General features: G+C 39.0%; 1 protein-coding gene across 1 annotated transcript; it reads right to left on the reverse strand.

Annotated features, from left to right (window-relative positions):
• Window positions 1-26,080: 26,080 nt before the first annotated feature.
• On the reverse strand, window positions 26,081-118,652 carry mcrs1 (microspherule protein 1). Its single transcript, XM_051676646.1, has 15 exons — window positions 118,507-118,652; window positions 118,221-118,288; window positions 116,200-116,362; window positions 115,962-116,100; window positions 111,358-111,522; window positions 105,836-105,945; window positions 105,585-105,693; window positions 104,686-104,824; window positions 104,516-104,591; window positions 56,108-56,136; window positions 55,910-56,002; window positions 55,740-55,822; window positions 50,623-50,710; window positions 46,865-46,992; window positions 26,081-26,577 (listed from the first exon to the last, which is right to left on the reverse strand). The coding sequence occupies exons 2-15, from the start codon at window positions 118,228-118,230 to the stop codon at window positions 26,491-26,493; spliced, it is 1,419 nt and encodes a 472-aa protein (XP_051532606.1). The 5' UTR covers window positions 118,231-118,288; window positions 118,507-118,652; the 3' UTR covers window positions 26,081-26,490.
• Window positions 118,653-144,179: the final 25,527 nt, after the last annotated feature.

Genomic DNA, 144,179 nt, shown 5'->3' on the forward strand with positions numbered 1-144,179 from the left:
AGGGGAGAAAAGGCCTAAGCTTACTACCACTGCTAGGGTTTATGACAGGACCGGCAGAGTGGGGGCGCTGTCGAGTTATAGTGCCTAGGGAGATGGTATGGCTTAAGAGAGGGAGGATGGGCCAAACACTTAAACGACCGGGAAAGATCTAATACTCTTTGGCTTATAATAAGTGAATATGCCTGGGGGTGAATTGAGGTCACTCAGGTGAGAATCAGTGGCGAGGTCAACCTCCCTGACTCTTCCTAGCACTCAACTGCGGTGTCCTCAGGCCCCTCGTCCCCCTTGTACCACGGTGCCAACCACTCAAACAGCCACGACTTTTAGCACAATTGGGCAGCACTCAGGCGAGGCGTGTCAACAGCCAGACAGCACGGCCAAAATTGGGTTTCCCCTGAAACCCCCTTGGAGTCGGCTGCCTTGGTGGCCAGCTGCTCCAAATGGGTGGTTCCGTCGGCGCAGAACCCTAATCAGGGTAATTAACCAAAGTTGCCCTTGTGTGTCAGCTGGCGTGGTTGACTCATCACCTGGAGTGCCCAATTGCTGATGTTGGTCTGCGTGCTGCCGCCAATGGTACGAGGACAGAGGCGTCCGAAATTCACACACAGCCAGTGTCAGGCATGTCAGGCCTGGCGACTCCCCTCACCGGAACCCAACCTGAAGACAACTGTCGCTTCACCACCTGAGCACTAGGGGGAGTGCTACCTGTAAATAAACACAAATGGCTGACCAAAGGAAACTTAATTTAAATTTAAATTCAAACTTTGTTTAAACCAAATTTAAATAAGTGTGTAAAGAGAGACAGAAAGATTGAATAATACCAAATAATAATAAAATAAAGAGAATGAAGATAATGATGATAATAATCAGAATAAAATAACAAAAGGGAAAAATAGAAATAAAGCAGTTCAAAACAAAATAAAAGGAGAGAGAAAACTTAATTTAAATTTAAGTTCAAATTGTTTAAATTTAAATAACTGTGTAAAGAGAGACAGAAAGATTGAATAATACCAAATAATAGCAAAAATAAAAGGAAAGAAATGAAGATAATTGTAATTGTAAACAAAAATAAAACAACCAAAGGGGAAATTTAAATAAACAATTCAAATGAAACAGGAGAGAGAGAGAAGAAAGTAGACCTAACCGAAAATGCCCACAAGGTGGCGTGGGTGAGCCCACACAAAAGTGAAGTCGGGAGGTGTAATTTGAGAAGCGTTAAACACTTAAACCGACTGCCCTCTGGTGTTAGTCAGAGGTATTGCGACCTACCCTACTTCAGTCGTGATTAAACCTGAATGCGTTTAGAGTGAGATTTAGTCTCTTCTTAAGGGCCAATTTACTGCAACGATCAAAAGTATACAATGTAATTTAGATCCCAGCGGATCTTTTTGTGTCAGTCAACTGCACAATAGTGTGCGGCAGGATGCCAGTGCACAATAAAAATATACGCAACAGGATTTCTTCGCTGTTCTTACAAATGTTCACTTGATCAAGATTTTTAGGACTCCCATTTACATATCAATCAGATACTGGCTCCGCAGTGTTTTATGATTAGATTTGCATTAGGCATGCATTAGTTGGCTAAGCTAATGGTTAAACCTAAGGGAGTGAGATCGCTTAGTTGAATATCACTTTAATACACAATTAATTCAATTTAGCAATACAATCATACAAGGCCTTTAAAAGCTGAGATGAGGAGCCTCGCTCAAATCAGCTTTATCACACTGAAAGAAGATTTCTTCGTTCTAACAGGCGATCTTGATAATATTAAAATGTGCTGTAAAGAGGTTTCTTTGACTTCACAGAAACAATTTTAATATTATGAACTGCAGTTTATTTTAACAATTAACAGTGGCTAAATGTTAGACAAATAGAAGCCGTTAACGTACAGATCTGAAATCGGCTTTGAGCTTTTCAATTATCAGAGAAATGAGTTCGCGTTGTGACTTGTCTCACTCTCTAAGTGCGCATAAAATAATATTAATTCACACATAGATTGACACCGAGTTGGCTCACAAAACAAAGTTTAAAGCATGCCTGCATTCTCCACCATAATATGTAGCAAATTAGCTCAAAAGGGAATATATATATATATATATATATATATATATATATATATATATATACACAGGTGCATCTCAATAAATTACAATGTCGTGAAAAAGTTCATTTATTTCAGTAATTCAACTCAAATTGTGAAACTCGTGTATTAAATAAATTCAATGCACACAGACTGAAGTAGTTTAAGTCTTTGGTTCTTTTAATTGTGATGATTTTGGCTCACATTTAACAAAAACCCACCAATTCACTATCTCAAAAAATTAGAATATGGTGACATGCCAATCAGCTAATCAACTCAAAACACCTGCAAAGGTTTCCTGAGCCTTCAAAATGGTCTCTCAGTTTGGTTCACTAGGCTACACAATCATGGGGAAGACTGCTGATCTGACAGTTGTCCAGAAGACAATCATTGACACCCTTCACAAGGAGGGTAAGCCACAAACATTCATTGCCAAAGAAGCTGGCTGTTCACAGAGTGCTGTATCCAAGCATGTTAACAGAAAGTTGAGTGGAAGGAAAAAGTGTGGAAGAAAAAGATGCACAACCAACCGAGAGAACCGCAGCCTTATGAGGATTGTCAAGCAAAATCGATTCAAGAATTTGGGTGAACTTCACAAGGAATGGACTGAGGCTGGGGTCAAGGCATCAAGAGCCACCACACACAGACGTGTCAAGGAATTTGGCTACAGTTGTCGTATTCCTCTTGTTAAGCCACTCCTGAACCACAGACAACGTCAGAGGCGTCTTACCTGGGCTAAGGAGAAGAAGAACTGGACTGTTGCCCAGTGGTCCAAAGTCCTCTTTTCAGATGAGAGCAAGTTTTGTATTTCATTTGGAAACCAAGGTCCTAGAGTCTGGAGGAAGGGTGGAGAAGCTCATAGCCCAAGTTGCTTGAAGTCCAGTGTTAAGTTTCCACAGTCTGTGATGATTTGGGGTGCAATGTCATCTGCTGGTGTTGGTCCATTGTGTTTTTTGAAAACCAAAGTCACTGCACCTGTTTACTAAGAAATTTTGGAGCACTTCATGCTTCCTTCTGCTGACCAGCTTTTTAAAGATGCTGATTTCATTTTCCAGCAGGATTTGGCACCTGCCCACACTGCCAAAAGCACCAAAAGTTGGTTAAATGACCATGGTGTTGGTGTGCTTGACTGGCCAGCAAACTCACCAGACCTGAACCCCATAGAGAATCTATGGGGTATTGTCAAGAGGAAAATGAGAAACAAGAGACCAAAAAATGCAGATGAGCTGAAGGCCACTATCAAAGAAACCTGGGCTTCCATACCACCTCAGCAGTGCCACAAACTGATCACCTCCATGCCACGCCGAATTGAGGCAGTAATTAAAGCAAAAAGGAGCCCCTACCAAGTATTGAGTACATATACAGTAAATGAACATACTTTCCAGAAGGCCAACAATTCACTAAAAATGTTTTATTGGTCTTATGATGTATTCTAATTTTTTGAGATAGTGAATTGGTGGGTTTTTGTTAAATGTGAGCCAAAATCATCACAATTAAAAGAACCAAAGACTTAAACTACTTCAGTCTGTGTGCATTGAATTTATTTAATACACGAGTTTCACAATTTGAGTTGAATTACTGAAATAAATGAACTTTTCCACGACATTCTAATTTATTGAGATGCACCTGTATATATATATATATATATATATATATATATATATATATACACACACAAACACTGAGACAATCAAGCGTGGATATAATGGGTTTAATAAATGAAACTACAGGTAAATACAACTAAACTTAAGCAAAGAATATATATAGAGAATACCGAAGAGAGAGAGAGAGAGAGAGAGAGAAGAGCAAAGAATGGCAAGATTTACAATCAGTTAACTACAACCTTTGAGAACCATCAGAGAATCAGAATCACCTTAAAAGAAAGGGGTCAAAGCTTAATGACGCATCTAAAGATTTATAAAATGGTTACTTGCATTGGCTTTGGTGCTGAACAAAAGTCCGGATGCGCGAAGACTATGGAGATTCTCGGGGAGTTCATGAGCTGAAGCGTTCGTTGGATTCTTCCGGAGATCGGTTGTCCATGGGAAGTTTAAACAAAGTTAATTTGAAAGCAAGTTGCCGGAAATTCAGGAAAGTGTTTGTCTCACAAGGGAATGAGCAAAGATATTCTTGAGCAGAGATCTCTTAAGGCCAAATCAGTTCACATCATCTTTTTTAAAATGACCAATCATAGGTGCCAACTTTTAGCGGGAGAAATCTTCCTTTGTTCCCCTTCATAGCCTATTTGCATGTTTTATGGTGGTCTAGGAATTTATACAGTTTTACACCAAAGTATGGTAAAAATAGTATAATGCATTTTATAGTAACATACTATACACCATTAATTAAGGCATAAAGAGAGGATCATTTCAATACCAAACAAATGGGGTCTGCAGACATTAAAACAGTGATACACACTGGATGTCAGCATTCAAAGTTACCCTAACATAACTAAAGAATCATAACTAGGTTAATATAACATCGGGACATACATACAACACAGGAATACCTCATATACATTTTGGGATAGTTTGATTATGAGTTAAATGCAGGGAATGTGTATTTGCTTTTCAGTGTTTCTCCATCACACGGCATTTCGTTCCTGGCAATGGGGTAGTCGGGAGGGAGGGGGTTGACTTGTGGAATGCCTTTGAAGTTACAGGAGAGACTCAGAGATGTTTCTGTTTAGCATCTCAAAGGCAACTAATGTGACCAAGGGTCTTTTAGTGACCATTATCTTGTAGACTGTTGGAGCCGGGCTAGTGATTTAGTGTAAAGGGGGAGATTTTCTGACCAGATGAGCAGATCGAGCATCTTGATAATGTCCAAACGTTACAATGTATAAATGTTTTCCATCTGAAAGGACTAAATATTAAATGAAACAAATGACAATAAAATGCAAAGTAATCTCTACAGTAATCAAAATACTTTTTGAATGTAATTGTATTCTAATTACCAATTATTTAAATTATATCTGTAGTGGAGTACAGTTACTTATATTTTGTATTTTAAATACGTAATCCCATTACATGTATTCCATTACTCACCTACCCTGGTGGTACGTATAATTGTAAACAGCAACCCAAGTAAACTTTTTTCCAAAATCCTAAATGGCAGACTATTCAAATATCTTATGGATAGAAATGTCCTGATCAAATGTCAAATTGGTTGATCATACAGTATATATTGTATACTCTATATACAGGAATTGACAAGCAACTGAACCAAAAGTAAATTCTTCTCATATTAAATATTTTGTTGACTTCATAAAAGCTTTTGACTGAGATCACATGACCTGCCGACAGAGATGGCTGCTTATCCCTTACTTGCCATCAACATTTCATCTGTTAAAGTTACAGTTTAGATGCAAGATACCCTTGTGACTGTTAAATAGTGCACGTCTAAATGCCAATTCCTGCAGAAACGATCGAAAGATCCAGAACACAAAACGCTACGCGCTATTGTAGCTGATGAGCTAAAGCTACAGCTTGGTGTCATTAGAGAAATCTTCAAGGAGGAACTTAGCCCCATTGCCGAAAGAATTGGTACACTAGAGAATGAGATGAGATTAATTAGCAGCAACTTTGACAACATGCAGGCGGCAGTTCGAAAAGTCAAGAAAGACTCTGTAGAACTTAAGTTACCCGTGGATGCACTTCAAGACAAGATGGCAAGACTAAAAGTCATAAGCCGTCGGTATAATATTCGTTTGTGGGGTTTAAAGAAAGCGAGGAGGGCAGTGATCCGGTGGGCTTCATACAAAACATCTATCCCAATGGATTCCCTCTTTTAACAACAGATCAGTTGAAGTAGAAGGGGCACACCCCATTTACAGTGGTGATGGTAGAGTATATTTTCATTTAATCATTCAGTTAGTCTATTTTGATGATTGCATTAAAATGTATGCAATATACAATTATCTAAAAATGACAATGTGTAATCAATGTACTATGAATAATTGCATTATGAATGTTATTCAATAGGTTAGATATTTAATCATTCATTTATTGATTTAATTTGACTAATTATCAAAGTGCAAATCAATGGAAAAATGCAGCTTCTTTTGGGAATGTTACAGTCTCTCTCTGGAAGGCCCTTTCTGAGAATATTTTTTAATAGAACAGAATCCAAAAATGCATGATTTGATGCAGACAATTTGTGGAATAGGTAGTGCTGAGGTGAACCGAGGAGCATGCGTCAAGAGAAATAGGGAGTACTGAGGTGAATAGAGAAGCATGTGTCAAAAGGAAGTCTCAAGAATATAAAAAAGACACCTGTGGCAGCACACACACTTCTCCATCTCACAGGGATGTGTTGTGTGTGACCAATAAACTGAAATAAGGGAAATCATTTAATATACTAATCAAATTAATGCAAAAAGTAATGATTGTTAGTTAATATAAAGTATGTAACCATATGAAGTGATTACAGTGTGTTTTACGCATATAAAATACAATAGTTATGCTTTTGTTACCACTCAAGTAAGTTAAGCCAGCATGTCCTGTTAGGAGTGATGACATAAATAATCAAGGCATAAGATTTTATTGGTTGATATTATTGGATGAAATTATTGGATGATATCATGAGGTAATTTTTGGATGAAGACGCCATCCTCAATGAGAACAGAAACTGTATAAAAGGGCATGTTCTAAAATGTAACTTCAGATGCTTCATGAACCATCTCGGCTATTTTTGGTCTATTGTTTTGTCTATTTTTGGAATCAGAACTTTGCGCCTCCGAGAAATCTTTGACTCGGCTGAGCTTTGATGACTGTTTTGGAGAATCTGCCATGACAATGGAAACAGAAAAGGCCCACTCACACTGATCTTTAAACTACTACATTTCCAGGATAGAAACACGATCCTCAAAGGAGCACGAGCCGCTGGTCAGATGCTACACAACGTCAGTTCACTTCTCTTCTTCGCCTACTATAGCAACCAAACTGCCGCGAAAAGGCGAGAAATGAATCAGTCCAGGAAAAAGAGGTATTTTAAAAAACTGGCAGTAATATGGCTGAAAAACAAATATGACCTTACATCCTCAACTAACAAATAGGTTCTGATTAATTGTACTTTGAAAATAAAAACATAAGTAGAGTTATTGTTTATGAAAACTGAGAAAGAATATTTTGATCTGCTGAAGTCTGTATCTTTGTCAATATCAATACACATAAGAGAACAATGGCAATCTAATGTAGAACTGTCTTTTTACACAAAATAAATGTAGTCTAAAACTGAAAAAGAGCATTATGTCTGTTTTTCCTTTTTAAAATGTGTATTATCTTCCCATTCAGTGAGGGCAAAATTTGCCTTCCTTGTCCTGCACACACTGATTTGCACACAGGAGCCAGATACTTGTGCAGATAAAAATCATTAGAAACAGTGAACAAACTGATTTGATGATGTTCAGGATTGAGAACGATGTAGCACTGTCAGGATATACAGTACTGTGCAAAAGTCTTAGGCACATAAGATGTTTCACAAAAACATTCGTCTTAAGATGGTTATTTATATCTGCTACTTTAGTGTGTCAATAGGAAATATACATTTTATACTCCCAAACATTCCTTTTGCAAATAGAATAGAAGAACAGGGAGCCCTGCAACTGATGGCATGGCCTTCACAGAGCTCCCCACTGAACATCGGGTCAGTCTGGGATTATACAAAGAGACAGAAGTAATTGAGACAGCCTAAATAAATAAAAGAACTGTGGCGAATTCTCCAAGAAGCTTGGAACATCCTATCTGCCAACAACCAAGAAAAACTGTGTCCAGTTGTAAGTAGGAGAATTGGTGCTGTTTTGAAGGCAAACATGTCTATGTCATAATTTTTTAAAGAAATAATCACTTTGAAAATTTTCACAAGTGCCAAAAACTTTTGCACAGTACTGTAAGCACAGGCAAGTTCAATAACAATTCACAATCTTTTTATGAGCACTACAAAAAAAATGGAGAATAAAAGCAAATTATCCTATGTATTTTCTTTGAAGGTTCGGTTTTCATCATCGTTTTGCCTTGTGAAAAAGACTGTGCATATGAGCTTACATCACTTCTGTAAGATCTTTTTTTTTTTTTTAAGCTTTTCTTTTTTCTGTAGATTTGACTGCACCCAGCAGCTAAGCAGTTTGCACAAATACATTTGACTGAATAAGACGTGATAAAATGTGCTCACCCAAAAGTTGCTGGTTCATGTTTTGGAGATGAGTGAAACTGAACTACGTATATCCAGACATATGGCAAGCTGATATATCTTTAAATATTCCCAGAGTTACTCGATATAATTGCATTTTTACTAGTAATAATTTAAGTAGAGGGCTCTGTAATTGAATTATTACTAGTAAGAATTCCAATTAGAGAGCTCTGCAATTACATTCTTACTAGTAAGAATTGCAATTGCAGAGCTCACTAATTTAATTACAGAGCTCTGCAGTTACATACTAACTAGTAAGAATTTCAATTAAAGAGCTTTGCAGTTTCATTCTCACTAGTCATAAATCAATAACAGATCTCTCTAACTGATTTTTTTTACTAGTAAAAATGTCAGTTACAGAGCTCTATAATTGCATTCTTACTAGTAAAAACTTGTATTCATGAGATTCAAATCAGAAGCGGTTACACCCATTTCCCTTTTCAAATCCCGCCTAAGGTTAGGCTACGTTTCAAAATAAAGGGCATGCGTGGTGTGGTTAAATATTGGCATGAAATATTTTTATTATTTAAAAATTTTTAAGCTTATTTAGCAAACATTTAAATGCATCCAACAAGAATAAACACAGATGAACAAGGGTATGTGTTTATTTATTATTTAGTATCATGAAACTTTCCTTCTAAGCTGGGCAGATCTGAATGCAGAGGAGTGAGGATCATGAGCACATAGCACCCTCATGTGGCTTTATAGCAATCTAATTGAAAACATTGCATGTTACCAAATGTTTGAAACATCCAGCAAATGATCATTTTCACTGTGTACAGTCTTCTGAGTTAATAATAATGTATGTAGTAAACTAATTAGGACACACTACAAAATCGACGACACAAACAGAAGTGTGCTATAAGTGGATAGGCGGCAATTTCGAAAACAGCCCCAGTTTACATAATTGAATTGGTAATGATTTTAATATAATAATTTTAATACATGTACTGTATAATAATATACTCATACATTTTCTCTCTCTCTCCCTCCAAACCCCCTACCCCACTCGTAGACCCCTCAAAAGTGTCATTCACAACCTGGTTTTCACAACAGAAATTATATTGTACGTAATAATATACATTTTTCTGCCTGACAATTTATTCAAGGCAGATTAATATGAATATGCTGAGGCGTGATTACCATAATGAGATAGCACTGAATAGAGTAAAACTAAAAAATATTTGTTCATTAAATACTTATTAGAAAGGCACCACAGTCTTTGAGTCTCTTACTAAGGAATTTCCAACACAAGCTGGTGTCACGAACAGGATGGTCATCTGACTCGACAACGGGCTCCACAATGAAGGATAAAGCTGTGCACTGTCGGGGTTAGAGTCCCTGAGAAACCTGAATCTCCCCTACAAAAGAGGGTGAGAAGCGGGAACCTGAAGCCTGAGTATGGGGTCGGATCAACACTCCATCCATAGAACAAAACAAAAAGGGGAAAACCCACAGGTGTCTGGTAAGAAGGTGACCTTCTGGTAAGTAAATTCCGCTGTGATTCTCAATAGATGATCATTTTTATAATTGTTATTTTGTTAAGGAAAGACCAACGCTGGAATAGCCGGTCTGGGATCGCAATAGAAATTCCGCTGTGATTCTTAATTGGAGAAATTTAAATCCTTAATTGGGGAAAGACCAACGCTGGAATAAAAGGGATTCTGCTGTGATTCTTAATTAGGGAAATTCAAATCTTTAATTAAAATTAAGACCAATGCTAAAATAAAAGGGATTCTAAATAATTGATTACATTTGATTTAAATTAAATAAAATAATTGAGGAACTGCTAGAGAATCGCCTAACTGCAGTAAAAAGGGAACATGGGATCGAATTTGAGCAAAAATAAAGACATCAATAGAGGTCCAGACCTCTGTCCAGATATGGATGCTCCAAATTGTAAATACATGTTAACTAATTATGGACCAAGCAGCTGTACTCAATTAGAGATCTTGGTAGCTGAATGGAAGCATAAGAGACACAGAGCCGGGGGGGCGGGGGGGGGGGGGGGGGGGGCACGGGCGGGGCAGAGGCAGAAGCCGAGGAAGGGAAAAAAAGGCTGCTTCAACTGCGGGGCAACAGATCACTGGATTAGAGACTGTCCAGAAATTAAGGAGCGCCTAGAGCCACATATACAGTAATGTGCAAAAGTCTTAGTTGCTTCACAAAAACATTTGTCTTAAGATGGTTATTTATAATTTCAGCTTTAGTGTCAATTGGAAATATACATTTTAGACTCCCAAACATTTCTTTTGCAAATAGAATAGACTAGAAGAACAGGGAGCCCTGCAACAGATGGCATGGTCCCCACAGAGCCCCCCACTGAATATTGAGTCAGTCTGGGATTACAAGAAGAGACACAAGCAACTGAGACAGCCGAAATAGATAGAAGAATTGTGGCAAATTCTCCAAGAAGCTTGGAACATCCTATCTGCCAACAACCAAGAAGTATCCAGGTGTACCTAGGAGAACTGGGGCTGTTTTGAGTGCAAAGGTCGTCACACCAAATATTGATTTAGCATTTTTTTTTATGTTTACTGGACTTTGTATGACATTAATTAATAAATGAAAACTATTTATGGCATTATTTTTGAAGACATCCTCACTATGCAAAATTTTTGCCAAGTACCTAAAACTTTTGCACAGTACTGTAAATCGAGGGGATGTTGAACCAAGGACACGTGAGTCAGAGTATAACACACACACACAAACACACAATGCTTTTCAATTCAGCCTATAAAATGATGCCTACCATCACACTGACAGTTGGAAACAAACCAATTATATTTTTAGTGGATTCCGGTGCCAGAGGATCTGTAATTATGAAAAAAGAATTCACACCCCATCCCAAACTTATTGGGGCGACTGGTGATTCAGTAAAAGAGTTTTATATACGGTGCCACTTTCAATCGAAGATGATCTGAAGGGCATCATAAAACATTCGTTCCTACTGTCAAAATGCTGCCCAATAAATTTGTCGGGAAGTGATTTAATGTGTAATCTGGGCATTATGTTAAAGGCTAACGAAGTACTGACCAGACATACTGACTCTTACACACTTACACCATGCTAACGTACCCTGTCCCCACCCCCATTCTCTACGCCTATGAATGGGACCTCACAGAAGCTGGGTAGATAGTTACTGCAACATGCACACAAACACACACACACCACAGGAAACACTAGGTTCCCAACAAAAAGGTGACTTGAATTGCACTGCTTATGTGTCAGAAGGAAATGAAGATTGAGACATTTTTTTTTTCAAATGTGTGAACAATGATATTATACAGACAGATTGGTTATATTGGAAAGATAACGTGTGCAACAGGAGTTCAGGTACCAGAGCCTATAAGAGCAAAATTTTACAATGTTCCAAGGGCTAGCCCACATATTTCATTAGCTAAATCAGCTGACGTCAAATGGGAAGATTTAGGACCGTGGGTGCGTAATTGTGTTTTTGAAACAGATTGGCAAGATACCTCTGAAAAAGGGGTTCAATATAATGTTAAGCATGCTACTTAAGCATAACTGTAGACAGAACTGTTCAGATTGTTGAGGAGACATGTTTAATGGTCAACCACATGTCTGGTGAAGACCGTCCTGAGCTCTCTGAAATTCCAAGTTCTCTTTGGGCCCAAAGTAAATATGATGTGGGATTAATGACAGGTGCTGAACCGGTTGTGATCACTCCAGAATCCACTTTTCGGCCGTGCAGAGCACAATAGCCCATCAAAACCAAAGCAATGATTTATTAAAATCAGACATAATTGTGCCATGCCAAATGTCACTGGTGCGTATTCCAATTGTTCCAGTTAAGAAAATAAGAGATGCTGGCCAGCCGGTAGAATGGAGACGTTCAAGAGTTACAAGCTGTGAATGCAGCCGTACATGCGCATGCCCCAAATGTGCCCAACCCACACACTATTCTGTCCCAGGTTCCATCAAATAGCAAGTGGTTCTCCGTTATCGACTTGTCTAATGATTTCTTTACCATATCATTCAATAAAGATTCACAATATTGGTTTGCATTTTCCTTCGTGGGGAAAATATACACCTGGACAAGATTATCACAGGGTTATTGCAAAAACCCTGCAATTTACAATGCGGCCCTGAAAGATAACTTAGAAGGCCTTGAGCTCTCAAAAAAATAGTGCACTGCTCCAGTATGTCAATGATTTACTTATCTGCTCTCCCACAGAGGAAGCATGCAAAGCTGTCACTCTGATCCTTTTGAAATACTTGGCTGAGAATGGCCACAAAGTAAGCAAAACAAAGTCCTCAAGTTACATTCCTGGGCCATGTGATCACAGCTGAGGGTAAGTCCCTCTCACCCAAAAGAATTTTGGCCAAACAAAACATTCCCATGGCCTATCACCAAAAAACGTGATGAGTTTTAGGTATGATGTCATTTTGTAAGCAACGGATTTCTAATTATGCAGAAATAGAGGCTCCACTGTCTGCAATGATTCATGGTAGATGAATGACAGAACATGAAAAAGTACCTTGGACTGAATTCTGCATGAAGATTTCTCTTCTCTGAAGGTGGCTTTATAATCTGCCCCCACATTGGGACTGCCTGACATGACTAAGCCTTTTGTGCAGACTGTGAATGAAAAAGGAGGTTACATGACTTCTGTTTTGTCACAAGACCATGGGGGGAAATTAAGGCCTGTAGCTTATTTCTCATAAAAATTTCTAAATTAAATGAAGTGGCAGCTGGGCTGCCCAAATGACTTAAGAGCTGTTGCTGCTGCAGAAAAAGCAGTGCTCACTTCCAGAGATTTGGTGGGTTAACAACATTTGACCCTATTGGTCCCACATGCAGTATCAATCATACTGTTAGAACAAAAAACAGCTCACCTGTCTGCAGCATGATGGTTATATAGATATAATGCTGTATTATTAGAAATGCCAAACATTACTGTTAAAATATATACAGTTCTTATCTCTGCTACTCTTTTACCCACTGCAGATGATGGAGAATCACATGACTGTCTTGCGTCAATAACAGCAATTTGCTCCCCCAGGCCTGACCTCAAGGAAACACCACTCTCCAATGCTGAGTTGGAACTGTGTGTTGATGTTCTGCCTTAAAGGACCCTATCATGGGAAAAACTAGGGTTGGGTTTGCTGTAGTAACTGCATTTGATACTATCATTGCACACTCCTTACCCGGACACACCTAATAATAATAAGCAGTGGAATTGATAGCTTTAACTGAAGCCTGCAAACACGTGGCTGGTAAGTCCGTTATCATTTACACTGACAGTATAGATATGCATTCGGTGTGGTGCATGATTCTGGGGCCATTTGGAAGCAAAGAGACTTCCTTACATCTACAGGCAAACCCATCTCTAACAGACCCCTGTTAGAGGCCATACTGTTACCGTCCTCTGTCGCTATGTGTAAATGTGAGGCACACACTAACTCGATTGACCCCATTTCTGTAGGAAATGCACACACAGATGCTGCAGCAAAGAAAGCTGCTCAACAGGAAGTTAAAAATAACAGTTTTGTTTCTGTTCCACAAACTGACACGCACACTAAATGCAGATTTAATTGATTTACAGAGCAGAGCAACAGCGGAGGAGAAAGCTGCCTGGAACAACAATGATTGTTCTAAGCGAGATGGTATTTGGGTCGGTCCAAATGGTAAACCATGCCTGCCACGTCATTTATTTCCATATTATGACAAATTAACACACGGTGTAGACCATGCATCAAAAGGAGAGATGTTGAGTGAAATAAATAGGTTCGGTTGAAACTGGACTAAATTGGGTTCAGGCATTACCATTGGTTTTAATGCAGATGTGGCCAAGGCCCAGGAAATGAAATGGTTTGAGCCCATGTGAAATATTGTTTGGCAGGCCCCTTAACACAGGAACTGGACCACAAAAAAGCAGTTGCCTGATACTGACCAGTGTGAGGATGAAATGTTGCATTAATGTGCAAACCTCTCTGCAGTGCTTTGTGAAATTCATAGACAGGTGAAAGCAGTGCTCCCTAGAGGGGCAAAAGGCAAATTGCATGATCTGGAAGCCCGGAGACTGGGTGATGGTAAAGGACCACAGGTGAAAGAATTGGAAGTCGCCAAGGTTGTTGGGACTGTTCCAAGTTCTGCTGACGAATGCGACTGCAGTGAAAGTCGCTGAGAGAGCCACGTGGATACATGCAAGCCATTGCAAAGGGATACTAGAATTAGAGGACAGCTCGTCGACAGGTGTGCGTCAAACCTCGGCTAGCAACCAAAGGGGATCCCTTCACCACTCTGTGGCGTAGTCTGGAAGGAGGGAGCATGTAATTTCAGTGGCATGGATCCTGGCCCCAGTGAAGAAAACAACAACGTCCTGAGTATTGGAAGGGCCCTCAGTGGAAGCAGTGAAGCAAGATGACACCCCTTAAGCATTAGAAGGGTGGCCTGAGGGTAACTGTATTGACCCTTATGGCAACACAGATTTATGAACTATAATATTGCAGCTCTAGATGCCATAAAACAGCAATTACACGAAACCTCATTAATGACAATGCAAAACAGGTCAATCTTAGAAACCATGCAAGCACCTGATGAAGGGGTCTGTACAGTAATTGGTGACCAGTGCTGCACATACATACCCATGAACACTGGGCCTGATGGAAATTTGACAAAAGCATTGGAGATGCTAAAAGAACTACGGGATGAACACATGCGAAACACTGACCCTGGGCCAGATCCAGCCAGTTGGCTGTCGTGGCTATTCTCATCAGATTGGAAGGCTACATTGATTAGATTATGGACACTGCTTGCTGTTGTAATAATGATGTTGTTTGCTTTATCATGTTGTATCATACCGTTGCCACAAAATATGGTAAAAAGATTGACTGCCTCTTTAGTAGGCCAATACACAAAGATGAATGATTATAATCCATATGATCCTCAAAAGCAGCCTGATTTGAACCCCGTTCCAGACTGGGTACCTGCATTCCACGAAGACACAGATTCTGAGGATGATACAGGAATATGACTACATAATGATTAATTGATTAACCTAATGCTTGCAAGAAAGAAAATGTCTTGACAAAAACAGCGTTTAGTAATAGAAGTAATGTTTTTCATTGTATTTCTACGGTTGAAATTTATGATCAAGTAGATCCTGTTAGGAGGACATTTCTAATCATTAAGTGAGCGTAGAATGCTCAAAGGAAGGAATTATAATAGAATTTTTACAATTTATACATGTTTATTCATAATCATTTTTACTTTAAGTAGACTTATAGTCTCATACTGTGTTTCTGTGTGTGTGACTGAACACTCCCTGCATTTCTGAGAACAGAGAAGCCTCACACCCCCGACTCCTTGTGGTTATCTGACCAGTAACTCAACCAGACATCCTGAGGCCACTTCTTTAAATCATCCTCCCAAACCTCAATTAAAGATGGAACAGCTATCCGTATATTGTCCTTATTAACCTCCGTCAGGCTGTGCTCATACATCAAGAAGTATGAACGAATGATCAACACCACAATGAAAAAATTAAGGAACGTACAATGTAACTACAACTGTGTGTTTACTTCTTAGTGGCAGTACCTCCCACATTTCGTGCAAAGCATCACGGGGCGTAGGAATAAGGTGGATAGACCTTTCGTGGGAAGTTCTTCTCACAAAATCTTCACGGAATTGTTATGAACAGGTCTTTTGCACGTGCCAAAGATTTGTCTCTCTCGGGCAGCCTACTGAGGAACCCTGGTCTAGAGCAAACAAACATGCCATTAAAAAAAAGAGGGTGCTTTATATACCCAGTCCGGGGATATAAATGGGACATTTAAGGCTTTTTATGAACAGTTATACACATCAGAGTCTCAAGCATGTCATTCGGACCACATGTCTTTTCTTAAACAGATAAATCTCCCCAAAATAGATGATTATCACTGTGATCTGCTTGATAACCCCCCTGTCACTTGAACAATTAAAATTGGCTCTAGACTCCATGCAGAAAAATAAAGATCCAGGTTGTAACAGGATCCCTCCTGAACTAATTTTTGCTATCTACCTGTATATATAGTGGCGCCACTTGTCTTAAACTATTTAATTTTGCCTTGGAAAATGGAGCTCTCCACAGGGACCAGAATTCAGCTCTTATAACTCATATTGAAGAAAGGCAAATTACCGACCTATTAGTTTAATATCTGCTGTGTTGGTTATGAATTGATTCAAGATGGCACCGTTGTGTGTGGCTTGCCATCGGATTCATGGTTTAGTCCCTAGTTTGTTTGTTTTACTTTGTTTTATTTAACACAGTGTGCTTCGTCCATATTGGTCTATGACAAATCAACTCTTTTAAGCTTGCAAACTAGTGCAAACAATCTGCTCTATCAAGTGTGAAATGGCTCATATCACTCACCACCTCCTTTTCTGTTGTCCCTGGCCATGTTCTCTACTGGTGAGGAAGCGTAGGAAAAAACGCAGGAGATGGGGTGGCCTTGCCGTCAAGCTAAAGCGCTACTTGGCTCAACAACATGAGCCATGGCCTTCTCTGGGTCTCCATGTGAGGGGCTTGGTCGGCGATTACTTCATTCGCTGGCGCTCTCAGGATCCAGTATGTGAATGGAATATTTCATTGATTCCGGCTGCAGCTGCTCCGCTCCCTGTATACGGCTCACCCCATGTCCACTGTAGAGGAGTGTGTTCGAGCCATCTTCGTACACTTTTCGGGTACTGCAGTTTGAGGAGTCGACTGAGAATCCGTCTCGGCTAAGGATGGTGTTGCTTAATGCCAGATCAGTGGTAAATAAGACTTTTATTATTAATGACTTTTTCTCTTCGCGGGAGTTGGATTTTTTATTCATTACTGAAACTTGGCTTACTACTGGGGACTGAAGCCCATTCTCTGAACTTCTACCCCCGAATTGTTTGTTTTTTAATTCACCTCAGACAACGGGCCGCGGTGGGGGGCTGGTCTCTATTTTTAAAGATAATTTTTCTTGCCACCCAATCATGTTTAATGACTACAGGAGTTTTGAGTTGCAGCTGTTTACATTGGATCTGAATTGCTCACTCTTGGTTGCTCTGATATACCGCCCCCCTAAGCACAACATAGACTTTTTAAATGAGTTTGCAGACTTCTTGGGGGAATTTACACCGAAATATGATAAACTGTTAATTCTTGGAGATTTCAGTGTTCGTGTATGCTGCACAGTGGACTCATTAGCTATATAATTTATTACTCTGATTAATGCATTTGATCTAGAACATCATGTGAATGTCCCTACTCATCAGCTTGGACACACCTGGTGCTATAATATGGCATTTCTCAGAAGGATTTTGAGGTATTTGATAATGGGTTTTCTGACCATAAATCTGTCATGTTTTCTGTTACTTGGGTATCTAATACCTCTAAAGCCACTAAATATGTCCGTCAAACTCGATTAATTACCTCAACCACTAGCAAAGATTTTTCATTAGCTTTTTGTGATGCTATTTAATCAGTGGATGTCAGTCAATGTGATCTGAGTGCAGAGGAGCTTCTATTTAGGCTCAGTTTCATATGTTCAAATGTTTTAGACTCAATGGCACCTGTAAAGACTTTAAAACTTAAACCTAGAGCTGAGCCCTGGACTGACGATAACGTACACTCTTCAAGGCAGATATGTTGAAGAGCGGAGCATAAGTGGAAAAAGGACAGGCTCCAGATTTCCTTTGAAATACTTAGTGATTTATTATCCAAATTCCAGAAGGCAGTAAGAGTATTGAAATCCAGGTATTTTGCGGAAATCATTAACAATAATTACCATAGACCCAAAACTATTTTTACTATTTTTAATGCTGTTGTTAATCCAACTGTTTGTGAGTACCCAACTGTGTCAAAAACTGTGTGTGAGTATTTTCTTAGATTTTTTGTTAATAAGATAAATGATATCAGATTGGGGATATCTCCTCCTGCTTTTGATCTTTCCATTCCCTCTGTTTGTTCAGTTCAGTCAGTTTGAACCTATTTCTTTTATACATCTTTAAGAAAAAATGGGTAAGTTAAAGCCATCAGGCTCCTCCACTGATGCTATTCCTCCGTATTTCCTGAAACAAGTTTTTGATGCAGTGGGTCCCTACTTTTTGACTATGATAAATCGATGTTTTGAAACCAGTACTGTACCTGATGTGTTAAAACATGCCACAGTTTATCCCTTGCTTAAGAGACCGAAATTAGACCCTTCTGTTTTAGCCAATTTTAGACCTATTTCTAATCTGTCTTTTATTACAAAGATTTAAGAGAAAATAGGTTTACAACAACTGCAGAGTTTTCTTGATGAAAATAAGATCTTTGAGGTTTTTCAATCAGGTTTTAGAAAACACCAATCGACAGAGGCTGCACTTTTGAAGGTTTTAAATGACATTTTACTGGCGACGCTGGGAACTTTGCTGTGCTTTTGCTCCTAGATTTGAGTGCTGCTTTCGATACTGTGGACCATGCTGTCCTTCTTGCTTGCTTGAAGCACTGTGCTGGTATAAAAGGAAGTGCTCTTAAATGGTTTAAATCATATCTTTCTAATAGAAGTTTTAAAGTTAACATTGGTGAACATTCATCTGAGGCAGCTCCTCTTTCCTGTGGTGTGCCCCAGGGATCTATCTTAGCTCCCATTCTTTTTTCATTATATATGCTCCCATTGGGTTCTATCTTTAGGAAGCATGGGCTGTCGTTCCATTGCTATGCAGATGATACTCAAATCTATCTGCCCTTAAAAAATTGTTCTGATGGTTTGGAAGCACTTATGACATGTTTGTCTGATGTGAAGGCTTGGTTTTCTATAAATTTTCTTAATTTTAATGAGTAAAACTGAAATAATAGTGTTTGGTCCGTCGGATTCTTTTAGTACACCCAAAATAAATCTTGGTGATTTATCCTCTTCTGTGAAGTCTTGGGTTAAAAATCTGGGTGTTGTTTTTGATGATGGTTTGAAATTTGACAAACAGATAAATACAGTGGTCAAATCATGTTTCTTTCAGCTTCGACTACTAGCAAAACTAAAATCTATTCTGTCTAGTAAAAATTTTGAAAAAGTAATTCATGCCTTTATTACATCTAGGCTGGATTACTGTAACTCACTGTATTTTAGGATTAGCCAGTCAGCTCTATTCCGCTTGCAGATAGTTCAAAATGCGGCTGCAAGACTTTTAACTAGTACTAAAAAACGAGATCACATTGCACTGGTTTTATGTTCTTTGCATTGGTTGCCTGTGCAATAGATTAAATTTCAAAATTCTTCTTTAATGTTTAAATGGTTTGGCTCCTCATCTTTCGGATTTACTGACATCGAACATCGTCCGGTTTTGTCTCTTCGGTCGTCCAACCAGAGATTGTTGTGCATCCCGAAGTCAAAGCTGAAATGTAGGGGTGACCGCGCCTTTTCGGTAGCTGCCCCCAGATTGTGGAATGCTCTGCCCTTCTATATTAGATATGCACCATCACTATCTGTTTTTAAATCTAAGCTAAAAACCTATCTCTTTGATTTGGCATATAATCAATGAGGAAGTTTGATTGCACTGTATTTTAGTAATGATATTGTATTGTCTAAGTGTTCTGTTTTTTATTGTGCAGCACATTGGTCAACCCTGGTTGTGTTTAATGGTGCTATATAAATAAAATTGACATTGACATCTAATGAGTCATGATCAGTCTGGTTTCCTGAATGACAGATATGCCTCAGATAACGTGAGGTGACTTCTACATATCATACATAGATAGCCTTTGATAGAATATAATGGAACTTTCTTTGGACTGCAGGTTTCGACATGGATTTCTGAAAATGATTTGAACACTTTATAGCAACTGTTCAGCACGTGTACTCACAGGCTTTTCTTTGTCTCTGTCTTTCACTTCCAGCAGGTGTACTCATCAAGGCGGCCCATTATCACACATGCTCTTTAACCTGTCAATAGAACCACTGGCCCAAGCTGTGCGTCAGTCTTTCACAATATTCCCTATTTCTTGCATGAACACATCACACAAAATCTCCTTCTACGCTGACGACATTTTGCATTATACATCTAATATTTCGGAATCTGTCCCTGAATGCCTGAAGCTTTTTCATGCATTTGGTGCACTTTCAGTTACAAAATTAATTGGAGCAAATTAGTATTAATGCCCCTAAACAATGCTGCAAAATGAGAATCTAGTTGCCTACCCCCCATAATTCCTATCGCAGAGCAATTCACTTACCTAGGAATCACAAAACTCCCATCATTACAACTCAATCCGATATGTAATTTTCATACCCTCTTGAACAAGATCAACGACGACTTAAGACAGGTGGTCTCCTCTTTGTTTAGCTGTTCATGGCAGGATTGCTACAATTAAAATGAATGTACTCACTAGGGTAAATTTTATTTTCTCCATGTTGTCACTAGCACCACCTAGATGTTTTTTTTTTTTTTTTAATGATTTTAATGTGGCTGTTTCTAAATTTGTATGGCTAAACAAGAAACCTGGAATTCATCTTAAAACAATGCAGAGTAGGAAACTTGGAGTCTTGTCATTTTCTAAATTTGAACTATACCATCATGCATTTCAGACAAGATTTTTAAAAACCTGGTTTAATTCAGACTCCACTATCCCATGGCGAGACCTAGAGGCTAATATAATCCACCCTATTCATTTGAAGGACTCTTTCTCTACTATGTCTAAGAAATCAATTAAAACCTTTGGGCCAATTACTGAACACTCCTTTAATACTTAGAAACAAGTTGAAAAAAATCATGGGTGGACCCTTTTTGTACACTGAGACAACACCCCTTTTGCACAATAACGGTCTATATGCCAGGTCTTGAGTCTTATTTATTTATTTATTTTTAGGGGAAAAGCACTGAAGACACGTAGCCCCTATTGCATCCGTTAGTTTTCTTATTCTTCTTCCCCAATGGGAGCCTATGGCAGCCCTATCAACGCTTCATAGGAAAATTATTACATTTGGCACACTGATAGGGGTAGGTATGAATAGCCCCTACAAAAAATCTGGGGTCTCTAGGACACACTCTATAGCGCCACCACCAGTTATAAATTTCACTATTCTTTTGTGCGTATCTTTTGAACCGTTTGTTCTAGAAACAAAATTATATTTTTCTCTGATTACTCTCCTCCTGATGATTCAAATTCCATACATGAAAACTCCACCCATTACAGTGGTCGTCATCTTGGATTGTATCATTTACAATTTAAACTTTTCACATCCTTTAAACTTTGTCCATTTTCCCCTAGCAAAGGCTCAAAATAATCTTCAGACAGATGCACAGAAATGATAGAACAGAATTTTGATTTTCGCTTTTGTTTTAAAGTACCAGCATTGCAACGACATCGCAAAGTTAACAAGGCTGACATAAAACTGGATGTGAGGCTGTATCTTGGCAACAATTTGTCGCATTGAAATGAAACTTGGTATGCTTCATCAGGACCATGATCTGAGGTAACATGCAGACGTTAAGATTAAGAGCTGGGTTGTATCTTCCTTTGTTTGAGCGTCCTGCGTCACTCTATACAACTGCTCGTTTATAATAGCGAAATAGGGATGTGAAAGTGCGACATTCGGCTGGAGTTGTTGACCATTGATCACTCTCACTTGGTCGAAGGCGTGCTTGAGGGTTTCGTCTCCAAAGGGAAATCCCCTGAGGATGGGCGGAGCTGCAGCCTCACCCCCCCTCACGTCATCCTGACGTGGAGCTGACGAAGACGGCCCCGGCTCTGCCTCCCCTGCCAGAGCGTCGCATATTTCACATCTCATCGCTTTTACGCAGGACCAATCTGCGCATATTCCCTTTAACACATTTCTGAATTCAGGCCAATTAGTCCCCAAAATCAGCAGATGGGTGAAGCGGGAAGTAACCGCGGCCTCCACTCTATGTTTTGTTCCCAGAAATTTTATCACAAGGGTCACCACGGGGTAATTGTGAATATCCCCATGCGCACACTTCACCCTCACCCTTTTGGTTGTTCCCAAAGCCTCACGTTAAACCAAGCGTTGGTGGATAGTGGTTTGATTACATCCCGTGTCCACCAATGCTTGGTGAGTACCCCCCTTGACTCTTACCGGTATCCGGTACGCTCCAGTGGACCCATTCCGCCATCCTCTCCGGTAGCTGATGGATCAGCTGCTCCAGCGCCACCTGGTCGATAATTTCCTTGATGCCGCGGTCCCCCGCCAGCAGCCATTTTTGGCAGGTGTCATGAAGTCGTTGGGAGAAGGCAAACGGGTGGCTGGACTTTTCCAATTCCATGGACCGGAAGAGCTGCCGGTACTGTTCTGGACTTCGGCCAACCTGTTGCAGTATGGTCTTCTTTAGGTCACTGCAGTCCAGGAGACTAGCTGCCGGCAGTTGTTGGGCTGCGAGTTGGGGCTCCCCGGACAACAAAGGAACGAGCCGGGCCGCCCACTGAGCTCGCAGCCAGCCCCAGATCTCAGCAGTCTGCTCAAAGAGGTCCAGGAAGGCTTCTCCGCCCCATCTTCATGAGCATGGGCGGGGGCATGGGGCTACTGTTGTCCAGGGATGCAGCCGGGGCTTTCCCCTGACTTAGGGGACTCCGGATCACCTGCTGGTCCTCTGCCTGAGCCCTGAGGACCTCGTGGAACCGATGATCTTGGTCCTGTCGGAGCTCAAGCAGGGCCTGTTGGTGGGAGTGATGTGGGCCGGAGAAGGACTTGAGGACTTCGGCCAATGGTGAGGACTCCATGAGGCTTACCGTCTTTGATCTTGATCCCGGGTTTCGGCACCAGTGTAACACAACTTCACAGCAGAAGGGAAGGAGAACACAGGGAAGCAGGTTTTCCAGGCTCAGGTAAGACTTTTAATCGGCCACTTCAATGCTTTACAACTTCACAAACTCATCAGCTTCACAGGCATGTAGTTAGTTAGACATATCAGCTACACAAACACAACAGATTAAACGCAACAGCTTCAGGAGCACCGTGGCCTTACTTGTGCCAGACTCTCTCTCGCTCCTCTGCTGGTGGCGTGGCTGCTTATATGTCACTCTCCCCATGCACACTGGAATTAGAGACAGGTGTTAAACATACTCTAGCTCAGGTGCAAGCGCCCTTACCGCTTTCGCTCTCTCCGGACGGATGCTTGACCACGCCCCCGCTGCCACAGCGATATTCCAGGTATTCCAGTACTTACATTTCTAAAAGCTAAGTTCAGGCACTTTAAGCACTTCAAGGACCTTGTGTGAACTCTTTAAACAGTGTAGAAAAAACTGCAGTAGGGGTAAAATCAAGCGATAGAGAGATTATTATGTTTGACGGGTCATTTAAGATCACATGGACAGAAAACAATGTTTCAAATTTCGAAATGTCGAGTTTTGCCTCGAAATGGTTTGTCATTTTTTGGTTCGTAATATATTGAAATTGGAGAGAGCATCACCTGTAGTTCAAAAGAACATGTAATGTTTAGCATGGTTATCATGCTATTTGTTTAGCATGATAACTGTTGGGTTTATTGTCTTATAATGCTATTTGATCACAATGCTATCCTTAGGCAACATTAGCTTAGCATGCTAAACGGTTAGCATGCTAACAAAAGCATTTGTGAGGCTATTTGATCACGATGCTATCCGTAGGCAACATTAGCTTAGCATGCTAATGAGCTAGCATGCTAATCAGTTAGCATGCTTACCAACACGTGTGTACTCACTCTAAACTTGTCAAGTGTCTTTGGCATTATTTAGGTATCTCAACTGAGTGGCTAAGTGGTTAAAGCATTGGACCATTGATCAAAATTTGCGAGTTCTATTCTGATTAAGGGTGGTGTTTAATTTTATACTTCTGTTGACCTCTGAATCTTGAGGTTATGCTAACTACTACTTAAGCTGTACTACATGGCATAATTCCTGCTTGAATTTGAAGCAATTTTTTGAACATTGATATTCCTGTCTTGCAGGAAATCACCCACAGAACGAGCAGTATGGCTGGTGGCATTGTCACTGGAGGATCATGTCAGGATGAGCCTGCAAGAAGGGTACCACATGATGTCAGGGGATGTCTTCCCTGTAATGCACAGCATTGAGATTGCCTGCAATGACAACAAGCTCAGTCCGATGAAGCTGTGACACACCGCCCCAGACCATGACGGACCCTCTACCTCCAAATCGATACCGCTCCAGAGTACAGGCCTCGGTGTAACACTCATTCCTTTGACGATAAACGTGAGTCTGACCATCACCCCTGGTGAGACAAAACCACGACTCGTCAGTGAAGAGCACTTTTTGCCAGTCCTGTCTGGTCCACTGAATGTGGGCACAAGCCCATAGGCAACGTTGTTGTCAGTGATGTCTGGTAAGGACCTGCCTTACAACAATCCTACAAGCCCTCGGTCCAGCCTCTCTCAGCCTATTGCGGGCAGTCTGAGCACTGATGGAGGGATTGTGTTCCTTGTGTAACTCAGGCAGTTGTTGTTGACATCCTGTACCTGTCCGGCAGATGTGATATTCAGATGTACCGATCCTGTGCAGGTGTTGTTACATATGGTCTGCCACTGCGAGGATGATCAGCTGTCCTTCCTGTCTCCCTGTAGCACTGTCTTAGGCATCTCACTGTACAGACATTGCAATTTATTGCCCTGGCCACATGTGCAATCCTCATGCCTCCATGCAGCATGCCTAAGGCACGTTCACGCAGATGAGCAGGGACCCTGGGCATCTTTCTTTTGGTATTTTTCAGAGTCAGTAGAAAGGTCTCTTTAGTGTCCTAAGTTTTTATAACTGTGACCTTAATTGCCTACCGTCTGTAAGCTGTTAGTGTCTTAACGACTGTTCCACAGGTGCATGTTCATTAATCGTTTATGGTTCAAGCATGGAAAACATTGTTTAAACCCTTTACAATAAAGATCTGTAAAGTTATTTGGATTTTACAAAATTATCTTTAAAATACAGTGTCCTGAAAAAGGGACGTTTCTTTTTTTGCTGAGTTTATATATATATATATATATATATATATATATATATATATATATATATATATATATATATATATATATATACACACACATACACACACACACACACACAGATATACAGTTGTGCTCAAAAGTTTGCATACCCTGGCAGAAATTGTGAAATTTTGGCATTGATTTTGAAAATAGGACTGATCATGCAAAAAAATTGTCTTTTATTTAAGGCTAGTGATCATATGAAGCCATTTATTATCACATAGTTGTTTGGCTCCTTTTTAAATCATAATGATAACAGAAATCACCCAAATGGCCCTGAACAAAAGTTTACATACCCTTGAATGTTTGGCCTTGTTACAGACACATAAGGTGACACACACAGGTTTAAATGGCAATTAAAGGTTAATTTCCCACATCTGTGGCTTTTTAAATTGCAATTAGTGTCTGTGTATAAATAGTCAATGAGTTTGTTAGCTCTCACGTGGATGCACTGTGCAGGGTAGATACTGAGCCATGGGGAGCAGAAAAGAACTGTCAAAAGACCTGTGTAACAAGGTAATGGAACTTTATAAAGATGGAAAAGGATATAAAAAGATATCCAAAGCCTTGAAAATGCCAGTCAGTACTGTTTAATCACTTATTAAGAAGTGGAAAATTCGGGGATCTCTTGATACCAAGCCAAGGTCAGGTAGACCAAGAAAGATTTCAGCCACAACTGCCAGAAGAATTGTTCGGGATACAAGGAAAAACCCATAGGTAACCTCAGGAGAAATACAGGCTGCTCTGGAAAAAGACGGTGTGGTTGTTTCAAGGAGCAGATTAGAATAGGTGGAATTATCCACTTGCATTAATTAGAATACTCTCAGAGCAAACTCAGACTCGACTCATGATATTAACATACACAAGTATAAATATATCAAGAACTCTGTTTTATTTAATAAATCTTACATTAGACATATTAATTGTTGCCCCCACAGAATATTAACACATTGTATTTGATTACAGAGTACTAGGTTAGCAAGTTTTAATTAAACAAAATTTAAAAGCTGGCAAAAGATGAAGTGAAAAAAGACACTAATTCTACCACAAACAAGCAGTGACAAACAGTTCTTTCTGTCCAATATACCTCATATGAAACAGGCATATTAAATATGTCCATTCACCTCCAAATTTCACTTTCCTCTCATTTGAACTCCAAAGCTTTTAGTCAGATCCAATCTCAGCTGTTCATGCAGGTTTCACATTCCTCTTCTGTATATTTATCTACACAGATATAAAGATGTCATCGTGTTTGTCAAATGATCAGGTGAGTTCAGCATTACGGCTGGATCATCTTGGCAGCTTCAGCCTTTATGAGAGAGATCAATTCCTGATTGATGAGGAACACAAAGCGCAGACCTGCAATCTGGACAAAGCAAACACTTGCTTTATTGACCTGGTTATTCAGAGAATCACTATACAAATTACTAAAGAACATTATTTATTATTTAGTATTGTTATTTCTAAAATGTCTAGAAATAGGATATAAGGCAATGTTGTTGAGAAATACAGCTGAACCCAGTTTAGAGACAAATATGAACAAAGACCCAGAGTTGCAATCAAGCAATTGATCTGAAGTTGCAATCAAAATTGCAAGCATTTGTTTGAAGTTTTGACTGAAGACAAAGTGCTTTCCATTCTCCACAATTCACAATGGCAACAATCAGCAAGACAGGTTACATATGAGTTTAGGGATTACGGACAGTTCTTTCTTCAACGTGTGCCCTGCCCCGGCAACTTTCACTTTCGCACACTGTCTCCGTGTTTATATCCAGGCTCCCAACCCCAAGGCTGGGCCCGGGACAAAATGTCCATTTGTCCTCTCTTATCGGCAGCCCTAGTTGTGGGGTCTCTTTACTTGTGATGTCATGATGAAATATGCATTTTGTGGAAGTGGATTGGCTATGAGACACCCCATTAACTGTGGCGATACTGAAAACAGCTCACTCGTGTTTGCACCTGCCCTTAAAGGGATAGTTCCCCCTAAAAATGAAAATTCTCACATCATTTTCTCACCCTCATGCCATCCCAAATGTGTATGACTTTTTCTTATGCAGAACACTAATGATGATTTTTAGAAGAATATTTTTGCTCTGTAAGTCCATGCAATGCAAGTGAATGGTGGCCAGCCCTTTGAAGTTCCAAAAAGGAGATAAAGTCAGCATAAAGGTAATCCATAAGACTCCCGTGGATTAATCAATATCTTCAGAAGAGGTCCAGTTGGTTTTGGGTAAGAACAGACCAAAATGTAACTCCTTTTTCACTGTACATCTTGCCATTGCAGCCTATAGGCACGATCATGATTTCAAGCTCAAATACACTTCCTAGTGCTTGGCACATGTGCATAGTGCTAGACGGAGCTATAGGAAGTGTAATCGAGCTTGAAATCATGATCGCCAAGAAGACTGCTGTCAAGATGTACAGTGAAAAAGCAGTAACATTTATGTCTGTTCTCACCCAAAACCAACTGGATCACTTCAGATGACACTGATTTGACCACTGGAGTTTGATGGATTATGTTTATGTTGACTTGATCTGCTTTTTGGAGCTTCAAAGCACTCACTTTACACCTCCACCAGGTAAAGTCCACCCTGCGCAAGATTAACACAACAAAAGCAGAAGGACCAGATGTAATGCAGAGAAAGGTTCTAAAAGAATGTGCAGAGCAACTAACAGGGTTTGTTACTAGTGCCCAACCGATATGGGATTTTTGAGACGATACTGATTTTAGAGGGGGGAAATTCACCGATTACCGATATAGCTCATTTTTGAGCTGGAATGAAAACAGACCTTTTCTATGTGGACTGTGCACCGATTTTGCACCGATATGACTATGCAAAGGTACTCAGAAGGCTGCTTTCTTAAATATTTTTATCAAAGAATATTTGACATTATTATTATACACTGTCAACAAATTCTAGAAACGAACACTGAGAAAATAAAGAATAAATAAAAATACAATAAAAATCAGTACTGAATGTTTAGTATAAGTCAATTGCTGACCATTTAAATAAAGAATAAATAAAAATATAATAAATAGCTAAATAAACATCAGTACTGTATGTTTAGTATCAGCCAAATGCTGACCATTAAAATAAAGAATAAATTCAATTAAAATAAATAGCTAAATAAACATCAGTACTGTTTAGTATCAGACAGTGGCTGACCATTTAAATAAAGAATAAATAAAAATAAAATAAATAGCTATATAAACATCAGGGGCCGGTTGCACCAGCTATGCGTATGTTACAACTTAGCCTAGTTGTGGCGTAAATGGGCACTAAGTCACAATTTACGCTCTACTAAATATTTGAGCGTTGCTCCATTAAATGCATGTAGGACGTAACCCTATGTTTAAACTAAATATATACGGAGGCCTCCGACCAGGAGTAACTGATGGAATAAAAAAGCAGACACATTTAATGACATCAATGATCTCATGCTTTGGTTGACAGGCATCAGTCCTTTCGTCATATATGATGGTTTTGGCATTTAACTCATTTACACTTACGAGAGAGAAAAAAAAAAAACGTACTTTTAAGCGGCTCTTCAGCATGCAACCATTCTAATGGTGCCGTTTTTAGGGACCGTTGCCCGGTGTCAAGTTAACACATTCAATATATATACAGGATATTAAAATGAATGTCTATTTTTCCAGCCTGTTGTACTAGTATTTATCACCCCTCAATTATTTTAGATACAGTTCCTATATTTTATTATTTATACAGGGCAAATATACTATTTATTAAATCTACTTTTATTACGTATCCTATTTTAATGTCTAGAAAACCAGACTGTTAAATATTACATTTTATAAATGCAATGACTGGAATTGTTCGGTTGAAGGGGTACCAAACTGTGAATCCTGAATAAAACAGTTTGGTGAATACATGTTTACACGCTGACAAGCAATGAAAGTAGCTACGTGGTTAGCTAGTTAGCTGTAAGCTCGTTGCCACGGAGAGTAAAAGATGGACTTTATTTACTTTCCAGCATTGTGTTTCACCAACTAGGTAACAGCGAAGCGTGAAATCAGCACTCACCACACACAATCCACCACCGCACCATTGTCTGCTGAGCTGCAAAAAGATGCTCTGATGTTTTCCCTTTCAATCTGCCACATTACTTACTGCACTGACACAATATAGCTGGCTAACAGCAAACAGATGTGAATGTGATAAACATGAGTGACATGGTTGTCAGGGACAGGGTTAACGTTATATTAGTTATATAAAATGATGGGGTCATTTTTTATTAAACTTTCCAGTATGTATTTCACAAACTAGTTAGCAATTTAACGAGAAGAGACCGCTCAAATCCGCACCATTTAACTCCGCCCTATCTGCAGAGCCACCGTCAGCTCAGAGTCAGCTCTGTAAACAATGGAGTCGGAGCGCACTCTGTTGGACAAACTATGCTATGACACCAATTCTAAAGCATTGTTTTCTGCAATATATGTTCTGAAAAAAAGTTTTCATATCGGCGCATATCGGTAAAATATACGGTGATACGATATATCGGCGAAAGGCTAATATCGGCCGATCGATATATCGGTCGGGCACTAGTTCTTACTAACATATTTAACCTCTCACTACAACAGGTGCCAGCCCCACATGCTTTTAATCAAATACCACTGTCCCAGTGCCAAAGAAATCAACAGTAGAATGTCTTACCTCTTGATGATCAAAGTCAATTAGGGTTATATAGTCAATTGGACTTGTTTAATAACACGGCGTCATTTGTGATAAGATATGCTGGTGTTATGGACGTTGCCATCTTCAGGCACTGTCACTATGGTTACAGCTGTTAGAATATGGTTGTGACTTCGGTTGTTCGTTCATACAGACAAAATTCGAGCTGCTACTGAAAGCTGTTGTATGAACAGGACATTTCAAGACTCACAACTGGAAGTAAATATGGTTGTCAATCCCAAACACTGACTGTGTGAATGTAGCCACAGATAGTCAGCATTAGCGTCATCGATACGACTCCAGCGGTTAAATGAATGACTTCTAAAGTGATACGATTGCTTTTGGTGCAAAAAAATATCAATATTTAAGTAGTTTTTAACCCTTACTAGCCGGAGCATTCAAATTTGGGAATAATTATTCCCATGGTTCCTGTCTCAGTATCTTTGCCGTCCAATCACCGAATGCATTTCTGAAAACTGCCAGATACTCATGACAATATAAGCTAAAAGCACACATGATTGGTTAAGGGGTTACTGGGCATGAATAATAAATGTATCGTTATCATCGTCATCCTCCATTTGCCTGGGCGAAGCCAGAGAGGATATCCCGGGAGATTACCTCCAGTGTTGGACTTACTGCTTCAAATTGAAAACTGAGGCGATCTTTCGAGGAAAGACAAGTTATTTAACATGTGTTGTCAATACTGTCTATTGAAAGTCAAAACATTTTAGTTACGAAGCATTTATTTGTAGGAGTAACACTAGTTATTTCTGGAACGTCGGCGTTCATCGGACAGGCAGCTAACCTCTATTTTTAACCAATTTCTGTGAAACTTGCTAAATAAACATTAGCTAAAAATACTATGTACATTTTTAGTTAAATAATAACTTTTTTGGCCAATTTTGTCGCTTGTGGAAGATAGTCAAACCTTTTTAGTTACGAAGCATTTACTTGCGCTAGCTAGATTTTTCTGGAAAAATTGACGTGACCGTCATCAGCGAGCCTCTTCTTTTTATATAAACATTTTTTTTTTGGCAGTTTCTGTGAAACTTGCTAAATAAATATTAGCTAGCAATACTATGTACATTTTTAACTAAATATCAATAACTTTTTTTGCCAATTTTGTCGCTCGTGAAAAATCCGCCTGAAGTAATGTGAGGCAGAGAGCAGACGCTGTTCAGACCTATTTTTTTTTTGTTTGATGCTGTTCAGACCTGCCTGGAAACTGGCCTGCTAGTTAGATAAGTTATCTAGCTTGTTGATTTTCCCATGTAATAAAAAAATGGTAGATATCTTTCTATAATTTAGCAGATAGCCTTACCCATCCATCACACAGACATGATTTTAGATTGTGTGTAGCTTCCTGTTCACAAGGAAAGTGTGAGGGGGCTGTCTGCAATTGGACATTCTGCTACGTCTGCAAGCCTTTGGTGACTATTCAGTGTAAGGATTTGTGAAGAAAACACTGCCGGCTACCAATTGTGTACTTTTTCTGTTATAGAGATGGATAGAGACTATGGCTCCCTGCTCAGCACCCTCAAGAGGTGGTGGCAGCTGGCTGCTCATGAGTTTAGGTTCATAGCAGAGGAGGACATGGCTCATGAGGGCATGAGCAAACAGGAGGAAGATCTGCTGGACCAGGAACTATTGCAGGAAGACCCGGACCACGAGGAGATGGAGGATGAGATGGAACCTGATCCCCAGCCAAGACCATCAACTGGGTATATATGAATGTGTATGTATTGTTTGTTTCTATTTCTCATATGACTGATACTCACAGTAACACTAACACTGTTACTCTTATTATTTTGGGTATGGCTAGCCATTCTCGCACAGGTCCCAAGTCAGCTAGAAAGCATAAACGCTTCCCTGACTCTGTTTCTTATCCCTCGTACTCTAACATCGATTCACAGGCACCAAAACCTCTCCCATTTAAGCCTAGCTGTCCATTCGGTATTGACTTAGGTAGCGTGCGTCAGGCTGTGCAGTCAACCTCCAATATGATGTTGCGAGAAATTGACTTTTTCATGCTGTTTTTTTACTCAGACTGTAGTTGCTGAGATAGGCAGCTTTACAAACCTTCAGGGGTGGGAGCTCGTCCTAAACTGTCCATCATATTCCAGCTACCAAGGAGCTTGGATGGAGGTGACCCCCAATGAAATGTACAAATTTCTTGAGTTGCTCATTTACATGAGGTTTTCAATTCTCCCTGATTCCCATCGTCATTGGGGAACCAAGTCACTTCGGGGCTCGTGGGCGAGGGGATTTATGTCACGTGACCACTACAAGGCTCTTTTAGCAGCTCTACATATTGTAGACCCTACCACAGAGGATAATCAGGATCGCCTTAGGAAGCTGCGTTATCTTATGGACCACCTCAAACAAAAATGCCAGCAGCTCTTTCAGCCTAACCAAAATCTCACAATAGATGAACGTATGGTCAAGTCTAAAGCTCGGTCAGGATTTAAACAATACATGAAGGGGAAGCCTATTCGGTGGGGTTTTAAATTATCAGACTCCGGGTATACTCTAGACTTTAAAGTTTACACAGGTAGTCATGATGGGCGTGTCACTGACTTGGCCACCAAAGTAGTTGTATCGTTACTGCAGCCATTCAAAGACCAGGGCTACAATGTTTGGTTTGACAACTTTTACACATCCCCAGCTCTTATGGTTAAGTTGTTAGAAATGGGAACTAATGTCTGTGGGACATGCAGGGTGAATCGTAAACGGTTTCCTGCAGAATTTAAAGACATCAAAAGATGGGAACGCAAGACAGCTCGTGGGGATATGAGGTGGTGTAGGATTGAGGGGAATATACTTGTAATTCAGTGGAAGGACATGCGTGCAGTTACATGCCTCTCCAATTTCCACAATGCGAATGGCTCAACCGAAATTACTAGGTTTGTAAAAATGATGGCGAATGGACAAAAATAGCAGCACTCCAGCCCACTGTCATCAGCGATTATAACAAAAACATGGGTGGTGTTGATAGGTCAGACCAAATGATAAAATTTTACGACGTCCTACAAAAATTTCAGAAGTGGTGGAAGACTCTTTTTTCCACTTCATAGACATTGCCGTTGTCAATAGTTTCATATTGTTTAAGGAATGGCAAAACATTCATGCGGCACCAGGGGATGAGCGTAGACCGGTGAACTTAACCCAGATAGATTTCAGAGAAAACCTGGCTCGTCAGCTGGGAGGTATCGATATTCACGCAAGTTGCCCTTTGCATACACTAAAGCCTGTAGTCCCTCCTTCGTCATAACTCCAAGCAGCCCATGTCCCTAAATTGGAAGAGTCCTCTAAGAGATGTTGGCTATGATATCGGAAAAGTAGGACTGAAAATAAAACTAAAGTAGCTTGTTGCGCACCGGAATGTAATGGAAAAAGACTTTGCTTGGTTCACGATAGGAACTGTTTTCGGTCTTGGCACTCAGCTGAGTGTGACCAGTTTCATGAAGAGGACTAGGTTGGGCTGTGTTTACTGGTGTTGTCATCCTCCTCCTCCCCTTTTTTCTCCACAGGTATTGCAGTTGTTGATTATTTATGAATTTATATATATTCTGTTCCTGCACTCTTTATTAAAAATGTATTTACTGTAGATAGTTCGAAAGTTAGATTTTGTATGTTCTGCTGTGTAATTCGTGTGTAATTCTAATGTTCAAATTAAATAAAGTGTGTGTTTTATTGAACACATAAAATGTATATTTAAGTGTTTGTGTCCTTCAATTTCAGATGCAATCTCAATTTATTATTACAGGTGCTCAAAAGGAGCATTTGAGGAGTGGTCATGTGAAATGTATCTTAACATTCTAAATGTTTGTTTTATTCCATTTTCCCACTAATCACTAGAATGGTCATAACTTTTAAACAATAGATTATATTTCTAATCTGTCTGCTATTCTACATTGCCCATAAAATTATGTATATTTCATTCACTCTAAGTTTCCCTCTAGCTTGTAATAAAAATCATTGAAAATGCAGTTGTCTGATGAAGTATGGTGGCCGGAGAAGATTTTTGTAAAAATTGCTGTATGAAATCTTATTGATAAAGGATGATTAGCCTTAAATAATCATATATATAGAAGAAGCAGACGTGTGAGTGACAAGCTCTGCGCACTTTGCTAAATTTTTAATTATTTTCATGTTATAATCTGATGAAATTTGATACACCCAGTTATACAATTGCTCTTTGAGGCAAAACATGGCAAAGAAGTAAAAATCCTCGGGCTCTGGAGACATTAAAAGACACTTGCGTGTTCAGGATGAAAGCCCCGACAGGCCTACAGACCGGGGACTTGATTTGGATGGCGCGGCGGGAGAGGTGATCCAGCGGCAGTTGTCCAACATGTCGGTGATGTTGACGAAGGTTCTTGCTGACTTGGAGGATCTCACTGAAATACGTCGATCGATTACGGCGATGCAAATAAAATTCTTTGAGATAGTTACAAGAGTGACTGATGTTGAGAGACGAATCGATTTTCTGGAATCTTCAGAGAGGGAATTAACCGCTAATCCACCCGCGACCAAAGTAGATTTGAAACATCTCCTTGAAAAGCTTGAAGATCTTGAGAATCGAAGCTGCAGGAATAACGTTCGAATTGTTGGAATTCATGAGGAGGGCAGAGATATGGTGAAATTCCTAGACGAGCTTTTCCCAAGTCTGCTCGAAATTGAGCGAGCTCACAGATTTGCCGAGGGAGACAGGCCCCGATCGATTCTGGCCAGATTTCTGAGATCATCCGATAAAGATCTTGTGTTGCGCCAGGCGAGGAGCAAAGGGAAGCTTTCTTGGAAGAACCATAATATTTTCTTGATCCCGGACTTTGCGAATTCGACAAGAGAGAAACGTGATCGGTTCAACGAATGTAAGAAACTCTTACATCATCGAAAGATCACTTTTGCTCTGATGTTTCCAGCCAAACTGAGAATAGAATCGAAGGTTGGTCGCAAAGTATTTACATGTCCCAGTCAGGCAATGTCTTTTATTGAATCAATGGGAGAGTAAACCATTGGGTGTTTCTCATGTGAGTGGGTCGACTCACTGTACTTTATCTTTTGAGGAAGCTGGGCGTCATTTTGGTTTATTTTTTCGTTTTGCATTGGCTCCGCCGAGCGGTTGGAGCTTGTTTTGTGAATAACACTTTTCCTTAAAGAAACGTTTGCATTGTCGAAAGATTAATTTTGCATTGAAGTTCCCGGCCAATTTGAGAGTGGACACTACAGATGACTGCAAAATATCTACATGCTCACACAAAGGATGTCTTTTATAAAGTTGACGGATTGTGTAAGTCATGGTATATACATTTATGCGGCCGAGTGAACTGACTCGACCATCTGGGGAACCGGGAATGCCGGTTTTGTTTCTTTTTGTATTGGTTCCGCCTAGCGGCTGGAGCTTGTTCTATTGAATAACACTCCTTTGGAACAGATGTGGATTAATCTGTTCATTCTTTGTGCTTATTCCTCCTGCTGGCTGGAGTTTGTTTTGAGTATTTTTACGGGACATTGGAATGATTACGTCATCCATTGAACTCATAACAGCCGGCTCACTGAACATATCTGAACAGTTTTATATCAGCTGGAATTTGTTTTGTGGAAGATCACACCTTTGAGACAGTTCTGTGAATGAATCTACACGTTCTTTGTGTTCATTCTTCCTACAAAGTATTTTCTGTTATGTAATTTTGCCACACAAATTTGTGAGGCAAAATTGAGCAATCCGATGGCAAAGTTGTCATGTGGGCTCGTGGGCGTTCATGGACCTTTTGAGTTTAGAGGGACTGTCGCCGGTTGGCGCTTTTGTGCGCGGGGTTAATGTGCACGTTTTTCTTTTTTCTGTTTGTTTTGTTCGGGGGGGAAGTTCGGGGTTTGATTGTTTCACTAATGGGGAATGTGGTCTGTATAATTTTGTTTTTGACACACAATTTATTTTTTCTATTATATCAAAATGTCAAATGTTAATATGAGTGTACTATCTCTCTCCACATGGAATGTAAATGGGTTGGGGCACCCCATAAAAAGAAGGAAGGTTATTACTTTTCTTAAACGTAAGAAATACGATATAGTGTTTCTTCAAGAAACACATTTCTCCCCGCAGGAAGCTGAAAAATTTGGGAAGATATGGAGTGGACATGTTTTTTTTTAGTGCTGGCTCAAGTAAGAGCAAGGGAGTCATTATATTGATTAATAAACATCTACAATTCAAATGTCTCAAACAGACTAAAGATAAATTAGGGAGAGTCATTATTGTTTTAGCTGAAATTCAAGGGCAAAGGTTGATTTTGGCTAATATTTACGCACCTTACGCTGATGATCAGGGCTTTTTTATAGATCTTGAAGGGATGCTGCAAACCACTTCAGAAAGATGGCGCCGAGTATGGCTGCTGCGTTGCGAGCTCCGACACAACATTGTAGTGTTTTGTTTGTTTTGTTTACAATTCTTATGTTTTTTGTATTGGATGTTGTCTGCCTTATTGTCTATGACAGACAAACACTTTTGGACATTGGTTCAGCAATTACACACCATAAACCAGACTTCAAATTCCTCAATGCCAACCCGCTGTTTACAAACACGCAAGCAGAGCCCTTTGTCTGGGCAGCACTGACGCGGAAACGCAGGAGGAAAAGGGGAAACAGAGCCGGCATTCTCATCAGAGTAAGACGCCAAGCAAATCGACCCCCGCTACCCAGTATTCTACTGGCAAATGTTCAGTCTCTGGATAACAAGTTCTGCGAGCCCAAAGTGCGGATCTCTTTCCAACGAGAGACGAGGGACTGCTGCATTATCTGCCTTACGGAAACTTGGATGTCTGCAGAGATTCCAGACTCAGCCACTGAACCCGCGGGGTTCTCCGTGCACCGAGCGGACAGAGCGAAAGACCTCTCAGGTAAAAGCAGAGGTGGTGGTGTATGTTTTATGATCAACAAATCCTGGTGTGATCAGAGGAACGTACATTCTATTAAGTCTTTCTGCTCTCCTGATCTAGAATTTCTCATGCTTCTGTGTCGACCATTCTGGCTACCGAGGGAATTCGCAGCGGTCATTATCACTGCTGTGTACATCCTGCCACAAGCCGACACAGACTGGGCACTCAAGGAACTGTATGGGATTATAAGCAAACAGGAAACCGCGCACCCTGAGGTCGCGTTCATTGTGACCAGGGACTTTAATAAAGCCAGTTTCAAATCAGTCGCACCAAAATACCTCCAACACATTTGTTGCAACACACGAGGGGACTGGGTTTTGGACCATTGCTACTCTCCCTTCCGGGATGGCTACAAATCCCTCCCCCGCCCACCATTTGGCAAATCGGACCACTCTTCCATTCTGCTTCTGCATTTGGTTGCTTCAGATTTTCCCACGGGGCACAGATCTTGTTGAATGTCAATACAGTACAATACAACCTACTGTACATTCTCTATATACTATATATACATTTTTTTTATTGAATAATGTGTATCTATATTGTGTGTATTGTATACTGTACAGTGTATGTTATTATTTGTATATTGTGTGTAATTATGTGTATATTAGACTTTAAATTGTGTTGTGTAAATTTGATGTTTATTGTAAATTGGTATATGTCTCATCACTGTCACGAATGCTATGTTGATCGGAACTGCACCCAAGAATTTCACACACCATTGCACTTGTGTAAATGGCTGTGTGACAAAAGTGATTTGATTTGATTCTGAACCACTGGCACCCCTCATGATATAATATTGGGAGGAGACTTTAATCTTTTGATGGACTCAATCCTTGATCACAGTGAAGCAAAAGTGTGTAAACACCCTAGAGCAACATTGATGCTTCACAGGATGTGTAAAAATCTTAGTCTTACGGATATTTGGAGACTTTTGAACCCATCTGGTAGGGACTATACATTTTTTTTCATCAGTCCATAAGATTTATTCTAGAATAATTTTTTTTTTGATCCCTCATTTCATCTGTTGTTGATTGTTCAATTGGAAACATCTTAGTCTCAGATCATGCCCTGGTGAGTTTAGAGATGTTGCTATATACAGAGGAAAAATAAATCATATAGTTGGTGCCTTAATGTGTCCCTTTTGCAAAATCCTGATTTCCAACAAATGTTAAAGACTGAAATCAATGTTTATATGGAGACCAACTGGTCCTCAGTATCCTCTGTGGGCGTGGCTTGGGAGGCCTTAGGCGGTTCTTAGGGGTCGGATCATACAGTATGCCTCATTCATCAAAAAAATCCAAAGCACGAGAACTTGTGGAGTTTGAAGGAAATATTAAAAGTGCAGAGGCAGAGCTGAAGTGCCATATGTCAGCTGATGACCTCAGAGAATTGACCCGATTGAAATATAGATATAATACTATTTTGTCGCGGAAAGTGGACTTTTGGTTATTCAGGGCAAGACAGTCATACATTGAGTCGGGGGACAAAGCAGGGAAGTTTTTGGCTAGACATACAGGTGCAGCTCAATAAATTAGAATGTCGTAGAAAAGTTCATTTATTTCAGTAATTCAACTCAAATTGTGAAACTCGTGTATTAAATAAATTCAATGCACACAGACTGAAGTAGTTTAAGTCTTTGGTTCTTTTAATTGTGATGATTTTGGCTCACATTTAACAAAAACCCACCAATTCACTATCTCAAAAAATTAGAATATGGTGACATGCCAATCAGCTAATCAACTCAAAACATCTGCAAAGGTTTCCTGAGCCTTCAAAATGGTCTCTCAGTTTGGTTCACTAGGCTACACAATCATGGGGAAGACTGCTGATCTGACAGTTGTCCAGAAGACAATCATTGACACCCTTCACAAGGAGGTTAAGTCACAAACATTCATTGCCAAAGAAGCTGGCTGTTCAAAGAGTGCTGTATCCAAGCATGTTAACAGTGTGGAAGAAAAAGATGCACAACCAACCGAGAGAACCGCAGCCTTATGAGGACTGTCAAGCAAAATCGATTCAAGAATTTGGGTGAACTTCACAAGGAATGGACTGAGGCTGGGGTCAAGGCATCAAGAGCCACCACACACAGACGTGTCAAGGAATTTGGCTACAGTTGTCGTATTCCTCTTGTTAAGCCACTCCTGAACCACAGACCATGTCAGAGGCGTCTTACCTAGGCTAAGGAGAAGAAGAACTGGACTGTTGCCCAGTGGTCCAAAGTCTTCTTTACAGATGAGAGCAAGTTTTGTATTTCATTTGGAAACCAAGGTCCTAGAGTCTGGAGGAAGGGTGGAGAAGCTCATAGCCCAAGTTGCTTGAAGTCTAGTGTTAAGTTTCCACAGTCTGTGATGATTTGGGGTGCAATGTCATCTGCTGGTGTTGGTCCATTGTGTTTTTTGAAAACCAAAGTCACTGCACCCATTTACCAAGAAATTTGGGAGCACTTCATGCTTCCTACTGCTGACCAGCTTTTTAAAGATGCTGATTTCATTTTCCAGCAGGATTTGGCACCTGCCCACACTGCCAAAAGCACCAAAAGTTGGTTAAATGACCATGGTGTTGGTGTGCTTGACTGGCCAGCAAACTCACCAGACCTGAACCCCATAGAGAATTGTCAAGAGGAAAATGAGAAACAAGAGACCAAAAAATGCAGATGAGCTGAAGGCCACAGTCAAAGAAACCTGGGCTTCCATACCACCTCAGCAGTGCCACAAACTGATCACCTCCATGCCACGCCGAATTGAGGCAGTAATTAAAGCAAAAGGAGCCCCTACCAAGTATTGAGTACATACAGGTGCTGGTCATATAATTAGAATATCATCAAAAAGTTGATTTATTTCACTAATTCCATTCAAAAAGTGAAACTTGTAAATTATATTCATTCATTACACACAGACTGATATATTTCAAATGTTTATTTCTTTTAATTTTGATGATTATAACTGACAACTAAGGAAAATCCCAAATTCAGTATCTCAGAAAATTAGAATATTGTGAAAAGGTTCAATATTGAAGACACCTGGTGCCACACTCTAATCAGCTAATTAACTCAAAACACCTGCAAAGGCCTTTAAATGGTCTCTCAGTCTAGTTCTGTACGCTACACAATCATGGGGAAGACTGCTGACTTGACAGTTGTCCAAAAGACGACCATTGACACGTTGCACAAGGAGGGCAAGACACAAAAGGTCATTGCAAAAGAGTCTGGCTGTTCACAGAGCTCTGTGTCCAAGCACATTAATAGAGAGGCGAAGGGAAGGAAAAGATGTGGTAGAAAAAAGTGTACAAGCAATAGGGATAACCGCACCCTGGAGAGGACTGTGAAACAAAACCCATTTAAAAATGTGGGGGAGAACCACTACGCACAGACGTATGCAAGACATGGGTTTCAGCTGTCGCATTCCTTGTGTCAAGCCACTCTTGAACAACAGACAGCGTCTGAAGGGTCTCGCCTGGGCTAAAGACAAAAAGGACTGGACTGCTGCTGAGTGGTCCAAAGTTATGTTCTCTGATGAAAGTAAATTTTGCATTTCCTTTGGAAATCAGGGTCCCAGAGTCTGGAGGAAGAGAGGAGAGGCACACAATCCACGTTGCTTGAGGTCCAGTGTAAAGTTTCCACAGTCAGTGATGTCATCTGCTGGTGTTGGTCCACTGTGTTTTCTGAGGTCCAAGGTCAACGCAGCCGTATACCAGGAAGTTTTAGAGCACTTCATGCTTCCTGCTGCTGACCAACTTTATGGAGATGCAGATTTCATTTTCCAACAAGACTTGGCACCTGCACACAGTGCCAAAGCAACCAGTATCTGGTTTAAGGACCATGGTATCCTTGTTCTTAATTGGCCAGCAAACTCGCCTGACCTTAACCCCACAGAAAATCTATGGGGTATTGTGAAGAGGAAGATGCGATATGCCAGACCCAACAATGCAGAAGAGCTGAAGGCCACTATCAGAGCAACCTGGGCTCTCATAACACCTGAGCAGTGCCACAGACTGATCGACTCCATGCCACGCCGCATTGCTGCAGTAATTCAGGCAAAAGGAGCCCCAACTAAGTATTGAGTGCTGTACATGCTCATACTTTTCAGTTGGCCAAGATTTCTAAAAATCCTTTCTTTGTATTGGTCTTAAGTAATATTCTAATTTTCTGAGATACTGAATTTGGGATTTTCCTTAGTTGTCAGTTATAATCATCAAAATTAAAAGAAATAAACATTTGAAATATATCAGTCTGTGTGTAATGAATGAATATAATATACAAGGTTCACTTTTTGAATGGAATTAGTGAAATAAATCAACTTTTTGATGATATTCTAATTATATGACCAGCACCTGTATACAGTAAATGAACATACTTTCCAGAAGGCCAACAATTCACTAAAAATGTTTTTTTGTATTGGTCTTATGATGTATTCTAATTTTTTGAGATAGTGAATTGGTGGGTTTTTGTTAAATGTGAGCCAAAATCATCACAATTAAAAGAACCAAAGACTTAAACTACTTCAGTCTGTGTGCATTGAATTTATTTAATACACGAGTTTCACAATTTGAGTTGAATTACTGAAATAAATGAACTTTTCCACGACATTCTAATTTATTGAGATGCACCTGTATAAAGCAGAGAGAGTCTCTTTCTATCATTCCCTCAGTGAAATCTGCTGGTGGTGAAATTTTTACCTCAGCCATTGATATTAATAATGCCTTTAAAGAGTTCTATCTTGATCTTTATAGTTCCACGTCTTCGTCTAATGATGAAGATATTAGAAACTTTAGAACCATTAGATCTTCCTAAACTGACGATTGAGCAAAAAAATTCTCTTGATTCTGAGATAAACTTGGAGGAGCTTGACGAGGTAAATAAGTCCCTACCTACTGGCAAGGCTCCGGGGCCAGATGGTTTTGCCGCAGAATTTTTTTAGATCCTATACTACAGAACTGGCTCCACTTTTGTTAGAAGTTTATACTGAATCATTAAAGAATGGAAAGCTTCCTCCAACCATGACACAAGCCCGGATCAGTCTGATTCTTAAAAAGGACAAAGATCCAAGCGAGTGTAAAAGTTACCGTCCAATCTCCCTGATCCAACTAGATGTAAAAAAAAAAAATTCAAACATTTTGGCTAATCGATTAAGTAAAGTTATGACATCTCTTATACATATAGATCAGGTGGGGTTTATTAGGGGCTGCAGCTCTTCTGATAACATCAGGCGTCTCATCAATATCATGTGGTCAGTAGCGAATGATCAGTCTCCGGTCGCTGCCATCTCACTTGATGCCGAAAAGGATTATCTTTTTAAGATTTTGGAAATATACGGGTTCGGGAGTACATTTATTGTTTGGATTAAGTTACTTTATAGACACCCTGTAGCAGTGGTACAAACAAATGGATTAATTTCAGATTATTTTACTCTGGATAGGGGCACTCGGCAGGGTTGCCCTCATTCCCCATTATTGTTCTGTCTTGCCCTGGAACCATTAGCAGCTGCGATAAGAAAGGAAGATGATTTTCCAGAGTTGATGGCGAGAGGTGTGGCGCATAAGCTTCTGCTTAATGCAGATGATATTTTATTATTTGTCTCTGAACCTACTAGATCTATGCCTTGCCTCCACAGAATTATTAATTCCTTTTCCAAGTTCTCATGATACAAAGTCAATTGGTCTAAATCCGAAGCTTTGGCTCTGACAGCGTACGTACTTTCCAGCCGGGCGCCTTCCAGTGGCCCAAACAGGGCATTAAGTATTTGGGGATTTTATTCCCAGCAAATTTGTCTGATTTAGTTAGTGTTAATTTTGACCCTTTAATAAAAAGGTTTTCGAGCAATGTGGGCAGGTGGGCTTCATTACATTTATCGATGATTGGGAAGGTTAATGTTATTAAAATGAATTGTATTCCAAAATGTAACTACCTGCTACAATCTCTCACTTACATGTCCCCCTCTCTTATTTCAAGCAATTTGATAGCATAGCGAAGTCCTTCATTTGGAATGGTAAACATCCCAGATTGCATTTTAATAAGTTGCATAGGCCGAAAGTCAAAGGTGGGCTAGGTCTACCCAAGATTTTGTTTTATTACTATGCATTCAGTCTCAGACATTTGGCTCATTGGTCACTTCCACCTGAGAGAGACACTCCCTGGTTTGTTATTGAACATGTGGTTCTTGCCCCTATTTCGCCATTACAAAGCATCTCTATCAAACTAATTGGAAAAGTTAAGTTACACCCCGTTATTTCGCATTTACACTCGGTATGGACTAAAGTGTCCAGATTGTTTAAATTGGACACTAATTTAAATGTTGCCTCGAGCATATGGCAGAACCCAAGATTGTGTATTGGCAAATCCCCTTTCTGCTGGCCAGAGTGGATAATGAGGGGGGTTGCTACACTCGGTTACCTATATGAAAGTGGAGTGTTGAGATCGCTTGAAAACTTGGTCCAACATTTTGGGATCCCCAGATCTCAGTTTTATAGGTATTTACAACTGCACCACCTGCTTTGTATTATTTTTGGGAGTAGCACACACCCCCCTAAGGAGGCAGATGCTTTGGGAGAGGTGATTGCAGCTTTTGGAAAAGGTCATGAGGCATCAGTGTACTACTCCCTGTTAATTCAGAGTCTGGGGGATAGAGCCTTAATTTTTCTCAAGAGAGTATGGGAGAAAGATTTCAACTTGGCATTGGAGGAAGAAGTGTGGACTAAAATTCTTAAAAATGTTAAGTCTGCATCTAGAGATGCAAGGGTGCGCCATATACAATTCAAAATTTTGCATAGATTTTATTGGACCCCCTCTAGACTGTATAGGCTTGGTCTTAAAGACACACCCACCTGCTGGAGATGCCAGTCGGAGGATGGAGACATGGCCCATGTTTTTTGGTGGTGTGTCGAGATCCAGAAATTCTGGTCGAAGGTTCAGAATTTTGTGTGCGACGTGGTGGGCACTCGGGTTTCGTTTTGCCCCAGAATTTGTGTTCTGGGTGATGGGGCGGTCATCGATGTGGGGGATGGCCATATTGAGAATTGGGTTCTGACCTGTGTGATGATCGCCAGGCAGGTTATTTTCAGGGGTTGGAGGTCAGCTGGTGCGCCCCCATATCCGGAGTGGTGCACGGAGATGGGGAGGGTAGTGGCTTACGAGGAGGTGTCATTGGGAAGACAGGGTGATTCAGATTTGTTTGTCCGGAAATGGGGCAGGTATTTGGAATTTTTGGGGGGCTCTCGGGTGGGGTGTGGAGAGAGTATTGTAGTATAGTTTTTAAGCGAGTATGATTATTATGTGTGTATAGGTATGTGTATGTATGTGTGTGTATATATATATGTATCTGTGTGTATCTGTATGTATATATTTACTTATGTGTGACCACAGGATTGTTTTTTGGGGAGTTTAATTGTTGTGTGTGTGTATATATATATATATATATATATATATATATGTGTGTGTGTGTGTGTGTGTGTGTGTGTGTGTGTGTGTTTTGTTATAAGATTTAATAAAAAAATTTTATTACAAAAACAATAATCATACATATATTTATATCATTTGAAAGCCCTAGTTCTTTTCGTCAATATGGTATATACAGTTCAGGTGTGTGATGTTATATGAATATAATATGAATTTGGATATGAATATCATATTCTGGCACAGAATGGAATTTTCGGAATTTTGGGCTCAGGCTTTAAAGGGTTAACTATAATCCAATGCTTCAGGTAAGCTTCACGAGAGGGTGGAGATCAAGTGGTCTCTCGTGTGACATATTAGAGTTGCCATGTTACGGATGTAATCTCATGCTCTCCTCTCGGTTGAGAAATCCAGCATAAGTACACAAACGCACCATTGTGAGTAAAGAAACAGATAAATACAGATCTAAACCACTTGTTCTCACTTGTAAGTGTCACATGTGCCTCAGTTCTCACTTTTCATGTGCCAACGCGATTACGTCACACACATAGAAGTACTTACTTATTGACCGTTTTTGCACCAAAAGCGATCGTGTCACTTTAGAAGACATTAATTTAACAGCTGGACTCCTATGAATGACGTTTATGCTGACTATCAGTGATTTTTGGAGCTTCATAATTTGGATCACCATCCACTTGCATTTTAAGGACCTACTAAGCCAAGACATTTTTCTAATTTTCTACAAATGTGTTCTGGTGAAGAAAGCAAGTCATTCACACCTGGGATATCATGAGGGTGAGTAAATGAGAGAATTTTAATTTTTGGGTGAACTGTCCCTTTAAAATAAATGAACAGAACTTTTTATAACGTCTCATAGCACACTCATTTTGATGCGTGAACTGTTTATTTACTATAGCTTTCATTATTACATGAATCAATATATTAATGAATTAACTTTCAGTAATTAGATTTAATTTATCTTGGAGGAAATGCAGGTGTCTTCACTGATGTTATTCATGCTCATTTGGGAATGAGGACTGACACAGTTTAATCCATAGCATGCTTTTCTTGACATTTATTTAGATTCTTTTTTTTTTAAAGAAAGAAAAACTGCGTGTATTCTCTCTGGTTACCTCGTGTCTCTATTACAAGTGGCCCGGCAATATCATGTTTTACATTTTTTTAATAATTGATAAAATCCTGCTTAAAATAACTCAAACACACATCACTGCTGTAGGCTCTCATTGGAAAATAGCAAATGCTTGTCAGAGTAATGGTGGCCTGGCAACAGGTACTAAGGCAGAAATGCTTTTAAGGCAGGCTTAGCAAAGGATAAATTTTCCACAACTCATGTTTTCTGGAGTTTTTTACCTACTGGTTGTTTTGAATAGGTGGTTTCCTCAATGTTTCGTCAACGGAATGATCCAAAACAGTTAAACAAAAGGTAGTTATCACCAGACTAAATGCATTTCTGCAATTCGTACATCTAAATTCACGGTCCTGTGCACATTCAGTTGGAAATTAATGTAATTGGTTTATCATTTCATCACTGAACTATTTTATGTTATTTTCAAATGCTAATAATGTTTAAATGTGTAAAAAAAACGTATTATTTATGCACTTTATAAATTGTGCTATATTGATGAGGTGAATCATTATTTTTATGATGATAAAAATAATGATTAAAAGAGATTTTTTTCAAAAGTCTCAAAATGAGCCCTGGCACATTTTTCTATTTTTGTTAAAATCTTAAAGGGTCACAACACCCCCTGATTCAGCACAGTTGAGTTCTCACCACATTTTCAAAAGATGCAGCCAAAGTGGGGATGATCAGCAGCGGAGTGAGGGGAGAAGGGGGAGGGAGCACAACAACTGTCTTATCTATTACTTCACTAATGCAGTTAACAGCATCAAAGATTCTCACAACTGCTCGTAACAAAATGCACAAATAAAGTGTAAACTGTTTTGTAAGCTCAAAATACATTACATACTGGTCATATGTAATTTAAAGTGCAAATAAATGCCAAGTCATGTACTCTGTATTGAAAATATTGGAAGGAAGGAAGGATGGATGGATGGCGTTTGTGTCTGGGACAATCAATGTAAACTGCTTCTCTAATGAGTCCCAGTCAGAGACAGTCCACCTCACCATAGGTCTCGAAACACTCATGTTAATAAATGCGTGCTGCGTGAACATTTAAAATGTTTTGCCATAGACTGAAAGCCTGTCCTGTCCCTCTGTCAGCAGCACGGGTGGGGGTGGAGTGGGGGGTGTGGACTCTTGTCCTATTTAATACTATTAACTCCCTCAACTGACTCTGAGACGCTTGAGAGTTTGAAGCACAGATGACGTGGTTTAATGAATAATTATGAGACACTGATGATGCGACAATGCACTATAGTACAGGGAAATGTCACATTGTGTGACATTGATTCGAGGTTGATTTTAAACCCGGAAGACAAAATAGTGCAAATAATCCCTAAATTAACCACTTTCCTCTTAAAATTAAAATGAATGCTTACTTTGTCTTCTATCATGTGTAACGCATATATACCTGGTAACATCTCAGAAAATTTAGTTTAGTGTTTCATGACCCTTTAAGAATTTAAAGCAGTATTTTCTGTAACGTGTGGCCATACCTCCATCACAGAGTTGTTATTCAGTTTCCATTTGTTTCCAGACAAAACTGGTCGTCCATCAATGTAAATGGGTCTCCGGCCTTCATTAGCAATGAAAAAATCTCCATTATTCCTCAGTTTAATGATCCCTGGAGTCAGAACAAATAAAAAAAAAAACATATTCCATTAATTTAAACATTTTCACAGTGTTCAGTGCTGCTTAAAAATATCTGTAAAAATCTAAAGTAAAACAGTTAAACATATAGTGACTTCAAAACTGACTGTTTGGATGTGTAGCAACAACAAATAAAAAAACCCTCACTGATCAGCCATACAGTAGGAAACATCTTACAGCGCTGAACTGTTGAAAAGGATACTGAAAAGGCTACTGGAAAGGCTGCGGGTTCAAACCACACCCAGCAAAGTCTTAAGCCTAGTACACACAGCGATAAAGAGACTACATCTCATTAATTTTCAATGAGAGCTGGGGACTTTTGGTGACACGAGCGACAGCGACCTCTAGCAACTAGATATGGGTGTGGCGAGCGACACAACAAAGTTGTGAAAAGTGTATCTTTATGCAAATAGCAGAGACTTTCGGGAGCAACAACCAATAGGAGTGAAGAGGGTGTCAGTGGAGCTCACTTCATCTTTCTCCTTTAAGATAATGGAGTTGGTGCAAGCAAAACAGAGGAGAAATTTCAGTGAGTGATTTCACTGTTCTGTATGATTTGTCTGTAAACACATACATGGATATAATAAAATGAGTGAAAAAGAAAATGTTAGCAGTCTAAGTGAGTTTGATTTGAACACTGATAGATTATTCATCTTATTAATGATATGATGTGATTAAATAATGATATGATTTGATTAAACACTGCTGCAGTTCATATAAAAACACTCTTCCCTGCAGAATGAGCATTTATAGGGACAAGAAAACAGATTCCTTGTCAAATTAGAATTATTTTGCATTCTGTATTCCTTGAGATCTTTGCATTGGCTTAGTGAATATTGGCTTGGCCCTATCATTGCTGCTTGCAGCTATATTTACTGAATATTTGCATTGAATTCAGTGTTTTTTATTTATGATACAAGTAAAATAGCACAGAAATGAACCAGCATCTTCACATTTATACAAACGTATAATACACGCACATGTATTATTAATAGAAACCCCACCCCCCAACCCATTCTGCAGGCTGCAGCCAGGTCCTTCTCAGTTGATTAGCACCACCAACAAGCTATATTGTGCAGCAGCAGCGACTCTGAAAACATGACCAAAAGCTCACATATCATTGGTCAGACAGTTTTCTTCAGACTGCTCTCTATAAAATAAATCCTCTCTATAAAATAAATCCCCTAATTCGCACCTAAAGAGAAGTGAAGAGACAGAATGTTCATAGACCGAGAACAAATAACAATGGCACTAGCAGACATGGTAGTGAGACACTGAAAATAACTCTTCACAACAAAGTATGAAAGAGAGAAGACACGTTCATGAGACCAGTCTAATAACATTGCATAACCTGCTAGCCAGCAGGGTAGTGAAATATTGATAAATCAACCCTCCTTCACAGCCAAAATCCGAGTAGAGTGGGAGGAAACATCCAAGTTATAGAACCTGGAAAAAGTGTTAGGGGAAGCCCAGCAGGCAGCCAGACACGCACTTTACCCACACCCAGGAGGAGGCCATGCTCCTGGTGGAATGAGCCTTAACACCCATGGGAAATGGCATCCCTTGTGAATTTTATGCTAGCGCAACGGCATGCACTACAGAGTAAGAAAGTAATTGCTTGGAGACTTGAACAGCATAACCCCTGAATGGTCTCCAAAGTAGACAAAGAGCTGTTTAAATAGCCTGAACTGACTTGTATGGTCAATGTGCATGCGTAGTGTCCTCACAGGACAGAGCATGTGCAGTCTCTTAGCCTTGTCTGACTCAAAGGGAGGAGGAGAAAAATCCTGCAAGGTAACAAACTAAGTTCTGTTGGGGGTAGAGTGCACTTTGGACTCTTTGGGCTTGAGAACAGCTTTTGATAAGCCTGGTCTAAGCTCTAAGCAAGTGTCATTGTCTGACAAGGCCTGAAGGTCCCAGACACATTTAACTGAAGCTAAAGCGAGTAGCAGCACAGTCTTTAAGGAGAATATGTGTAAGCTTACTGCCTCTAATAGCTCAAATGGGGAACCCGTAAGCACGTTAAGTACCAGCACCATGTCCCAGACCGTGACGGTAATGGGGCGACAGGGCCTCAGCTGTCTAGCACCACCTTGAATTTACTGACCAGAGGATCACCGACTGCCGGTCGGTATGGCAGTGACGTACACTTTAAGCGTGGATACAGTAAGTTCTGCATCTAAGTACTAATGCAAAAAACATTGTCTGCACAGGGCAACCAATCAGCGAAAAAAGTTGCATAGCACGAAGCCTGTGAGGCACATAGTCATTCGACTGTGCTCAGTTAACCCCCGCCATTGGGCACAGGGGTTCTTCTGTGACTGTCAACGCCGGCACGCCATCCACCCCCGGCTTAGTCAAATAGAGATGGAGGGCCTCGTGCAGCCGAACAAGGTCTGTAATTTGCGCTGAGGCGTGGCAGTCTTCTGGCACTTCAACGTCAATACAACAGTCACAAGACTGGGATTGTATTCTCGTTCCCAGCAAACGATGGCAGGTAAAGCAAGAGCGCTGTCCTGAGAATGTGGAAGAACACGCTCCACAGGGTTTAACTGCATGCATGCCTCGCACATATGAAACAAGGTCTTTTGTTTGCTTGTGACATGTCAGCCATTTGGCACATCACCAACTGTAAGTACATACTGAAGTGACCTGAGATAGGCCAAAACTCTTTCCCAGCTAGTCAACGTCAGGAAAGCGAGAGGGCTACCCCATGGAACCACAGTTTTATGTATTTAACAGGCCTTCTTGAGTTTGAGTACCCATGTTAGGGCACAGTAGTGTTCTGACACGTCACCAACTACAGTAAAAGAGGCACTGAAAATGACCTGCATCATGCCGCCAACTCGTTGCCAGACTGCGATAGCAGGGAAAGCAAGATGGCTGCTAGGTGACGTGTAGGTGCCTTAAAATCTCTGTGATGCGACATGGCAGTCTTCTGGCATGCCGTAAACATTTGTAAAAACAGGTGAAACCAACCTGTTACCGAGTACGTGTCACATTTTTGTTCCCGGCTCACATGGTGGGAAAAGCGAGAAGCGAATTACTGACAAGCCTTGCCGGGGGTGTAACTCCACAGACATCAGGCCACCCATAGACCCGAAAATTTCCTAGGCAGAGACCTTTCTGGTCAGAGCGGCAATTAATGGGGCCACGCGTTTAACAAGCACCACAAGCCTCAGAAGCCGGTAAATTATGGTAAACGCCTTACCTGAGCACGTACATGTCTCACTACTGAAAGCCCAGGGACAAAATATCCCTAACATAATCAGCTCCCATAGCATCAGCTACTGATGCAGCGTTGAAGTGACCGACTTGAAAGGGAACAACGTCTGAGGCAGTTACATGATCATACACATTGAAAAGTTATTAAACAATCATTGTAAATGCACTAATGTGAACCCATGAACCTTGCTTAGCTGTCTCAGATTTGTTTGATTAGAGTTGAACTGAACTCTACTGCACAGCAGATCTCCACACTCACTCCTGTTTTAATGCAACTCATCTAAACACATGAGACTCACCTAAAAACATGAGACTCACTTGCACCATAGTAAATAAAAGCATAATTTTTATGATGAATAAAGTTGTTAAACTGGTCAACCTTGTTTTCTAGAGATCTTCCATGCAGGTCCCTCTAAAGACAGATCCACATCTATCTGCTTGTCTTTAGTAGCACGACCAAGTGTGATCTGAAATTGTTCAAAACAGTTTGTTATTCACAGCTCTGTCCTTTTCATTTAAAAAGGATTTAAATAATATTTTACTACTATCAACCCTAGAATGCATATTTAACTTCACCCCCATTCAATGCATATGTGGGTCAAAAAAGACCCAGTTGAAATCTAGATGCTTATTCTTTATAAAACTACTTATTTTTTTCAAGGAAAAAATTGTATTTTTAATTACAATTTTTAAATAGTTGATATATCTTTTATTCAATTCTGAAGAGTTTCAGTCACTTTGAAAATGGAGTAGAAGTTTTGGGTGACAGTGTAAAGTCTGTATAACAGAAATATTTTCATTTGGTGGTAAAATATAAAACGTCTCAACTCTACCCTCACAAACACATAAATATTAGTACAATGGACTAGGATCAAGTGCTTTTTACAAAAAAATTGAGATAAACTAGTGAAATGACAACTTTATGTACAAATATTGCCGAATATTATTGCTACTTTATTTGTTGTATGGAGTGGTGAGGCGTACTGAAAAAAATTTAAGTTGCAGGTTCAAATACATTAAGAAGTCGTCCAGGAGCTGTTACCATTGTACCCTTGCTGTGAACTAGGTATCTAACCTCAGTTTGCTCCATGGGGATGGTCCCTTTAATGGGTGTAATGTCCAGCACTTTGGATAGAAGCATCAGCTGAATCACAACTTTCTATACTTGCATACTACACATAAATATAAACATAAACATTGTATTTAACAATATTTAATAACGTAACAAATTGAAACTGAAAACAATCAATGTATTATGAAAATAAGTTAATATTAATATGGCTGCGTAGTAATTCCTCAATCTGGGTGGTGGAGGACTAATCCCAGTTGCCTCCGTGTCTGAGACTGTCAACTCGCGCATCTTATCACGTGGCTTGTTGAGCGCGTTGCCACAGAGACATAGCGCATAGGCTTCACGCCATCCACCGCAGCATCCACGTTCAACTCATCACGCGCCCCACTGAGAACGAACCACATTATAGCAACCACGAGGAGGTTACCCCATGTGACTCTACCCTCCCTAGCAACCGGGCCAATTTGGTTGCTTAGGAGACCTGGCTGGAGTCACTTAGCATGCCCTGGGATTCGAACTAGTGAACTCCAGGGGTGGTAGCCAGCGTCTTTTACCACTAAGCTACCCAGGCCAGGATTAATTTTATTGTTGAACAAACAAAATGCTCTCAATCCATCCAAAATGTTACTGAACCTCAAACCTGAATGTTTAACAAAGAAAAAGTGAGTTTTGTCTTTCTCAGGGGAATATACGTATAAGTGTGCACAATTATTAGGCAACTATTAGTGTGCACAATTATTAGGCAACTAAATTACAAAAAGAATTTCTCCCAACTCAATTGTTTATTCTCAATTTTTAGAGTAGGTGCAACAAATAAGTAACACAAAATGACAATTAAATAACATTTCTGGCCTTTCAAAAATATTCATTGACCATTATAGCCACATTTCTTTTCAATAATTGCCATGAGTCTTCCATCCATGGAGTCTGTCAGTTTCTTGATCTGTTCACGTTCAACTTTCACTGAAGCAGCAACCACAGCCTCCCAAATGCTGTTCAAAGAGGTATATTGTCTTCCCTCACTGTAAATCTCAAGTTTGAGAAGGGCCCACAAGTTTTCAGTAGGATTTAAGTCAGGTGAGGAAGGGGACCAAGTCATTATTTGGACATCTTTGAGGCCCTTGCTGGCTAGCTGGCTAGTACTTGGATGCATGTGATGGAGCACTGTCCTGCATAAAGATCATGGCCTTCTTGAATGCTGAGGACTTCTTCCTGTACCACTGCTTGAAGAAAGTTCTTTCCAGAAACTGGCAGTAGGTTTGAGAGTTGAGTTTCAGTCCATCTTCAACTCAAAAAGGTCCAACTTTTGATAGCAGCCCATACCAGTACCCCTCCTCCACCTGGCTGGCACCTGACTCGAAGTGTTGCCCCGTGTCCATTAGTGATCCGCCACTGGCCCATCCATCTGGTTCATCAAAAGTCACTCTTCATTTCATCTGTCCATAAAACCTTTGAAAAATCTGTCTTCATGTATTTCTTTGCCCAATCTTGATGCTTCAACTTGTGAATATATTCAGTGGTGGTCGTGTTTCAGCCTTCTTGACCTTGGCCATGTCTCTGAGCACTTGGCACCTTGTACTTCTGGACACTCCAGGTAGGTTGCAGTTCTGGAATATGGTAGCATTGGAGGATAATGGGTTCCTGGTAGCTTCATGTTTAATTCTTCTCAAGTCTTTTGCAGTTAATTTGCGCCTTTTCTTCTCCATAAGTTTTTTGAGCCCCAGCTGACTATTCGCAACAAAACGTTTGATTGTCCGGTGGTCATGCCTCAATAGTTTAGCTATTTCAAGAGTGTTGCATCCGTCTGAAAGGCATTTTACAATATTTGACTTTTCAATGTCAGTTAAATCTCTTTTTTGGCCCATGAAGCTGCCTAATAATTATGCACACCTTGATGTAGGGCTTTACTGGTTGTTTAGATCAGTGTTACTATCAGAAATAATTGATAATTATTTCTTTAGTTATTAATTAATATTTAAATTAATTAATTGAATCTTAACTCATTAAAACCTCATATGGGGCTCCAGTAAATGTAGTGTGCTATGTTTAGGAGCGGGTTTGGTAATTAGCAATAATTAATAATTATCAAAGACAATTATTAATTATTAAAATCAACAGAACATTGATGAGAATCAATGTTAGCTTTTTCTAATCCTTTAAATCAACAATTATCAAAGATAATCGTTAATTGTTAACATCGATGAAACATTAATTAAAATTAACACTAGCTTATTGATCATTCAAATTCAACAATCATCAAAGATAATTATCAATTATCAAAAATCAATAGAATATTAATAAGGGTTAATATTGACGGGGCACCACCCTGGAATCAGGGACTAATAACCAGATAGTATAACAGTCTCAATATTAGATTGTTTTCTTAGGAAAATCGACATCCGAAGAATATCGATTTTCGGAAAACAAACAATGAATGAAGGCTCGAATCAGAGCACTGATATCCCGTCAGCATGACACAGGGGTATGCAAAACAAACCAAAACACTTCTCTTTGTAATATAACAAAGTTTATTTATGCAGTAATATCAATTAATAATTATTACAATGCAGTCAATAAACTTCTGACTTACAACTACAAACTAAACAGTGATATGATTAGATATGGAAATCAAAATAATCCTATAACACATGAGGGTGTGTATGAGGGTGTGTGTGTGTAAGGAGGGACGCGCACAAAATGGCGGACGTGACTCGTGGAGAGTATGTCACGCGAGACTTCCGGCCAGAGAATATGGCCGCGAATGTGGGCGGAGAGAAACCAGTCAATGGTAGCTTAGGGACAAAGCTGAGCTTTATCACGAAGCTATCTACTAGCCAAAAATGTGTGCAAGAATGTTTGTGAGGGGTCGCGCGTGCGTGCGTGCGTGCGTGTGTGTTAGTACAGGAGAGAGAGAAGTGACAGCCCTAAAGCCGATTTCGCGATTGTGGGAGAGAAAGCAGCTGTTAGTTTATCACTCAGAGTTGCGGTGGATGGCTCGTAAACAGTCCCGCGGTCTTCGATTCTTTAATGGATAAACTCAGTGTGCCGGTCTCACCTGCGATGGCGGAAACGCACAACAGTCCAACGTGGTTGGACTACAATACAACAAATCTCATTCGTGATAATTAATACCCTGAGTGTTAATACCAATGAGCGGACTCGATGGTCCGTAAACTGTACAAGCAATAACCTTGATACACAAGAATAACACACTATAATATTCTATCTCTGCCCAGATGTAAACCTCTTACTTGAATCGCATGAGGACGCAGAATGTGTGTTCATCCGTCCTTTAACTCTGACTCCGTTCCTCGAGGCTTGGGTGATGACGGGAGGCCGTTTCCTCACTCTGTCGGCGGGCGGTACGGCTGCTGATTCTCGGCAGGCTGGCGGAGAAATCAGAAACGTCGACTTCATTGAAGATGGAAGAAAAATCTTTTCTCTCTTCACTTCTACAGGCAAACGGATGAAGATGCGGACTGCTTGACGGTCTCCTTCGGATCCGTTAGAGTGTTCAGTGGAACTCGTCCAGCGAGATGGAGATTGTATGGCCACAGCTTCAAGTCGGACGTTACTTCCTTGTGCCACGAGGCTGCACCTGAGAGCAGCGATGAGCTGCGTCTACACACGGCGAGCAAAGTTGCTGGAAGCAAATCCCGGAAGCATTTCAGAGGTATTTCTACTCCTGATGATATCATGATTGAGGTGCGTTCTGTCATGTGCCTCATCCAATAGGAGTTGAGAGTTCGATCCTTTAGTGAGCAAGGCTTCATGGGATTTGTAGTCTGTTTTGGACTCCCTTTGTTTGATTTTGCCGTGGTTTTTATCAGTAAGATTTATGACTTATGTGGGGGCCTGAGTTAGGTTTTACGACTGTGTTAGGCCTGCCTTTGTCTTCTATCTGAATACATGAGGCCCAACATTGATATAAGGTGTTAGTCACTTTTGCCACACCCTCCCTCATTACACAAATACATACCACCTGAAAATTATTGAATCCAATAAGCATTTGAAGTTTATATGGTTTGGAGTTGGAAAATGTGCATGGAAATAATAAGATCAGAATACTCACTTGTCTAATAATTGGGCACGCAGTGTTGAAAACAAATATGGGTTAAATAGGATCCACATATGCATTCTAGGGGTAGTGATGCAAATTATCTTATGATTTAAAAAATATTTAACTAAATGTTGAAAGTCACTTCACATGATAGAAGACACCTTGTTTGAGGAATAACTAGAGTGTTACATCAAAAGACCTCTTCATGTTAAAATGATGTCCTAAAAACTAGTTGCAAGGTCATTTTTGACCCACATCTGCGTTCTAGGGTTATCTTTGTGAAATAAATTGTAAAGCAAAATGTGACTGTTCTAGAACTAATTCAGGAATGTCACTGTAAAAAACACAGATCACAGTCCCTAACCTCTCGAGAGCGCATCAGATATCTGACCATCCGTCCACGTAAAGCTGCCAGTGTCTGATTATCAAAGTCCGGTGAATTCATGCCTGAAATAATAATAGTGACATCACACAATCACATGAGCACTGCAGTGAACACACTCATCTTATCTTAGACAATAGTGTTCTTCACACCTGTAATACTGTCCACTAGCACCTGCCAGCGAGGAAGTTCCTGCTCCAGTTGTCTGATCTCACGCTTCTGATGTCTGTCTGAGATCATCAGCTCTACGACACACCAAAACATCATTCACTCACAGAAACATGAAAGAACATTAACATACACATATTTAAATGATGAGGAGCAATGAGAGGCTCTATGAAACAACTCACCATGCTCCAGCACCTCATCTCTGCTGTCCCTGATCAACAAATTAACATGAGTCAATAACACATGATACATCAACAGAACACAATTAAAAAGACTGTTAGGGATGTATAGTTAAGACAAAAGTTTTTGCTATTGCATTGTTCATGATGCTGAAATAATTTAAACAGGAACATTAGACAGACATTGATTATTTGAGATTATTGCTTATTATTTCAAATAACTAGGGAAACAAGGCAAGTTTTCTTCATGACTGACTATAAGAAGGGTAATAATATAATGTATCATTAAAATAGTGATTGGACACATACAAATTGGTGTGTCCAATACAACATTGTATGTGTATCCACATACAAATTGGACTCAAGATGGTGCAGAGTATGGCTGCTACGTTGCGAGCTCCGACACAACATTGTAGTGTTTTGTTTGTTTTGTTTACAATTCTTATGTTTTTTGTATTGGATGTTGTCTGCCTTGTTGTCTACGACAGACAAACACTTTTGGACATTGGTTCAGCAATTACACACTGTAAACCGGACTTCAAATTCCTCAATGCCGACCCGCTGTTTACAAACATACCAGCGGAGCCCTTTGTCTGGGCTGCCCAGCCGTGGAAACGTAGGAGGAAAAGGGGAAACAGAGCCGGTGTTCTCATCAGAGTAAGACGCTGCGCAAATCGACCCCCACTACCCAGTATTCTACTGGCAAATGTTCAGTCTCTGGATAACAAGCTCTGCGAGCTGAGAGTGCGGATCTCTTTCCAATGAGAGATGAGGGACTGCTGCATTATCTGCCTTACAGAAACTTGGATGTCTGCTGAGATTCCAGATTCAGCCACTGAACCTGCGGGGTTCTCCGTGCACCGAGCGGACAGAGCGAAAGACCTCTCAGGTAAAAGCAGAGGTGGTGGTGTATGTTTTATGATCAACAAATCCTGGTGTGATCAGAGGAACGTACATTCTATCAAGTCTTTCTGCTCTCCTGATCTGGAATTACAAAATACATCAGCACTGCACTTTATTACTCTTACTCATATCTCACACCAGACTGTCATAAATTATATTATTATTATATTCTCTCTTAACAACTTACTATCAACCGACAGCTGACAGTTCATTATATATTGCAAGATAATTATGAAATAAAATTTAGTCTTACTATGTACCTGGTGCTAACTATGTGTTAGCATTTATTTAAAAAAAATGTATTTGGTTCATTTCTGTGTGAATACATAGGCTATACTTCCAGTGTGCAGGGCGCCGGCCAAATGAGTGTGTATGTAGGTCCTTAAACTTTTGGCAAGCAGGTGACCCGAGGCTGCTCTCTATTTGGTTGCTTCAGATTTTCCCACAGGGCACAGATCTTGTTGGTTGTGTATCAGTATTTTTTTTCATTTTTTGGCCTCATGTGATTGGACGATTCACTTTCCCGCTCAGCAGTTCATTAGTTGACTGATTGTTAGATTGTTAGTTGAGATTGTGAGATTGTTAGATTGTTAGTTGTGATTGTTAGTTGAGATCGTTAATGCCGTTGAAGTTGAACCGCCAAGTTTCAGGTTGGCGCAGCATTTCTTCCAAATTAAAGAAAATTCAGTTTTATTTTTACAAAAACAAAAAACATTCACAAGGTGTTCACCTGAAGAAAAAAAAAAGGATAAAGGAACTTGGAACGGATCGGCCCAATTTACACAACAGTCGTCAAGTGATCGAGGACGAGCTTATACCTGCGCTTTTTCCAGCTTGTGTTATGGCAAACAGAGCTGGCTAGCTGGATGCAGTGTCAGTAATGCCTTTTAGTGTTTTCCCTGTATGCAATTTCAAAGTCCCGGCACCAAAGCGTTGAGGACAACAATGGGGGTACGAGACTTGAAACATCTTTCTGAAAAATGCAAACATCATAAAAGTAGCCGCAGCCATCTAGACAATGCTATGAGGCTACGGTTTTTTGGGAAGCTTAGCATTGCTGAACAGCTTGATAAAGGCTACATGATTGGCATTAGAAGGCACAATGAAGAGGTGACAAAATCGACACATCCTGTCTAGAATAATAGACTGTGTGAAATTTTGTGGCGCCTTTGAGCTGGCTTTGCGTGGCCACGATGAGAGTGAGAGCACGGATAAGCCCGGGATATTCCGTGGGTTGGTGGATTTTGTTGCTTCCCTTGGTGGAGTGTTGAAAGAGCACCTTGAGAATGCCATTGTGTTTAAGGGAACTTCGAAAACTGTGCAAAACGAGCTATTGGACTTTATGTTGTCTGTTGTGAGGGAACAAATAATCAAAGCAGCACAGAGCAGCGATTTTCTCTCAATCCAGGCAGATGAGACAATGGATATTGCCACACAGTGCCAACTTGTGCTTGAGCTTCACAACATTGATGCCAAAAACAATGTGCAAGACAGATTTTGTGAGTTTATACCTCTGCAGTCAGCTACAGCTGATTTCATTGCTACAGCACTAAAAGAATGTCTTGCTGCCATCCTTCCTTAGGATCAGAAGAGTAAGCTCATCTGCCAGGCATATGATGGAGCCAGCATGATGAGGGATGCCACTGCAGGTGTTCAGAGGAAGATACAAGATGTGTACCGAAATGTCCACTACTTTCACAGCTGTGCCATCAATACCGTGTTTGAGCACAGAGAGGACCTCATCCGCTGTTTTGAAAGCATACGAGACTCGGGTAACTTTGACCCCATTACTGTCAGAGTCATGCTGCTGGAGGATCAGAATTTTAAGTTCTTTCTGTAACTTTTCCACCACATCATGCCACATGTTGACCTCCTCTATGCCAAACTCCAGGAGGAGGACATAGATTCAGTCCATATCAAGGGAAGCATCCAGCAGTTCCAGCAGGACATACAAAAGATCAGGTGGTAGCTGTATTCCTTCTTTTCCTATTGTTGTTGTTGTTGTTATTATTATTATTATGCTAAATTTTCCTTCTCCTTTGCAGAAATTCTCTCCATTCCATGGTTGACCAAAGCAGTATAGGTGGTTCTCAGCCAGTCACTTAGTCCAGAGGTCCATGAAAGGATTGCAGCAGAGGTGATTTTTGTTGTAGAAATTAGTCACAGTCCATGTTACAGTGGAGTATAGTATTTTTATTTTAAACTTTTAGGAAGATGTGCTCCGACATTTATATTTAGCATCAGATAGAGAGTTGTTTACTATGCCATGTATGTATGATCAACAGGAGGAATTTAATTTATTACGAGGGGTCCCTGTCACAGGGGGATGTAGGGCCCTCACAAAATATAGCCAGGGCAAACTGGAAAACGTGTGAGATGTGTCCTGAGCAGGAGTCAGAGCGCATGGAATGTCAACAAGAAATTAGAGATTCATCAAAAGAACTTATTTTTTTATTTTATTTCACACATTATACATTTTGCACATATACAGTGAAATTCTTTTTTTCACATATCCCAGCTAAGCTGGGGTCAGAGCGCAGGGTCAGCCATGATATGGTGCCCCTGGAGCAGATAGGGTCAACAGTGGCATCTTGGCAGTGATGGGGTTTGAACTCCCAACCTTCTGATCAGTAACCCAGAGCCTTAACCGCTGAGCCACTGAGCATGTTGATCGATTTGACAGTGGTGTTTAGAGAAAGTTAGTGGAAAAAGACAGAGACTTTCCATGTATTTGTTACTAGAGTTGCAGGAACAGGAAAGTCACATTTAATCAGAGCTATTCATTATGAAGCGACCAGATTATTATCCCAAATTGCAACTGCACCAGACAAAGTTTCTGTTCTATTGACGGCACTTACTAGAATTGCTGCTTTCAACTTGGGTACGAAGACCATTGTAGGGCTTTACTGGTTGTTTAAATCAGTGTTACTGTCAGAAATAATTAATAATTATTTCTTTAGTTATTAATTAATATTTAAATTAATTAATTGAATCTAACTCATTAAAACCTCATATGGGGCTCCAGTAAATGTAGTGCGCTACGTTTAGGAGCAGGTTTGGTTATTAGCAATAATTAATAATTATCAAAGATAATCATTAATTATTAAAATCAATACAACATTGATGAGAATCAATGTTAGCTTTTTTAATCCTTTAAAAAGATAATCGTTAATTGTTAACATCGATGAAACATTAATTAAAATTAACACTAGCTTATTGATCATTCAAATTCAACAATCATCAAAGATAATTATCAATTATCAAAAATCAATAGAATATTAATAAGGATTAACATTGACGGGGCACCACCCTGGAATCAGGGACTAATAACCAGATAGTAAAACAGTCTCAATATTAGATTGTTTTCTTAGGAAAATCGACATCCGAAGAATATCGATTTTCGGGGGAAAAAAAACAATGAATGAAGGTTTGAATCCGAGCACTGACATCTCGTCAGCATGACACAGGCGTATGCAAAACAAACCAAAACACTTCCCTTTGTAATATAAACAAAGTTTATTTATGCAGTAATATCAATTAATAATTAACACAATGCAGTCAATAAACTTCTGACTTACAACTACAAACTAAACAGTGATATGATTAGATATGGAAATAAAAATAATCCTATAACACATAAGGTGTGTGTGTGACAGTGTGTGTGTGTGTGTAAGGAGGGACGCGCACAAAATGGCGGACTCTCGTGGAGAGTATGTCACGCGAGACTTCCGGCCAGGGAATATGACCGTGAATGTGGGTGGAGAGAAACCAGTCAATGGCGTCTACCAGTTACCGCGTGTATTCACTTGTACGATAACTTAGGGACAAAGCTGGGCTTTAGCATTAAGCTATCTAGGAGCCAAAAATGTGTGCCAGAATGTTTGTGAGGGGTCGCGTGCATGCGTGCGTGCGGTTAGTACGAGAGAGAGAGAAGTGACAGCCCTAAAGCCGATTTCGCGATCGTGGGAGAGAAAGCAGCTGTACGTTCATCGCTCAGAGATGCGGTGGACGGCTCGTAAACAGTCCCGCATTCTTTGACTCTTTAATGGATGAACTCTGTTTACCTGTCTCACCCGCGATAGTGAAATTGCACAACAGGCCAATTTGGTTGGACCACAATACAGCAAAACAAATTCGTGATAATTAATACCCTGAGTATTAATAATGAGCGGACATGGCGGTCCGTAAACTGTACAAGCAAAAAAACCTTGAAACACAAGAATAACACTATAATATTCTATCTCTGCCCAGACGTAAACCTCTTACTTGAATCGCATGAGGACACAGGTAGAATGTGTTTTCCTCCGTCCTTAAACTCCGACCCGGTTCCTTGAGGCTCGGGTGATGACGGAAGGCCGTTTCCTCGCTCTGTCGGCGGGCGGTACGGCTGTTGATTCTCGGCGGGCTGGCGGAGAACTCAGAAATGTCGACTTGATTAAAGAATGAGAAATCTTTAATCTCTTCACTTCTGCAGGCAAACGGACGAAAATGCGGATTGCTCAGCAGTCTCCTTCGGATCCGTTAGAGTGTTCGGTTGAACACAGAGTAATCTCAACTCGTCCAGCGAGATGGAGATTGTATGGCTACAGTTTCAAGTCAGACGTTACTTCCTTGTGCCACGAGGTTGCACATGAGAGCAGCGTCTACACACTGCAAACAAAGTTGCTGGAAGCAAATCCCGGAAGCATTTCAGAGGTATTTCAACTCCTGATGATGTCATGTTTGAGGGACGTTCTGTTGTGTGCCTCATTGAATAGGAGCTGAGAGTTCGATCCTTTAGTGAGCAAGGCTTCATGGGATTTGTAGTCTGTTTTGGACTCCCTTTGTTTGATTTTGGCGCGATTTTTATCAGTATAATTTACGACTTGGAATGTGGGGGCTCGAGTTAGGTTTTTACGACTGTGTTAGGCCTGCCTTTGTCTTCTATCTGAATACATGAGGCCCAACACCATCCATAGTACATTTTCAACCGGGACAGATTTAAAATTGCCTTACACACCTTTAGGAGAAGAAAAAGTAAATACAATGCATGTGGTATTTAGTGACTTGCATATACTGATTATAGATTACATTTCTATGGTAAACCACAGCCTAATAGCCTATGTCCATGGTAGGCTTAGACAAATAAAGCAGACAGGTGACTACTCTCCATTTGGTAAAGTTAGTATAATTGCTGTGGGAGATTTTTTCCAATTGCCACCTGTGAGAGGAAAACCACTGTATTTGCAAAACGCTCCATTGGATTTGTGGAACAGCACATTTGCTCTGTCAGAAATAATAATCACTGTTAGACAAAAAGACTCAGCTTTTGCGGAAATACTGAATAGATTGCATACATGAAGAAAGAGTTCCCCACTATCACTTAATGACTTAAATATGCTCAAAAGTAGGGAAACTGGTCAAACCTCTTCCGCTTTACACATTTTCCCAACAAATACGCAAGTGGAAGAGCATAACATCAAACAGATAATTGCATATTGCCCAGACCACATTTGTGTAGAGGCTCAGGATTGTGAGAAAAATCAACAAACTGGACAAATACAACTTAAAAAGGGACACTTTTCCAAAGTATTTAATTCCTGTTTACCGGAAAAGTTTCTATTAGGTAGAGGTGCGCGAGTCATGTTAATGAAGAATACTGACATCTTAGTATTGTAAATGGTGTCTGTGGTACTGTAACAGATGTGGCCCTTAATACAAACAACACAATTGTGTATGTAGTATTTGTTCAGTTTGATGATGATAACATTGGGAATACCACTAGAAAGCATACACCACCACCTAAAAACAATGAATTCCACTCCAATTACTTTAGAGAAAGAGCGAGTTATCAGCACAGGTGTATTGCGTAAGCGGTTCCCATTAAAGTTGGCACTGTACACAAAGTGCAAGGATTAACTGTCAATGAAGCAGTCATATCACTAAAAAAAGATTTTTGCAGCTGGACAGGCATATGTTGCTTTAAGTCGATTCAAGACTTTAAGTGGGTTGATCATTCAAGAGTTTGCTGATAAAGCAATTTATTGCAAAAACAACATCCAAGAATGTATCAACACAATGCCACAGTTTGACCTTTATAATATTTCACCACATAACACCAACAACTCTTTTTCAATTTTCCAAATGAATGTTCAGGGTTTACAGTGTCATTTGCTAGATTTGACGGCTTCAATCCAATCCTATAATCAGGGTTGGGAGGGTTACTTTTGAAATGTATTCCACTACAGATTACAGAATACATGCTGTAAAATGTAATTTGTAACGTATTCCATTAGATTACTCAAGGTCAGTAACATATTCTAAATACTTTGGATTACTTCTTCAGCACTAGTAGATTTTTTCACTTGTTTTGACTATAAAAACTTTGCCAGTACAGTAAGACAAAATACACATGTTAAAAATACATTCTCTGAAAAACCTAAATATGTTATGCAGTGTTGTTTCTAAAACAAGATAAATCTAACCGATCTTGTTTTAAGGATTTTTAGATATTTTTACAGGAAAACAATACAAAAATTATCATCAAGAATACGATTTTTGCCCTAATATCAAAGGTCTTACTGGAAAAAAAGAAATTTTCAATTTTGAAACGTGAATTTTCTTGATAAAAAATATGATCGTGGCTGGTAACGTGCATGTAAAATGGCTAGAAATAGCATTTTAGCTTAGCATAAAGCTGACAATTTACACAAGGTTTATTTCTATTTCTTCTGCTCCAAACAGACTTCAAACGTACTTCTCTGTCTGCTCATATGAATGTAACACATCATAAGAAAGTGTTTCACCGCTGTTCAAATGCACTTTGGATCGCATCATTTATATGTATAAATGTTTTCCATCTGAAAGGACTAAATATTAAATTAAACAAATGACAATAAAATGCAAAGTAATCTCTTCAGTAATCAAAATACTTTTGGAATGTGACTGTATTTTAATTACCAATGATTTAAATTGTAACTGTAGTGGAATACAGTTCCTTATATTTTGTATTTTAAATATGTAATCCCATTACATGTATTCCATTACTCCCCAACCCTGCATAGTTGTTATTTACAGGCCACCACAATATCACTTATCTTTGTTTCAAAAATATATTACCATAATCTGCAATACATTAAACAATATGTCAGATAATAATCTTTTTAATTGGTGATTGGAACCATGATGAATTGAAAACAAACACAATGTTTGCATTGATGGCAACCCTAGGCTATGTTCAGTGTGTCAAAGAACCTACCATTGAAAATGGAACATTGATTGATCATGTGTACAAGAAAATGACATCTAAATATACTACCATTGCACAAGTTATGCCAGTATATTTCAGTACACATGAAGCAATTCACTGTACATTTTCACAAATATAACCGTGTTTCTATAACATATAAAATTGTGTAACTGAATACAGCATCTGCCAAACACCATAATCATATCCATAAATACTAAAGTGTAAGTTTATTCCAACTTATATTGCCTAACAAATATGTATGGTAACAGGGTAATATTTATATTATCATCTGCAGTAGTATTCTGGTACAAATTTCATATATAACATGAACAAAACTTGGGTCTGACTACTTGGTGGTTGACGCAAACGGACCATGAACATAGTATTAGACTGTGCTTCTGGATCCTTGTTAAACATCCTTGTGTTCTGACCACAACAACATAAAAAATTTTTTTAGGTCTGACTACTTGGTGGTTGAGGCAATGAACCACAATCATGGTATTTGACTGTGCTTATGGATCCTTGTTAAACCAGTACCAGACCATAACAGTTCTTGTGTTCTGTCCACAAAAAAAAAAAAAAAAAAATACTCAAAACATACTCCTAAATATTTATGTTAAAATCTGCAATGCTAGTTTGACAAAAATGTTCTTGATAAAATACAAAATATGTATGACTACTTGGTGGTTGAGGCAATGGACCACGATCATGGTATTAGACAGTGCTTCTGGATCCTTGTTAAACCAGTATCAGATCACAACAGTTCCTGTGTTCTGCCCACAGCAACATAGCACAAATATATAATAAAAATAAATAGATAAATAGATCATCAATATAATTTAGTCATAAAAAACAAAAAGTCCCCAGTAACGGTACTCTCAGTTATTGAGATAGGGTTTTTATGGTGTATATTTGTAACTCAACATTTAAATCACTTATCAGTGATTTCTTAATGTATTACTGAAGCTAGAGAAAATAAATGACATCAAATGAAATGTAAATAATTTTATAACTATACCTCATTGAAATCACTGTGTGTGTGACCAGGAATGGCTTCAACATACAAGTTTGTGGACTATTTTTCAAAGCATATATGCCATGGAAATCCAGTTTAACAGATCAAGTATGCTTTTACAAAATAGTAGACTATTGGGCATTTGTGTAGGCAACTTTGAAGCAAATCAGACAAAACTTCTACTAGTGGATCAAAGTGCAGAACACCTTTTCCAATATAGGTGGCGCTATAAGCATTTTTCATGAAAGCCAAATGGGAGTAATCAGGAGTGGCTACTGAGTAACTGCTTGAAGTTTGAGACCCATCGCCCTAACCAGCACAGAGTTATTACCACTTCCTATTTGGCATGTCATCATTCACTGCCATAGCAACCCCTTAATGACATACTGTATCAACAGACCATATTCAGATTAATATTGCACCTTAATTTGTAGGGTTTGGTGACTATGTTTCAGGCAAATGACAAACACTCTGGTACCCCAGATAAACCCTAAAGACATATCCATATAAACTCTACTTCAAAGTCCAGCATAACTATTTCAATATAGGTGGCGCTATAACTATGACTCGTAATTGCCATGTTGGTGTAATCAGGAATGGCCCATTGGTAACCATGCACAATTTGAAGCTGACCAGACCAAGCATGACCAAGTTATACCCACTTCCTGGCTGACTTCCTGTTGGGTGGAGCTTAAGACAATAAAAAGTGATTTGATTTGATGACTGTCAGCGCAAAGTTGTCCGGCTTGATGAGATCTATATATGTACAGAGTTTAGAGACTCTAGCTGAAAAGAGGTGTGCTACAGAGCATCCCAAAAATGCATATTTTAAAGGGAGCAAAACAGAGCCACCCCACAGCCCTAATGGTTAACAACTCTGATGTGTGTGCCAAATGTCATGTAAATGTAAACATTCCAAGTGCCTCAAAACACACCTAATATATAAGGAAAGGAATAATAACATTCAATGTGTTGCCATGGCAACATTATAAAAGATATCAATAAATCCTTACCAATTTCACATCAGCATTGTCCTGACATTATTCTAAACATGTTTGAAGCAATTCAGGTAAAAATGAGAGTGCTATTCCAAAGTCAGTAAAAAATGCCACATTTCTTGCTGCCAGTTGGTGGCACTATGACCGTGCCCAACAATAGTCAAATTCATGTGATCAGCCCCCAATACAAAATATAAATCTCAATTTTGATCTAAATCAGACAATGCACGCCGAAGATATGAGCACTTCCTATTTCAAATTTTTCACCATAAATTTATCGCCTGCCATGGCAACACCATTCTATATTTTTTAAATCTGTTTGCAATTTAGCATCTTTGATGTCTTGGCATGATGTTGGCCACGTTTGGTGCCTGTCACATAAATCCCCTAGGAGGAGTATTTCAAATTCCAGAGCATGCATTTTTTCAAACAAACCAAAATGGTCGACTTCCTGTTGGCTAATACAAGCTGTCAAGGTGAGAACAATGTCCCCACCAAAACTTGTGAATATCAGACAAACTCTGTGGCAACCACAGCAATAAACTCATTCGGAAATGTTAGGGGGTGCTATAGAGTCCACTGGCCACACCCAAGACAAATGACAAAAGAATTATAAAATCTTGCCAAACTTTGACGGGTGTGCCAAGTTTCAGGAGTTTTTGAGTATTCCAAAGGCATACTATATCATAGGCATACAAAGGGACAATATCATCTGGGCTTTGCTCTCTTCGGATTGTTCCTGACTTCCACAAAGCACACACTTATCATACGAACATACCCTTCACTAGCCCATTGTGGCTCACTGGATTTCAGCCTTCTGCAGCTAGCACCATTGACATTGAGAACTTTGTTAATAAAACCATTGAACTGTCATCTCTGCTTTTGGGTCCTTTGTCCCCCCCATGACACTATTGATCCACGACCTTGCCACAACGTCATCATGATGGACTAGCACCGTTCCAAAGTTACATTGTGGCAACAAATATAGGAATTTCACTTTTCCGGTTGTCAAAATGTAATCAGTTACATTGCCACAACTAACATGTAATTCTGTGGAATTCTGAAGGCCTGACGTGGTGGAGCTGCAACTCACGTGCTGCTTCGGCTAAGGAGCATGACCTCTTGCATGTAATTTGTGAAACAGTTGTCACAATTTGCTTGTAAGCAGAGGAATAAATTCTGATTGGATACATATATATATTTTTTTAGATGAATTAGGAGTGGAAATCGATTGAAAATACATAGGCAAAAAGGTCAATGAGAAAGGATGAAAAAATATTTATTTATTAGGCATAATATGCCAGCAGAGAAGGCTTTGCTGGCCCTGAGAAATTGCCACTGGCCATATACGAACAAATACAATTAGAGTTCATATATTTGAGCATTTATGTACACATTTAAATTCCGCAAGTGTTTAAAAAACATGTTACATAAATGAAAATTTTCATTTTTGTCATATTGTCATATTCTGTATATTGCATATATCTACTGTATATAATTGACATTTTTATAGCAGTAAAAACGTTTATAAACACTTTCAGCATACAGGTGTCCAGCATATATTGCCATTTTCAGATTCAAAGCCTACTGTATTAATAGCACTTAAAATTCTAATCACATTTTATTACACAACTAATGGGGATTTTAAGTGAATGTTATGGATTCTTTGTATAAATGCAGGTTTTGTGTCTCATTCTCAGCATGCAGGGTGAAAATTAAACGCGAGCTGCGATGTACACTACCGTCAAAATTTTAAGGTCACTTAATCTTTATTTTAATTTTTTTTTCCCACATTTTAGAATAATAGTAAAGTCATCCAAACTATGTAATAACAGAAATGGAACTGGGAATTATGTTGTGACTATAAAAATCCAAAATAAAACAAAATTATGTTATATTTTAGCGTCTTCAAAGTAGCCACCCTTTGCCTAGAATTTGCAGAAATTTACTCTTGGCATTTTCTCAACCAGCTTCTTGAGGAATCACCCTGGGATGCTTTTTAAACAGTATTGAAGGAGTTCCCATCTATGCCTGGCACTTATTAGCTGCTTTCCTTTATTATTCAGTCAAAGTCATCCAATTAAAAATCCATTTTCCATCCATTTTTTTAAAATACAATTTTAGTTTTGTAATGAAATCAATTAATATGTTGGCACAATTATATTTTTGTCTACAAAACTCTTTTGAAACATTTAAGAATATGCCTTCAGATGAAAAGGTTTTTAAGATCATGAGAAACATTTCAGTCAAGTGACCCCAAACTTTTGAACAGCAGTGTATGTGTGCTGTCTGCAGTCCCGTGAAAGTTTATAAGGATTTTGGTAGTGAACGCACAATGTGGAGGAGACGCTACACTGTTACTATGGAGATGATACAAATATCATAACATATTCCTTCCTTTGTATTTAGCAAGTATTTAAACCCAATGTCAATCACTCTCACCTGTCTTCATCATTTGTGCTCGCTTCTGGTTTGTGCCATGCTTGGTATTGTTGAAGCATTCATTTTTGGCAAAGATTGAATCTTTCACCACATCAAACTCAAACACATCTCTCAGTCAGGAAATATCAGATTTGGTCTGATATTTAAACCAGGGATGCAAACTACTCACCTTTCAGCTAAAGTCACTTTTTCTGAAGCTAATTTGACCAAATTGTTTGGTAAAATTTCTAAATTGTCCTTATTAAAATCACTTTAAATGGTTACTTTAAGCTTAAAAACTTAAACTAAAAACTTGAAACTCAGTTATCCTCGATTTATCTACAGCAATAGCAAAACGTAGCAAGATACAATACAAATCAAATAAAAATAGTAAAAGTTAGTAAATAAAATTAATATCAAGAACTTATAAAATAAACATAGGCTACACAACCAGTCCAAAGGACACTGACTAAGTTGTTTCTCATAATCTTAAAACCTTTTGATCTAAAGGCTTATGGTCAAATGCTTGGGATTATTTCTGCACTCAAAAATAAATTGTGCCTAATTATAGATGTCTATACAAACCTTATATTTATTTATTTGAAGTAGCCAACAAGTGTCCAGCATATGAAATCATTCAATACTGTTTAAAAAATATCCCAGGACGTACCTGAAGTTGATTGAGAAAATGAACTGTGTGCAGAGCTGGAATAGATGAAAGGGTACACTGAAGAAGTTCAAATAGAAGATGTTTCTGATTTAATTTGTTTTGGTCACTGCATAATTTCCATACTTTTGTGTTACTTCTTAGTTTTGATGATGTTATACTCTAAAATCTAAAATGTGCAGTAACAAATAATAATAAATAAGCAAGTGTGATCAAACTTTTCTACAGAGTTCTATTCTGAGGGGCCGTTCACATCGAGCACGTTTTTTGTGTCTGTCCGCGCTGTTTTATAAATGATTTAAATGTAAAAATGCGCTAGATAGACGTCTTTGACGGCTTGTTTGTGTTTTTATATGCCATGTCAAGTTTAAAAGAGCCTATACTGTTAATCGTCTCGAGTCAAGACACATACGTTTTGCTCTTTTGTTGCGCTGCGTGTAATTTTAGAGCAAAAACAAACGCATTCAATCATGTGAACGGCACGTAACATGATTTCAAACACTCCTCTGTAATTTCAAATAAACATTTTGAATATTAGCTAATATATAGGACTATGCAATTACACAAACACCAACACAAGTCGCACCAGCTTCTAGCAGAAAACTAATAAATGTATTCAGAACTGAATACAGTGGCAGTTCACTTGCGAAGAAATGTAAAAATTAATATTTTATGATGTTTCTTTTAATAGCACAAATCAGCATAAACAAATGACACCGGTTCGGAGCGATTTGGACCACATGGGGTTGAGAGTTACGTCACTGCTGCCGAATACAAGCTGTTATTTCTAATGAAGGGAAATAGATACAAGATTATTTTTAACGGAACAAATCAGCACAAATCAAACACAAATGAACGACACCGGTTCGGAGCGATGTCACTACTCCCGAAAAGTTTCATGCTATTTCTAAGGAAGATAAATAGTTGCAGTGTTTCTTTTAATGACACAAATCAGCACAAACGAATGACACCGGTTCAGAGCGATTTGGACCAAATGGAGTGGAGAGTGACATATGAGTCACTGATTGTTTGGGAGTCATTCAACAATGGAGCTTGGCTGACCTCTATTGGATATTTTCTTGTAACACACTGGCAACTGACTATCAACCGACAGCCTGAATGTCAATACAGCACAATACAACCTACTGTATATTTTATATATACTATTTTTATTGTATAATGTGTATTCTATATTGTATGTGTATTCTATATTGTTTGTATTGCATACTGTACATTGTTTATTATTATTTGTATATTGTGTAGTGTGTAATTGTGTATATTAGATATGTAAATTGTGTTGTGTAAATCTGATATTTATTGTAAATTGGTATGTCTCATCACTGTCATGACTGCTATGTTGCTCGGAACTGCACCCAAGACTTTCACCCACTGTTGCACTTGTGTATATGGTTGAGTGATGATAAAGTGATTTGATTGATTTTGATTTGATAATTGCCACTCAGAACTGGGTTAGACATATAGATTTGATTTTCTAATGTTTTTACATTTCAGTTGATATTTATTATATTTTATTTATATAAAAAATAAAAAATATTTTTATTAACAATAAATGATGACATCCATCTGTTTTGACTGCAATAGTCCATTACATGACATCCAAAGTAAATCTCTGCCCAAAAACATACAAACTTGTATAAAAATCCATAGAACTTCCATTACATCATGAAATCTATAAACACAATGACGTCATCCTATTTATCCGACAATCTATGCACGTCTAATGTGCCCTTTGATAAAACAAACCATATAAATGCGTTTAGTAGAGTGTCTGGAACAGAAGTATCGCACCCCTGATGATTTCTGAATAAAACTGGCTTCATAGTTTTAGAAAATAGCGCGTGAGAACAGCCGTTTCTGATGACGTCTGTTCATGCATAGGCAAATTTGTTACGGAAAAAAAAAAAAATCTACCAATAGCACTCTACAGGGTTGTAATTTATGAGGACATGTAACCAATGAAATTATGAATATGGCAATATGTGGTTGTTGATAGTTCTTATAAATTATCGCGTCATTTCATAAGTGAGAACACTTCTCATTGGAAGATTCAAATGCGCGCTCTCTGTCTCCTTGTCAATGCTGGCCTTTTCAGAAAGGCACCCAGACAAGCACTTAGATAATGGCTTAAAGAGTGCAAATTTTTGCTAGTATCACTTTCAAATTTCAACATATCTTGGTAAGATTAGGGCTTTAGACTGTTGTGCTTTTAGGTGTCTATCCCACAGCATTGTGTATTTATTTCATAATAAGTGTGAAATATGATTTTTTTTTCTTTTTATCTTTTGTGTTTGCACTTCTTTATCTCTGTGTTAGTAACAGATTGAGTAATTTTGAAGATTTCATAGTAAAGTTTCAAGTGTTAGCTTTCTAAAGATACTTGTTGATACTATGTGTTGTCAGAGGGACTCATGAGCAGTAAACTTTTTATTTTGGGTATGTCATTTACCCAGTTCCTCACCAAAGTGGGGGCATCAGGTAACAGGTTAAGATATCAAGAATCCCTTCAGAATTTTAAATCTGCACTGTCTTGACATTATTCTAAAATCTTTGGAAGCAATTCAGGTAAAAAAATAATTCAAAGTCTGTTAAAAGTGACACAATTCCACCAGTTGGTGGCACTATGACCGTGACCCACAATAGCCACATCAATGTGATCAGCCTGCAAGAACAAACATTTGGCTCAATTTTGATGTAAATCAAACAATGCACGCAGAAGATACAAGACATTTCCTTATTCCAATTTTTTTACGTTATTTTATTGCATCGCCATGGCAACACCGTTCGATATATCAAAAATCCTTCCAAAATTCAGCATCGTCAATGTCTTGGCATGATGTCGCCCACATTTGGTACCTGTAACATGAAATCCACGAGGAGTGTTTCGAATTCCAGAGCATGCATTTTTTGAACAAACCAAAATGGCCCCCTTCCTGTTGGGTGGAGCTAATACAAGCCAAGGGGAAATATGTCTGTCATGGTGAGAACAATGTCCTCACTTGTGAATATCAGACAAACTCTGTGGCAACCACAGTGATAAACTCATTCGAAATGTTAGGGGGTGCGATGGAGTCCATTGACCACACCCAAGACAAATGACAAAAGAATTATAAAATCTTGCCAAACTTTGATGGGTGTGCCAAGATTGAAGAGTTTTGAAAGATTTAATATGCATTTACAAACTAGGGGGTGCTGTGGAACCAACTATGCTGAATTGCAATATAAAATCTAAAGATGTCCTAAGACAAATGTATGTGTAAACTTTCGTAAGTTTTCAGCCATCTTAAGCCCCTCAAAACACCATGGGAAAATGTGAAAATCCCACATTCCATCCAACATGGCTGACTTCCTGTTGGGCAGAGTCAAATACAACCAAGTGAACTTTGTCTAACATGATGAGAGCAGTAACCATACCAAATCTTGTGCACATCTGAGCAACTTCATCTCAACCATTGCCTGCGTATGGAGGCGCTGTAGAGCTCCTTGACCACACCCAAGCCTAAACACTACATGACTTTTAGATTTTACGCAGGTCCGATGTGTGTGCCAAGTTTCTTGAGTTTTCAAGCATGATGAATGCCTTATAAATGGGTGAATGCGTTAAAAATAAAAATAACTGTGAAAAACATTCCAAACCAATAGGGCTTTAGCACCTTCGGTGCAGGCCCAGAACCTCCGGTGCTCGGGCCCTAAATAATCTTTAGAAGAACAATAGGTCCTCGCACTTTCAGTGCTTGGGCCCTAATAATTGTGAAAAAACATTCCAAAAACAACAGAGCTTTAGCGGCTGCACCTCCGGTGCTCGGGCCCTAAATACATATGTCTTTAACTTCAGGATCTATTCTTTGCTACAAGATTTAAGCAATAATGTTTTAAAATCATCAAAGACAAACAATGCAGTTTAACTGGAGGCATTTTCATCAGAAATAAAAACCTCATATGTTTTTTCCCACAATTTATTGTCTTCTTGATGTAGCATTGTTAGCATCATCTGTTCTTCAGCAAGGTATTTTTTAGGGCTGCCCACGACCAAAGATTTTCCAAGTTGACTAGTAGGCGTTAATTTAAGCCATTAGTGGACTAGTCACACATTTATGATATTAATTTAATTACTTTAATATATATATACTGGGGGGCATCAGAAAATGGTCTGATTTCCAGGGCTGAGAAAGAATGTTATAAGTAACATTGCTAACACTGTTCTACATTAGAGAAATACTAAACCGTAATAATGAGCAGTTAAAATATACAAGCGCACGCACGAAGCGAGCCGCAGCGACACTGGCAAAAGTAGTAATGATTCTGAATGTGTCGGAAAAACCAGCAAGGAGACTGTCTGAACATTTTGTTAATTTATAGAGAGAAATGTACATTAGGGTTGTGCCGACAGATGATGATCTCGGGGATCTACGATGGTCAGAGTGATCACCAACAGCTGATGCTTTTGACCATGTCAAGACAATATTTGGCTCATTTTCCCACTAATGTATTAAATTAATAATTCTTATTAGGCTATTATTATTATCAAATTAATATTCCAAATAATTTGCCTGCAGACACACAGACACGCGCTTGAAGAAACACACTTTATTATATTATTTAGCACAGATGACAGAAAAGCCATCTATACGCATCTCTGACACGCTGTTTGTACGGAGGCGTGCGGTCTCGTGGAACACACGCATATAAAAGGTTCTCACTCTTTCTTTGTTTGTCTTCTGAATTTTTATTTGCAAGAACAGTATCGTCTATGAGTGCTGCGTTCGCTTTATTTCCACAGAGCAGTTCCTTGTGACCACAACACTGCAGCCTATACATCGGTGATTAAAACATAAAATACAAAAACACCCCCTTTAGCATCAATGACAGCGTGCAGTCTTTTGTAATAGTTGTCTATGAGGCCACAAATTTTTGCAGGTGGTATAGCTGCCCATTCGTCTTGGCAAAATGCCACCAGGTCATGCAAAGTCTTTGGTCGTCTTGCATGAACCGCACGTTTGAGATCTCCCCAGAGTGGCTTGATGATATTAAGGTCAGGAGATTGTGATGGCCACTCCAGAACCTTCACCTTTTTCTGCTGTAACCACTGGAGGGTCAACTTGGCCTTGTGCTTAGGGTCATTGTCGTGCTGGAAAGTCCAAGAGCGTCCCATGCGCAGCTTTCTTGCAGAAGAATGCAAATTGTCTGCCAGTATTTTCTGATAACATGCTGCATTCATCTTGCCATCAATTTTCATAAGATTCCCTGTGCCTTTAGAGCTCACAAACCCCCAAAACATCAGTGAGCCACCACCATGCTTCACAGTGGGGATGGTATTCTTTTCACTATAGGCCTTGTTGACCCCTCTCCAAACATAGCGCTTATGGTTGTGACCATAAAGCTCTATTTTGGTCTCGTCACTCCAAATTACAGTGTGCCAGAAGCTGTGAGGCATGTCAAGATGTTGTCGGGCATATTGTAACCGGGCTTTTTTGTGGCATTGGCGCAGTAAAGGCTTCTTTCTGGCAACTCGAACATGCAGCTCATTTTTGTTCAAGTATCGTCATATTGTGCTCCTTGAAACAACCACACCGTCTTTTTCCAGAGCAGCCTGTATTTCTCCTGAGGTTACCTGTGGGTTTTTCTTTGTATCCCGAACAATTCTTCTGGCAGTTGTGGCTAAAATCTTTCTTGGTCTACCTGACCTTGGCTTGGTATCAAGAGATCCCAGAATTTTGCACTTCTTAATAAGTGATTGAACAGTACTGACTGGCATATTCAAGGCTTTGGATATCTTTTTATATCCTTTTCCATCTTTATAAAGTTCCATTACCTTGTTACACAGGTCTTTTGACAGTTCTTTTCTGCTCCCCATGGCTCAGTATCTAGCCTGCTCAGTGCATCCATGTGAGTCTAACAAACTCATTGACTATTTATACACAGACACTAATTGCAATTTAAAAAGCCACAGGTGTGGGAAATTAAACTTTAATTGCCATTTAAACCTGTGTGTGTCACCTTGTGTGTCTGTAACAAGGCCAAACATTCAAGGGTATGTAAACTTTTGTTCAGGGCCATTTGGGTGATTTCTGTTATCATTATGATTTAAAAAAAAGGAGCCAAACAACTATGTGATAATAAATGGCTTCAACTATCCTTAAATAAAAGACAGGGTTTTTTTGCATGATCAGTCATATTTTCAAAATCAATGCCAAAATTTCACAATTTCTGCCAGGGTATGCAAACTTTTGAGCACAATTGTATATCATGAAGGAGGGAACAAAACAAATTTATTCACACACAATGTATTTTCCCAGACAACGAAATAACCATCCGGTAGAGGATGCACAGATGAAGTAGGTTCTTTGCCAGAGAGATGTTGACAACTGTTGTAAAGCCATCTTTCAAAAAAGTTGAACAACACACATTTTAATTGCATTTTAATTTTATTAGCTTAACCCTAACCCTGTTTAATGAAAATTACCCCATAGTACCACCTAGCATCCAACCAGCGGTAATACCGGTGTTCGTCGGTGTGGAGTTTTTTCTGTGACCAACCGACCAATCAAAACTTGGTCGACCAAGACTCCTCTCATCAACTAACATTTGGTCGACTATCAGGGGGCAGCCCTAGGATTTTTATTATTCTGGTTGCACTGCACTTTATAGGTGTGAAGATGGGGAATAAAAATATTTTCTAAAATGTGTATAAGCTTGCCCCAAAAAACATCCCAAAATGCTGTAACACATTTGTCCTAAAGATGGCAGCAAAGGCTCTGTAAATGCCCTCAGAGTTGGCTAATTATTGAAATTTCTTCCTACTCTCTTTATGACTTCATAAACTGTAACAGTGGCAGTAATTTAGAAAGAATACTTGTTGGTTGGTAATTTTAAATGTTGCAGGTGAAATTGACATTTTGTCATCACTACATAATTTGTATGTTTTTATCCTTCTCTCTGTAGGTCTGCGGTACCATACTGGGACACCCCAGGGAACGGTTCTCCATCACAAACCACATTGTTAATGCCACCCTGCTTCAAGGGGACAGGTGTGAACAGTACAATATGGCATTTCCTGAAGATGCACTGAGCAACACCTTGAAGGCCTATCCAGTGCTCAATGGAAGTGCGCTGAAGTCAGAGCTTAGTCTCATCTACAGCAAGGAAGAGTTCAGAGCCTGTTGTGGTGCTGTGGACCTACATTCAGAGAATACCACTCTACTAAAGATCCTCATCACCACACCCATGACCACAGCAGAAGCTGAGAGGTGCTTCTCAACCTTGAAAAGAATTAAGACTTTTCTGAGAAACAACATGACCCAGGAGAGGCTGAATGCATTGGCCATGCTGCCAATGGAAAAGAGACTGGTGACGGAGATGACTGACTTTAACCAGAATGTCATTGAAAAATTTACAGGCCAGAAGGAAAGGAGGGCAAAATTTATGTTCAAGTAGTGCTACTGGCCAGTGTTTAGGCAACATTACAGTGTGTTTTGTTTTTTGTTTGTTATAACAGGCCATTAAAATGTATATAATTAATATATTAATAGACATTAAATTGATTTAGCAAAAATTAAGGTTTTGGTATTAAAAAGTCTGCACTGCACTGGCATTAAGTGTTTTCCTTTGAGTTTTCAAAATATACGTTCCAACTGATAATTTGATTGCTTCACATTTAATTCAGTTTTTTTAAATGTAGTTATTTTCTAAGGTTTCATATATTGTTGGTGCTTTTAAATGGGTTAAATATTGCTTTGAGTGGGTTTGGTGGTGTTGGAAACATGATTGGCTGATTAGATAATCGCATGGATGACTGTTGGTGCCAGATGGACTGGTTTGAATATTTCTGTAACTGCTGATCTCCTGGGATTTTCACACATAACAGTCTCTAGAATTTACTCTGAATGGTGCCAAAAACAAAAAAACATCCAGTTAGGCATAGTTCTGCAGATGGAAATGCCTTATTGATGAGAAAGGTCAACAGAGAATGGCCAGACTGGTTCAAACTGACAAAGTCTACAGTAACTCAGATAACTGATCTGTATAATTGTGGTGAGAAGAATAGCATCTCAGAATGCTATTCTGAGATGTAGGTTGGTGCTGTTTTGGCAGCACAAGGGGGACCTACACAGTATTGTGGTGGTATGTGGTGGTTTTAATGTTGTGGCTGATCGGTGTAGTCGCCTTCTCCTAGACATGCACAACTGCTGAATTACGGCATGCGTTTTCCATCGTGTGCATGTTTGTGATGACCCAAGTTGATGACCGAAAAGCACCGGGTATATAGTGCAGCAAACATGCACAGTGTGAAAACCACCTGATTTTCTAAGGTTTCAGTGTATGAAGATGAAAACAGATCGTTTAAAAAAAAAAAAAAAAAAATTATTATTATTTTTTTAATCACAAGGATAATCTCTCTCATTACAGGGCATCTGATTTTACAAAGCAAATTTAATGGAAGAATTAAAGCATCAATTTCATTTTTAATTATTACTTAGTACACATAGATGTTAATTTGCTAAAATTTGTCATAGGAAAGTTGGCATGACGTGTCAAGCAGTGTTAGCATTGTTCTGGAAAGTGGCATGCTATATTTAATTTAAAACTATTTTAATGTTCAAGCTACAATATTTTTTTGTTGTTGATGTTGTTAGAAATGTAAAAAATTTCCTTAATGATCGAGTACACCAATAAACAGTCTTCCAAACCATGCTTTTGCCTTACCCCGATTCACTATAAATTTTGGTGTGAAATTGCAGACATACGTCATTGGTCCTTGCGTGTTTATGTAATTTCCTTAAGATCAGAAAGAAGGTCAGACTTGTGTCGCATGAGTGTCGGGGAAGTGGGAAGCGAGTGCAACTGCTGTTCAACCGCAGCGTGAAATCACACTCCTCATGTATTTTAACTGTTTGGTGAAGTTGTTTACCTGCTGTAATGCTTGTGTATGTTTTCTGGTAGGGTCATTATGTTTTAATGCAGTGGTTCTCAACTGGTTTTGCTTCGGGACCCAGATTTTACATAGGAAATCAAGTGGCGACCCACCATAGTAAAAACGTTACATGTACTTAATGTATCCTGAGTCGCATTTCCTTTTATCTTGCTTTGTTTTGTTCATTGTTTTCAAGTATAAGTACAAGCATCAAGTGACATTATTTTTGCTATTGATGTCAACAACAAAAGCTACATGAAGTTTTCTCTCCCCATTTTTAAAAATTTAAGAGCATAATTATTTATATGCTATGAGCCCATTATTATCCCGTTTGTTTCCTAATTTCAAATTTAAATGTCTGCTTATATCAAGCTGTTTATAATGTACCGACTCCATAGCACAGTAATGCACTGTATATTAATTTGATTAGCATGTACCCAACTCTCTGTTGTAACCAGTGTTGGGTAAGTTACTCCAAAAGAGTAATAAATTACTAATTACATCTCCTACATTGTAAATAGATTACTGTACTAATTACTCGTTCTAAAAACTAATTTAATTACTCATTACTAATTACTTTTCTAAAACCCATATCAACTTTGACCAGATGGACAATAAAAGGATAGACATCAAATTATTATTTTAATTCTTTCAAATAAATCTTATAACATAAAATAAATGATTATTTAACTGTTCTTAAACTGTTCCTAAATGGTTAATAAAATCTGTAACTCAAAATCAATCACTCTCTTTATAATTTCATCTCCAAGCAGTACATTTATGCAAAAGGCTGTATTTCATGTAAGCATCTTAGGCAACATTTATAACAGTACAGTAACTGTAAACAGTTTGAACAAGTTAAAGCGGCCCCTCAGCAAGCCAGAGCAGAAGGAAAAAATATTGGCTTACCGTTTATCACACACTGAAACTTAATTTGGATTGTAACTTTACAATCTGGAATCATGTGTAACGGTGCAACATTAAGCCTCTTTGACACCTGAACTTCTTCAGAACATCGAATCTTAGTGACACCTGCGCTAAAAACAAGCTAGACGCAGCGCAACAAATGAAACAGAACACAACATCATGATGGTGCCGCGGATGGCCGCCTCGGTGTGGAGCACTTCTATTGTTTTGTTATTTTTGTTTGTTTGTCCTGAGTTTAGTAATCTTTTTTCAGTCAATTTTACCAGAGACGAACTGCTGAACATTCGACAGCATACACCAGTCAATTTTTTCCCACATTTTGAATATTCGGACATTTTGTTTTACATTTTATTCAGAGGCTGTGTTGTTTGAACGCGCTATGAGACGCAGGCGAGGGAGATAAGCAGGCGCGCTGGTCAGGCTCCGTCGGTGGGGCTTTCGAACAGCGCTGCCGAGCATTCATCTTGCGAATCTCCGCTCTCTCCCTAATAAAACGGACGAAACTACATCTCCTCACCTGCACAAACAAGGACTTTTCAAACTCTGCTGCCTTGTGCTTCACAGAAACCTGGCTGAGTGAAGCCATTCCGGACAGCGCGTTACATCTGCCGGGCTTTCAGCTGTTCAGAGCGGATCGCATCATGGAGTTAACAGGGAAAACGAGAGGTGATGGAACATGCTTTACATCAGTGAAAGTTGGTATACAGATGTAACAACATTAAAGAAGATGTGCTGTCCTAATTTGGAAGCGCTCTTTATTAACTGTAAGCCTTTCTACTCGCCGCGGGAGTTTTCCTCGTTTATTTTAGTGAGTGTGTATATCGCGCCAAACGCGTGTGTGAACACAGTGCTGCAACAGCTGGCTGATCAAATAACTGACATGGAACAACAATACCTGGACTCATTTATTAGTGTTCTTGGGGATTTTAACAAAGCAAACCTCACACGTGAACTGCCCAAATACAAACAGCACATTACATGCCCAACCAGAGACAGAAATATACTGGATCATTGCTACACAACAATAAAGGATGCATATCGCTCTGTTCCTAGAGCAGCTTTGGGACTATCTGATCACTGTCTGGTTCATCTTCTTCCAACCTACAGACAGAAATTAAAATCTGCTAAGCCTGTATTAAGGACTGTAAAGAGATGGATCAACGAAGCAGAGCTGGAACTACGAGCCTGCTTTGACTGCACTGATTGGAGTGTTTTTGGGGCTGCAGACACCAATCTGGACGATCTCACAGATACGGTTACATCATATATCAGTTTTTGTGAGGATATGTACATTCCTACTAGGACTTATTTAACATTTAACAATGACAAACCATGGTTTACAGCGGAACTCAGGCAGCTTCGTCAGGCCAAAAAGGATGCTTACAGAGTTGTGGATAAAGTCTTGTAAAATCAGGCCAGGAACACATTGAATAAGGGAATCAGGGTGGCTAAAAGAAGATACTCTGAGAAGCTGAAAAACACCCCCAACCCTGTGGTGGACCAACAACTGGCTGACGACCTGAATGGGTTCTACTGCAGATTTGAAAGGCACAATCTCACACCCCACACTGACCTTCAATTCACACAAACACCAACACCTCCTGCAACCCCCCTCCTCCCGCCTCCTGCTACTCAACCTGCACTTAAGGTCTGTGAAGATGACGTGAGCCGCGTCTTTCGCCAACAAAGGATAAGGAAAGCACAGGGACCAGATGGCGTTTCACCTGCATGTCTTAGATCCTGTGCTAACCAGCTGGCCCCCATCTTCACACAGATCTTCAACAGATCACTGGAGCAGTGTGAAGTCCCATGCTGCTTCAAACGTTCCACTATCATCGCCATCCCAAAGAAACCAAAAATCACAGGACTTAATGACTACAGACCTGTCGCCCTGACATCTGTGGTCATGAAATCATTTGAGAGACTGGTATTGGCCCACCTGAAGAACATCACTGGACCCATTCTAGATCCCCTTCAATTTGCTTATTGAGCGAGGTTAAACAGCTGGCTGTATGGTGCAGTCAAAACAACCTTGAGCTGAACACGCTCAAAACGGTGGAGATGATTGTGGACTTTAGGAGGAACACCCCAACACTGACCCCCCTCACCATTCTAAACAGCACTGTGGCAGCAGTGGAGTCAATCAGGTTCCTGGGCACTACCATCTCACAGGACCTGAAGTGGGAGACCCACAATGACTCCACTGCGAAAAAGGCCCAGCAGAGGTTGTACTTTCAGACATCAGAAGACTACAAAGGACAGTTTGGACTGCTGAGAGGATTATTGGTTGCCCCCTGCCCCCCCCTTCAAGAACTATACACTTCCAGAGTGAGGAAAAAGGCTGGGAAAATCACTCTGTACTTTACAAAACAGATTTGTATTTACGCTGTACATAACAGATTGTATTAGATTTGCACTACCCATGTGTATGTGTGTGTCTGTACATATGTGTATAATTAGTTTTTATTTTTTATTAGTTTTATTTTTGTATTTGTATCTATGACAAATTCCTTGTATGTGTAAGCATACTTGGCAATAAAGCTCATTCTGATTCCGAGGTGATTCGAGGTGCATTTTTTTATATTGAAGCTCTTTTTAACTTGACACAGTGTCTAAAATCCGTCGGTCCTGCACGAGACTTGAAAGAAACAGCAGTCAAAGATGTCCATCTAGCATGTGATTAGATCAGAAAACATTTAAACACAGTGCAGACGTGTGCAAAAATACATTCGGTGTGAACAGCCCCTGCGATCTCTCAAAAGTGTATATCTAGTATACCATGTCAAGTGCTTCAGTAGGTACTTGTGCTTCGGATCTGCATTTGTCTTATCGGCATTTGTTATAATAACATAGTAATGGGGATATTTCCATTTAGTAAAACAGCCACTCCAATCTTCCAACATCTTTTCACTTGAGCAATTTCTCAACATAGTAGCGCGATTTCACACATGCAGGCATGTTGCCAGTGCATTTAAAGAGGCGCCATTAAATTAGAAAACAAATGTTTTCATTAGACATTAAATTTAGATTTTCAATTCAATATTGTTTTATAAAGAATTGCTGAAAGACTATACAGTATGTAATGCAAGTGTATCATAAGTAACTAATTAAATTACAAAAAAAATTTAGTAATCCCTTACTTCCCTTTTTCCAAGGAAAAAGAATGTAATTACAGTTACTTTGTAACACGTTACACCTAATGCTGGTTGTAACTTCCAAATAAGCGATTAAACTTTTTTAATTGTAACTGTGGTATTGCATATTTCTAAGAATTATTTTCATGTTCAATAAAGTATTTCATCATTACTACATCCTCGTTTTGTGCTTTTGTAATTGTTTGGAGTGCACAGACCTACTATTGTAGTATTACGGTTCACTCGCATTCTCCACTGAGGCTGTAGATTGTAATATAAAAATATAGGGTCTTCAGTTGAACTTATCAATAATTTCACAAGTTTCACCTCTTAATTTGATAACTGCAATACAATACAAACATTAATAGTAGATAAAACACTTGAATGCGTGAAAATGTTTAAGCGAATAACATAAAATCAACATGAAAATAGCTCGTCATGACTCTAGTCATGCAAGTTTTCACAGAGTCCTCGCTCAAACTATGAGATTCATCCGCCACAACAGCAGTGCTGAATCACAACTGACATAACATGTTCCTCCGCAAGACCGTAACATGCAGTTTTATGCTTCAACCGCTAGAGGGCCAAAAGTTACAATATAGTGTAGCTTTAAATAGCATTTTTCTAATTTTTTTGTAGAAGTATTATTGTACATGCAGCATTTTTTAGAGGTCATATCAACTGAGAGGATAAATAGAATATTTGTACTTCAATTAAAAAAAAATAAAAAACTAAAAATTAATTTGTCACACCTTACAACCACTTGCGTGAGCAGCAAAAAAGTTAAAATGTGATTAAAAATAAATCCATTCTACAATATACTTTCCTTTATACATTCATACTGAATATACTTGAACCTAAAATCTTGATGTTGAAAGAAAAAAAGGTCCATGATATTCATCAGCTACAGGCTAACTAGAGGATATGGAAAATCGGAGCAGGTGTAATAATGTTCGTTTCGTTGGAATACCTGAGGGAAAGGAAGGTCAAGATATGACATTTTTGGATAGGCTCATTCCGAATTTAATCGACACAGCAACCCACCAGCTCGAAACTGAGTGTGCCCAGAGAGTTTTCGGTCAGCTTCCTGCAGCAGGTGACAGACCCCAATCTATCCTGGCAAGATTCTTGTGGTTGGCTGACAGAGACTTTGTTCTACGAGCAGCTAGGAATAAAGGCAAGTTGTGCTGGGAGGACTACAACATCATGGTTTTTCCGGACTTTGCTAGTGCGACACAAGCGAAGCGCGACAGATTCAAATTGCTTCACAAACTGAAGGTGGGCTTCGCACTGCTTTTTCCTGCTAAGCTGAGAATTGATGCCAAGGCTGGTCGCAAGACTTTTACATGCCCACTACAAGCTATGGCCTTCAATAAATCAATGGTGTGAGTGGGTAATTTTGCCTGCACTCGGTCAACAATACAGACTACACATCGTGCATTTTACAGATGCAGCCTGAGAGGGTATGTTATTCTGTTGGCTGCCCACTGACTCTCGCTCTACTCTTTTTTTTCCTTTCTCCCATTATTGACTTTATTACTGATTGTTGAGTTCATTTGTTCATTTTGTGGGTTCAATATGATTATTTACTGGGGCACATTTTCTGAAATACATTTTTGTGCAATTTAATGGCACGGTTTATGTAAAAAAATAAAAAACAAAATGGGGGGGGGGAGGGGGCAGTGTTGCGGAAAATCTTGTGAGAGTGCATGGCCCTTTGGATTTCCGGGGGATGGATGCCAGTTAGGAATGTTTAAGCGCATTTTTTTTTTTTTTTTCTGGTTTGTGGGTTGTTCAGGATTTGATTGTTACATATAACAATCTATATAAATTTTGCCTTGGGTACACAATTTATCCACAATTTATACACGTCAATATGTCACACTTTAATATAGGTAAAATGTTTCTCTCCACATGGAATGTTAATGGGCTGGGGCACCCTATAAAAAAGGAAGTTTGTATCTTTTCTTAAGCGTAAAAAATATTATAGTGTTCCTTCAAGAAATGCACCTTTCTTCACAGGAAGCTGAAAAACTTGGTAGGGCATGGGGTGGGCATGTGTTTTGCAGTGCTGGTAAGAGCAGGGGAGTCATCACATTGGTAAGTAATCATTTACAATTCGAATGTCTCAAACAGATCAAAGATAATTTAGGAAGAGTTATTATTGTTCTGGCTGAAATACAGGGGCAAAACCTTATTTTGGCTAATATTTATGCACCCAACGCTGATGATCAGAACTCTTTTATAGATCTTGAGGAAAAGCTACAAGCAGCTGGGATCCTTCATGATATGGTTTTGGGTGGAGACTTCAATCTTTTAATGGATTTAGTCCTTGATCATAGTGATGCAAAGGTGTGTAGACCCTTTAGAGCAACACTGACACTTCATAGGATGTGAATAAATCTCCACTACACCTTTTATTCATCAGTTTATAAGATTTACTCTCGAATAGTTTATATATATATATATAGATATATATAAGTCACTTATTCCTTCTACCACTGACTACTCAATTGGGAACATTTTAGTTTCAGATCATGCTTTGGTGTGTTTAGAGATATTGCCGCATATAGAGAAAAGAAAATCATATAGATGGCACTTTAATATCTCTCTTCTAGAGGACACAGCATTTCAACAAATGTTAAAGACAGAAGTCAATATTTATGTAGAAACCAACTGGTCCTCAGTGTCCTCTGTGGGTGTGGCATGGGAGTCGCTTAAGGCAGTTCTTAGGGGGCGGATCATACAATATGCCTCATTCATTAAAAAGATCAAAGCACAAGAATTAATTGAATTGGAAAATAGTATTAAAAGTGCTGAAACAGAGCTGAAGTGCCAAATGTCATCCAATGGTTTTAGAGAGTTGACCCACCTAAAAGGTACAACACTATTCTGTCACAGAAGGTTGAGTTTTGGTTATTCAGGCAAAGACAGACATATTTTGAATCTGGGGACAAAGCAGGGAAACAACTTGCCAGATACATGAGTTTTTTTTCCACCATTCCTTCAGTGAAGTCTTCTGAAGGCAATATATTATCTTCTGCCACAGATATTAAAAAGGCCTTTAAAGAAATCTATTTTGATCATTATAGCTCCACGTCTTCATATATCAATAAGGATATTATCAATTTCATAGAGCCATTAGAACTTCCTAAATTGAGGAGTGATCAAAAAGACTTTCTTGACTCAGATATTACTTTGGAGGAGCTTGCTGAGGTAATTAAAGCCTTGCCAACAGGTAAGGCACCGGGGTCATTAAAGAAAGGTGAACTACTGCTAACTATGACGAAAGCCCTGATCAGTCTCATTCTTTTGTAATTAATTTATGGATTCCTACAAAACATGTATAAGAGCAAAAAAAAAAAATTTTTTTTAAATGTTTGTCAAACATTTAAACCCCACAACCACCCCAATCCCCAACCCTGCCCTGACTTCCAACAAGCATCCCTGTGGTCACATAGAAGTATATACACATGATTATAGAATGAAAGTATTATAATAATTACACTTCAATACCCCATTTCTCTATAAACAAATTACATTTTCCTAGCCTTCTAATAGAGGTGGGGGAAAAAATCATTTCAGCGATGCATCGTGATTCATACTCAAACGATTCTGAATCGATTCTCAAAAGAATCGGAATCGATTCTGAGTTCAGTTTAAATCATGGCGCACGCCAAAGACAGATGTAGAAACAAAGACACGAGTTAAATGCATACACTAAATTCAAGTGCACAAACATGACTGTTTGCAGACCAGCTGTATCAAACACAAGACCATTTGTGCCCGAATGAAACTACGATCCCCAAATTCTCACAAACCCATGCACATAGCAACGGGAGAGTTTATTCGTGATAAGCCAACAAACAAAATGAAAGAAGAGCTCGCACCATTATTGCACTGATTTGCACACAACGGGGGAAAACACAGAAGAAAGTAATGACGAGGCAGCGGTTCGGGAGATGTTGGTGATGTTTTCATTTAATTCTTTTATTCGATGCCTTTCTCTACTCTTGCGCACTCTCCATTTCATTGGCTTTTGTTTTATTGCCGGTCACTCGCTTGTCAGGACAGTGCGCACACCTGATGATAAAGGTTTGAATCCATCGTAGCTTTTGCGACAGGGTCGTGCGATCTTCTACTCGCAGAGCAAACAGATGGAACATTGCATATGAGAAGCTTGATACATTTCTGAAGCAACACCTGCGCTATTTAAACTGCTTTACTATCACCTGTGCAGGTGAGGAGAGGAGAAGCTGACAGCTGCACTCTCATAGAAGCAGATATATCTCATCCTGGACCAGCAAATTTCAGTTGTGGTTAAAAATTGAAATGAATAGCATGGCATAGATTAATTTTAAATAATAATTAAATACTATTAAATTATTTACAATGCTTAAAAATAACAAAAAATAATAATATAATCAGCTGAAGTAATAGTATTCAGTGTGTTTTTATGGAGAACCAATATTTTTTTTCTTGTGCTTTTAAGAGATTTTTTTATAAGGTTCTAAAGAAAGAAACTGAAAAACTGAGATATTCTTTTAAACTACAGAACCATTTATTTAATCTTGTGGATGTTCCATGTTTTGTTCACAGCTCATCCTGAACATAAAAAGGCCAGTTTATGTAATGTGACTTGTTCTCATATTTAACAGCTATTAAATAAAAAGCTGAAAGGGAAAAAAAGAGTAAAAAATACATTTTGAAGAAACTGAAAAAAGAAATTAATCGAAGGACAAGATGCATCGAGAATCGTTTTATAATCGAATCGTTACCATTTGAATCGTAATCGAATCATGAGGCCAGTGAAGATTCACACCTCTACCTTCTAAACGATCCTTCTTCAAAGGCCCCACCCTCCCCATCTCTGAGCACCACTCATGAAATGAGGGCGCTCGAGCTGACCTCCAACCCCTTAAAAGAACCTGTCTGGTGATCATTACGCTAGTTAGGACCCAACACTTTATGTGCCTATTCTCAACATCGATGACTGCCCCATCGCCCAAAATACAGTCTGAAGCTAAATGAAAGCTGAGTGCCCAATACATCACATACAATACTCTGAACCTTCGACCAAAACTCCTGGATCTTAACACCCCCCCAAAAGACATGGGTTATGTCTCCATCCTCTGATTGGCATCGCCAGCAGGTGGGTGTGTCTTTAAGACCAAGCCTATACAATCTAGAGGGGGTCCAATAAAATCGATGTAAAATCTTGAATTGCACAAGCCGCACCCTTGCATCTCTAGATGCAGACTTGATGTTATTTAGAATCCTAGCCCACTCTCCCTCCTCCAATACCAAGTCCAAATCTTTTTCCCATAATCTCTTGAGAGAGGTTGAAGCTCCGACCCCCAAACTCTGAATTAGCAGGGAGTAATATACTGATGCCTCATGACCTTTTCCAAAAGCAGTAATCACCACTCCCAGAGTATCTGCCGCTTAGGGGGTGTATGCTTCTCCCAAAAATAGTACAGAGCAGGTGTCGCAGCTGTAAATATCTAAAGAACTGTGATCTGGGAATCCCAAAATGTTGAACCAGATTGTCAAAGGATCTCAAAACTCCACCCTCATATTGGACATCAAGCGTAGCAACCCCCCTCACAATCCACTCCGACCAGCAAAAAGGGGACCCATTAATACATAATTTGGGGTTAAGCCATAAACTCAAGGCAACATTTAAATAAATGTCCGAATTAAACACTCTGGACACTTTTGTCCATACCGAGTGTAAATGCGAGATAACACGGTGTAACTTAACTTCTCCAATTAGTTTGATAGAGAGGCTTTGCAATAGGTGAAATAGGGGCAAGAACTTCCTGTTCAATACAAAACCAGTGAGGGGCTCTCTCATGTGGAAGTGACCAATGAGCCAGATGTCTGAGACCGAATGCAAAATAATAATAAAACAAAATCTTGGGCAGGCCTAGCCCACCTTTATCAATTGGCCTATGCAGCTTACTGAAATGTAATCTGGGATGTTTCCCATTCCAAATGAAGGACTTCGCTATGCTATCAAATTGCTTGAAATAAGAGAGGGGGACATCTATAGGGAGTGACTGTAGCAGGTAGTTGAATTTTGGAATGCAGTTCATTTTAATAACATTAACCTTCCCAATCATCGATAAATGTAATGAGGCCCACCTGTCCACATTGCTCGAAAACCTTTTATTAAGGGGTCAAAATTAACTAACTAAATCAGATGAATTTGCTGGGAATAAAATGCCTAAATACTTAATGCTCTGTTTGGGCCACTGGAATGTGACTGGCTGGAAAGCCGTTACTGGGCAGTACGCTGTCAGAGCCAAAGCTTCGGATTTAGACCATTTAACTCTGTATCCCGGGAACTTAGAAAAAGAATTAATAATTATGTGTAGGCAAGGCATAGATCTAGTAGTGCCAAAGACTAATAATATAATATCATCTGCGTAAAGCAGAAGCTTATGCGCCACACCTACCGCCATCACCCCTGGAAAATCATCTTCCTTTCTTATCGTGGCTGCTAATGGTTCCAGGGCAAGACAGAACAATAATGGGGAAAGAGGGCAACCATGCCAGGTGCCTTTATCCAGAGTAAAATAATCTGAAATTAATCCAATTGTTTGCACCACCGCTACTGGGTGTCTATAAAGCAACTTAATCCATCCAATAAATGTACTCCCAAACCCATACATTTCCAAAATCTTAAAACGATAATACCATTCTACCATATCAGAATCAGAATCAGCTTTATTGGCAAGTATGCTTACACATACAAGGAATTTGTCTTGGTGACAGGAGCTTCCAGTGTACAACAATACAAAAACAATACAAAAACAGCAGCAAGACATAGATAATAATTAAAAATTAAAAATAAAACTAATTATACACATACGTACAGACACACACATACATACATACACATGGGTAGTGCAAATCTAATACAATCTGTTATGTACAGTGCAAATACAAATCTGTTATGTACAGTGCAAATGTTTTTTTTTTTTTTTTTCAGAGGAATGAAATGGCAGAAGAGGTTGGATGTGTTGGATAAATATAAGAAAGACTAAACTGTGTACTGCACATAGTTATTGCTCAGTGGGCCAATTTAACTGTTCATGAGATGGATAGCCTGAGGGAAAAAATGACTGATGCTTCTGGTGCTCAGAGCTCTGAAGTGTCGACCAGAAGGCAACAGTTCAAAAAGGTAGTGGGCAGGAGAGTGGGGTCCAGAGTGATTTTTCCAGCCTTTTTCCTCACTCTGGAAGTGTATAGTTCTTGAAGGGGGGGGGGGGGGCAGAGGGCAACTAATAATCCTCTCAGTAGTCCGAACTGTCCTTTGTAGTCTTCTGATGTCTGATTTTGTAGCTGAACCAAACCAGACAGTTATTGAAGTTCAGAGGACAGACTCCATGACTGCTGATTAGAACTGTATCAGCAGCACCTGTGGCAGGTTGAATTTCCTCAGCTGGCGAAGGAAGTACAACCTCTGCTGGGCCTTTTTCACAATGGAGTCAATGTGGGTCTCCCACTTCAGGTCCTGTGAGATGGTAGTGCCCAGGAACCTGAATGACTCCACTGCTGCCACAGTGCTGTTTAGAATGGTGAGGAGGTCAGGGTTGGGGTGTTTCTCCTAAAGTCCACAATCATCTCCACCGTTTTGAGTGTGTTCAGCTCAAGGTTGTTTTGACTGCACCAGACAGCCAGCTGTTCAACCTCCCTTCTGTATGCAGACTCATCGTCATCTCGGATGAGGCCGATGACAGTGGTGTCATCTGCAAACTTCAAGAGCTTGACAGAGGGGTCCTTGGCGATGCAGTCATTGGTATAGAGGTAGAAGAGTAGTGGGGAGAGCACACATCCCTGGGGGGCACCAGTGCTGATTGTACAGGTGCTAGAAGTGAGTTTCCCCTGTCTAACAAACTGCTGCCTGTCTGTCAGAAAGCTGGTAATCCACTGACAGATAGACATGGGAACAGAGAGTTGGTGTAATTTATTCTGGAGTATACAGTGCATCCAGAGAGTATTCACAGTGCTTATGTTACAGCCTTATTCCAAAATGGATTAAATTATTTTCCTTAAATTCTACAAATAATACCCCATAATGACAACATGAAAGAAGTTTGTTTGAAATCTTTGCAAATTTATTAAAAATAAAAAACGAAAAAAAAAAAAAAAAAAAAACATCCCCACACCTGCCACCACCATGCTTCACTGTAGGTATGGTATTGGCCAGGTGATGAGCGGTGCCTGGTTTCCTCCAGACATGACGCTTGCCATTCAGGCCAAAGAGTTCAATCTTTGTTTCTCATGGTCTGAGAGTCCTTCAGGTGCCTTTTGGCAAACTCCAGGCGGGCTGTCATGTGCCTTTTACTGAGGAGTGGCTTCCGTCTGGCCACTCTACCATACAGGCCTGATTGGTGGAGTGCTGCAGAGATGGTTGTTCTTCTGGAAGGTTCTCCTCTCTCCACAGAGAAACGCTGGAGCTCTGTCAGAGTGACCATCGGGTTCTTGGTCACCTCCCTGACTAAGGCCCTTCTCCCCCGATCACTCAGTTTGGCCAGGCGGCCAGCTCTAGGAAGAGTCCTGGTGGTTCCAAACTTCTTCCATTTACGAATGATGGAGGCCACTGTGCTCATTGGGACCTTCAATGCTGCAGAAATGTTTCTGTACCCTTCCCCAGATCTGTGCCTCGATACAATCCTGTCTCGGAGGTCTACAGACAATTCCTTGGACTTCACGGCTTGGTTTGTGCTCTGACATGCACTGTTAACTGTGGGACCTTATATAGACAGGTGTGTGCCCTTCCAAATCATGTCCAATCAACTGAATTTACCACAGGTGGACTCCAATCAAGTTGTAGAAACATCAAGGATGATCAGTGGAAACAGGATGCACCGGAGCTCAATTTTGAGTGTCATGGCAAAGGCTGTGAATACTTATGTACATGTGATTTTTTTCATTTTTTATTTTTAATAAATGTGCAAAGACTTCAAACAAACTTCTTTCACGTTGTCATTATGGGGTATTGTTTGTAGAATTTTGAGGAAAATAATGAATTTAATCCATTTTGGAATAAGGCTGTAACATAACAAAATGTGGAAAAAGTGAAGCGCTGTGAATACTTTCCGGATGCACTGTAGCTGGGATGATGGTGTTGAAAGTTGAACTGGAGTCCACAAAAAGGATCCTTGCATATGTCCCTGGTCTGTCCAGATGTTGCAGGATATGATGCAGTCCTATGTTGACTGCATCATCCACAGACCTGTTTGCTTGATAAGCAAATTGAAGGGGATCTAGAAAGGGTCCAGTGATGTTCTTCAGATGGGCCAACACCAGTCTCTCAAATGATTTCATGACCACAGACGTCTAATAATAATGATTGAGCGTTTGAAGCAGCATGGAACTTCACACTGCTCCAGTGATCTATTGAAGATCTGTGTGAAGATGGGGGCCAGCTGGTTAGCACAGGATCGAAGACACGCTGGTGAGACGCCATCTGTGCCTGAAGCCTTCCTCGTCTTTTGTTTCCAAAAGACGCGGCTCACATCATCTTCACAGATCTTAAGTGCAGGTTGAGTAGCAGGAGGGGGGAGGAGGGGGGTCATTGTTGAACTTTAAATAAGTCCTAGTAGGAATGCACATATCCTCACAGAAACTGATATATGATGTAACAGTATCTGTGAGCTCGTCCAGGTCTGAGGCTGCAGCCTCAAAAACACTCCAATCCATGCAATCGAAGCAGGCTTGTAGTTCCTGCTCTGCTTCATTGGTCCATCTCTTTACAGTCCTTACTACTGGCTTGGTTTATTTAAATTTTCTGCCTGTAGGTTGGAAGAAGATGAACCAGACAGTGATCAGAGAGTCCCAAAGCTGCTCTAGGGACAGAGCGATATGCATCCTTTATTGTTGTGTAACAATGATCCAGTATGTTCCTGTCTCTGGTGGGGCATATGATGTGCTGTTTGTATTTGGGCAGTTCACGTGTGAGATTTTCTTTGTTAAAATCCCCAAGAATAATAATAACTGAGTCCGGGTATTGTTGCTCCATGTCTGTGATTGATCAGCCAGCTGTTGCAGCGCCGCATTCAAACACGCGTTTGGCGCAATATACACACTCACCTGAATAAACAAGGGAAAACTCGGCGAGTAGAAAGGCTTACAGTTAATAAAGAGCACTTCCAAATTAGGACAGCACATCCTCTTTAAAGTTGTTACATCTGTACACCAACTTTCATTGATATAAAAGCATGTTCCACCGCCTCTCGTTTTCCCCATTAACTCCGCGATGCGATCCACTCTGAACAGCTGAAAGCCCGGCAGATGTAACGCGCTGTCCGGAATGGCTTCACTCAGCCAGGTTTCTGTGAAGCACAAGACAGCAGAGGTTGAAAAGTCCTTGTTTGTGCGGGTGAGGAGATGTAGTTTGTCCGTTTTGTTAGGAAGAGAGTGGAGATTCGCTAAGCGAATACTAGACAGCGCTGATCGAAATCTGTGCGGACAGAGTTTGACCAGCGCACCGGCTCATCTCCCTTGCCTGCATCTCTTGAACAGCAGAGCTGCGCCTCCAACTAAAATGTCTAGCAAAACGTCTGAATATTTGAAAATCGGGAAAAGATTGTCTGGTACATGCTGTCGAATGTTCAGCAGTTCGTCTCTGTTAAAACTGACTGGAAAAAGATTACTAAACACAGGACAAACAAACAAAAACAACAAAAGAACTGAGGAGCTCCACAACGAGGCAGCCATCCGCAGCGCCATCATGATGATATCAAACGCCTTTTCGGCATCAAGTGAGATGGCCGCGACCAGAGTCTGATCATTCGCCACATGATATCGATGAAACGCCTAATGTTATCAGAAGAGCTGCAGCCCTGAATAAACCCCACCTGATCTATATGTATAAGAGATGTCATAACCAAAATTTTTGACAATATTTTTTACTTCTAGCTGGATCTGGGAAATTGGATGGTAACTTGGCTCTTTGTTCTTTTTAAGAATCAGAATAATCTGGGCTTGTGTCATGGTTGGCGGAAGCTTTCCATTATTTAATGATTCCGTATAAACTTCCAACAAAAGTGGGGCCAGTTCTGTAGCATAAGATCTAAACAATTCAGCAGCAAAGTCATCTGGGCCCGGAGCCTTGCCTGTAGGCAAGGTCTTAATTACCTCGTCGAGCTCCTCCAAGGTTCTCACAATCAAGATAATTTTTTTTGCTCAGTCATCTGCTTAGGGAGTTCTAATGATTCCACAAAGTTTCTAATATCTTCATCGGTAGAAGAAGATGTGGAACTATAAAGCTCAACATAGAATTCTTTAAAAGTATTAGTAGTATCAATGGCTGAGGTAAATATTTCACCACAAGCAGATTTCAATGAGGGAATGGTAGAAAAAGGCTCTCTCTGTTTTATATATCTAGCCAAAAGCTACCATGCTTTATCCCCCAACAGTCTTGCCCTGAATAGCCAAAACTCCACCTTCCGCAACAAAACAATATTATATCTGAATTTCAATCGGGTCAATTCTCTGAGGCCATCAGATGACATCCTGCGCTTCAGCTCTGCCTCTGCAATTTTAATATTCCCTTCCAACTCTGCGAGTTTTCGTGATTGGGATGTTTTGATGAATGAGGCATACTGTATGATCCGGCTCCTAAGAATCACCTTAAGTGCCTCCCAAGCCACGCCCACAGAGGATACTGAGGACCAGTTGGTCTCCATATAAACATTGATTTCAGCCTTTAACATTTGTTGGAAATCAGGATTTTGCAAAAGGGATACATTAAAGTACCAATTGTATGGTTTATTTCTCCGTATGTGGCAACACATCTAAACTCACCAATGTGTGATCCAAGACTAAGATGTTTCCAATTTAGCAATCAACAACAGATGAAATGAGGGACTCATTTGACCTGATGAAAAAATGTATAGTCCCTTCCAGATGGGTTTAAAAGTCTCCAAATATCTGTAAGACCAAGATTTTTACACGTCCTGAGAAGCGTCAATGTTGCTCTAGGGGGCTTACACACTTTTGTTTCACTATGATCAAGGACTGAGTCCATCAATAGATTAAAATCTCCTCCCAATATTATATCATGAGGGGTGCCAGCGGCTTGCAACATCCCTTCTATAAGATCTATAAAAAAGGCCTGATCATCAGCATTAGGTACGTAAATATTAGCCAAAATCAACCTTTGCCCCTGAATTTCTGCTAAAACAATGACTCTTCCTAATTTAATTAGGACTTTAATCTGTTTGAGACATTTGAATTGTAGATGTTCACTTATCAATGTAATGACACCCCTGCTCTTACTTCTAATATCATATTTCTTACGTTTAAGAAAAGAAATAACCTTCCTTCTTTTTATGGGGTGCCCCAACCCATTCACATTCCATGTGGAGAGAGATAATACACACATATTAACATTTGACATTTTGACATGTTAGAAAAAATAGATTGTGTGTCAAAAATAAAATTATAAAGACCACATTCCCCATTAGTGCAACAATCAAACCCCGAACTTCCCACCGAACCGAACAAACAGAAAAAAAAACCATGCGCATTAACCCCGCACATGACAGCACCAACTGGCATCTATCCCTCTAAACTCAAAGTCCATGTATGCCTACGAGAGTCCACGCGACAACTTTGCCATAGGATTGCTCAAGTCCAGTGCTTCTATACAAATTTGGTGAGACAGAATTACATAACAGAAAATAATCTATAAAACAAACTCCAGCCAATAGGCAGAATAAACACAAAGAACGTGTAGATTCATTCACAAAACTGTATTGAAGGTGTGTTCCTCCACAAAACAAACTCCAGCCTCTAGCGGCTCCAGCACAAAAAAAAACAAAAAAAAAAAAACAAAAAAAAAACACGTTCAGTTTCCTCGGACAGTCAAACGAATGTTCAGTGAGCCGGCTGTTCATGAGTGCAGCAGATGACCTAATCCTTCCAATGTCCTGCAAAAAATACTCCACAAAACAAACTCCAGCCAATAGGAGGCAAAAGCACAAAGAACAAGCAGATTCATCCACAACTGTTCCGAAGGAGTGTTATTCCACAAAACAAACTCCAGCTGCTGGGCGAAACCAGCATAAAAAGAAACAAGAATTGCGCCCAGCTTCCTCAGATGATCAAGTGTTCAGCGAGACAAGCTCACTTGGGAGCAACATGAGAAACACACCATGACTTCCTCAGTCCATTGATTTTATGAAAGACATCGCTTGTTGTGGGCATGTAAATATTTTGCGGCCATCCTTAGTATCTATTCTCAATTTGGCCGAAAACATCAGTGCAAAAGCGATTTTCCATCGATGCAAGTTTCTTGGAGTGTTACTACACAAAAACTCCAGACGCTAGGTGGAACCAACACAAAAAGAAACAAAATGGCACCCAGCTTCCTCAGACAGTCAAGTGTACGTACAGCGAGTCAAGCTCACTTGGGGGCCACGTGAGAAACATCAAATGGATTACTCACCCCATTGTCTCTATGAAAGACTATGCTTACTGTGGGCATGTAAATAGTTTGCGGCCATGCTAAGTATCTATTATCAGTTTGGCCAGAAACATCAGTGCAAAAGCGATCTTCCGTTGATGTTAGAGTTTCTTGCATTCCTTGAATGTATTTTTTCTCTTGCTGAATTCGCAATGTCTGGGAACAAGTAAATGCTGTGGTTCCTTTACTCTCCGCCTCGCGTAACACCTGATCTTTATCGGATGATCTCAGAAATGTGGCCAGAATTGATTGGGGCCTTAAGCGGATCTGCGAGCCGGGACTCTGTGAACTCGCTTGATTTCCAGCCTGCTATGTCGAGCAGACTCGGGAAGAGCTCGTCTAGAAACTTCACCATATCTTGGCCTTCCTTGTTCTCAGGAATTCAACAATTTGGACATTGTTTCGCCGATTACGATTCTCAAGGTCTTCCAGCTTTTCCAAAACACGTTCCAAATCTACTTTGGTCACTAGCTGGTTAGCAGCTAATTCCCACTCCGATGACTCCAGATAATCGATCCGTTTCTTGACGTCTCCGATTCTTGTAACCAACTCAGAGAATTTTGCATCCATCGCCGTAATCGATCGTATTACAGCAAGATGCTCCAGGTCCGCTATGACTTTCGTCAGCATCACCAACATGCTGGACAGTTCCCGCTGAATTTCTCCCACCACACCATCCAAACCGAGTCCCTGGTCTGCGGCCCTATCTGAGGTATCAGCTTGAGCACGTATCTTTTAATATCTCTAGAGCCAGAGGACTTCGAATTCTTTGACATGTTGACTTCTTAGAACAGTTATGTAGCAGGGTGTATCGAATCTCACCGGTTTACGATACAAAAAGAATTAAAAACTAGCAAAGTGCGCAGAGCTCGTCGTTTACAAATCCGACCCTCGCATGGTGCCACGTGACTCCGATCAGTCTAATTCTTAAAAAATAAAAAAAAAGGTCCCAAATGAATGTTAAAGTTATCGTCCAATTTCCCTGATCCAGTTAGATGTAAAAATATTGTCTAAAATTCTGGCTAATCGCTTAAGCAGAGTAATTACAAAAATCTATTATACAAAAAACTAATCAAAACAAATAACTTTTATTGTCACACAACCATATACACAAGTGCAATAGTGGGTGAAAGTCTTGGGTGCAGTTCCGAGCAACATAGAATATCTACGTTCTTTATTTGGAATGGTAAACGACCTCGGTTGCTTTTCAGTTAGTTGCATAGACCAATTGACAAAGGAGGTTTAGGCCTCCCCAAAATTTTGTTTTATTACTATGCTTTTAGTCTTAGACAACTGGCCCATTGGTCTCTTCCACCTGAGAGAGCCCCTCCCTGGTACAACACTGAACAAGCTGTCCTTACCCCAATCTCACCATTGCAAAGTCTTTCTATCAAATTGCCTAGAAAAGGGAAAATGCATCCCATTATTTCACACTTACATTCAGTATGGACAAATGTTTCCCGTTTCTTCAATTTTGATATTTACCTAAATGTTTCCTCAAGCATATGGCTGAACCCCAAATTGTTTATTAACAAGTCCCCCTTTTGCTGGAAAGAATGGTTGAATAGGGGTGTTGCTACATTTGGTGACCTTTATGAAAACAGAGCTTTGAGATCATTTGAAAATATAACATAGCAATTTGGGATTTCTATGTCTCAATTTTTCAGGTTTTTAAAGTTGCGGCATTTACTTTGTACTAGTAGTACACAGCCTCCTAAAGCTGCAGACACCCTCTGTTTGGTGCTCACAGCCTTTGGAAAGGGGCATGAAGCGTCAGTGTATTATTCCTCGTTGATTCAGGGTCTTGGTGACAGGGCCTTAACAGCTCTTAAGAGGTTATGGGAAAGAGATTTAAACTTGGTATTGGAGGATAGGGAGTGGAAAAGAATAAAAAAAACATTTCTATGTCTAGGAATGCAAGGGTACGCCTTATTCAGTTTAAGATTTTGCATTGTTTCTATTGGACTCCCTCTAGATTCTTTAAACTTGGTTTAAAAGACACACCTACCTGCCGGTGATGTCAGTTGGAAGATGGAGACAGCCCATGCTCCTTGGTTCTGCGCAAATATTCAAGAATTCTGGGCAAGAGTCCAGAATTTTATCTGTGAGGTTTTAGATATTCAAATTTCATTTTGCCCCAGACTATGTATATTGGGTGATGGGGAGGTTTTTAAACTAGGTGACAAATATAAAAAGCTGGGTCCAAACTAGCGTAATGATCAGCAGACAAATCATTCTTAGCGGATGGAAGTCAGTTGGTGCTTCCTCATTTCAAGAATGGTTCACCGAACTGGGCAGGGTGGCGGCATTTGAAAGGATGTCATATAAACAGTTTGGCAGATTTTTGTCCTTTCTGGAAGGCTCTCAGTGAGGACCATGTGGAGAGAGACAGAATTGTGGTAGTAATTGTGGATTCTGTTCTTTGTGGAATTCTTTCTTTTCTCTTTGTTTGTTGATTTTTATACTTTTATTTTCAAAAAAAAAAAATTGTTTTTGTTTGTTTGTTTATATGTGTGCATTGTGCAATTTAGGCTTTGAACACATGGTTGTTTGTTGAGGGACAGGGTGGGGTTTCACTATAAGAAAAGATCACAAACAAATGAGCCTTCAGAAACAGTGTACTACATTCAGGCTTATCAGGTGCAGAGCAAGCAATAGAACTGAACAGAACCTGTCCCGAAAAAGCATGTGAAAATTTGTAATTTTTTAATAATTTGTTTGTCTTATTATAATCACATTTTTACTTTTTAAAAATATAAAAATTCTACATTCCATCAATTAATTTTATTTCTTGAAATTGTATATATAATAATGATTTAAGCTGTCAATGTTTGAAATAATGTGTACAATTTACAATTAATAACATTAAGTTTACATTCATTTGTATAACAAGCGCTATAATGGTATTCTCACTTTGAGTTTAACGTGCATCTCACAGACTCAAACAGGTGTTGTGTTTCATTTATTAACTCTGATTTTTGGCTGATCCGTACTATTTCTGATTAAAATGTATATTTCTTTTTACCTTTTTAACTGTGCAAAGAACAGAGAGGATATTAAAAGACAAATTTTTCAATGAAAGTGGAGAGCAGGATTCCATCTTTGGACACATATTACACAGAAGAAATGGTCAGTTATAATCTCAAGCACTTTTCAACAAAACAAGGACATTTTCTGGGTGGTGGATGTCTCAGTGGTGTCCAGAGAATAGCATAGGATTTATAGACAATTGGAAGAGTTTCTGGGGTAGACCTGACCTGCTAAAGAGAGACGGACTCCATCCCTCCAGGGAAGGTGCCGCTCTCCTCTCTAGTAATTTGGGTCATAGTCTTAATAGTGATAGTATTTGACTAACTGGGGTCCAGGTCAGGAAGCAGACAAACTGGCTAATCCGAACGTCTGCTAGCTGCCTTCAGACGTCACACAGGTCACATAAACACCACCACATAGAGATTGTATTACCTAGATATCACACAGAGACTATGTCTGCTCCCCGACCTACAAAACACAAACTCCTCACTAAATGATTACGGTCAAACATAAAAGTAGGGCTACTAAACATCAAATCAAATCAAATCAAATCACATTAGATCTCTTTCAACCAAAGCACTAATTGTAAATTAAATTATTACAGATCATAGTTTGGATGTGCTCTGTTTGACTGAAACCTGGCTTAAACCAGTTGAATATTTTAGTTTAAATTAGGGATGTGCACGAGTAGTCGAATACTTGAGTATTCGTTTTGCAATTAGTATTCGAAAAGTAAAAATACTATTTGAATTTCGAAAAGTTTTGCTTTGCTGGCCATATATGCAGTGAGATGCATGTTAAATCCTGAACACACAAACTAAAACTCACAGTTATAACAGAATGCACTGGGTGGTGCTGTTGAGTGTGGACACAAGTTGATCACATTTGATGAGCAAACCGTTCTGTCAGTATGTTTAGATGGACACCAAAAAGCAGGTTATTGCCAGAATGTGGCTTACTGTGAGAAAGCTGGGTTCCTGTTTAAATGTACTGGATAAGCGGTGTACTCTTTACTCCCGTATATGTGCAACTCGTCAGAAAGCAGCATCCCTGTTGCAACATAATCCCCGCAACGCTTCTGTAAACAACAAACATGGCATCCGAGAAAGTCTTTTCTAGCGGAGGGACATTCCATCAATTAAACTGGTGTGTATAAATTAATATAGATTACTGAGCATGTGGATATGCTTGTTTTTCTCAACAAAAACATGACGAGATACAATATAAACATAACTATTATATGCTAATTGTGTCAGTCTACTTTATTAGCTTTGCATGAGCTTAAATGCTTTCATTCTGTACTTTTTTGTATTCAAGAATTGCTTGTTTAAATGTTTTCAAAAAAAAAAAAAAACAGGACATAATATAAGCTTGTTTTCGATGTAATTAGAAGCTTGTTTTTTTTTTTTAAATGGTGATGCAAAAATAAAAAATAATTTTACGTCTCTTTCTCATTAATTACCTTCATTTAAATAATAGAATATTCAAGTATTTGTTTTTTATTAGCTTAAAAATTTGAATACCAAATTATTGATGAATGCCCATCCCTAGTTTAAATGAATCTACTCCCCCAGGTTATTGTTATAAACATAAGCCTCGTCTGAAGGGTCAAGGAGGTGGTGTTGCTGCAATTTACAGTGAAGTTGTTGGTGTTACTCAGAGGACAGGATATAAGTTTAAGTATTTTTGAACTAATAATGCTTAATGTGAAACCGTCAGATACAAATAAAAAAAAAATGTCTGTCGTCTTTAGCCCTTGCTACAGTATATAGATCACCCGAGCCTTATTCTGATTTCCTTGGTGAATTTGCAAATTTTCTATCAGATCAATAGTTACTGTGGATAGAGCTTTAATTGTGGTGACTTCAACATTCACATAGATAATGAAAATGACACATTGGGATTAGCGTTTTTTGATAATCTCAATTTGCTTGGAGTCAGACAAAATGTGACAGGACCAACTCATCGCCATAATCATATGCAAGATTTAATTCTTTCATATGGATTTGATGTTGATACTATAGAAATTCTGTCTAGAGGGATGACATCTCAGATCATTAACTCATCTCTTTTATGCTCCGATCAGCTAATGTTACTCAGTCTACACCACGTTATCATTCAGGTAGATTATTCTTTCGACAACTAAAGATAGCTTCACTAATAATCTTCCAGATTTATCTCATATACTCAGTAAGCCAAAAAGTCTAAAAGAACTTGATGTAATGACAGAAAATATAAATACAGTCTTCTCTAGCACTCTTGAATAGGGATGCACCGATCCGATACCTGGATCGGTATTGGCTCCGATACAGACTTTTTTAGATGGATCAGGTATCGGTCCGATGAGCCCGATCCAAATCCGATACTGTGTTAGTCATATTCGTTCCTGTCAAGCTCCAAAAATGACATAAAAGAACCATAAAAACACCACTGAAGCAGTTCATATGACTCGTGCATTTTATTAAAAACCACTTGAAGACGTGCGATAGCTCTGTGAATCACAAAAGGCTGTGTTTAATAAGTAAATATATAGTATGCACGTGCAGCGCCAGTGCACTATTGAATGGCTCTGCTCTGTTGACACACACATTCGTGGCTATTTTTAGGCTTCACGCGTTGCGCAGCATTTGAGCGCTACTCACAAACAACATCTCAGATGTAGATGCTCAATAGTTCGGTTCACTTATAATATGCATTAAGAACGGCGCTGGAGGTGCATTTTACCAGAAGTTTAATAAGCGAATTAACAGACACATACAGGACATCCTGGAGAGTTCATAATGTCAAAATAAAAGCCAGAGGGTTTTAAAGTTAAAGGTGCATGATTGAAATATATTACTGTTGTATTTAAAATTCTAAAAGTCAATAATAATAATAATAATAATTATTGATTAATATTATTATTATTTGTTTACAACTTATAACAATATTTAAGTTTAATGGGTTCCAAAAAATGTGAATGAAAAGTGAACTGATATCTTACAACTAAATTGAACAAAAAAAAAAGAGATCTGAATCCTTTAAAGTCCAGATAAAAGTTTAATGTTTTTTGCAACAGAAAAAATAAATAAATAAATAAATACTGCCTTTTTTTCTACTGAACACTTAGACTGGAATTACTGTTAATTAACAATAACGTTTTCCTTATTAGGCTATACATTTACACTACCGGTCAAAAGATTTTTCACATTTTAGAATAATAGTAAAGTCATCAAACCTATGGAATAACATAAATGGAAATATGGGAATTATGTTGTGACTAAACAAAATCCAAAATAAATCAAAACTATGTTATATTTTAGCATCTTCAAAGTAGTCATCCTTTGCCTAGAATTTGCAGACAAGTACTCTTGACATTTTCTCAACCAACTTCTTGAGATATCACCCTGGGATGCTTTTTAAACTGTATTAAAGGAGTTCCCATCTATGTTGGGCACTTACTGGCTGCTTTTCTTTATTATTTGGTCCAAGTCATCAATTTCAAAAACTTTTTTTTTTTTTTTTATTACATTTTATTTTATAATGAAATAAATTAATATGGTGGCACAATTATATTTTTGTCTACAAAACGAATTTCAAACATTTAAGCATACACCTTCAGATCAAAAGATTTGTAAGATCACGAGAAACATTTCAGTCAAGTGTTTGAAAACTTTTGACCGGTAGTGTATATATAGAAATAATGTGTAGTTAGAGGTTTGTGTTTCTTTACATATAAAAGAGTACCCCCAATTAGTTCCAAACAATGAGGTAAAGATATTCTAAACTGATTATGCAAAAAAACAACACTGGTATCGGATCGGTATCGGCAGAGAAAAAGTGGTATCGGTGCATCCCTACTCTTGATAGTATGCCCCACTTCAATTAAAGAAAATTAACGAAAAAAGCCCCGCACCATGGTACAATGATCACACTCTCAAGAGAGCAGCTCGGAAAATGGAGCGCAAGTGGAAGAATACAAAATTAGAGGTATTTCGCAGTATATGGAAGGACAGGTCTGTAGCTACAGACAGGCACTAAAAGCTGCCAGGTCAGCATATTTTAGCAAACTTGCAGAAAATAACCATAAAAATCCTAGGTGTTTATTCAGTACTGTGACTAAATTGGAGAGCTAAAAAAAAAACTTTTCAAAACTTCAAAAGCCACAACATGTATGTTAGATCATTTACCAACTAAGCTCATAAAAAAGGGTATTCTCTGTAATCACAGAACCTCTTTTTAATATTATTAACTCCTCGCTATCCTTAGGACATGTCCCAAGAAACTTTAAAATGGCAGTTATCAAACCACTTATTAAGAAGCCACAGCTTGATCCTGGAGAACTGACTAAATATAGACTGATTTCAAATCTCCCGTTTATGTCAAAAATACTAGAAAAGGTAGTGTCCTCCCAACTATGTTAATTTCTACAGAGAAATAGTATATATGAGATTACCAGAGCCCGAGGTTACCAGAGCCGGCCAGATCCAGCTCCGTTCCTGCTTGGTGTCGTACTTCTCTGCTATGTGTCTCTGAGTGATGACAACTAAATGCAGCCGGTGCCAGCCAGATATCACTTCGGTCTATTTTGATGGACTTCAGAGGATGAACTGATGCCAACTCCAACCATAAGACATGAGATACTTCATATGCCACTGCCTGAACCTTGGACTTAGGATAGAACTCACCCAAATGACCTGCCGGTTGAACTACAATGCACCTCACTGATCTCTGCCTGCATTACCTTGGTCTAATGATGGATTTCACTCTTAAAATGGAATACATAGACTATCAATTAATTGCCAACAAAAGCATTCATCAGCCAACTAACAAAGGACAATGCATCTATGTGAACTTCTGCAGTTAATCCAGGATAAACTTCTAAGACATTAGTCATTACTCTTACAGTTCAAACAAAATCTTAGTTTAAACACTGGCCCTTCACACTTACTTAGTTTACTAATTTTAAACCATGGCTTGCACTGCATATAAATAACTAATATTGGCATTATATTCATGCTGTTTAGGCAGAAGGGAACTGGCCCCCACAGTGAGCCTGGTTTTCTCTTATGGAGTTTTGTGTTCCTTGCTACAGTCGCCTTCGGCTTGCTCACTGGGTTTCTAAATACAATTATTAATTATTTATTTGTATACACAATTTACAGTCATATTTAATCAAACTACACAATGATGACTCTAAGACTTTATAGACATTAGTTTCATTTTCTGTTAATGCATGATTTTCTGTAAAGCTGCTTTGAAACGATGTGTGCTGTGAAAAGTGCTATACAAATAAAAATTACTTGACCTTCTAGGTATTCCAGTACTTAAATTTCTAAGAGCTAAATTCAAGCACTTTAAGCACTTCAAGAACCTTGTGTGAACTCTGTAAACAGTGTAGAAAAAAGTACAGTAGGGGTCAAAGTAAGCGATAGAGAGATAATGATGTTTGATGGATCATTTCATTTATGATCACACGGACAGAAAACAATGTTTCAAATTTTGAAATATCGAGTTTTGCCTTTGATATGGTTTGTAATTTTTCTTGGCTCGCTATATATCGAAATTCAATATATCATCCCATCCCTACTGAAAGGTTTTGTCAAAATGTCCAAACAGTTGATGAAACTGTAAACATTCTTCAAACATCAAAAGTATCTTACCACATATAGAAAACACTGAGAACGGTGTACTTACTTCAGTTTGGCTTCATCAACCACCTGCTCAGCATCAGAGAAGTTCAGCACCTGTTCTCCTTTCGGCAGAGGTTGAACTACAATCCAATCAGATGTGTTGATTAAATGACAGTTAAAAACATGTTAAGAAACTTCAGAGTGTAGTTATAAAATGACTTCAGTAGCATTTACCGCTCTGATCCTCCAGTAAATAATACTGCTTGAGCAGCTGCCAGTGCACCAGCAGACTCTTAGCAGTGCGTGATGGGTAAAACACACTCAAGTGTTTGTTCAGCAGATCCTGAAAAACCTCCAGCTTAGGCTGACTGCTCTATTTACATACACATAAGAGAGATCTTTTAAGTAAAATGAAATAAATAAATAAAAAAACTTCCTCTAACAGGAACACTACATGGCCAAAAGTATACGAACACCACCTTTTAATGAACTAATTCTGATAATGTTCAGGCTTTTCCTTCTAGTGAAGACAAATCTTGAGCCATCTTTACACTGCAAAGGTGGCACAGAAGCTGCATCTGAAGTGGCATTTAGGTGTATTTACATAGATTAATGCTGCTCAGAGGTGGCATAAATACATTTACACAGCAATTACAATTGCAAAAATAATTTTATGAGATTAATGTTTTAAACATCAAATTATGATACCGAAATATGAAATGAATGGAAATATGAAATCACACTTAAATATGAAACTAAATAATGAAATATATGCTCTATCATGACAACTAAAACCTTTAAGGCTGCTCTGATGCTGCATTTCATTTACACAACCAAAGCAGCATCAGAACTGCCTTAGATACTAGGGGCTGAGGTGACATCTTTACACAGTATTTTGAGCAAGCACTCGGCTATGTAAAGATGGCTTAAATTTAATCCTAAATGCCCAGTTACAACATCTAGTGGAAGCTTCCCAGAAGAGTGAAAGCTGTTATAGCTACAAATGGAGAACCAACTCCCTATTAATAGCCACAGTATTTAAATTAAGTGCTCAACAAGCACACAGTTTGTGGAGTTTGTGTGTCCAAATACTTTTGACCATTTAATGCAGATTTTTTGAATGTTTGTCTCACAGAGATGATCTTGGCAAGCAGGGCTTCCTCTGCCTGACTGAACAGAGCTTTACTCTGAATAGCAGCGATGGCCTCTGGATGCAGCTGTCTCATTGCCTGCCATGCCAACCTGACAAAACGAGAGAACATACAATTCACAGGTATGTTCAGCTCTTCAACCCTAAACTAATAGAAAATGTCTTGCATGGCCTGAGTCAATTTCTTATTTTTTTTTAAATTATTAAAGTGTGATGATCTGTTCAGAAACTCACTTTGAAATGATAGGGTCATACAGCAGAGCGTACCAGCGCTCCTGAATCTCTCGCAATGTGAAACGACAGCTGAATTTCACTCCCAGATGAACTGACGTCAGATCTGTGGTCTGAATATCAACACATGAGAAGTTACAGTCATACCTGCAAACTCAGTACAATTGAAAAAGATGTGTTGTGGGGGGAGGGGGGGGGGATTAACACGTAAAAGCATGCAAATGTCATTTTTGTGACATCTGAGGAATAAATATTTCCATCAAATATTTAAAATATTTATTAAGTTAAAACATTAGTATTGTGTTGTTTAAAACTGAATGAACTTGTTTTCTTTGCATTATTCGAGGTCTGATAACACTGCATCTTTTTTGTTATTTTGACCAGTTGTCATTTTCTGCAAATAAATGCTCTAAATGACAATATTTTTATTTGGAATTTGGGAGAAACGTTGTCAGTACTTTATATAAACACATAAAACAAATATTCATTTTACTAAAACACATACCTAAAAAAAGTAAATCCAAAGAAACTGATAATTTTTAGTTGTTTTTTTCCAGAGCTGCACATTTAAGCCACCACATCCTCACACGGTTCTACACCTGCACTGTAGAGAGCATCCTGACTGGCTGCATCTCCGCCTGGTACAGCAATAGCACAGCCCACAACCGCAAAGCACTGCAAAGGGTGGTGCAAACTGCCAGACACATCATCAGAGGTGAGCTTCCCTCCCTCCAGGAAATATATACAAGGCAGTGTGTGAAAAAGCTAGGAGGATCATCAGAGACTCCAGCCACCCGAGCCATGGGCTGTTCTCACTGCTACCATCAGGCAGGTGATATCGCAGCATCAGGACCCGCACCAGCCGACTCCATGACAGCTTCTTCCCCCAAGCAATCAGACTTTTGAACTCTTGATCTCCCATGATCAAAATACATCAGCACTGCACTTTATTACTCTTACTCTTATATCTCACACCGGACTGTCATAAATTATATTATTATATATATATTCTCTCTTAACAACTTACTATCAACCGACAGCCTGAATGTCAATACAGTACAATACAACCTACTCTACATTCTATATATACTTTTTTATTTTTATTGAATAATGTGTATCTATATTGTGTATATTGTATACTGTACAGTGTATGTTATTATTTGTATATTGTGTTGTAATTATGTGTATATTAGACTTTAAATTGTGTTGTGTTAATTTGATGTTACTGTAAATTGGTATATGTCTCATTACTGTCACGACTGCTCTATCGATCGGAACTGCTCCCAAGAATTTCACACACACCATTGCACTTGTGTATATGGCTGTGTGACAATAAATGTGATTTGATTTGATAAATGTACGTCAAATTATTTCATGTGATATGTAAATACTAGGTCTAGAATAAAAAGAAATATATTCAAATGTTACAAATATGAAACAGAAATCCTAACTGACACTTTTTTTTTTTTTGCCACCACATTTTAAATTGAGGTCATTTTTGTCACCTTCAATGGCATTTTTGCCCTGAGACCTTGTTAATTTCTGACCCTGGTTCAGACCAAATGCGTTCTTGCGCTAAAAAAAGCAAGATGCAGCGCAATGAATAAATGTAAGGAATTAGTCAGGCTGACAGAGAAGGTTAATGAGTTAGAGACATGCATCCGAACACTAGTGGAGGTCTGCATAAAAATTGAATGACATCTATGCTAATATTATTCAATTTGTTTCCATGTCTCAACCTCGGGATTCATATCCTAAGGTTACCAGAGCCGGCCAGATCCAGCTCCGTTCCTGCTTGGTGTCGGACTCCACTGCTATGTGTCTCTGAGTGATGACGACTAAATGCAACCAGTGCTAGCCAGACATCACTTCAGTCTTTTACGATGGACTTCAGAGGATGAACTGATGCCAACTCCAACTGTAAGACTTCGGATACTTCATATGCCACTGCCTGAACCTTGGATGAACCCCACTGAAATGACCTGCGATGCACCTCATTGATCTCTGCTTGCATCACCTTTGACTACTGATGGACTACACTCTCGAAATGGAACACATAGACGATCATTAATTGCCAACAAAAGCCTTCATCAGCCAACTAACAAAGGACAATGCATCTGTGTGAACTTCTGCACTTAAGCCAGAATGGACTTCAAAGACTTTAGTCATTAATCATATGTTCATAAAAAAACTTTTTTTTTTAACTACTTAGTTTACTAATCTTAAACTATGACCTGCACTGCATATAAATAACTAATATCGGCATTATATTCATGCTGGTTAGCCAGAGGGGAAATGGCCCCGACAGTGAGCCTGGTTTCTCCAAAGGTTATTTTTCTCCAAGGTTATTTTTCTCCATTTACCAACATCTTATGGAGTTTTGTGTTCCTTGCCACAGTCGCCTTTGGCTTGCTCAATGGGGTTCTAAATAGAATTATTATTTAATTATTTTATACAGAACTTACAATCATATTTATTTAAACTACACAATGATGACTAAGACTTTATAGATATTACAGTTTCATTTTCTGTTAATGCATGATTTTCTGTAAAGCTTCTTTGAAACGATGTATGTTGTGAAAAGCACTATACAAATAAAAATGACTTGACATGACTTGATTAGCCAGCAAGCTACATGAAGAGTGTCAACTCCAATAATGTTGATTCTCGTCTGTTAACACGTTAATACATAACATTCTGTTATAAGCTGTTTAGTTCATAATTTTTATATATTTAAAGTTTCAGTTCAAAAGATATGCTGCTAGGAGCTCCCTCCACTTTATTTTTCAAAAAATTATGTAATATGTTGTTTTCCAGTATTTTTCAAAAGACAATATTTAAATGTTCTGTTTTGCAGTAAAACATGTTCATAGGCATTTAAAGGACATTTTGTGTTGGAAAAACGTTAATTTTTACTGCAAATGTATATCGACCCCAAACATCGGTTATCGTCTCCTTGATTACTAAAATCGTTATCGGCCCGGAAAAAAAAAACATACTGGTCGACCCCTAATATGATGTAAACTCAGCAAAAAAAGGACACTGTATTTTAAAGATAATTCTGTAAAAATCTAAATAACTTTACAGATCTTTATTGTAAAGGGTTTAAACAATGTTTTCCATGCTTGTTCAATGAACCATAAACAATTAATAAACATGCACCTGTGGAACGTCATTAAGACACTAACAGCTTACAGACGGTAGGCAATTAATGTCACAGTTATAAAAACTTAGGACACTAAAGAGACCTTACTACTGACACTGAAAAACATCAAAAGAAAGATACCCAGGGTCCCTGCTCATCTGCGTGAACATGCCTTAGGCATGCTGCATGGAGGAATGAGGACCGCGGATGTGGCGTGGGCAATAAATTGCAATGTCCGTACTGTGAGATGGCTAAGACAGAGCTACAGGGAGACCCGAAGGACAGCTGACCATCCTCGCAGTGGCAGACCATGTGTAACAACACCTGCACAGGATCGGTACATCTGAATATCACACCTGCGGGACAGGTACAATATGGCAACAACAACTGCCCGAGTTACACCAGGAATGCACAATCCCTCCTTCAGTGCTCAGACTGTCCGCAATAGGCTGAGAGAGGCTGGACTGAGGGCTTGTAGGCCTGTTGTAAGGCAGGTCCTTACCAGACATCACCGGCAACAACGTCGCCTATGGGCACAAACCCACCTTCGCTGGACCAGACAGGACTGGCAAAAAGTGCTCACCCTAAACTTTTCAGGAGAACCTCTACTCTGTAGGATCATACAATGCAAGTGGATGGTGATCAGCACTTTCAAGCACCAGTCGCAGTTTTGTCTCACCAGGGGTGATGGTCGGACTCGCGTTTATCGTCGAAGGAATGAGCGTTACACCAAGGCCTGTACTCTGGAATGGAATCGATTTGGAGGCAGAGGGTCCGTCATGGTCTGGGGCAATGTCACAGCATCATCGGACTGAGTTTGTTGTCATTGCAGGCAATCGCAATGCTGTGCGTTAAAGGGAAGACATCCTCCTCCCTCATGTGGTATCCGTCCTGCAGGCTCATTCTGACATGACCCTCCAGCATGACAATGCCACCAGCCATACTGCTCATTCTGTGCTTGATTTCTTGCAAGACAGGAATGTCAGTGTTTTGCCATGGCCAGCGAAGAGCCCGGATCTCAGTCCCATTGAGCATGTCTGGGACCTGTTGGATCGGAGGGTGTGGGCTAGGGCCATTCCACCCAGAAATGTCGGGGAACTTGCGAGTGCCTTGGTGGAAGAATGGGGTAACATCTCACAGCAAGAACTGGCAAATCTGGTGCAGTCCATGAGGAGGAGATGCACTGCAGTACTTAAGACTGTTACTATTGATTTTTAAATATTTTCCTATGTACGATTCTATGGGCTGCCGTAGAGATGAAGGTAAATCTGTTGCAAAACTCAAGAGCTTGTAGATCTGAATTTCAGAACTTGTACAATAAATATTTGTATTCGTAAGTTGAAATTTACAGCAAAGATGTGAATACTTGTAAAATAAAAAAATTAAAGTTAAACGTTGCAATCTATACTCACAGACAATAATCAAAAACCTGTGTTTTTAATTAAAAGTTGTAGAAAAATAGTCACAAATGTGTAAAATGGCATTCACATATTACATATTTACTTTCGCTTTACTAACACAAATCTGCAGTTACAACCTCTCAAATCTGCCAATGTAACTACAAATCTTCCCGCTTGACATTTGCAACAACTTCTGCAATAAACCAGTAGCAAAACTCACTTGTGCACTTGTAAATTCAGATGCGAGAGAGCAGGCAAACAGTGTTGGGTGGGGGCGGGGCCAATGAAGTTGTGACCAATCACAAGAGCTGGAACAGCTCGTCCATGAGAGGAATCAGTTCACACTGCCTCTTATGTTACATAAGTGCGCTGGCATGTTCAAATAAAAGCAAAACCAATGAAACTTGTGAACAGCATTCTTTTGTAAACAAAACGAGCTGCACTTCTGGTTGAATCGTGTCAGTTCTTGCGTGAACATGCCAACTCGGTCCTCTCATGAACACTAATTAATTTAACCACTGGAGTCGTATGGATTACTTTTACTATGTCTTTGCTTTTTGGAGCTTGAAAGTGCTGATCACCATCCACTTGCATTGTATGATCCTACAGAGTAGAGGTTCTTCTAAAATGTTTAGGTTGAGTAAATGATGAGAGTGTTTTTATTTTTGGATGAACTAACACTTTATGGGGTGTTGTTAGGCATGACACAGAGGTAAAAACAATGTAAGACAGTAAATCACAACAACAAAATTCAGATTCAATAAATAATTACTTCTATGAACAAAAATAATTTTCAAAATAAACTACTCTCCTGCCAGGTAATTATGCTGATTATATTTTGATGGTTTCTGTAATATAGAACTCAACTTATGCAGTCACAGCTGTGTATAATCGGCTTTTTGTACAATTTATAAAGAAAGATATATTAAAAGACAATAAACAATTCAACAAAGCAGAAAAGCTGACTAAAGGGAGCTGACCTGTAAGACAGCATTGATAAGCAGCAGGTCATCTGTGGGTTTCCAACGGCCCAGGTCTTTGGTGATCTGCAACGGCTGTTTGTTTTTCTTTATTCGTTTTGACATTGATGAAGGTGTGATGACCATAGAGAGATGAGGAGAAAAAGAGCTGCCAGACTTTAAGCCCTGAAGATTAAAAAAAAATATATATATTATTATTATTATTATTATAAACCTAATGAAATGTGTAATAGCCACTACAATACATCCACATCTGACAGCATTTTACTAAAAGCTAATGCATTATTTATTATGGGTTACAGCAAAGTTACAATAATAAACAATAATACCACCACACTTAACCCTCAAGTAATCCTCTGGTCATGTTTGACCTGTTTTCATATTGTTTCATTAATAACATTTTTATCCTTTACCTGCGTTGTACTAGACTTGGTGACATTTACTCCACTTTCTATCTGAACACACATACAAAATCTGGACTTGATTCGATAAGTCTAAGTGGTCGTAATAAAAAGAGCAACTCGTGTTCTTTGGGTCAAAACTGACCCACCAATGGAAATGAATGGGAAATACTAAAATACAGAAACTTTTTTTTTTCCAAATAAAAATCAATAAATCAGTCATAATGCAGAACACAATCATACATAAATGAAGGGGTGATACTATAAAACATTTACAATGCAGAAAACACACATTAGTGATCTCTCATCTTCCACTGATTTCATATTAGGCTAATGACATTTTCTATTTCCAAATTCTACCCCTAAACCTAAACATCACACAAACATGTGCAGTTCTGCACATCACTAGATTTGAAGATCAACATCATCTGAACCATTTAAGAGCTTTATTTTTAATTTTTTTTACTTATAAGGACATTTGGCCCTCACAAGTTTAGACAAACCTGTCCAAACATACCACACTGGTCTAAGTCTGACCCCTGTGTGACAGAGTTTATGCAAGAATTCCAATGTTTGAAATAAATTACAGGTAACAAAATAATTACTCTGTCTTTTCTTTGTAGCACTCAGATTTCACTGCAACAGCATATTGCAGCATCATTGCAACATCTGACATTTCAACCCAAGTGATTTAAAAAAAAATGCTACAATTTGACAAATAATTGTTTTTATAATGTCTAAATATATATACAATGCATAACTTGTGATAATATCTAGAAATTAAGCCAAATAAGGTTTAAGTTAGGGATGTGCGAGACTAGTTGACCAAAGGCTACTGATGCTGCTATTCGACACTGGAATTACTAGTCGGTTAATATTTTTCCCATTAAAATGTTCAACATTTTTATACATTTACGTTTGGCTTTATATTTTTTCCAAAGGCTGTGCTTATATTTCTGTCATGTTAATGTTACACATTTTAAATATAAATAATAATAAAAATACTATTAAAAAAAGAGGATATCTGCGCGTGCTTCTTCCCTCTCTCACTCGCAGCGAGCGCAGGAAAATGTCCTCTCGCAAGATAGGCAAAGTAGCTATAGAAATCACTTCGGTGGTGGTGTGGGAAGCAGATTTCCGAAACGTTGGCTTGTAAGTCGCAATGGATATTTTCACATTTGAGTCTTCTTTAATCTATGCATGCTTGTAAGTTATTTTTCCACTGAGCGGGCTTTTTCCAAGTGCAGGATAATCACCTCAGGTGAGCCAGGTCCAGTCTTTCACAAGACCGTGTTGATGTGTCAGTTTTACTCTTTAAAAAAATTTATGTTTTTGAGTAGTCTAAAAGTGGATTCTTTTAGGCTAGGTTTGCCATTTTTTTACCCTGCTGATTAAGGCTATTTTCAACGAAGTGCTTAACTTTCATCCGACTGCTTAACGGATTTAATTACCTTTTTATTCAGTGTGCACATCAGGTTTTGAATACATCAGGTTTATTGTACATTTCTCACAGGCCTACTTTTTTCTATCCTAAAGCTTTTTTTTTTTTTTTTTTTTTTTTTTACATCGTAACTGTTATTGGTTAACATTCTTAACCTAACAGCTGTCATTAGAACAATGGCTAATGCACGTCGTGAAATATGCACAACTTTTCAGTGCATTTTTTTTCTCTCATAGATTTGGATTTCCAGTTAATTATTTTCAACAATGTCCTGACTGTTTTAATATGTTGAGTAACTTATTGAATTCCGTTATGAACGGGCTATTAGGGTTGCTCTATTGGCCCTGCATTGTTCATACAATTGATTTCAATAAATATGCCTGTATTGACTAACGTTGATTCAATGAATTCGACACATGTTCTGTATTTAAGTACAATGACAATAATGCAGTCCAAGCACATTGCAGATTAATGGCTATTTTCAGCGGAATTTAGCATCAGATTTGGAATAGATTGTATATTTTAAATGGGTCGTATATGTTTTTTTTATGGTTTTCTGAAGGTTTCTTTTTAGACTAGTCACCTCCAAAATTTTCATTTAAACATCAGTGAAATATTTTCAGTTGGATTTTCTCTCAAATGTTAGGTTATGCAGAAGAAATACAATTGAAATAATATATCTTGTATAAATATATATAAGGTTTTGTCAGTTTTGTTTGTCTATTGTTCTTTATTTCTTTTCTTTTTGACACTATCCAACATAAACTCAGCAAAAAAAGAAACGCCCTTTCACTTTCAACTGCTTTTATTTTCAGCAAATTTAACGTGTAAATATTTGTTTGAACATAAAAAGATTCAACAACCAAGACATAAACTTAACAAGTTTCACAGACATGTGAGTAACAGAAATGGAATAATGTGTCCCTGAACAAAGAGGGGTGGGTCAAAATCAAAAGTAACAGTCAGTATCTGGTGTGGCCACCAGCTGCATTAAGTACTGCAGTGCATTTCCTTTTCATGGACTGCACCAGATTTGCCAGTTCAAGGAATGTAAGAAACTCTTACATCGGCGAAAGATCTCGTTTGCTCTGATGTTTTCGGCCAAACTGAGAATAGAAACGAAGGTCGGTTGCAAAGTATTTACATGTCCCAATCAGGCAACGTCTTTTATTGAATCAATGAGCAAGTAAACTGCGTTGGCTCCACCGTGCGCCTGGAGCTTGTTTTGTGAATAACACTTTCCTTAAAGAAACTTTTGCAATGAAGTTCCCGGCCAGTTTGAGAGTGGACACTACGGATGACCGCAAAATATCTACATGCTCACACAAAGGATATCTTTTATAAAGTTGACAGATTGTGTAGGTCATGGTATATACGTTTATGCGGCCTCCGAGTGAACTGACTCGACCATCCGGGGAACCAGGATGCCGATTTTGTTTCTTTTTGTATTGGTTCCGCCTAGCGGCTGGAGCTTGTTCTATTCAATAACACTCCTTTGGAACAGCTGTGGATTAATCTGTTCGTTCTTCATGCTTATTCCTCCTGCTGGCTGTAGTTTGTTTTGTTGAGTATTTTTACAGGACACTGGATGATTATGTCATCCGCTGAACTCATAACAGCCGGCTCACTGAACATATCTGAACGGTTTTATATCAGCTGGAATTTGTTTTGTGGAAGATCACATCTTTGAGACAAGTTCTGTGAATTAATCTACACGTCCTTTGTGTTCATTATTCCTATTTGCTGGGTTTATTTTACAAAGTATTTTCTGTTATGTAATTTTGCCTCACAAATTTGTGTTGAGTATTTTTAACATTATGTCACAAATGCTGTTGATTGAGCTTAACTTGTATTGAACCCGGAAATATTCCTTTAAAGGCCGCAATATACTTCCTATGAAATCAAAGAACAAATGGGTGTGACATCATTTAGAACAAACTCTGGCCAAAAAAGTGTTTCTGCGTTAGTTTCAGTGGTTCGTAACAGCTCGCTGGGGCGAACTTTTAGGAAAACTTCTGACAGGCTGCTAATAACCTTCTTACTGCCATTGGTCCACGTCATTGGTAGGTGTGACCTAGAGCTCCACCTACCTCGATGCTGACAGCTCATTCTGTTTATGTTGTTCAGTCAGTCAAAATCAGTCAACAGAAACACACCGGCGTGTAGAGTTATTAGCAAGCTGGTGCAAATTTACCTACATCTGTATGATCGTACGCTTAGAGACATTTTCCAAGACCATGTCATGCGATTTTTGTTTTAATTAGTCTACTAAAGGAATCAAATCTTCTCAAATACTCTCAAGTGCCCATTCACTCATGTGCCATCAGTATCAGTGTCATCATAAATCACAATAACAGAGTTTAACCGGCACATATTATGGCCGTGAATAGCGTTAGAGCATTAGCCTCATGAATTCATAATGTAAACAAGACAAATTAAACATTTTCTTCGGCATATACTGTATATTACTTTAAATCATCATTGACTGGTTAAAACAACTTCTTTTACTGACCTCATGTGAATTCTAGTCACAGAATGAGGTATAAAGTCATTAATCACAAATGTTAATGTCACATTAGTTAGGTTTTACTGAGCGTCCTCATTTTTAATTGTACGTCAAAATGCCTCCCACATGTTCGGAAACCGTATACCTTTAGAACTTCTCTGGAAGTATATCGGAGCCTCTGCTCAGAATTTGTATATTATTATTCTTTATAACAAACAGTCAGCAGAATGTAATATAAAATGATAATCTCTATTACCTTCTTCTTATCACTGGATGTGAAGTCACCCACAGGACATCTGATTGGCTCAATGACTGGCTGACCTTTGAACCGACTGGTAGATTTAGCCAGACTGCTCTCAACCAGCTCGTCATCAAACTTCTTTCTCTTTATGGATCTAAAAAATGATGTAAAGAATCCTTTGAATTTCAAACACTGATGGGTAAATGACCACAGTGACCCAAACTATATAAACGAAATACTACAGTGTCGTCACCTGGAGGAGCTTCTGCGTTTGGGAATCAGTCCAGCTCCGCTGAAGGCCTGGCCAGCTGTTCTCTTCACAGCAGTGGTCTCCTCGTTCTCTGATCTGCTCTGCGACACTATCGACCCGACTGATGCTGCTGCAGACACGGCAGACGTGATGCCCGCTTTCACATCTACAACCCATCACATGAGCAATCACAACAGATCACAAACAACCCTGCAACTATTCAGAAGACCTCCAGAATAATAAAAAATTAAACTGTAAGACTTGCCTAGGTGGAGATCGAACACCCAACCTTTAAAACCATAGCCCAGAGCGCTAACTAATGCATCACACAACTGACAAGTCAAAATGAAGTCAAAGAGACATACCAAGCTGTAGGGCATAAAACAGGGCTGAGAAACTAAATTCCAATTTTCACTTAAATATTACAAACTTTTTAATGATATTCAATTATATTAAGAGAGCTGGATGTGTGCCAGATTACAAATGTATTAGCCTATATGTAGGGCTGTCATGATTATGAAATTTGGCAGATGATTAATTGTCAAACAAATAATTGCAATTATGACGATTAATTGTCTGTTTTAGGGCTGTGACGATTAATTGTCTCGTTAAGGACCTTTACGATTCATTGTCATATAAATTGTAATATTTTTTAAGATGTGCTTTTTTTCTGCATGTGTTCTTCATACACCTTAAGAAGTATTTTTACATATTTAACTTGAAATATATAAATCAAATAATTAAATAGGGACAAACTATGGTTTCCTTTTAAGGCTTTAAAAACTTAATGACATGAAAAATAATGTTTTAAATATCAAAATATTTCTAAATAATTAAAATATGTCTCTCTTTTTGGTCAACTTTAGTTTTGGTCAATTTTATATTTACACTTGTTTTCTGAACTCATATTTTATACTTTTTTAAATAAAATAACAAATATTTTTTATGTTTTATTCTATTTATATTCTATTATGCATTAGTAAAATATTTCCTAATTTCTTCACTTTCACGCGTTATTTTACTGTTCTGAATATTAAACCCACAAGCCCTTATTTTTCATTAAGCATAACCTTTGAGATTTCGTTTCATTTTATTACTCCACAGAAATAGAGTAAGCGTGCGTCTCCTCCTCTTTGTTATTGCGTGTCAACAGCTCGTCTGAACCAGGAACATTTGCCATTACACAATCGTTTAAAGTGAAACTTTACGTTCACTATATCAAAGTGTACACTTGTTTGTTTTTATTTTCGCAGGAGTTTGGCGCGAGTCTCTGCTGACAGCGCGCGCATCAGAACGCTTCACGCGGTCTTCCGGACAGGATCTGGTTGATGTCCGCGGCTCAGTGACACTCGGAGTTCAACTGAATGACACACACACCCGCCGTTCTTGGCATTTAAACTGTATATTCGCTTAAAATTCCCTTATTTGAGCATTACAATATGATTGGAATTTGAATGCCCAATAATCGCGGTTGTCTCATATAACCGCGATCAGACAGTTATTTAATAATCGCGACAGGCCTACCTATATGGCACACATCCAAAATTTGAATGCACATTATCTTAAATTCGACAAATATTCGAATTTCAAATTTTTCAAAAAATGTCAAGCCTTACTAAGATGAGAGTACAAAACGAAACTGTATTAATGTATTTTTGTGTAAAACTTTTATAATTGACAAAAACTTACATGGTGCACCTTCAAGTAGGCTACATATTTGAATGTTTAACCCTTGATCCAAACTTTCAATCTTAAAATATAAAAATCCATCATAAAAAGGGTGCTCTCATACTTGGTTTGATTGCTTGGACCAAACCCGAGTTCGACCGAGTTTTTCCACCCCCCCACTAACAAAAAGTAATACCATGGTGTTATGGTAATCCCCGAGTACCAAGGTATATATTTAAGTACCATCTGACGATATCACCACAGTACATTTTTGTTTAATGACTGTAACACTTGACACACTTTTGTTCTTCTTTTGTTCATTAATTGCTGTCAAACGCAGATTCATTATGTCTCACCTTTCTCCATGATCTCCTGATAAGCTGTTTAACACTCAAATATCCCGACTTCAATCATGAAGAATGAACTTAAAAAAAGAATGAACACACACGTAAACACTAAATAATAAGTTTCACTTTAACCTATTTAAGTTATTATTAAAACGTTTAAAACATAGTATATGAGTTATCTGTTTTCGCAGTCAATCATGCAATGAGTTCACTGTTTTACTTTTTTTGATCAACTATTGTCAGATACGACAACACATTTGACAATTAAAACAATCATTCAGGCTTTTTTTTTTACCTTTATAGTAAGTATTGTTGAGCGCGCTCTGATTATAACATAATTAAAACACTGTTTAATGTTTAACCCTTATATTTTGTTTAATAAACATAAATCGGTGAGGCAAGGCCAAGCTAAGCTAACTGGAGGCTTCCATGGTGCGTTTCCGGGTGAGACCGGGAACGTATATCAGCATAGAGCTTCTTTTTTTTCTGGTGCCTAGTGGAGCCATCTAATGGACTGGAGTGTACAGCGCAAAACTGTTGTATAGTGTAAAAAAAAAATATAGAGAGAGAAAAACAAAACAAACAAAAAAACTTGTATATATTTATAGGAGATATATTATTTAAATTGCATTTCTTCTACATAACCTAATGTTTAAGAGTAAATCCAACTGAAAATTGTACCACTAGCTGGCAGTAACAAGGCACACCATTTGGATTTGGAATGGAATGCAATAAATCTTCTTTTAATTTTCTTTTTCTTTATTTTAAAATTTATTTTTATTTTACAATATTTATGTCAATAAAATTTACTCTGCATAAGACATTATAGAAAAACCACCTGCAAACTATAGGGTACATCAGGGCTAAAGGAAAATTAGCTTTTTTCTGGTCACAAAGTGTATCAAGATTATTGAATATCGAAGGAGCGACATAATTTGTGTGTAACATAACTGGAGTAAAAGCACCTGGGGAAAAAAGGCCCTCAGGGGGGTTATATTGATATAGAGTAGATACCGGGCAATAGTTATAGGGAACAGTTTGTCAACTTATACAAATGCTCAATAGTAATAAAACTGAAATTGTTCTTATTGGGACCAAGTTAACTCTATCCAAAACTTCATCCTACAACCTCACCATTGATGACTGTCCGGTTAACACTTCCTCAAAACTAAAAGCCTTCATGTCAAATTTGATGGTTTACTCTCCTTTGGTCCTCATATTAATAATATATCATATACTATTTAGGTAATATTGCCAGACTCTGCCCATCACATTCACAGCATAGCACTCAAGTTCTTATGGTTAACATCCCGTATTGCACTTATTGGGGTAACCACTTCGTGCCACATCCTCACACAGTTCTACATTAGCACTGTAGAGAGCATCCTGACTGGCTGCATCTCCGCCTGGTACGGCAATAGCACCGCCCACAACCGCAAAGCCCTGCAAAGGGTGGTGCGAACTGCCAGAAACATCATCGGAGGTGAGCTTCCCTCCCTCCAGGACATATATACCAGGCGGTGTGTGAAAAAAGCTCGGAGGATCATCAGAGACTCCAGCCACCCGAGCCATGGGCTGCTCTCACTGCTACCATCAGGCAGGCAGTATTGCAGCATCAGGACCCGCACCAGCCGACTTCAAGACAGCTTTTTCCCCCAAGCAATCAGACTTTTGAACTCTTGATCTCTCACGATCAATATACATCAGCACTGCACTTTATTAATCTTATTATCTCACACTGGACTGTCATAAATTATATTCTCTCTTAACAACACACTGGCAACTGACCATCAACCGACAGCCTGAATGTCAATACAGTACAATACAACCTACTGTACATTTTATATATACTATTTTTTATTGTATAATGTGAATTCTGTATTGTGTGTATTGTATACTGTACATTGTATGTTATTATTTGTATATTGTGTTGTGTGTAATTATGTGTATATTAGATTTTAAATTGTGTTGTGTAAATCTGAAGTTTATTGTAAATTGGTATATGTCTCATCACTGTCATGACTGCTATGTTGCTCGGAACTGCACCCAAGAATTTCACACACTATTGCACTTGTGTATATGGTTGTGTGACAATAAAAGTAATTTGATTTGATTTTTATTGACTATTGTAACTCCCTCTTATTTGGTATCCCTGACAAATACATTTATCGTCTTCAAATAATTAAAAATTCAGCTGCAAGGATTGTCACTTGTACTAAGACTTCTGAACATATTACACCCTCCATTATTCAACTGTATTGGCTACCTGTCCAATATCGGATCAAATATAAAATTATACTGCTCACTTTTAAAGCTCATAATTTCATAATTTGACCCCACTTTATCTCTCAGATCTTCTCCAACCATACAATCAGCTGCATTCCTTAAGATCATCCTCCACTGATTTATTGATTGTTCCATCGTTTAAACTTAATTCTATTCGATTATCTGGAGTCATTGGAGAGGGAATTAGCTGCTAACGACCAAGATAGATTTGGAAAGCCTTTGGGAAAAGTTGGAAGACATTGAGAATCGTAATTGGAATTATAGGAATTCTTGAGCGAGCAGAGGGTCAGAATATGGTGGAATTTCTGAACAAGCTCTTTCCGAGTCTGCTCAACATAACAGGCCATAAGCTGGAAATCGAGCGAACTCACAGAGTTCCGGCTCGGAGACCCGCGGAAAGAGACAGGCCCCGATCAATTCTGGCCAAATTTCTGAGATCATCCGATAAAGATCTTGTGTTATGTGAGGCGGGGAGGAAAGGAAGGCTTTCTTGAAAGAACCACAGCATTTTCTTGTTCCCAGACTTTGCAAATTCTACAAGAGAGAAATGTGATTGATTCAAGGAATGCAAGAAACTATTACATCAACGGAAGGTCGCTTTTGCATGGATGTTCCAGGCTAAATTGAGAATAGATGCTAAGGATGGCCGCAAAGTATTTACATGTCCCCAACAAGCATTGTTCTTTATAAAGTCAATGGAATGAGTAAGCCATGGTGTGATTCTCACATTGCAGCAAGTGAGCCTGACTCACTGAACAGTCACTTGACTGTCTGAGGAAGCTGGGAGCCTTTTTTGTTTCTTTTTGTGCTGGTTCCGCCTAGCGGCTGGAGTTTATTTTGTGGAATAACACTCCTTCAAGAAACTCTTGCATCGACGGAGGGTGGCTTTTGCACTGCTGTTCTTGGCCAGGCTGAGAATAGATGCTAAGGATGGCCGCAAAGTATTTGCTTGTGCCCAACAGGCATTGTCCTTTATGAAGTCAATGGAATGAGTGGATTGTTGTGTGGCGCTCGCTCTGCAGCCTAATGGACCTGACTCACTGAACATCCACTTGACTGTTCGAGGAAGCTGGGTGGCTTTTTTGTTTCTTTTTGTGCTGGTTCCACCTAGCGGCTGGAGTTGGTTTTGTGTAGTAACACTTCTTCGGGACAGCGCTGTGGTTGAATCTGCACGTTCCTTGTGCTTGTTCCTCCTAGTGGCTGGAGTTTGTTTTGTGGAGTATTTTTTGCAGGACATTGGAAGAATTAGGTCATCTGCTGCATCCATGTAACAGCCAGCTCACTTAAAATTAATTTGACTGTCCGAGGAAACTGAACGGCCCTTTTTGTGTGTGTGTGTGTGTGAGTGTGCTGGTTCCACCTAGCGGCTGAAGTTTGTTTCGTGGAGGAACACACCTTCAGGACAGTTAAGTGGATGAATCTACACATTCTTTGTGTTTATTCTGCCTATTGGCTGGAGTTTGTTTTATAGATTTTCTTCTGTTATGTAATTCTGTCTGACAAAACCTGCATAGAAACACCAGACTTCAGCAATCCGAAGGCAAAGTTGTCAAGGGGGACTCTCGTAGACGTACATGGACTGTTTGAGTTTAGAGGGATGGACGCCGGTTGGCGCTGTCGTGCGCAGGGTTAATTTAGTTTTTCTGTTTGTTTGGTTCTGGGGGAAGTTCGGGGTTTTATTATTGCACTAATGCTGGAATGTGGTCTTTATCATTTTGTTTTTGACACACAATCTATTTTTTCTAATATTTCAAAATGTCAAATGTTAATATGAGTGGATTGTCTCTCTCCACATGGAATGTGAGTGGGTTGGGGCACCCCATAAAAAGAAGGAAGGTTATTTCTTTTCTTAAATGTAAGAAATATGATTAAGTGTTTCTTCAAGAAACACAGCTTTCCCCGCAGGAAGCTGAAACATTTGGGAAGATATGGGGTGGGCATGTTTTCTTTAGTGCTGGCTCAAGTAAGAGCAGGGGAGTCATTACATTGATTAATAAACATCTACAATTCAAATGTCTCAAACAGATTAAAGATAAATTAGGAAGAGTCATTATTGTTTTAGCAAAAATTCATGAGCAAAGGTTGATTTTGGCTAATATTTACGCACCTAACGCTGATGATCAGGGCTTTTTTATAGATCTTGAAGGGATGTTGCAAGTCCCTCATTTCATCTGTTGTTGATTGCTCAGTTGGAAACATCTTAGTCTCAGATCACACCCTGGTGAATTTAGAGGTGTTGCCACATATAGAGAAAAATAAATCATATAGTTGGCACTTTAATGTATCCCTTTTGCAAAATCCTGATTTCCAAAAATGTTAAAGGCTGAAATCAATGTTTATTTGGAGACCAACTGGTCCTCAATATCCTCTGTAGGCATGGCTTGGGAGGCACTTAAAGCAGTTCTTAGGGGTCGGATCATGCACTATGCCTCATTCATCAAAAAGTCCATAGCACAAGAACTCGTGGAGTTGGAAGGGAATATTAAAAGTGCCGAGCTGAAGCGCAGAATGTCATCTGATGGCCTCAGAGAATTGACCCGATTGAAATACATTATTATGTCGTGGAAGGTGGAGTTTTGGCTATTCAGGGCAAGACAGTTGGGGGACAAAGCAGAGAAGCTTTTGGCTAGTTGTATAAAGCAGAGAGAGTCTTTTTCTTCCATTCCCTCAGTGAAATCTGCTGGAGGTAAAATGTTTACCTCGGCCATTGATATTAATAATGCTTTTAAAGGATCTTGATCTCTATAGTTCCACGTCTTTGTCTACTCATGAAGATATTAGAAACTTCGTGGAACCTTTAGAACTCCCTAAATTGACGACTGAGCAAAAAAATTCTCTTGATTCTGAGATAACCTTGGAGGAGCTTGGCGAGGTAATTAAGGCCTTGCCTACAGGCAAGGCTCCGGGGCCAGATGGCTTTGCCATGGAGTTTTTTAGGTCTTATGCTACAGAACTGGCTCCACTTTTGCTAGAAGTTTATATGGAATCATTAAAGAATAGAAAGCTTCCGCCAACCATGACACAAGCCCAGATCAGTCTGATACTTAAAAAGGACAAAGATCCAAGCAAGTGTAAGAGTTACCGTCCAATTTCCCTGATCCAGCTGGACGTTAAAATATTATCAAAAATGTTGGCTAATTGATTAAGTAAAGTTCTGACATCTCTTATACATATAGATCAGGTGGGGTTTATCTGGGCCGCAGCTCTTCTGATAACATTAAGCGTTTCATCAATATCAGTCAGTGATATTGTGTTTATTCTGCATTGTCTCACACAGCGGTCAGTGGCGAATGATCAGACTCCAGTCGCTACCATCTCACTTGATGGCGAAAAGGCGTTTGGCATGGTAGAATAGGTTTATCTTTTTAAGATTTTGGAAATGTATGGGTTTGGGAGTATGTTTGTTGGATTGAAAGCTCAGTCGTTCATCAGTGGACCGCTCCCAGCACGAGGAACAAATATGTTTTTTCGGTTGCTCAGTCTAAACACTTGGCTGCACAAAACCTGCAACATGAGATGAACTACACTGATAACTTCAGTCTCTTCTGGAGTCAAAGAGAACTGTTAAAATCAGATGACCTCCTCCCAAACAAACTATATCTCCCTCCTTTATTCATCTGCAATGTGCACAAATCTACTCAACCTAGATGGCACTCAAACACCACTGCAGTGTCAGGATGAACACAGGATCGCACTTCAGCACCTGGATGGACATTTGATCGAAAAATCCCACAATAACACAGCACAGCCACAACATTCACTGCTCAGGGACACAATCTAGGTTGAGCACCACACACAGAGCATACTCAGAGACTATTTAGCAGAGACGGGTCACTTCTATTTAAATGAATGGGAGAAATTGGAATGTCCAACCAAGAAGCTCTTGTGCCCAACAGTCAACGAATGTAAAAAGGAAGTCCCACCTTACAGGTAAAAGAGCCAATCACCTTTTAGATACAGACACTGCCCATCAATCAACTCTCTAATGCGCAATAGCTATGCAAGCCAGGAAAATTGCGTGTTTTAGCGTAATATGAGGTAAAGAAGCACAATTTATTATACCAGCGTTGTCAGAATTTACTGCTGATTTGAAATATGTTCTGTGATCGTAATCTTGACCAATCATGTATTTTACTAAAAGGTGCTCCACACATTCTATTTATAATTATTTGTAGACCTCCAAAATACTCTCTAGTCTTTGTTGATGATTTTACAGAACTGTTATCATCATCGGTGTTTCCCCATTCAAGTAGATAGGAGCTGCACTGGCATGACAGGAAACAGCCTCCCGAGAGCATTCCAGAGATGGCCGACAGTGGACTGACTTGCTAGAAAGACTTTGTCATACTACAGTCGGACAATGACAACTTAGAACTGCTCCAAGATACAGGACCCAAGGATGATTTGCTGGAAAAAATACAAGGGAGCCAAGATAACATACTTCAGCCTCCAGAAACACCAGAGCCACAGCCTCTCTCACCACACACATTCTCCATCTCGCTAACATCTCCACTTCTGAGCTTTTCTGAGAAAATGTATGAACTAGTGTGTGCTGGAAGAAAGCTCTCCCACTCCATTGCTGCCAGCCCCCAGATATCAAGCAAAAAACAGCAGTCCCCTCTATAACCAAAGCCTGCAGGCCCAGCTCACCCTCCCCCTCCCTCAGAGAGAGTTCTCCGGCCACTGCCACAACGCCAGGGCACACACTGTACAACAAACAACTGATAACAGCTGTCAGTGATATGTGTTCGGTCCCCGCAATGGCAGTAGCAATATTCACAAATGTTTACAGAACAAGCGGAAACCCAATGTGCCTGTAGCTTTTTCTATACCTGTTATGTTAAGTGATAGAAAGACTAAGGCCTTCTCAAGACGTAAGGCAAACCTATCTAATCTGTTGCCTCTTAGACGTCAATTCCGAGATCGCTGTGTGGCCAAAAACAGATACTGTCAAGTTAGGACTTTTAAACATCCGCTAACTTAAAAACAAGTCATTTTTAGTCAATGACCTCATCACCACAAACAACCTGGATTTTATGTTGCTAAATGAAACTTGGTTGTATAACAGCTGCATAAGACTCCAATATACTCTCCAGCCTTTGTTGATGATTTTACAGAACTGTTATCATCAACTTCCTCTGAATTTGACTGGGGATTTCATCATTCATATAGATAATCCTGAACACAACACTGCAAAAGAACTCACAACAGTTTTAAAAACATGTGATCTGACTCAGCATGTAGATTGACCCACACACAATCAGGGACAAACTCTAAATCTGCTCATTGATAAGTCTGAACATTTCATCCACTCTTGTTAAGGACGTAGCAATATCTGACCATTTCTGTATTTTCTTTGAAATATTGATTTCTCCTGCCACTGAAGTGTGATCTGTCTCTGTCAAAAAGAGGTACATAAATGAGAATCCTACTGTGAAATTTATGAAGGCTGTATCTATGACACCAAGTATATCCATAGACTGTGTTGATGTTCTCCTCGATAAATTTGACTCAATAATTAAAAATGCTATTGATGGCATTGCTCCTGTAATGGTCAGGAAGATTACTGGCAGGCATAAAGCACCATGGAGAAACACAACAGCAGTACAAAACATGAAAATAAAATGCAGGGGAAGCAGAACGAATGTGGCGGAAAACAACTTGAAGTCCATTATAATATCTATAAAAACAGCTTTCATGCTTTCAATTTGGAACTAGGTACAGCTAGGAAGACTTTCTTCTCAAACATTATAAATAGCAATATAAACAACACCCATACACATTTTGCTAGTGTGGAGAGACTAACTAAGCCCCCAACACAGGTTCCCTGTGAATTGCTCTCTCACAGCAAATGCAACGAATTTGCATCTTTTTTCATGAAGAAGATCAATGATATTAGAACGAAGATCAGCTCATCCACATGTTACACTTAGGTCAGACAGCACTCACCACAACAACTTCAGAAATTGGTCACTATGCCTGATTTTAAGGCAATTGATGACAAACCCCTGGAAGAAATAGTGCAACATCTTAAAATGTCAACTTGTTGTCTTGACACACTACCCACATCATTTTTTAAAAATGTGTTTAACTGTCTGGAAACAGATCTGTTAAAAGTTGTCAATGTCTCACTCTTTTCAGGCATGTTTCCGAAACCCCTTCTAAAAAAAAGCAATCTGGATAACTTTATACTGAACAACAACAGACCAATTTCAAATCTTCCTTTCATAGGCAAGATAATTGAAAATGTTGTTTTCAATCAGCTGAACAAATTCTTAAACTTGAATGGCTACTTGGACAATTTCCAGTCTGGTTTCCGATCACATCACAGCACAGAGACCACACTCATAAAGATACTTAATGATATTCGGCTAAATACTGATTCAGGCAAAATATCAGTGCTGGTATTACTAGATCTCATTGCTGCTTTTGACACTGTTGACCACAACATTCTCCTAGACAGACTGGAAAACTGGGTAGGGCTATCTGGGACAGTCCTCAGATGGTCCAGGTCTTATCTAGAAGGGAGAGGTTATTATGTGAACATAGGTAACTTTGAATCTGAGTGGACATCTATGAAGTGTGGAGTCCCACGAGGCTCAATTTTTTCACTGCTCCCGTTCAACCTGTATATGTTCCCACTTGGCCAATTTATGAAAAAGAACCAAATTAGGTACCATAGCTATGCAGATGACACCCAGATCTACCTAGCCCTATCGCTTAATGACTACAGCCCTATTGACTCTCTGTGCCAGAGCACTGATGAAATTAACAGTTGGTTGTGCCAAAACTTCCTTCAGTTAAACAATGGCAAGACAGAGGTCATGGAATTTAGGCAACAAAGAAATTCCCTAGGTGAATACATACATTGACTCTAAGGGTCTAAAAACAAAAAAAGGAATCTTGGTACCATTTTGGAGTCAGACCTTAGTTTCAGTAGTCATATCAAAGCAATAACTAAATCTGCCTACTATTATCTAAAATATAGCGAGAATTAAATGTTTTGTGTCCAGTCAAGACTTAGAGAAACTTGTTCATGCATACAACCCAAAAAGAACATTAGATAGCTGCAGCTCATTCAGAATGCTACTGCCAGGATTCTCACCCAAATAAAAAAATCGGAGCATATTACTCCAGTCCTCATATCCTTACATTAGCTTACAATTACATTTAGAATTTATTTTAAAGTACTATTACTTATAAATCACTCAATGGCCTAGGATGTAAATACATTGTAGATATGCTTGTTGAATATAAACATAACAGACCTCTCAGATCATTAGGATCAAGTCAGTTATAAATTCCAAGGGTTCACTCAAAACAAGGTGACACAGCGTTTAGCTATTATGCCACCCGCAGCTGGAACCAGCTTCCAGAAGAGGTCAGGTGTGCTCCAACAGTAGCCACATTCAAGTCCAGACTGCAAATTGTTTAGCTGTGCATTTACTAACTGAGCACTTTGCTGCAATTACTGATTGCACTGTATCATTTTATCTGTATTCTTTTTCAATTTTTATTCATTTAAATAAGTTGTACTTTTTAAAATTTATTTTGTTACTTTTTATTCTTATTTCTTGTTCCTAATTGGTTTTAACATTTATTTTATCTTGTATTTTCTTTGTCATCTTTATGCAAAGTACTTTGAATTGCCATTGTGCATGAAATGTGCTATATAAATAAACTTGCACCAAAATTTTGGAACTCATTGCCACTCCATATCTGTCAGTTGGATTCCATTTCAAGGTTTAAATTAAACATTATTTATAATAAGGGTGTGTTCCATTCCAAAAGGCTCATCCCTATGCCCTAATCCCTTCAGAGAGTTTGCCCTTCAGAGTGAGAGTTTCAGAGGGTTGAAGGGTGTAGGGTTTTTTGAAAAACAAAAACAATTCAACAAATTGGCATTTAAATTACAATCAATATTTCCAAAAACATTACAGGGATTAGGACAAAAAGTAAAACCCAAAAAGGAAAGAAACAAAAAATAAAACGCAAATAAATTAAACATCATAATAAAAGGGGCATCTACAAGGATTTATATAACAAATTATATTTACCAAATTCCAACAAAATCCCATCTTTTTTACTTTTGACAGGGCTTCTAAATAATGTTTCAAATAATTTTCAAGGGGGGAGATTTAAAAAAAAATCTACATTTGTGAATAAACTGCTTAGCCAATAAAATAATATTATTTATTAAAAAAATAACTTAAAAGGCCTTTTTCTTCATAATTCACTTATTTTACATCTACAAAGGAAAAATTCAGTACAACTACCTTTTTATCAGCTAACCAAATTTGCACTCTATCCCAAAAGGCACGAGAAAATTTGCATATGAAAAAAATGTGCTCTGTATTCTTGGTAGAGGTGTTCTGCATAGTGTACTCTCGATATTACATTTGACCCCTAGGAACTCATAAGAAGGATAGATATCAACTAATATTTAGGCCCCCTAAACATTAGTTTATCCAAAGCATTGTATATTTGCATAGATCCATCACAAAAAAGCAGTGAGAACATTTTATTTCAGGTCCGATCGGTCATGCACACACAGCAGCAATGGGAGACATTATGCCTCCAGGCAGCTTGGATGTCAGAGCCCCTCGTCTGGATCGCTCCAAATGATCATGTGGTTGATGCCGCTTTCTAAACTGAGAAAGGCCAGCCCATATACCCATGGAAACCTCACACTATTGCCTACATGACCTGCCAGTCAAACCATTACTAGAGATCTATAGGCCGGATTGATCTAGGCAAATAGCCAATGCGCATTTGGTAATACCACAGTGTTTCTGATCTGTGTTGAATGAGAGCTCTGGCTCTGAATCACAGATCAAGGTGTGGGTATGCTCAAAATACTCGGAAGAGTCCACAGAATAGGGGAGACATTGATTTTGATAGCATAAAAATGAATTTGTATCAATATTTTATTTAAATTAGACATTTTTGATTACATGATAACATAAAAATAGAGGATCAGTCGGATTTTTTCCCCATTTTACCCCGTATTTTCAGTGGACCCTGACAATGAAAAGTATGCTGTTTTTTCTTAAATCATTGGATCGGATCAAAGCAGAGAACATGGAACATAAGTACTGTCACAGCCCTCTGTCTGAAGCGTCCGTCTGCAAGACAAAAGGGAGAGAGAAATCAGGTGAATGTAAAAGCAGCCCCCTGCAAAGTGCGGCTTTAACCTGCATGAACGCCTGTTGACATGTCCACTGGACCCGGTCTGGAGCTCCATTTTTTGTGAGATCAGTCAGTGGGCTGGTGACATCCGAATAATTAGGCATAAATCTCCTATAATAGCCAGCCAGCCCCAGGAACTGTCTCACCCCCTTTTTGGTCTTAGGCCTCGGGCAGGTCGCAATCGCCGCAGTCAATTTGGGGACTCACCTGCCCATGGTCCAAGTGGAACCCCAGATACCGTACCTCCACCCGCCCAATCGCACACTTCTTGGGGTTTGCTGTGAGTCCCGCTCGTCTCAGTGATCTCAGAACCACCCTCAGATGCTGCATGTGCTGCTGCCAATCATTGCTGTTAATAATGATGTCATCTAAGTAGGCAGCGGCGTAAGCCGAATGTGGTCTGAGGATTCGGTCCATAAAATGCTGAAACGTAGCCAGGGCTCCAAACAAACCGAACGGAAGCGTCACAAATTGGTGTAATCCAAACGGCATGGAGAAGGCTGTTTTTTCATGGGAAATTGGTGTCAAGGGGATCTGCCAAAAACCCTTTGTCAAATCCAGTGTCGAATAAAATAAGCAGTGCCCAACTGATCGAGCAACTCATCAAAACAAGGCATTGGGTATGCGTCAAATTTAGACACCGCGTTGACTTTTCTATAATCCAAACAGAATCATACAGACCCGTCGCTCTTAGGAACTAGAACAACCGGGCTAGACCAATCACTGTGGGATTCCTCTATTACCCCCATATTGAGCATTACATCCAATTCTTCCTTTCTTTTTGTGCTTGGGCAATCGGTAGGGACGGCTTCGTACCACCACCCCCGGCTCGGTCTCGATGTGGTGCTTGATGAGGTTCGTACGACCCGGTAGAGGAGAAAACACATCTGCAAACTCCTTTTGCAACTTGGCATGATTGTGTTTTGTATTCACCTCCAGCCCAAGCTCTGCCCTCTCAGGGACTACCGTAGCCAACGTCACAGGGACCGCCTCCCTCCACAATTTCAGGAAGTTGAGGTGATATATTTGACGTGCGCCCCCTCTATCGGTTCGCTTTACCTCATAATCGAGATCCCCCACTCGTCGTGTGACCTCAAAGGGTCCTTGCCACTTGGCGAGTAATTTGGAGCTCGATGTGGGAAGTAATACGAGTACCTTATCTCCTGGTGCAAATTCTCGCAGCCGAGTTCCCCTGACATACAGTCGGCTCAGTCATTCTTGAGCTTGGAGCAAATTCTCCTGTGTTAGTTGCCCCAAAGTGTGGAGTTTTGCTCTAAGATCAAGGACGTATTGAATTTCATTCTTACTGTTTGAAGGTCCTTCCTCCCAAGCTTCGCGTATAACATCAAGCACGCCACACGGGAGCCGCCCATACAGCAGCTCGCATCAGGAAAACCCAGTGGAGGCTTGCGGGACCTCTCGTACTGCGAATAATGGGATCGAGCCATTTGTCCCAATTTCTAGCATCCTTGTGCATGAACTTACGAATAATATTTTTAAGGCTCCACCAGGCCATCTGTTTGCGGATGGTAAACACTGGTGCAGATTGATTTAATGCCCAATAATTCGTAAAGTTCACGTAGTGTCATGTCATAAAAGTTGTGCCCTGATCGGTGAGGATGTCTTTCCGAATCCCCACCCGGGAGATTATTTGAAGAGTGCCTCCGCAACACTGTGTGCTGAGATGTTGCGCAGAGGCACTGCTTCCAGATATCGCATCACATAGTCCACTAGGACTAATACAAAGTGATGTCCGCGTGCTGACCGCTCTAATGGCCGACGAGGTCCATTCCAATTCTCTCGAAGGGGACCTCGATCAGCGGAAGAGGGCGCTTTTGGTGTGGCCGGTGGACACCACCTGCGGACATCACCGCCAATGCCCGGCCAATAAAAATGGGCAAGTTGAGTTTTTCTTTCCCCTAGATGACCCGCCATGGGATTATAATGAGCCTGGAACACCATTTCCCGACGGCTCCTGCTTTAACTTTATATGTCGTTCTTTTGATAAACACAGTTAGCAGAAGACCACAGATACAGATACTTAAGACTATATGTAACAGACTGCACATATGCAGAAGTTGACAAAAGAGGGATCCCTTCTAGACACGACCAATTTTGCAATCTTGCCAATTCAACCAATCTCCACATTATTTGCTGTAGCTTGCCATTTTTATAATTTCCTCAAATTTTCCGCCAAAAATTCCCATAGCTTTCCTTTATGTTTGACAGCGGCCAAACAAATGCTTGAAAAGCCTGAAGCAGTTGCCACACACTCAAATGCACAGCAACTGTTCTATCATCACCATAGAAACAGTGTAGCGTCTCCTCCACGTTGTGTGTTCACTTCTAAACTTTCATGGGACCGGAGACAGCACACATACATCACAGCTCGCGTTTAGTCTTCACCCTGCATGCTGCGAATAGACACAAAAACCCACATTTATACAAAGAATGCCTAACATTCACTTAAAATCCCCATTAGTTGTGTAATAAAATGTGATTAGAATTTGAAGTGCTATTAATACAGTAGGCTACATATCTGAAAATGGCAATATATGCTGAACACTTGTATGCTGAAAGTGTTCAAAAATGTTTTTACTGATATAAAAATTTCAATTATATACAGTAGTTATAAGCAATATACAGAATATGACAATATGACAAAAATGACAATTTTTCATATACGTAACATGTTTTTTTAAATACTTGTGGAATTTAAATGTATGAATATATGAACTCTAATTGTATTTGTTCGTATATGGCCAGTGGTGATTTCTCAGGGCCAGTAAAGCCTTCTCTGCTGGCATAACATGCCTAATAAATAAATATCTATAAATATCATTGTCATTGACCTTTTTGCCTATGTAATTTCATTCGCTTTCAACTCCTAATTAATCTACAAACGAATAGCAAAAAGCAAAAAAATTTATCCAATCAGAATTTATTCCTCAATGCTTACAAGCAAAGTGTGACAACTGTTTCACAAATTGCATGCCCCAAGCCATGCTCCTTAGCCAAAGCAGTGCAAGAGTTTGAGCTCCACCCAGTCAAGCCTTCAGAATTCCACAGAATCCCTCAACACTGCAATGAATAGGCATCAGCCAGTCAGATTGATTTATTTGTTCTTGTGGGTGTGGTCTTAGGATATGTCCCAGTCCAGGTCTTCTAGCTGGCCTTGAGTGACGCAATCACGCTTTAAGTGATGTACGTAATTTGAAAGCGAAGAGCACGAGATCTTGTTGACTGGTCGCCTGTTATCACAGCTGGTATTGCCGTTGAGAAAGAGATCCTTATGGATTTAAAAACCTGAGATCTTCTGCATGATCGTGCACTGATTAATTAAACAGGAAAGGAGGACTGATTTTCACTTCAAGCAAATTGGTAAGTGCTTTTTGCATTGTTGTAGCAACATCAGGAGTTTTCTAAGTTTAAATAAGGCTGCTTGAGCATTCAGTGTCGGATCAAGTTTTGAAAAGTAACCGTGTACCCTGATGAAACAAAAGTTATTGCAGGCAAATTTTCAATCACAAATATTATTAGAGATCTTTATCTTGGTATTAGACCTCCTTGGTTCTGGCTTTCGTGCGTGGACATGTTTTTAAAATGACAATTGGTATTACTAGTTGACTGCCACGTAATGTATGATGGGCAAACGCCGTCTTATTCATTGTGAAACTGTTTCCTTAATGGCATGAATCACACTGAAGGCCTAGACTTAAAATGCATGGGTCACGGCTGTAAATGGCCATATACCAGATTTAAATATCCGACAATGTAATAATGGAAACAGGCCTAATTATTGAATCCTCATTTGTGTTTTTAGCTTACAGATTTATTGTATGTCTATGTAAAAATTTAATTAACACAATTACAGAGGTATATAATGATGATTTGTGAGTTTTCACTGAAAATTCAGCCATTTTGTAATTCCAGCCAGCCAAATTACGTGGCCATTTCCTAACTACGCTGTAATTTGATGACCAAACTTTAGTTGTGGCAATGTGCGAAAAAGTGAAATTTCTGTATTCATCGCCACAACGTAACTTTGGAGTGGTGCACGCTGTGGTTTTATTAACTAAGTTCTCAATGTCAAGATAAGGCGCACCTGATGCTGGCTGCAGAAGGCTGAAATCCAGCGAGCCGCAATGGGCTAGTGAAGGGTGTGTTCGTATGATAAGTGTGTGCTTTGTGGAAGTCAGGAACAATCTGAAGAAAGTCCATTGAAGCTGGTGTGTTGTGAAGCAAAGCCCAGATGATATTGTCCCAGAGACACGGGCAGAGACAGAGGAATCCTCCTCCACATGATCTGGGCACAGAAATGGCGAGGGTGACGGCAAACAGGAAGGTAACAGCATCTCTACAGAGGGGCAACCAACAGACACACGAGCCTGCTCCAACTACACAAGAGAGCACAGTTAACATGACAGTGAACAATAAATGGGCAAATAACGAGGTGACACACAAGGAATAAGTAGGGAGTGCAATCAGAGTGAAGCAGATGGTAATGGGCGAGTAAATCATTGCTGTGATCAGCATCTCCCCAAGATCGATTACCGTTCCCATGGAAACGCTGATCGCATGCTGGCTCCACCTGTGAGACACGAGGGAGAGAGAAAAACAAACAACAGTATGAGCCGGCAAAAATGCCAGAACCATGACAAATAGTTGTTTGTTGGTAACCAGTTGGTAATTTATGCTTTGAATAATTATTCTATTGGCGAACATGCAGTATTCTAAACTAATTTATGTCCTCATTTGCCCTACATTAATTTAGAGGCTATTTAAACAGTTGTGTGTATGAATAACGAATGCAGAATCAAAGTTAATGTACTTCGTTTATTTTGACAGTGCAGAGAAAAAAATGCATCAACGGAATTGCAAAGAAATTACAAGCCTAAATGACTTCTGTGCTCATATTAAAATCTACTTAACACCTAATGCCATGAATTACATTTGTTAATTTAATTTAAAGCCGGTTTATGGATAAATACAAATGGTAAATAAATTCATTACAATATAATCTTTAGATCTACATATTTTTTTCAATAAATAATTATATTAAATTATAGCAAAAATGTCAAATTAATCAGTTAGCAAAAAAGTTTAAATTACAATTAAAAATGTATAGATAGACAGACAGACAGATTCTCTGAATGGTGATTCATGAGACTGTCACCACATTTAGACAAAATTATGCCAAGACATCGAAGATGCTAAATTGCGAACAGATTTTTAAATATCGAACAGTGTTGCCATGGCGATTCACTAAATTAATGGCAAAAATTGCCAACCAGGAAGTGTCTCATACCTTCTGCATGCATTGTGTGATTTAGATTAAAATTTAGTTGTATGTTTTTTTCTTGGGGGCTAATCACACAGATGTGGCTATTGTGGGTCACGGTCATAGCGCCACCAACTGGCAGCAGGAAGTGTGGCACTTACAACAGACTTGAAAAAGTTCTCTTACATTTACCCAAATTGCTTAAATTGTTTAGACACTGCTGATGGAAAATATTGTGAAGTTGTAGTCAAACTGAAATGGTGGCATATATCTATTACTCATTGTATGATTAGGGTCCATGTTTACATTAATGTTGAGTTGTTGCTGTGTCCACCTTCCATTGTTTTCCAAACGCCAACGTGTGGAAATGGACCCTTGGTGCTTGGGCCCGTCATTGCTGCTCGCAGCTATATTTATTATTATTTTTATTTTTAACGCATTCACCCATTTATAAGGCATTCATCATGCTTGAAAACTCAAGAAACTTGGCACACACATCAGACCTGCATAAATTCAAAAAGTTATATAGTGTTTAGGCTTGGGTGTGGCCGAGGAGCTCTACAGCACCTCCAAACGCAGGCAATGGTTGGGATGAAGTTGCTCAGATGTGCTCAAGATTTGGTATGGTTACTGGTCTCATCATGTTAGACAAAGTTCACTTGGTTGTATTTGACTCTGCCCAACAGGAAGTCAGCAATGTTGGATGGAATGTGGGATTTTCACATATTCCCGCTGTGTTTTGAGGTGGCTGAAAACTTACGAAAGTTTACACATACATTTGTCTTAGGACATCTTTTGATTTGATATTGCAATTCAGCATAGACGTGCCTCGTCGGTTCCACAGTGACCCCTAGTTTGTAAATGCATATTAAATCTTTCAAAACTCTTGAAACTTGGCACACCCATCAAAGTTTGGCAAGATTTTATAATTATTTTTCATTTGTCTTGGGTGTGGCCAGTGGACTCCATAGCACCCCCTAACATTTCAAATGAATTTATCGCTGTGGTTGCCACAGAGTTTGTCTGATATTCACAAGTTTTGGTGTGGACATTGTTCTCACCATGACAGACATTTTTCCCATTGGCTTGTATTATCGCCGCCCAACAGGAAGTCGGTCATTTTGATTTGTTTGAAAAAATGCATACTCTGGAATTTGAAATACTCCTCCTAGGGGATTTATGTTACAGGCACCAAACATGGCCAACATCATGCCAAGACATTGATTATGCTAAATTGCGAAAGGATTTTTGATATATCGAAAGGTGTTGCCATAGCGAGGCGATAAATTTATGGTGAAAAATGAGAAAAAGGAAGTGCTCATATCTTCGCCATGCATTGTGTGATTTAGATCAAAATTGAGATTTATATTTGGTATTGGGGGCTGATCACATGGATGTGACTATTGACGGTCATAGTGCCACCAACTGGCATTAAGAAGTGTGGCACTTTTTACAGACTTTGGAATAGCATTCTCTTTTTTTTTTTTTTTTTATTAGAACAAAATATGGGAATACAACAACATAAATACAGGACAAAAAAAACTATAAACCAAAACAAACAAAACAGGTTTTGCATGTGATTATGTGAAGTGTAGGTGTGAAGTTGTGTTGTGTGTGTGTACATCTCTGTTCAGTATGTATGTAAATATATATGTAAGGCAAGCTGTGGAATAAAGAGTAGAGAGGGGAGAAAAAAGAAAAATTTTTATATATATATATATATATATATATATATATATATATATATATATATATATATATTAAAAATAAATAAATTAAAAAATAAATAAAGGGAGGAGGCATACCCCAGTCAGGACCCAGCACTCTTCAAGCAAATTGGTAAGTGCTTTTTGCATTGTTGTAGCAACATCAGGAGTTTTCTAAGTTTAAATTAGGCTGCTTGAGCATTCAGTGTCGGATCAAGTTTTGAAAAGTAACCGTGTACCCTGATGAAACAAAAGTTATTGCAGGCAAATTTTCAATCACAAATATTATTAGAGATCTTTATCTTGGTATTAGACCTCCTTGGTTCTGGCTTTCGTGCGTGGACATGTTTTTAAAATGACAATTGGTATTACTAGTTGACTGCCACGTAATGTATGATGGGCAAACGCCGTCTTATTCATTGTGAAACTGTGTTTCCTTAATGGCATGAATCACACTGAAGGCCTAGACTTAAAATGCATGGGCCACGGCTGTATATGGCCATATACCAGATTTAAATATCCGACAATGTAATAATGAAACAGGCCTAATTATTGAATCCTCATTTGTGTTTTTAGCTTACAGATTTATTGTATGTCTATGTAAAAATTTAATTAGACTTTAATTAACTTAGACTTATATATATATATATATATATATATATATATATATATATTAAAAATAAATAAATTAAAAAATAAATAAAGGGAGGAGGCATACCCTAGTCAGGACCCAGCACTCTGATGCATCTTCACGACTGAGATCAGCACGCATGTGGCCTGCAGGTCGCTTTCAAACCCCACCGGGGAGGGCCAACCTACAGGACAATCTCTTTCAAAAACCTCTCCCAAACCCCGCAGGGGGAGCCAGCCCACTGGGGGGGGGGGGGGAGAAAGAAAAAATAAAAAAGGGACGGGACGGAAGTCTGTAGTTTTATAGATATGTGTTTCCAGAATCTAATATTAATAATCACATGTAATAAGTGTAGTAATAGCAAACAAACAATCTATTATTATATATTAATAGGTTATAAATATAATTATAATATATGATAATACAGTCATAGTAATCAGAAAACACGTATTAAATAAACTATATATATAAAGGTATTTCCATAATTGTGTTAATAATAATGACGGTGATGACAATGCTGACAATAGTGATAATAATATTGATGGTAATGGAATAATATTAACAATCATAATAGTAATAATAGCGATGGTAATAATGACAATAGTGTTATAAATAATAATAATAATATGAACAATATATAATATCAACATGTATATCCATATATATGGATAAAAACACAAATATATAAATATTTTAAAATATTTTGATCCTTTCCCCTTCTTTCTTATAAGTTTGTAGAGATATGATTGGGAGAATGCATGTGTAACCCAGATGTAAAATCAGAGTAAATTGTATTCTAAGTTATAAGCTTAAAACTAACTAAAGTGCATATTTAACTAAAATATGTGAAGAAACTAAAGACAAGTAACTAGAAACAGAATGAAAACCAGAGTTAGAAAAATATGCAAAATTGTATATTTATTATTAATACTTGCAAATATATGTAAAACATATTGCAGATAAACTTGACCAATAAGAGTCTGGATCAGCGCTGCAAATGTGATTTATCCAATCAGCCAATCTTGCTGTAGCCATTGACTCCACCCTAAAGATAATGCAGACATACACAGAACAGAGGAAGAAGCTAGTGATGGGAAGATTGGATCATTTTACTGACTTGAGTCTTTGAGTCTCATTCAGCAAAATGAACGAATCTTTATTCAAGTCATTTTGTTCATTTGAGCAGAATTAAATTAAAATGTTACATTTTCAATAGCCAAATCCCCCCCAACATGTCTACTTACGCAAACTTTGATTATAGTCCCAATAAGGAAAAATTGATAATGCAGCCAAAGACAAATTATGAGAAACAGAAATGATTAGTTCACCTCTGGAATCTTCTTGTCCGAGTCGTTCGTTCTTATGTCACGTGACAGCCATATGTGCATAGCGTATACGGCTGTCACATGACAAAAGAACGAACGACTCGGACCAGAAGACTCGAGAGGTGAACTAATCATTTCTGTTTCTTGTTTGGGCAATGCATAGCGTATACGGCTGTCACGTGACAAAAGAATGAACGACTCGGACCAAAAGAGTTGAAAGGTGAACTAATCATTTCTGTTTCCTGTACAGCGCATATGCGGTTTTCACGTAACAAACGAACGGAGGTTGCGCAATGCACATGCGCGGCCAACACAAAATGAACAAATCACTCTCTGAGACTACTCGTTCTTCTGAGTCACATAAAAGATTTGTTCAAAATGAATGAATCGTTCATGAATGACCCATCACTAGAAGCGAAGAGCAACGAGATGCCGATCAACTGCGCTGTTAGGAATTTATAGCAGCAAAAGACTGAAAAATAGAAAACATTAGTCTAATCTTAAACTAAAGCTCTAGAAAAAGAGAAAAATACTTACCTGAGAGTGAATCTTGATGTTTAATCAAGATAAAGCTGAGTGATGAAGTAAAGTCATTTATTTCACTGTTCATCCAGAAAAAACCTGGAAGAAAAGAACAAGTTTAGTTAATTATCAAGGAAATCAGCCAGTTTTTGTATATATCACAAATTACAGGACTCCTACCCCTAACCCTGTGGTGGACCAACAACTGACTGATGACCTGAATGTGTTCTACTGCAGATTTGAAAGGCCCAATCTCACACCCCACACCCACTCTGACCTTCACTTCACACAAACACCAACACCTCCTGCAACACCCCTCCTCCCCCCTCCTGCTACTCAAACTGCACTTAAGATCTGTGAAGATGATGTGAGCTGCGTCTTTCGAAAACAAAAGACGAGGAAAGCTTCAGGCCCAGATGGCGTCTCACCAGCGTGTCTTCGATCCTGTGCTAACCAGCTGGCCCCCCATCTTCACACAGATCTTCAATAGATCACTGGAGCAGTGTGAAGTCCCATGCTGCTTCAAACGCTCAATCATTATTCCTGTCCCAAAGAAACCAAAAATCACAGGACTTAATGACTACAGACCTGTTGCCGTGATGTCTGTGGTCATGAAATAATTTGATAGACTGGTGTTGGCCCACCTGAAGAACATCACTGGACCCTTTCTAGATCCCCTTCAATTTGCTTATCGAGCAAACAGGTCTGCGGATGATGTAGTCAACATGGGATTGCATCATATCCTGCAACATCTGGACAGACCAGGGACATATGCAAGGATCCTTTTTGTGGACTTCAGTTCGGCTTTCAACACCATCATCCCAGCTATACTCTAATATTTTATTTATCGAATAAATTACACCAACTCTCTGTTCCCATGTCTATCTGTCAGTGGATTACCAGCTTTCTGACGGACAGAATTGCAGCTTGTGAGATAGGGGAAACTCACTTCCAGCACCTGTAATCAGCACTGGTGCCCCCCAGGGATGTGTGCTCTCCCCACTACTCTTCTCCCTCTACACCAATGACGCCAAGGACCCCTCTGTCAAGCTCCTGAAGTTTGCAGATGACACCACTGTCATCGGCCTCATCCGAGATGACGATGGGTCTGCATACAGAAGGGATGTTGAACAGCTGGGTGTCTGGTGCAGTCAAAACAACCTTGAGCTAAACACACTCAAAACAGTGGAGATGATTGTGGACTTTAGGAGGAACACCCCAACACTGACCCCCTCACCATTCTAAACAGCACTTAGGCAGCAGTGGAGTCATTCGGGTTCCTGGGCACTACCATCTCACAGGACCTCAAGTGGGAGACACACATTGACTCCATTGTGAAAAAGGCCCAGCAGAGATTGTACTTCCTTCGCCAGCTGAGGAATTTCAACCTGCCACAGGCGCTGCTGATACAGTTCTACTCAGCAGTCATTGAGTCTGTCCTCTGCACTTCAATAACTGTCTGGTTTGGTTCAGCTACGAAATCAGACATCAGAAGACTACAAAGGACAATTCGGACTGCTGAGAGGATTATTGGTTGCCCCCTGCCCCCCCTTCAAAAACTATACACTTCCAGAGTGAGGAAAAAGGCTGGAAAAATCACTCTGAACCCCATGCCCATTACCTTTTTGAACTGTTGCCTTCTGGCCGACGCTTCAGAGCTCTAAGCACCAGAACTGTCAGGCACAGGAACAGTTTTTTCCCTCAGGCTATCCATCTCATGAACAGTTAAATTGCCCCATTGAGCAATAACTATGTGCAATACACATTTTATTCTTTTTTTATATTTATCCAACCTTCTGCCATTTCATTCCTCTGAAAAAAAAACAAAAAACATTTACACTGTACATAACAGATTTGTATTTTCACTGTACATAACAGATAACAGATTTGTATTAGATTGCACTACGTATGTGTATGTGTGTATGTATGTATGTGTGTGTCTGTGTGTATATACGTATGTGTATAACTATTTTTTATTATTATCTATGTCTTGCTGCTGTTTTTATATTGTTTTTGTATTGTCGTACACTGGAAGCTCCTGTCACCGAGACAAATTCCTTGTATGTGTAAGCATACTTGGCAATAAAGCTGATTCTGATATGTGTTGGTATATATGTGTTGGACGTTTTCAACGAGGATAGTGAAAATTTCATCGTGGATGTTTCTGCACGAACTTTCTGGAAAGTTTGATGGCGAGCCAAAAAAAACCCAAGAGTCTTATCTGAACTGAGAATATCATCTGTTCATGGATTTCAGAATAATCTTCAATTCATCTCTACTTTGAATTCATTCGACAATGAAAAGGTCGAGGTATTTGTGAATCTGGACATTTATTGAATGTTTATTCTTGAAACTACACTGAATTTAGTACATTTGGTAATTCAGTTGATTGATTATTGTTTGTTTAATTGTGTAATTGTTTATTTGAATTGGATAGGTAATTAATAGGTAACTAATTTTATTTGTTTGGTTTTATTTAAATTTTATTGAATTTATTTGGAAAGAGTTATAAAACATTTAAATTGGGTACCAAAATAGGAACTAAAATCATTAAAACATTTTATTAGCTTCAAATAAACTAAATAGGCGTAATTAGATTAAATTAACAATTTGAAGGACAGAACCTTGAATTTAAATCTCTAATTGTGTTTATTGTATTATTTACAATAAAGATTTATTTGTTGTACTGTCTATTGTTTTATCTGTGAAGTTTGTTAATCAAGTTAATCAATACAAATCAGTTATTTCACTAAAGTCGGTTGTTGAGTGCGTATGTGTACATTTTGCCTCTTTCATGTACCCTGGTTATCTTCTGATTGGCCCAACTCTTCGCCGCCCGGGTGCCATCACATGTGCTACCCATACTACGTGCATGCCACACGCTACACGTGGGTCCGGTTCCAGGTGTTTGATTTTATATTAGAAAAAAATAACGTGATGTATTCTGTAAGAATTTTTTGATTTCCAGTTTAACAGAATTATTTTCTTGGCGATAGTTAGAGAGATGAGGAATGGGTTGGTTGTATAATATTATAATATTTGGTTGGAAGATTATCGACTTCTATGGTGTTACAGAGTAAACAAAGTGATGGCGATGGAGGGCTTCTACAGCCCATGATAGTGGAAAGTTTATCAATCACTGCTATCCAATAGGAATAAACTAGCTGAGAAGTCCATGTGGCATGGAAGTAATTGTCAGTGCTACCCAAAGTGCATTGAGAACAGGTGTGTGTCGCTTAAACTCATTTTAAACTTTTTTTTTTTTTTTTGGGTGATGTGGGTCCTATGAATAATCTTGTACTGTATGAGTTGTAAATTTGTATTGCTAGTCATAGAGAAGGTATTGTTACAGATTTCTTTCCAGAGTTCAGGGATGGAGGAGAGAACCAAATAATTTTCCCATTTGATTAATGGTAGTGTTATAGTTACATCAGTATTTGATATTAGTTTATAAAGTTTGGATATAAATTTTTTGAAATTAGTGATTTTCATGATCTCTTCCATTAACTGAGAAAGGTGTAATGGGTTATTGGTTATATTAATCTTTGATTTAATTATGGACTTTATTTGTTGATACTGCAGAAACTGTCCCCTCCCTAGACTGTATTTCTGGACTAGTGTATTAAATTATATGAACTGGTTATTTTGGAATAAATGATGGAGGTGAGTGATTCCTTTGTGCTGCCATGATGGAATCTGGACAGGAATATTGTACAGTTGAAAATCAGGATTGTGCCAGATTGGGGTGTATCTACATGGGGTTAGTGGTGATTTATTAATTCTGTTTACTTTCCACCAGGCTGTCAGAGTTGAAGCGATTGTAATATTTTAAAAGTAGTTAATTTTTTTCTTGAGTTTTTTTTATAGTTATTATAATTGTTTTTCTGAATCCATTTCACTAAATATTGGAGCTGGTTTGCTAAAAAGGAATATTGAAAGTTTGGTGCATCTAGGCCACCTTGTGATTTTGTCAGAGATATTTTAGGTGTCTTGTTTTTCTAATAGAAGTGATAGGTTAATGAGTCCAGTGATTTAAACCATTTATCTGTGGGTGTTGTTGGAAGCATTGAGAACAGATAGTTAATTTGTGGTAAAGTTTTCATTTTAACTGTAGCAATGCGACCAATGAGTGAGAGTGGAAGATTAGTCCAGCGTTTAAAATCATCTATCTTTTTTAGAAGAGGGGTATAATTGAGGTTAAACAACTCTGACAGTCTGGGGGAAATGTTGATACCTAAATATGTAATGTTGCCGGTGTGGAGTGGGATAGGAGAGTTATGAGCTGTGGAGTCCCAGGCATCTTCAGAAAGTGGTAGTATGGTCGATTTATTCCAGTTTATTGTGTAATCTGAAATTCTGGAGAAAATATTAATAATTTTGAAGGTTTCCTGTAGTGAATTGTAGGGGTCCTGTAAACATAGTAATAAGTCGTCTGCATCAAGACTAATTTTATGTTGTGTGTTGCTATCTTGTATTCCTTTGATTTTATTATTTTGTCGTATTGCTGCGGCGAGTGGTTCTATAAAAATTGCAAACAAAGAAGTAGAGAGTGGGCATCCTTGTCTGGTCCCCCGGTGTAGTGTGAAATTTTGTGATGTGATCCCATTTGTGTTTTTGTGGCCCTGGGTGATGCATATAATATTTTTATCCAATGGATGAATGACTCTCCAAAACCGAATCTATGTAGAGTGCTGAATAGAAATGTCCAATTTACTTTATCAAATGCTTTTTCAGCATCTAATGATTACAATGATACAATTATAGTTCTGGTATGTTTTTGTTGGGCAAGACTAATTAGGTTGAATAATCTACGGATATTATCTGAAACATGGATTAACATCAGAATAACTGTTTCTATTCTAGCTTTGGTAATGATCTTTAAATCTGTGTTTATCAATGACAGAGGGCGGTAACTAGTTTGACTCAAGATGGCGCCGAGTATGGCTGCTGCGTTGCGAGCTCCGACACAACATTGTAATTCTTATGTTTTTGGTCTTGGATGTTGTCTGCCTTATTGTCTTCGACAGT

The sequence above is a fragment of the Myxocyprinus asiaticus genome, chromosome 37, assembly GCF_019703515.2.
Source record: "Myxocyprinus asiaticus isolate MX2 ecotype Aquarium Trade chromosome 37, UBuf_Myxa_2, whole genome shotgun sequence".
Classification (NCBI taxonomy): domain Eukaryota; kingdom Metazoa; phylum Chordata; class Actinopteri; order Cypriniformes; family Catostomidae; genus Myxocyprinus; species Myxocyprinus asiaticus.

Coding starts and splice junctions, on each gene's coding strand:
- mcrs1 (XM_051676646.1), bottom strand. Junction 111,523..115,961: donor CATCCAGTGATAAGAAGAAG/GTAATAGAGATT, acceptor TTTAATCTTCAG/GGCTTAAAGTCTGGCAGCTC. Junction 56,003..56,107: donor AGATGAGGTGCTGGAGCATG/GTGAGTTGTTTC, acceptor GGTGTGTCGTAG/AGCTGATGATCTCAGACAGA.